Source organism: Muntiacus reevesi, chromosome 18 (genome assembly GCF_963930625.1).
Source record: "Muntiacus reevesi chromosome 18, mMunRee1.1, whole genome shotgun sequence".
Lineage (NCBI taxonomy): Eukaryota > Metazoa > Chordata > Mammalia > Artiodactyla > Cervidae > Muntiacus > Muntiacus reevesi.
Genome location: NC_089266.1, coordinates 6,524,231 through 6,633,707, shown reverse-complemented (window position 1 = coordinate 6,633,707; position 109,477 = coordinate 6,524,231). Strand labels below are relative to the sequence as shown.

Below are 109,477 nucleotides of genomic sequence, written 5' to 3'. Positions count from 1 at the left end.
TCTTTCCTTGCTGCTCCCACCTTCTGGAGGCTGCCCATATTCCACGGCCCATAGCCACCCTTTTCCATGTTGAAATCCACCAACAGAAGATGACCTTTCGATGGATCACTCTGACGTCTTTGGCCTCTTTCTTCCACTTTAAAGACCCTTGTGTGTACACTGGAACCACCTGAATAATCCAGCATAATCTGCCTCATATCAAGATCCTTGATTTAACCACATCTGCAAAATACCTTTTGCCAGGTGAAGTAAGATATTCAAAGATTCTGGTGATTAGAATGTGGGCATTTGGGGCGGGGGTGGGGGTGTGTGTGTGTGTGTTATAATTCCATTTATGTAAAGTTCAAAATTGGCAAAACAAATCTAATCAGGGTAATATTAGCATTGGGGAGACATGTGGGGGACACTGAGGGGCTGGGAGTGTTCTATTTTCTGATCTGGGTGTTGGTTACACACAGGTGTGTTCATTAGTAAAATCACTTATGATACATGCATTTCTCTGAATATGTTATATTTTAATACAATAGCTTACTCAAGAAGAAGAAAAAAAATCCTATGGCTGAGAAACAATCAGTTTCTGCCCTTGTGTAGCATGCATTCTAGCAGGGATAAATAAATGTGCTATGAAAAAAAAAATAAAATAAATGTGCTATGAAGGAAATTAACAGGGTTGTAGATTCTAAGACAGAAAAAGCTGGACATACATCACACACTGAAGGGAGCCCGGCATAACTGGAGTGGAGCAGATAGAAAAGAGAGGAACTGGAGTTAGTGCCATGGGAAAGAACTGGGGATTTTATTTTGTTCCCAAATAGACAAAGAGACCAAATAAAAGGCTTTTCATTTTCAGTTGTGAAATATCATTGGCAATTTTGGAGCATGGATTAGAGGAGAGCAAGAGTGGAAGCAACATGGGACTTCCCTGGCAGTCTGGTGGTTACGACTCCACACTTCCACTGCAGGGAGCACAGGTTCAATTTCTGGTCAGAGAATTAAGATCCCACAAGCCAAGGGGCCAAAATAAATAAGTAAATAAAAAGTATAAGCAAGAAGATCAGTTTGGAGGCTTTTGTGATCATGTAGGGCAGGTCTGATGGCAGTGGAGCGAGATGAGAAATATTTAAGCTAAAGAAGGCTGAGAACCAAAAAGTTGATGCTTTTGAATTGCGATGCTGGAGAAGACTCTTCAGAATCCCTTGTACAGTAAGGAGGTCAGATCAGTCAATTCTAGAGGAAATCAACCCTGAATATTCACTGGAAGGGCTAATGTTGAAGCTCCAATACTTTGGCCACCTGATGGCCAAAGAGTCGGACACGACTGAGCAACTGAACTGAACAGAGAAAAGCAGAGGCAAAGCGCTGGGGGCCAGGACCTGGGCAGTGAAGATGCTAGCAATGAAAAGCAAACCCATCAACCTGAAAATTCACCCCAACCCCCGCAGTTAAGAATGCTTTCAGTGAGGATTTAGAACGGGGTCCTTCACCCTCTGGGATCTAATACCTGGTGATCTTAGGTGGAGCTGATGTAAGAATAATAGAAATAAAGTGCACAATAAATGTAATGTACTTGAATCATCCAAAATCACAGCCCCCCCCCCCCCCCAATCCTGGCTGGTGGATAAATTGTCTTCTATGAAACTGGCCCCTGGTGCCTAAAAGGTTGGGGACCGCTGACTTAGCAGACCCCCGTATTTGAAAACATCCAGCTCATAGGTCATCACCCAGCTTTGGACCTTTGCCACACTGACCACATCCTCAGCATGACCCAAATACGCTCCCTTCCTGGAGCCACCCGCTCCCTGCCCCAGCCACGGAAGCAGCATCGCCTGGCAGGGATAAATAAGCCTGTCACAAAGGCTGGATTCTTGTTGCTGCCTGAGCACTGGGCATAGTGATTCAGGCTGGAGCCCCTAGATCTCAGGATGCTGGTGCAGGAGGGAGGCTAGAGCTGGGCAACCAACTATACCAGGTTGGTGGAGTCTCCTTGTCCTGCCTGCAGGGGACAGAGGGTAGAGGCTGGGGTGACTGGGGTGGAGTGCTTGCTACATGCCAGGCCTGTGCTGGGCCCTTTGCCTGGACTGGTTGGCTCCTTGGCCAGTGGGGCCACTCCCAGTGCCTTCAGGGCAGACCGTTAATACTTTCAAAAACTATTCCAGGAGGAAGAAAATCAGATCTGCCTTTGAAGAAGGAAATTTCTCAGCTTCGCTGAGCTACCAGACAAACAGCCCTGGAATGAATCCAGTTCAGGCCTTTCCTCTATGCAGGGTAGAGAGTCAAGCCCAGCGGTGGGAAGTAGCAACGACCCGACCTTGGTAACCCCCAGAGCACTCATCAGTGGGTCAGGCAGGCCTGTTCCGTGGTGTTCCCTGTCAGGAGCATCAAGACTCTGCGCTGATGGTCGGAGCCTTGGCAGCTTCGATATCCCCGCCGCCCTCCCCTCCCAGCTTTGGGTACCGTGATTCCCCGGGGGGGAATCAGTTTCCCACTGACCAGGCACGCTTACCGAGCTCGCACCCGAGCTCCTGGGGAACGCAGCCCGGATCCTGGACCTGGAACCCGAGCAAAGATACGGAACCCCTTCTTCCCCCCCGCCCCCCCCGGGTAGCTAGGATGAGGAATTGATGGAACCGCCCTCCGGACGAGTGCACCCCCCCGGCCCAGCCCACCGGAAGTGACGGCGCATGCGCAGGCCGCGCTGACCTTAGAGGGTCCCGGCGCTCCGGGTTATGAGAGTGACGCTGGGGGAGGGGCCGGGTGCCCAGCCCGCGCCTCTGGGCCCTCGGGGCATCCACCGACCCCACACGCTGCGCAGCTAGGGTAATTTCACCGCTGCAGGCCCCTCTACCCTCCCTGTCCCCAGACCCGTCATTCCAGCGCTGGGCTTAACGTTGCACTGAAAGATCTCACCCCTTCTGTCCCCTCTGGCGGGGTAAGGCGCTCAGTAATACATTGGATGAGTGGGGTCATCCGGTGTCCGCCCCCCTTCCCCCCTACACCATCTGAGTGTGTTCCAGACAACGGTCTGTTCTGAAAGAGGAGTTATGTTAGTCTCATGAGTCCTTGTGGTCAGGAAGTGCTGCCGTGTGTCTGCCTCAAATCCCTACAGCTAATCCCTGCCGTCAGCAGTGACCTTTAGGATCCTGCTGCGGGGGTGTTCTCCAGTGGCGCCATTCTTACTCCTTCAATACTTCCTCGTGGGGTTGTTGGGAGGGCCCAGGGCCAGGGGAGCACTGTTCAGTATTTGCTCTTAGGATCATTATTATTGTCACTTCGGGGAGGCAGTTGCGAGTCTTAGGTGCGGCATGCAGGATCTTTAGCTGTGGCACGTGGGATCCAGTTCCCTGACCGGGGATAGAACCCAGGACTTCTGCATTGGGAGCATAGAGTCTTAGCCATTGGACCATCAGGGAAGTCCCTACTGTAACGTTTTTACCTGGAGAATCCACTCTGCCCATCACGACCCCTCTTCTGGCAGGGCCCCTGATGGGGGCTGGGGAGACAGTCCAGGGGCCTTACCTTCCTGGTGGGGGATCAAGGGGTCAGTTCATGCCTGCAATCAAGGCCTAAGAGAACTGGCTGTCTGGGCTCCCATTGCAGCACTGGGCCCCCTGCAAGGAATCCATTTACCTCCCAGCAGACTGAGAGCTCCTTGAGGGCAGGGACTCCAGCTGGCACATAGCGGATGCCTGATGAAGGAACAAATGAATGCCCTAAAGCCAGTGGCAGGGGACTTCCCTTGTAGTCCAGTGGCTAAGACTCTGAGCTCCCAATGCAGGGGGCCTGGGTTCGAACCATGGACAGGAAACTAGAACACACAGCCATAATGAAGATTGAAGATCTAAGACCTGGTGTGGCTAAAATAAAACAAAGACAGTGGCAGAATCATATTCCTTGACTCTCCTTCTTTATCCATCTCCACTCCAGAACACTTGCACCACTTCAAAGACTTGTGTGTGCATGCTAAGTCGCTTCAGTCATGTCCAATTCTTTGAGACTCTACGGACCGTAGCCCTCGAGGTTCCTGTGTCTGTGGGATTCTCCAGGCAAGAATACTGGAGTAAGTTGCCATGTCCTCCACCAGGGGATTTTTCCCCACCCAGGAATCGAACCCCCGTCTCTTAACATCTCCTGCAATGGCAGGCAGGTTCTTTACCACTCGTGCCATCTGGCAAGCCCTGAAATCCTCTCAAAGGAACTAAAAACTGAATCTGAGAAGCAGTTGGTGAAAATGTACCTTTCCTATTGATTGAAGTGGATTACCAACGTGGCTCCATCTTCTGTGATCACCTAGGAATTCTCTTCACTCAGTTTTCTATGTGCTAGGCCTGTGCTGGGTGCTGGGAATACGAAGAACGTGATAGAGCTGGCCCCTGCCCTCATGAAGCTTGCATTTCAGTAGGAGGCATAAATCAAGCAAAAAGGCAAAAACACTAAAGATGGTGGTGAAAGTTTTAGGAAGCACACTGAGGGATGAAATAGCAACATCTGGGGATGAGACATCGCTCAGGAAGAGTTTCTTTTGGCAGCAGGGTTTGAGCTGTGCAGCCTGTGAGGATCCTGATCAGGGATCAAACCCACGCCACCTGCAGTGGAAGCACAGAGTCTTGATCACTGGACCACCAGTGAAGCCCCTGGGAAAGGAGACAGGACCCTGAAGCCTGAGAAGGGCAGCGACATGAAGAGTGGGAAGAAGGATGTCTCAGTCAAAAGGAACAACTTGTTCACAGATCTCAGAAAGAAAGAGCTTGGAGGCTTTGAGGAAATAAAGGCAGACCAGTGTGAGAGGAACCTCGGGGCTCCAGGGAGGGAGAGCAGACTTGGGATGGTGCAGGTCCTTGGAGGTCAGAGTGGGACCCAGAGAAAACTGACCCTAACCATGGGCCCCAAGGTGATTTCAGTGGGGGAGCATCTTAAGCAGTATTGTACATTTCCTTGGGCTCTTGCACAGAATAGATCAGAGGGGGCGGGAGTGGAGGCTGTGGTAGATGGGAGGTGATGGAGTTCCTGGCAAAGGTGCCACAGCAGAGGTGTTGCTGTTTAGTCGTTAAGTGGTGTCCAACTCTTTGCAACCCTAAGGACTGTAGCCCGCCAGGCTCCTCTGTCCATGGGATTCTCCAGATCATGGGAGCCCCCTGCTCCTCTTGGCCCTCTCCTATGGCTGGGCTCTCTTTCCCTATGTTCTAGCAACCATTCCACCCCTCACCACTTTAGGTTTAAGGATAGCTGAGGCTCTCTACTGCTTCTAGCCCCAGGGTGCCTCGCTGACCCTTGTTGGTTTCTCTTCTCCTTATAAATCACCACTTGATTAAACTCATTTTGGCCAACCTGTCCAAGTGTCCATGGGTGACCAGTAATATCTCAGTGCCACCTGGAGTTCCTGGTTGCAAACCACAGAAATGGCTCTGAACAACAGGCAAGACCAGAGGGCTCACAAATACTGTCTTGGGGAACTTCCCTGAGGGTCCACTGGTTAAGACTCCATGCTTCCAACACAGGGGGTGCAAGTTCAGTCCGTGGTCGGGGAACTAAGATCCCATATGGTGCATGGTCAAGAAATAAAAACAAAAAACAATTCCTCCCTTTGAATGGTCAGTTAGTACCTGATCTTGTTTTTTTTTTTTTTTTTTAAATTAAATGGAGCTATAACTTACAGTAAAATTCATCCCTTTTAGGTGCAGAGTCATGTGAATTTTGACAAACATACAATCACAGAACCACCCCCACAATCAAAACAAAAAGTGTTTTCACAGTCAATCCCCTCATCCTGCTCCCAGCCCATGGCAATCACTGGCTTGTTTTCTGTCCCTATATTTTGTGTTTGCCAGAATGTCATATAAATGATGTAACACAGTACATTGTCTTCTGTGTCTGATCCAGCGCTTTTGAGATTCATCCACACTGTTGCTGCCTGTACCAGTAATTTGTTCCTTTTTATTACTGAGTATGGGCTTCCCAGGTGTCTCAGAGGTAAGGACTCCATCTGCCAATCCAGGATTGGCAGGTTTGATCCCTGGGTCAGGAAGATCCCCAGGAGAAGGAAATGACAACCCACTCCGGTATTCTTGCCTGGGAAATCCCATGGACAGAGGAGCGTAGTAGGCTATAGTCCATGGGGTCGCAAAGAGTCAGACACGACTGAGCGACTAAACAACAATCGCTGAGTACTAGTCCATTGTATCGATGAACCACAGATGATGGACATTTGGTTTCTTTCCAGGTTTTGGTGATTATGAATGAAACTGCTATATGCATTACTCAGAATTTTGTGTGGATCTATGTCTTCATTTCTTCTGAGTAAATTCTAAAAATGGGATTATCGAGTTACACAGTAATTGTATATTTAACTTTATTTTTTAATTTTTTGGCCACACCAGGGATTGAAGCTGTGCCCCTGCATTTGAAACACGGAGTCTTAACCACTGGACCACCAGGGAGATCCCTAGAATTAACTTTATAAGAAAATACAAACGCTCCCCATCTTCACCAGTATTTGGCATCATTAGGTTTTTGTTTTTGACCCATCCTAATAGGTATGTAGTAGTAACTGTACTGTGGTTTCAGTTTGCATCTCCCTAATGAATAAGATTCAGATTTTTAAATGTCACACTGGCCTGGACTGGGACTGGGTGATTTGTAGAGTGGACTGGATTTTTTTTTTTTTAATGCCAAATAAAGGTACTATTCATTTGTTATCTTGAAGTGATTATAAAAGCATGGAGCCTGTCCAAGATTTCATCCAGGGTAGGGAAAGTCCACCTCAGGAGCAAACACAGAGCGCTCCCTCCCAGTCTGCTCATTCAGTGCCGTGGGGACACCCTCGTCCCCCTCCTCCTACCCCCACCCCTGTCCTGCCCTGCCTTTGTGCCTAGACAGTGCACCCCTCATTTTTTACCTTCGGAATTTCAATTTAAGCTAAATGTCACCTCCTTTTGAAGCAGCTAGGATTTCTAGAAGCTTCCAGACATAGCATGCAAGGCGATATTGTTGAAAAAATGTGTCCTCTTTTGGGGCCAGAGTTGGATTTGTTTTTTTGGCTTTGTTCCTTACCAGTTCTGTGACTTTGGGCAGATTAACTGCTTTGAGCCTCAGTGTTCCCTAGTGTCAAGTGGGTATAATACCTACCTCAGAGGTAGGTTTTTTGTTGTGTAAGAGGTGTTGTTGTCACTATTTATTATTATTATTAATTTGCCTCTATCGTAGCCTCACTGGGCTGAACCACGGCTAATCTGTTCCTTGTTTGTCTCTCTAGCTAACTGCTCTTAAAGGGCAGACCCTGTGCCTTAAGCCTCCTCGGCCCCCCCGGCCCTGACACCGTGTTGATAAATCCTAGTCCCTAAACATATCTGTTGAAATGGATGAACCTAACGGGGATTCTCAGGGAAGGCAAGTGGCCAGAAAGGAATTGTGGGACTCAGAAGGGACCCCTCGCTCTCACCAGGCCGCGGAGCCCGATGAGACAGGTCAGGAAAAAGGGGAACCAAGCGAGCGGATGCCCAGAATGCCGGGGGATGGACAAGAAAGATGCTGCAGAGGACCGGCTGTGAAACTGTGGGCCTAGTGATGGCGTGGGGACCGAGGGTGAGGATGGGGGCAGGGGACGGAGGCTGGGAGGGCTGCGGGCCCCGGCGGGGGTGGGGGGCGCTGGGTGTAAATGGGAGAGACCGAGGGGGGATAACGCTTGCACGCAGAAGGCACCCGGTCCAGCTGAGAAGGGGCTGGGGGTGTATCCGCGGGCCAGACCCCCCGGCCCGCGCGGGGAACGCGGCTCCGGAGCGGCAGGTGCGGGGGGCGGGGCCCGGAGGGGCGGGGCCCAGGGGGTGGGGCCGACGCCGGGCCGGCGGGCGGGGCGCGCGGCTCGGTTCCTGCGAGAGCCGCGGGGGCCGCGGGGCTGGAGCTGGAGCTGGAGATCGAGCCGGGGCCCGGGCGGGAGTCGGGGCCGGGGCCAGGCCGGAACGGGCTCCAGCGAAATGGGGTCGGCCGACTCCAAGCTGAACTTCCGAAAGGCGGTGATCCAGCTCACCACCAAGACGCAGGTGCGCTCGGGGCCCGGGCCTCCCCACCCACCTGCGGGCTGGGGGCTGGGCAGGGCTGGCGGGGGGCCGGGAGCGGCCGCAAGGACTTGGCTAGCCGGGGACTCGGGGGACCAGCTGGCCGGGAGGGTGACGCCGCGGCCGGGGCCGGAGCGAGACCCCTGGGCCTGCACGCCAGGGCTCCCTCCCCTAGTCCCCCACCCTTCTCTCCCGGGAACATCCCTGTTTCCCGCAGCTGCTGCTGCCACCTTAGGCTGACGTGTGCCTACTCCCCAGGCCGGCGTCGCCGCTGTCCGCCCCGCTGTCGGCCCCCTCATCGCCCCTCCAGCCCCGCCATCTCCAGCCTCTCCCCACCCCCACCCACCCAAACACCTCCTTTTCTCCTCCCTGCCCCTCGGTGCCGGCGATCCGGGAGCCGCAGACCCGGTTGACTCAATGCAAACAAAGCCGGCGGTTGCCCTCCCGGATCGGGCAGACAGCTGGTGCGCGGTGGCGGCCTCGCTGGGTCGGGTCGATGCCCAGGGTCAGAGAAGGCCTAGGTCTTGATGGGAACACGCAGAGTGGTGGGCAGCGCTGCAGCCTGGCAAGGGGAGCTGTTCCCAGGCCCACAGAGTCCAGATTCCCAGCTGGGGACCACTGCTCCAGGGGCTCCCCTTTCCAGGCCCTGCTGCAGAGGTGGCTGTGTTTGCCAGCACCCCCTGTTTTCTGGGGCAGGGCTAAGAACCGTCCAGGCTGCCCCTGGACTAGGTGCTGTGGGGCCTGGGGGTACCCCCCTGAGCCCACAAGTGGCACCGAGGCCAACTCCTTGCCCACAGCATGAGGGCTGGCCCCAACAAGGCTATCTCCCTGCCCACCCCTCTCTTCTCACTCCTTGAGCCAGGCCGTTCTGGCCAAAGAGATGCCCATCTCCGCCTCCCCAGGTCCCCCAATTTCGAGGGAGTCAGGACCTGCTGCCAGCGGGGAATTTCCTTCTACCTGCACCCCCCTGGGCTCTCTCATGCTCCCGGCAAGTAGAGTAGGTTCAAGGGAGCCATTTCCCCCATAGTCAGCTGGTCGCAGCTCCAGGGGCCAGACCTGTGGTCCCATACCTGGTTCCCAGACCTGGTTCCCACAGGATAAAGGTCAGGAGCCCAGCACACGCCCAGGACCTCTGTAGGGTCCAGTCCCAGCTGAGAGGCATTTGATAGAAACCAGGCCTTGCTAATCGCTCCTGTCCCCCAAGGCTCCTGGCTGTTTCTGGCGTTTGGCTTTCTTGGCGTGGGGCTTCTAGATCTGAGGGTGGCAGGTGGGACCGTGTCTCGGTGGGGGGCTGCAGGGAGAGGAGGGGAGGGAGGCCTTCGTGTTTATCTGCCGGGGGAGGGAAACACCTTGTCCTACGGGCTATAGGCTTGGCAGCTGGGATCTCTGCCCGGCCAGTAGGACCAGCTCAGCTGGGTCCCAAAGGATTCCTACAGGCGCGGGCCCCCTCCCCAAGTTACACTGGGCCTCCATCCTCCCCTGGCTGTGGCCCTATGACAGGGCAGACGGAGGAGCTTCTGTCTCATTTCCCAGATGGGGACAGTGAGCTGACTTGGGACAGGGCTGGAGCCAGAGACCAGCCTGAGTCTCTCTCAGGAGAGCCCCGGGGCCCTGCAGGTGGGAGGGGACCCGGGCTGCCTGGAGGGAGAGACCCTCAGGGCCTGAAGCCACGGACCCTGTGCAGGGACTTGGCTCAGACAGCTCGGGAGTCAGGGCCAAACCCCAGATGGTCGTTCCAGACCTTGACACTCCGTGTCCCCAAGGAGATGCAGGCCAGTTGTCCCCAGGGTGTCCTCTTGTCCCAGGGCCTCTGTGATCACAGGGTTTTGCAGACACACCAACCTAGCACCTCTTCCCCGTGGCCTGGGCCGAAGCTGGTTGGCTTTCCCAGCCTTCCTGAACTGTATCCTGTTTTCTTCCTGCCTTGGGCTAGTCCTGACCCCGGTCCTGAAACCAGCAGCTTTGGCTGTGTTTCCCAGGCCTTTCCCGGTGTGGGTGGAGCCCTCGAGGAGCATATTCCTGGATCTGGGACCCTCTCCTAGATCCTTTCCTTTTGGGGATTCTCTGTCGTAGGCCAGAGGATATCTGGTGGGTCCATGTGCACACCTATGAGTGTGCGAATGCCTTGGTGACACAGTCCTTCAGTACAGGTCACCCTTGGCAGGCTAGACCACTGCTGGTCCTTCCCTTCTCCCCCGCAGAGAGATTCAGCAGACACAGCTGGTCCTCCAGGCTGGTGGGCGTCTGGCCTGAGCGGGTCCCGGCAAAGCTATGCTAAGAATATCTGGTTTCCCTCCAGGGTAGCTCAGACCCTGTGCCCCTGGCAGCATGGACCTGCCCACCTCCACCAAAAATACTCTTTTTAAAAAAACTAGCTTGGATTTTAGAAGCTTCTTTATGTTGGGTGGGGCTGGAATAACTGAGGCAGGAGTTAAGCTATGTGTCCCCCACACTCAGAAGTTCCAGCGAACCTGGCCAGTACCTACAGCATCAAGCTAGCCTCCCCTGGTCTGGTAACGGCCACCAAACTGAAGGATCTGGTGCCACAGCTGGGACCCGGAGAAGAGGTTCAAGTTGGGGATGGGGGAGGTGAAATCCTTAGTCCTGAAGTTCAAGGCCAGCTCGCAGATCTGGGACTTCCGTCTGCTTCAGAGCTGGGCTGCCCTGGGGCCTCTCAAGTTCCTTCCTAAGACTGACTCCTCATTCTTAATTCAGTCCCCAGGTGACACTTGCCTGATGAACTAGGTCAGAGGTCAAGTGCACTTGATGAGTTTCTGCCCCTTTAAGAGGGTCGTGGCTTCATGGGAGGAGGGGAAAAATGGCTTCCCAGAGGTGCTGTCAGATGGGGGGCGGGGTTGGGGCTCTGCGTGTTTTCCAGGAGGCTCCTTCCCCACTTTCACCCGGCCACCCACACTGGGGCGGCTTCCCCTGGACCCCAGAGAGGGTTGGAGGGCCGGAGGACCAGCCCGCTGCAGCCCCAGGGCGCAGCTTTGGTCTTTGTTCCTCTCCCCCAGCTAACTTGCTCTACCAGTTCTGGGACCCAGGGTGTCCTGGTGCCAGGCCAGCCCTGAAGGCGGTGGCCACTGGCTGCCCTGTGCCTTGGGGGGCGGCCTTGTTGGGGAGTGGGCTGGGGTAGACTGAACCCTGGGGAGGCTTGTTCCCAGCCTCGTGCTCAGCTCTGCCCGGTGGAGGGGCTGAAGGGAATCTCTGGGACTGATTACAGCCTTCAGCTGGACAAATACTGCCCGAATGTCTGCCATATATGCCTCAAGTGCACGGTCCCGGGAGAAGGGCTGGTGGAGGAATAGGGCCTCCAGGCAAGTGTGGAGTCAGGCCCGTGATGAGTGACTGTGGCGGGTGGGGAGCAGGCGTCCAAGGTGGGATCGAGCCCAGTGGTAGAAACTCTGGGAGACTTCTTGGAAGAAGTGGCTTTAGAGAACAGAATTTTTATTTTAAAGTATTTTTTTATTTGGCTTCACCTCACAGCACGTGGGGTTTTAGTTCCCTGACCAGGGATCAAACCTGTACCCCCTGCATTGGAAGTGCTGAGTTTTAACCACTAGATCTCCAGGGAATCCCAACAGCATTATTTTTTTTAAGGAAGATTCACATTGTTCCTGATAATAAGAGTGATGCGTGTCACGTGCTGATCCTTGACGCGACTTAGCAGCAGCAGCAGCCCTTTATGGGCTCTTTCAGAGAAGGCAAAAGTCTAATTTGATTGGAGCAGCCTGGGAAGGTCTCTTGCAGGAAGTGCTATTCAGAAGGGTAAGAGGACCTTGGTTGATGTCAAACAGATGAACATTCAAAAGAAAAAAGTAGCTATACGTGCATGTACAGGAAAAATATAAAGAAACAAACAAAAAAGCCACCCCGCAAGATAGTTGCTATTGCCACTTTGTTATTTTCTCCTAGGCTTTTATTCCTCTATAATTTTACAAAAAATCATGATCATCCTATAGTTAGTTTTATATCTTCTCTTTTTCATATAGCATTGTACGACGAGCATTTTCCATTCATTTGTATTCTTTGAAGACATGATTCTGATGGCTGCATAACATTGCATTGTTTGACTATGTCTTAATTATTTTTTGGCTGAGTGGTATGCAGGATCTTAGTTCTCTGACCAAAGATTGACCCCATTCCCCCTGTACTGGAAGTACAGAGTCCTAACCACTAGATTGCCGGGTAGTTCCCTGAGGAGGACATGGTAACACACTCCAATATTCTTGCTTGGAGAATTCCATGGACAGAGGAGCCTGGCGGGTTACAGTCCATAGGGTGGCAAAGAGTCAGATATGACCGAAGTGACTTTGTAGCAGCAGCAGCAACTTTTTAAGCATTCCCCAATTGTTGGCTATTTAGGTTGATACCAACTTTTCACTGTTATCAACTCTTCAGTAAATATTCTCATACCTGCATATCTCAGATCATTTCCTCAGGAGGGACTTCTAGGGTTCATGATTCAAATCGGGTGTTCATATGGCTACCCATATGACTTAAAAGGCATAAGTGTCCTGAAGGCACGTTGCCTCAGTAGGTCTGGCAGGACTTTGGACGGTGTTGGGTGGGGTGGGCATGTGGGGAAGAGGGGATGGTTCTGTGCAAAGGCAACCAGAAAATACGGCAGGGCTGTGTTGCTGGGATCGTGAATACAGGTGTGCCTGTGCACGCATGCACGTGCACGCGTGTTTGTTGTGTGTCCGTGTGCGTGTCTGTGTGCCCAGGTGTGTGCTTGTAGGTGTGTTTAGGTGTGATCTTGGCTGACTGTCCGGCCAAGATCAGACAGTGGACTCGGCCGGCCGTGGGGAGCCGTAAGTGTCTCTGTTGAGGGAGCAATGCCTTCGGTGTTGTGCTTTGAATGCTGGTTGGGGGCAGTGTGGAGGCAGGATTGAGGGGGTAGATTTGGAAGGGGGGCCCTGGCAAAAGTGGCCTGAGCAGCGGCGCTGGTAGTGAGTACCGAGAAGAGCGGAAGTGGCCGGAGAGCCGTGGGGTGACTCCTTTCGATTCGGCGCTAGTTGGGTGTCCCGGGTGCGGGTGGAGGCTGGGGTTGAGGGGGCAGCCTGCGTGACTGGCAGTGGGCACGTGTCCCCTTGGCTTCTTCCCTGGGGGAGGGGCACAGCCTGGCTCTGGCCCCTGGACACTTGACTTAGGGGTGTGACCTGAGGAGGCCCCCAGGTGGGGAGGGTTTACCAAAGGGGGGTGGCGAGTTCCTGGGGGTCACAGGTCTCCGGGACTGGGTTGGGCTCTGCCTACTGAACTCAGTGCCAGCCGATCCCTGACCATCTGTGTCAAGCGTCCCCAGCCTGCCTGTGCCAAGCAGGGCTCGTGGCCACTGAAGGATGTCTCCACGGGGGAAGACTCCTGGGCACCAGCAGGAGTGGAGGAGGGGGCTTCCCTTTCCGGGGCTCCCTTGGTCACAGAATTGGGCACACTGTGGGTCTGCTGGCAAGAGATCGTGTGACTCTGGGCATTCGGTCCCCCTGCAGCCCGTGGAAGCCACCGATGACGCCTTCTGGGACCAGTTCTGGGCGGACACGGCCACCTCGGTGCAGGATGTCTTTGCGCTGGTGCCGGCAGCGGAGATCCGAGCGGTTCGAGAGGAGTCACCCTCCAACCTGGCCACTCTGTGCTACAAGGTGAGGGGGCCCGGCCCCTCACGGTCACCCCCACCCGAGCCATTCCCCACAGTCCCAGGGAGGCTGGAGCTGGCCCAGCCCTGTGGTCCAACAGGGCCGGCACCCAGGACAGCCCCGCAGTCGAGGTGGCCCCAAGGCTTCACCCCCTCTCCCCCGGGTCGGGCTCTGGGGGATGTGCCGGCGGCACTCGCCACAGGCCCCCTCGGCTAGCCCACCTTGCGTGGTTGCTGGGCTTCCCTGGGGGCTCAGTGGTAAAGAATCCGCCTGCCAATGCCGGAGACAATGCAGTTTGATCTTCTGGGTCAGGAAGATCCGCTGGAGAAGGAAATGGCAACCCACTCCAGTATTCTTGCTGGGCAGTCCCATGGACAGAGGAGCCTAGCGGGCTATAGTCCGTGGGGTGCTGTCGGTGTTGCCATTTTGCAGATGAGGAAACTGAGGCTGGTCACTTAGCAAGGTCTCAGCCGGCGAGTGGTGGGCTGGGCCCCACTCCCAGATGCTCCCGGCTGCTCCCTGGCCCATGGCCTGTCCCCCCGGGGTTGGCTGACCCTGTCTGGAGAGGGGGCCCTGCAGGTTGGCCACGCTCCCCCTGAAGCCCGGGGTGCCCAGCCTGACCCCAGGTGCCAGGGCCTCACCCCCACTGCCCCCCGCCTCTCTGCCCACCCTCGCAGGCAGTCGAGAAGCTGGTGCAGGGAGCCGAGAGCGGCTGCCACTCGGAGAAGGAGAGGCAGATTGTGCTGAACTGTAGCCGCCTGCTCACCCGCGTGCTGCCCTACATCTTCGAGGACCCTGACTGGAGGGGCTTCTTCTGGTCCACAGTGCCCGGGGCTGGGCGAGGAGGGGTCTGTGGGCCTGGCCAGGACTTCGGGGGGCGGGGCGAGGTGGGGCAGCGGGGGCAGGGGAAGAGAGCTGTAGGGCCGGCCACCTTCCTCCAGAACTCTTCTGCGGTTTGGGAAGGGCCGGGGGAGGGGGGTCAGCTCCCCCTTGAGTCCTGGGTTTCTCCCCCGTGGGGGTCCCTGCCCCTGCAGCTGGGCAGACATGGGGGCAGGGCAGCTGGGCCCTCCCACCACTCACCCCACTCCCTCACTGGGGTTCTGTCCAGGCAGCTGGGGGTGTGTGGTGTTGGGTGGGCGGGCCCAGTAATTCTCAGTAGGGCCGAGGCTCTCGAGTTTAGGGGGCTCACCCGGCCCCTCCCAGTCACTGGGGAGGCCTCCTGAATGTTCCCAGCCCTGCTCCCCACTGTCCCCCTTCTGCCTTGGGAGGTTTGGGGTGATTAGGGGTCCACTGCCTGTTCCTTCTCCCCCCGCTTCCTCCGCCGTGGGTGCCTGCCTGGGCCTACCCTGTCCTCCACCCGCTCCCCAAGTCCTGGGGCCGCCTCTCCTCGGCCAGCCACGACTGAGGGGCCTCCGGGGGCGTGTCCCAAGCAGGCAGAGGACGATGAGGAGAACGCCCGACCGCTGGCCGAGTCCCTGCTCCTGGCCATCGCGGACCTGCTCTTCTGCCCGGACTTCACCGTGCAGAGCCACCGGCGGAGCACTGTGGTGAGAAACTGCCGGCACCCCCCGCCCTGGCCCAGGAGGGCTCGGGCCCGGGCTGGGGCAGGGACCGCCCTGGGAGGGCCAGGCTGCCTGGCACGCGTGGTCCCAGGAGGGGGTGGCGGCTGGCACGGCTGGCGGGGAGCCAGCTGGTGCGGGCCCTGCCCTCTGTATCCGGGAGGCAGGACACAAACACCCATTGTCTTGGCCTGGGCCGCGGTGGGGGTGGGGCTGGCACACTGCAGGCCTGGCCCCTCACTTCCCGCGGGCGGTGGACGGACCTCGAGGGCTGTCCACCCCGCACGCCCACACACCATCAGGGGCCCCCAACTCCGCTCTGCTCACTCCCTGTCTCTCTTCCTGTCTCACACTGGACTGAGCAAACACCAGACTGAAGGAAAATGAGCTTTCCTAGAACCTGGGGTGCTTTGAGGGTCTGTCTTTAGGAGAATATGAGGGTCTTTGCCCCCTCAAGGAGAGTGGGGGGCTGATCTCTCTTTGACCCTGTCCCCAGGACTCGGCAGAGGACATTCACTCCCTGGACAGCTGTGAATACATCTGGGAGGCTGGCGTGGGCTTTGCTCACTCTCCCCAGCCCAACTACATCCACGACATGAATCGGTGAGCTTGTTCGGGCTGGACCCCAAGCCTGGCCTCTGCACCGCTCAGGGAGGGAGCCATGTGTGGGGGTCTTCCAAGGAGACCCTTGGCGTCCCTGGTGGTTCAGTGGTAAAGAATCCACCTGCCATGCAGGATACCCGGGTTTGATCCCTGAGTCTGGAAGATCCCCTGGAGAAGGGCATAGCAACCCACTGCAGTATTCTTGCCTGGAGAATCCCGTGGACACAGGAGCCTGGCTGGCTACAGTCCAGGGGATCGCAAAGAGTCAGACACGACTTAGGGACTAAACAGTAACAGAGAAGACCCTGCCCGCTCGTGACTCAGCTTCAGCCTCACAGGGATAAAATGGAGTCACTTTTCATAAACCTGAACAAGAGCTGGGGTGGGGGCGGAGGGAGGGTGGGGGGGGGGGAGGCGTGCTCTCCTTTAGAGGAACTGGGAACCTCAGGAGAGCCTCTCTCCTGTCCTCTCTGCCCAAGGATGGAGCTGCTGAAACTGCTGCTCACTTGCTTCTCCGAGGCCATGTACCTGCCCCCAGCTCCGGACAGCAGCAGCATCAATCCGTGGGTGCAGTTTTTTTGTTCCACAGAAAACAGGTGAGGGGCCCCTGGCTTGCCTTTCAGTTTCCCCACCTCCTGCTTTGCAGGCAGCGCTGCGTTGAGGCCATTTGCTGGCGAATGTGTCTTATTTGAGGAGGCACGCTGCCCCCTGCTGGTGATGACCTATAACAACAGCTGCACCTTAACACCAGCGCGGTCCCTGTTGGGGGCCCTGGGTCCTCCATCTAGAGTAGAAGGGTAATGCAAACCACATGTGCACTTTAAACATTTCTAGTATGTAAAAAGTTGAAAAGAAACAGGTGAAGTTAATTTTAATTATGTATTTCTTTTAACCCAATATGTCTGAAACATCAGTATTTGAGGTGTAATCACTAAACAAAGTTATTGAAATGTTTTACATTCACTTTTCATCTGGTGTGTAGTTTTACACTTACAGCATATCTCACTTTGGACCAGCTACGTGTTAAGCTGTTCATAGCTACATGTAGCTTGTATTGGATAGTTTATTTAATTTTGGCGGTGCTGCGTGGCCTTGCAGGAACTTAGCTCCCTGACCAGGGATTGAACCCAGGGCCGATTGAGCCAGTGGCCAAGTCCTAGCCAGGGAATTTTCTGGACGGTGCTGTTTAAATGGTGGGTGGGGGAGGGGGGTGTGAGGAATACTCCGAAGAATGGGGAAGCCTGGCCCACGTGGGGGCACTTAAGGGCTCTGGGGAGCATATGAGTTCGTGGAGTGTCACATGGCAGGACTGCATACTTCCAGCAGGTCCGGACGCTCCAGCTGGGCAGCTCCGATTGTGCCCGGGGCTGTACCGGCAACACGGGGTTAGTGCCCCTGTGTCCTGGTTCACCCTCTTCCAGACTGACTCCCACATGACACGCCCCACCTTCAGGTTTTGCAGCCCTTCCGCCCAACCTCACCCCCTGCACAACCCCCAGAAGTAGAGAGAATCCAGGTGATTCCCCCCACCAGGTACAGTTAAAAGCTGGTCAGGGTTTTCTTCCTCCCCAGCCTTATCAGGCAAACGGCCACCTTTGCCACTTGATGAACCTCCCTGGGTCTCAGCTTCCTCATCTGTAAGGTGAGGAGCTTGACCTCTGACACCTCACAAATCTCTGAATGGAGGCCTTCTGTGGCCTGGGAGCTGGGGAATGGGGCACGTGCTTTGCTTCCCACCTTCCCTGTGGGCCTCCAACGCTTCTCTGAGGCCCAGAGGGGAGGGTACCTGCCCTGCAGAAACCTCAGAGGCATGTCCTTTATACATTTATCCAAGCCTGTAGATTATACAGCATCGAGAGTGAACTCTGGAGAATTCTCCAGTGGTCCGGAGGTTAGGACTTTGCACTTCCACTGCGGGGGGCTGAAAGTTCGAGCCCTGGTGGAAGTAAGATTCCACTTACCATGGTGCAGCCAAAAAAGAAAGAAAGAAAGAAATGAACCCTGATGTAAACTGTGGACTTTGGGTGACAGTGATGTGTTGATGTCAGCTCATCAGTTGTTACAAATGTGGGGGCGATGGGGATGGTGGGGGATGTGGATGGTGGTGGAGACTGTGTATGTGTCGAGGTAGGGAATGTATGGGAAATCTCTGCCTTCCCCTCAGTTTTACTATGAACCTAAAACTGGTCTAAAAAAGTAAAGTATTTTTTAGGGACTTCCTGGGAAGTCCAGTGGTTAAGACTCTGCACTTCCAGTGCAGGGGGGTGAAGCTTCATCCCTGGTTGGGGAACTAAGATCCCAGCTGTAGCGTGTGGAGGAGTCACAAAATATATATATATTAAAAAAAAAAAATTGAACTAAACCACAATAGGCTTCAACCCCTGGGGGTGAAAATCTAAGGGGTGTGAACATGATATTCTGCAAAGAGCCCCCTCAGGACTGCCCATCCCTGTCTTGGTAATGAATTCCTTCTGGCCCCCAACCATCCCTGCTGGGGTCCCAGATACAGGCAAGGAGGGGGGAGTGGTCTCTGCCAGAAAGGAGGGGGATGAGCTCCTGGGGCTGCTCCCTGGCCCCCAGACCACAGCCTGGCACTGGGGATGAGGGGTCGTCCTGGCCGACCCGCCCACCCGCCCACGCGGCTGCGAGTGGACGGTGGGCGGAGCCCTGAAGCCCCGCCCCCCCGCGCAGACACGCCCTGCCCCTGTTCACCTCGCTCCTGAACACCGTGTGTGCCTATGACCCTGTGGGCTACGGGATCCCGTACAACCACCTGCTCTTCTCCGACTACCGGGAGCCGCTGGTGGAGGAAGCGGCCCAGGTGCTCATCGTCACCTTGGACCACGACAGCGCCACCAGCGCCAGCCCCACCGTGGACGGCACCACCACGGGCACCGCCATGGACGATGCCGACGTGAGCACGGGAGAGCGCGGGGGCCCGCCTCCAGCACCCGGGCGAGGGACACCCGGTGGACACCTCGCGGGGGTGTCTGGGCTCAGAGCGGGCCTGGGCGGCGTGGGGGCGGGGGGAGGGCACCTGCTGAGCCCCGGTCCCACCCTGCGCAGCCTCCGGGCCCCGAGAACCTGTTTGTGAACTACCTGTCCCGCATCCATCGAGAAGAGGTGAGTTGCACAATGCTCTTGCTCTGGCAGGTTTCTTTCTTTTTTTTTTTTTTAATTTTTAAGTGATCAATTTTTTGACTGCGCTGGGCCTCCGTTGCTGTGCTTTCTCTACTTATGGTAAGCAGTGGCTACTGTTTGTTGCGGTGCACGGGCTTCTCATTGCCGTGGCTTTTCTTGTTGCGGAGTAGGGGCTCTAGGCTCACTGGCTTCAATAGTTGCAGCACACGCACCCAGTGGTGGTGGGGAACCGGCCTAGTTGCTACGTGGCATTCGGCATCTGCCCAGACCAGGGGTCGAACCTGTGTTCCCTGCTTTGGCAGGTGGTTCCCATCCACCGTACCACCAGGGAAGTCCTCCGGTGGGTTCTTGATGCCCACTCCCCTCAAAGGTTGTGACCTTGCAGGGGGTGAGAGTATGCAGATAAGGTTGGGGGTAGGGAGAGTCCTGACCCCTACGTGAAGGAACCACGGTCCCGGGGGACTCAGGGTTGGACCGCAAGGGTCTTGAGCCTCAGAAAAGGGCTGATGGCCTTAACTGGGGGAGGGTAGCCGGGGAAGACTTGCGGGAGGAGGTGGCTCTGATGGGGGGTTTGGTAGGGGAATTACAGTGGACAGAAAGGCCAGTCACACCTGGGTTCGTGTGTCTTGTGATCTTGGGGGAGGTTCTTGTGCCCCCCGGACTCTCATCTCTGCAGCTGTGATGTGGGGACAGGAACTGCATCCTTGCCTCGTGGTGAGGATTGGCTGAGAGCACTGTCCCGGCAGTAGGTGCTCAGTGACGGACAGCTCTTCTAGAATAGGCTGTTCCTCACGTGTGACAGGGTGCTGGGAAGGGGCGGGAGGATTGGATGTGTCCACAAGAAGTCCAGGTGGGCAGGAGTCCAGTGTGTAGATGGGGAGCCTGTGGTCTGGTGGTGGAGTAAGCTCTCGAGACCTGCCCTGGACCCAGCTTCGAGGGGCTACCCCCAGGACAGCTGTTGATGACGCTGGAACCTGGGTCCCTCTGGCTCTGATGGTGGGAATCAGGCTCTGGGTGGGGTGGGAGTGGGAGGAGAGGAGGCATTTGTTGGGGGCCTGGTCAGGAAGCTGGGACTGCAGGGAGCCAGACTGGACAGGTCCCTGCCCTTACCCCACCCAGGACTTCCAGTTCATCCTCAAGGGCATAGCCCGGCTGCTGTCCAACCCCCTGCTCCAGACCTACCTGCCCAACTCGACCAAGAAGATCCAGTTCCATCAGGAGTTGCTGGTCCTCTTCTGGAAGCTCTGCGACTTCAACAAGGTGGGCTGGCCCACGTGGGGGTGGGGGGGCGCGGTCCGCCCCTGGGATGCAGAGGGCATCTAGGGAGGAGACTCCTGGGAGGGGCGGGGCATAGCTGCCCCTCTCCTGACCTCACCCACTCGTCTCCCCTCCACCCCCAGAAATTTCTCTTCTTTGTGCTGAAGAGCAGCGACGTCCTAGACATCCTGGTTCCCATCCTCTACTTCCTCAACGATGCTCGAGCGGATCAGTGTAAGGCTGGAGTGGGCTCGGGATCCCTGGGGGGTGCTCCTCGCCGAGGGGCAGCTGCGGCCAGTCTGTCCTGCCCCCTAGCAGCTCGGGCCCTGTGCCCTGACCTCCCGGGAAGGGCTTCTCCCCCCACCCCCACAGCAAGGTGGGCCCCTGCCCCAGGCTCCCTTCCTCCCCGCCCCACCCGGCGAGGTGACCCTCCCACGCCCCGCGCCGCAGCTCGGGTGGGCCTGATGCACATCGGCGTCTTCATCCTGCTGCTTCTGAGCGGGGAGCGGAACTTCGGGGTGCGGCTGAACAAGCCCTACTCGGTGCGCGTGCCCATGGACATCCCGGTCTTCACCGGCACCCACGCCGACCTGCTCATCGTGGTAAGTCGGGGGGGGACCTGGAAGTCTGGGGGTGACGTGCCCTCGGCCGAGACTGGAGGCGGCGGGGACCCCGGGGCTGACCCCCTGCTCCCCGCGTAGGTTTTCCACAAGATCATCACCAGCGGGCACCAGCGGCTTCAGCCCCTCTTCGACTGTCTGCTCACCATCGTGGTCAACGGTACGCGGGGACCAGGGCGCGCCTTTCCCACGATCACCACCAGGGGGCGCCCGGCCACAGGCTGACCTGCCGCGGGCTCCCTGGCAAACCTGGGGGGTCCAATAGAAATATTAACATAAGGGCCGCTAAGTGCCTACAGGGCTTCCCGGGTGGCGCAGAGGTAAAGAGCCCACCTGCCAATGCAGGAAACGCAGGAGACTCGGGTTCGATCCCAGGGTTGGGAAGATCCCCTGCAGAAGGGAATGGCAAGCCCCTCCAGTACTCTTGCCTGGAGAATCCATGGACAGAGGAGCCTGGTGGGCTACAGTCCACGGGGTCGCAAGGAGTTGGACACAACTGACCACACAATACAGCAACAACAAAGTACCTACTGGCCAATTTCCTTCCTTCCTTCCTTCTCTCTCTCTCATTTCTCCCCCTTTCTTCTTTCTTAATTGTTTGACTGCACTGCATAGCCTGTGGCATCCTATTTCCTCAACCAGGGCTCAAAACTGGGCCTTGCATCACTGGCTCCATCCCACAGATCTTAGCTGGGAATGCATTTGTGAACAAGACAGCCACCGACCCTGCCTCACCCCGGTGAGGGAGAAAGACACAAGGCAAGATCGGGCTATGACAGATCAGTCTGTGACGTCAAGCTGGGTGCAGCCTTGAGTCTCTGATTCCCCCTCCACCATCTGTGCAGAAAATCCGTATATAATTATATGTGGAATATCAGCTTGATAGTCTACTTACTTTTTTTTTTTTAATTTTTGTTTTGACTGTCCTGCATGGCTTGCAAGATCTTAGTTCTCCAACCAGGGATGGAACCCAGGCCCCCTGCAGTGGGAGCTCAGAGTCCAACGATTGGGCCACCAGGGAATTCCCAGCTTGGTATTCTAGAAACATGTAAAGATCCTGAGTTTGTATCCCTGCCCATCACTTTATAACTGGGCAGTTCTGGGCAAGTTTATGAACCTCTCTGAAGCTCAGTTTTCTCATCTGCAAAATGGGAATGGTCTCCTGTATCTACCTCTCTCTCAGGTTCAAGGAGGAGTGGGGGAGATGGAGTGTGTGAGCGGCTTTGTAAACACGGCTGTCCACGGGGGTGGGGCCCGGTGGAGCCCTGGCACTCTGCGGGAGGCATGGCCAGTGTGGCCTCGGCCTCTGGGGCTCGGTCTTCCTGACTTGGGGGGGACTTCCCAGGCAGGGGGCGGGGAGGGTGTTGGGAGCGGGAGCACTGTGTCCCTCCCAGGCCCTGGGTTTGCAGGCCTGGTTGGCGGGGCCCCGGAAGTAAGCCGACCCCTCCCCTGCAGTGTCACCCTACCTCAAGAGCCTGTCCATGGTGGCCGCCAACAAGCTGCTGCACCTGCTGGAGGCCTTCTCCACCACCTGGTTCCTCTTCTCTGCTGCCCAGAACCACCACCTGGTCTTCTTCCTCTTGGAAGTCTTCAACAACATCATCCAGTACCAGTTTGACGGTGAGGTGCCGGCCCAAGCCCCTGGCCTGGCCTGGGGGACGGGGGGAGCCGGGGTGGGCAGTGGGCGAGGACTCCTTCCCATCTGAGGCGGACACAGCCCTCCGACCCCCAGTTTGTTTGTCCTGCATGCATTTATTGAGTGCCTGTTGTATACCAAGCCCTGGGCCTGGTGAGGGGATTCGGTGGGAAACCAAGCAGAGTGCCTCTTGCCCCGTGAGGCTCACAGCTGGGGAGGGAGGCTTGGAGGGGGGACTCTAAACAGATGGTCACCCAGACAAACAGGTCATCTTAAGTCTGATGGGAGTGAAGTTCAGGGTGTCACGGGCCTGCTGGGCATCAGAGATGCTGAGGTGCCTGCTGTCAGTGAAGGCCTTGCCACTTAGCTCTCAGGGCAGGAGGAGAAGGGGGTGACAGAGGATGAGATGGTGGGATGGCATCATGACTCAATGAACATGAGTTTTAGCAAACTCCAGGAGATGACGAAGGACAGGGAAGCCTGGCGTGCTGCAGTCCATGGGGTCACAAAGAGTCGGACACAACTGAGCGACTGAACAGTAACAACAGCCATGGATATACTTTTGACGCTGTCTGGTAATCAGACATCATGTTAAGTGCTAGACTGATGGAGATCAATCGGATACATTCTCATCCTCGAAAAGCTCTGTGTTTAGAGGAGGCAGACATGTACATGTGTAACTGGAATGCAACCCTTTTTTCTATAATGTGGTGGTTTATATGCCAAGTCATATCTGACTCTTGTGACCCCATGGACTGTAGCCTGTCAGGCTTCTCTGTCCATGGGATTCACCAGGCAAGAATGCTGGAGTGGGTTGCTATTTCCTTTTCCATTTTTCTATAATAAAATTATATGAATTGGAGGTTAACATATACACACTACTAAATATAAAACAGATAAGCAGCAAGGACCTATTGTATAGCTTAGGATTGTTGTTTAGTTGCTAACTTGTGTCCCTGATGCTGGGAAAGATTGAAGGCAGGAGGAGAAGGAGGCGACAGAGAATGAGATGGTTGGATGGCATCACTGACTCAATGGACGTGAGTTTGAGCAAGCTCTTGGAGTTGGTGAAGGACAGGAAAGCCAGGCGTGCTGCAGTCCATGGGGTCACAGAGAGTCAGACACGACTGAGCGACTGAATGACAGCAGCAAACACTTAGCTGTGAGTGTGAGTGTGTGTGCACACCGGCTCCCTGAGCCTCAGTTTCTTCATCTGTAAGATGAGCATAATCGTAGTACTAAGAGTCCCTATCTCAGAGGGTGTTGGGACGATTAGGTGAAATAATCCAAGAAAGCACTTAGCACTTGCCTGTGACTTAAATACTAGCAGTTGTTATTATTTCCAGAATAAGCAATATTTGCACTAATCTATCGGGGATGAAGGGCTTCCCAGTGGCTCAGATGGTAAAGTGCAGGAGACCTGGGTTTGATCCTGGGTCAGGAAGATCCCCTGGAGAAGGGAATGGCAACCCACTCCAGTATTCTTGCCTGGAGAATCCCACGGACAGAGGAGCCTGGCGGGCTACAGTCCTTGGGGTCACACGAGAGTCGAACGTGACTGAGTGAGTAACCCTGACTCATCAGGGATGAATGGGGTGGGGACAGGAGGAAATCACGGAGGGCGCACAGTCTACAGAAAGCCGATGGGGTGAGACGCGGACGCGGACGTGGAGCAGGGTGGTGAGAGGCGGGGACCGGGGTGGGGCGGCGAGTGGGCCACGACGTGGCACTGAAGGCCCGGAAGGCGTTCCCGTCGCCCTCGGAGCCGAGGGCGTTCAGCGCGGGCACACACCGTATGGTCCTTCCTCCCGGTCACTTGGCTTGGGGGACCATCAAAATATTGAACAGCTGGCTTAGTGGGACCCTGACATGCTGGGCCCACCCGGCTTTGCCAGGTGTTGCCCCTTCGTGCTGGGTGGCGAGAGGGTCCCCCGGGTACCAGGGAGGGGCAGGAGTGAGCTCAGCCCAGAAGCTCTTTCCCCGACAGGTGGCATCCTGGAGTCGCCTCAGCCCGCCCCCCGCCCCCAGCACCAACCCTGCCCACTCTCCCTCTCGTCTGTCTATGCCCTTTGCTGTCGCCTCCCCCTGGGGTAGACGCCCCTCTTGTCCTCCAAGCTCCCCCCGGCTCCCAGGAAGCCGCTCCCGTGGAGGGGATGACAAGGGGGCCTCGCTGAGACCCCCCCTCCCTGCCCATAGGCAACTCCAACCTGGTCTATGCCATCATCCGGAAGCGCAGCGTCTTCCACCAGCTGGCCAACCTGCCCACCGACCCGCCCGCCATCCACAAGGCCCTGCAGCGGCGCCGCCGGCCGCCCGAGTCCTTGTCCCGCGCGGGCTCGCAGGAGGGCGCCTCCATGGAGGGGTCCCGCCCCGCCGCGCCCGCTGAGCCGGGCACCCTCAAGACCAGCCTGGTGGCCACCCCAGGTCCGGTGCTGACGGCTGGCAGGGGGCTGTGGAAAGTGACAGGAAGGGTCGGGGTGGAGGTCTCGGGGGGGCCCGGGAGGGCTAGCTGGGTGGGGGGGACTGGACTCCGTGCTGGACGGGGCGGGGGGGTCAGACACAGCATCTCTAAAGTGGAGGGAAGCTGGGGACTCGCGGGGCGGGGCTGTGCAGGGGCGTTCGGGGAGGGGCGCTGGGGCAGGAGTCCCCTCACTGCCCTCCACCCCGCCACAGGCATTGACAAGCTGACGGAGAAGTCCCAGGTGTCAGAGGATGGCACCCTGCGGTCCCTGGACTCTGCGCCCCAGCAGAGCTCGGTGGAGGACAGCCCAGCCGCGGAGGTGGGCCCCGGGAACTCGTGGTGGGGGGCGAGGCGGGCATCTTCCCTTCCTCCTTGGTCTCTGAAATGCGGGCCAGGCCGGGGCACCCTGGGGTCCCCTGCTGCAGAGGGCCGGGCACCTGGTGCTCAGGGCATTGGGGTTGGCACTGCTGACTCTCTGCCACGGGGGTGGGGGGTGTCTTTCACAGACCCCTCCCTCGTTTATTGGTCACGGGCTCAAGCCCTTGGCCTTCAGCCTCCTCATCCATCAGCCTTATCAAGGCTGGGCCGGCCTTTACCCCGTCTGCCCACTCAGCCCCTGGCCCTAAACCTGTCACCGGGCTGGGCTGGGTCGGGCAGGTCCTGGGGCCCAGGGCAAAGGGTGCTGGGCTGGGCCATCCCCTCCTTTGGGAGGGAGCCCTCTCCCCCCAGCATGGGCCAGGGCAGAGACCTCCTTGCCCTCCGGGTCCCAGGCTGTGGGAGGGACTGTTCAAGGGCCTGATGGCCTACCCTCCACCCCCCACCCTTACCCTTTCCCGCCACCCCTCACTCTGGTTCCTTCTCGGGGACCAGGAGCCCAGCCAGGCTTGGCGGGAGCAGCGGCGACTGTCCAGCGCATCGGCCAGTGGGCAGTGGAACCCGACGTCGGAGTGGGTGAGGGTGGGGCAGGTGGGGCAGATGGCACACGGTGTGTGTGGGGGGCGGTCGGGGGCTCCTGGCTCAGGAAAGGCTTGGATGGGAATGGGTCCAGTTCCAGGGACTGGCCTGGGGTCAGGTTTAGGGTCAGTCCTGTCTCGTGACCTTGGCCTCTCTGGCTTGGTTGCTTCCTCTTGTCTGCACTGTCCGGGGTTGGTTCCCCAGCAGGGTTAAGGTACAGCCCTTTCTCAATAAATCACCCTTTCCAGTTTCCTTCCTTGCATCACTTGCTCACTCCCTTACTTGTTTCCTGACCTCACCACTAATTGTGTTTGCGTGGGGATACTAAATGTCCCAGCCTTATCACTCTGTCGTGAGGATCAAAGGCACGGTACGGTACACGCTCCATGAGAGGCCGCAGCCCCTGCCATGAATCGCAGTCACTATTCACGGGCCCTGCCCGGTTGCCAGGCCCTTGCTGTGATGAGCCAAGATGCCTTCTGCCTTGGGGAGCCCATGGTTCCAGGTCAGGGGTCAGGTCTGTGCCAGAGCCTCTGGGGGACTGCTTTGTCAGCCAGGGAACCCCGGTCCCTCCCCCAGGTCCTCTCCTGGAAATCGAAGCTGCCGCTGCAAACCATCATGAGGCTGCTGCAGGTGCTGGTTCCCCAGGTGGAGAAGATCTGCATTGACAAGTGAGGCTGGGGGCGTGGCCGGGCGGTGGGCTCTGCGGGCGAGCCCGGGCCGGGAGCATGGGTGAGCCCTTCAGAGGGGGCACACTGGAGACCCCCGTCTCCCTGGCAGGGGCCTGACGGACGAGTCGGAGATCCTGCGGTTCCTGCAGCATGGCACCCTGGTGGGGCTCCTGCCCGTGCCCCACCCCATCCTCATCCGCAAGTACCAGGCCAACTCGGGCACAGCCATGTGGTTCCGCACGTACATGTGGGGCGTCATCTACCTGAGGTGGGCCCCTGGGGGCTGCTGGGGGCCTGCTGTCCCTCCTGAGGGTCGGCCTCAGCTAGTGGGGTTGATGTCAAGGCCGTCCACCAGGGTGGTCTTGTCTGGTGGGGGTGGGCACCCACTGCCCGGGCCGGTGGGGGACGCCAGGGCGGGAGGAGGATGGCCCAGTTCCTCCCCAGGCTTTTCCTCGAGGCCGCCCGGCCCCCGGGTGACCGTCGGCTCGCTCGGCAGGAATGTGGACCCACCTGTCTGGTACGACACGGACGTGAAGCTGTTTGAGATCCAGCGGGTGTGAAGATGGAAGCCTGCGAGGGGCAGGGGCCAGGGGAGGGCAGGGACCCGGGGTCCCCAGTGCTGACCCCCGATCCCCTGTTCTGAGCTTTAAATGACTACAATCAGGGCTGGGAGCTTAAGTGGCTGAGTCCTGGGCGGCAGGCCCCAGAGGCCCCCTGTGGCTGGGTTGGTGGGAACCCATCCTGCCCCCCGCCTGCAGGCTGGACTCTCTCCAGGGCTGCAGCCCCCCGCCCCCCACCCAGAGCTCCCACCTCTCTCTGGCTGCCCCTCAGAACCCGTTTCTAAGCCGACCCTCAGTGCCCGCCTGGCTCTCGGGCTGCTGGATCCTGGAGGGCACCAGGCCTCTGTGCCCCAGTGGGCTGCCCACAAGGAAGTCTTGGTCCGTCATTCCTGGAGGTGCCTGCAAGGTGGGGAGAGCCTTTCCAAGTCTCCCACCCGGAAACCACCTGGTCCAGCCCCTGCCTGCTGTCAGGACCCCGGGAAGAAGGGTGGCCAAGATGCTCATGGAGGAGACTGGGGGCGGACGGACGCCAAGAGCCAGACTGGAGGACTTCCCGCTTGTTAGGGTTTGGAATAGGGGGTTGAGGGTCTCCTTTGTATTTTCCGGGTCAAGGGATGTAGCCTGCTTGACTCTTACACAGAAACGGGGGTGAGGGGATGGCGAGGGGAAGCTGCTGTTCAGCCCTCCCTCCCCTTTCCCACCGCCCGGATGTTTGCGGGGGAGAGGGGGACTAGGAGGCCACCCCTCCCTCCTTCTGGTTCTGGCCTCTGGGTCTCCCTCACCCCGCCTGTGTCAGTACAATCTTTGCTCTGTACAATCGGCCTCTTTACATAATAAAACCCCCCTCTCCAGACCCTGTGTCCTTGTGCTTGGAGTGGAGGCAGGGGGTCAGTCCATGGCTCTTGTTTTCAGGGATGCTGGGGCTCCACCTGCCAAAGTCAGGCCCAGAGGGCCCTCGGCACATGACCAGCCTCCATCATTTTCTTGGGTGAGGAAGTGGAGGGTTGGGCTTCCTGGCCGTGGTGCCCCCAGAGAAAGAGCTCACACAGGAGAGGTGAAAGGTCTGCCTCCCAGCCTCTTTCATGGGGCTCTGCTGGCCACCCTGGGGGTCCCTGGAACTCTAGCCCCATGCTCACCAGCACCCAGCTTTGTGGGGTGCAAGCCTGGCCGGCAGGGGCGGAGCTGCCCTCCCCAGGCCTCACCCCAGGCCTCACCCTGGGCACAGCTCACTGTTTGCACTGGGCTCAGAGAGATGGACGGGCTGGCCTCCCCGCCCGAAGACTCAGAGGACCCGGCAGCTGGGGAAAGTCCCCCGGGGCTGTGTCCTGGGGAAAGGGAGGGCTGGTGAGGGGTGGGAGGATGCGGAAGCCCCAGCCTCTCTCTTCCCCTCTCCTGCCGTGGATCAGACAAGGGGAGGACCAGACAAAGGGTTTAGACCCCTCCTGGCCCAGAAATAGGGCTGTCCCAGCCCCACGGCCCTGCCCAGGAGGACTGTCCCTTCCCACCGTACGTGGAGCGGCAGCTCTGTCCCCGGGAACAAATGCCACGAAGCCCGAGTGGAATCGATCAAACAAACAGGGTTTATGGCAGCGGGAGAGAGAGCTGTTGAACCCTGCCTGGCAGTTAATTAAGGAGCTCATTAGGAGACAGGGCGTGCGGGGAGACCAGAGCAGGGCGGCCTGCCGAGCCGCGAGCTTCCAGATGTCCTGGGCTGGGCTTGGGCCAGGCCGGAGGCCGAGCCCCCAGGCCTGGCTGGGGAGGGGCTGCGCCTCCCCAAACTCCCAGTGCAGGGCTGTCCCCGAGGGTAGCTGGGGGGGCTTCCTCCTGGGCTGCGCTGACTGTGGTGGTGAGCAGGGGCAGGCGCGGGCTCCGTCCTGGGTGTGGGCTTTAGCAGCTCAGGGTCCAGGCCCCGCCCTCAGTCTGGGGCTGGAGACAGTGACACCGCCCCACAATGAGGTCCCGGGGCAGAGCAGGCTTTGGGAAGCCAGGCTGGTCTAGGTGCCCCTGGAATGGGGCATCTGGGTGACATTCTCCCCGGCCCTGGCACTTCGGGGGTCTGCAGGGCGTGGGTTCCTCGGGCGCCCTCAGGCCCCCAGGTAGACCTCCACCAGCCCCCCCACGGAGTGCATGCGGTAGAAGACCCCCAGAGGCAGGCCAAAGTTGACAACGGTGAACCACGTCCGGTAGCCATAGAAGTCCTTTTCCAGCCCATTCTCAAACTCAGGGTGGATGCCGAAAGCAGGCATCATCCATAGCTGGGAAGGAGAGGAGGTTGTTGAGTGAGGCAGGGGGCTCTCCCATCCCCCAAGGCCCTCGGCTCAGGGGAAGTAGGTCCCCAGAACCTGTGGCTCCTCCACGCCTCCTCCTCCTCAGGATGTCAGAGCCAGCGCCTCTGCCCTTATATCTCCCTCCCCCTCAAGGCCTTGAGCTCCCTCCTCAGCTTGCCTGGGGCCAGCCAGCCTGAGTTCCAGCTGAGACCCCTGGCTGCCACCCCCACGGGATAACCTGCTCCATCAAGCGGGGATCCCCTTGGCCTCGATCTCCATCCCCCTCTTCTGTTCATTCTTCCACTGTCACGACTCTCTGCCAGCTCCACTCCGACCCTGCCTTCTGTCCAAATTCTGCTCATTTCTCAAGGCCCAGACCAAACTTTCACGAAGACTTCCTTGGCCGCTTGAGTCCACATTTCCTTCTTTGAGCTCCTACCTCCCTTTAGGGCCAATTTATTGCTTATGCTCTGCCTGGACCAGAGGTTTCAGCATCGGAGTGTTGCCAGCACAGCCAGTACCAGCACGGGCTCCAACAACCTGGAGTTGTCCCAGGACTGGCACTTGCAGACTCTGGGAATGTGGGCAGGTCAAACGGCCTAAGCCTCAGTCTGCTCATCTGTTAAATGGGGACAGTCATAGTGCCTGCTTCATGTGTTAGTGTGACGATTCAGCGAGGTGCAGAGAAAGGTGGATTTGAGACCTAGCGGCCACCAGGCAGAGTGTCACTGTCAAGACCTTTCCCTGAGGTTCTTTAGAAAAACACACACTTTCTGATCTCTTCCTTTGACTGAATTCAGTGGACAATTAAATATTTGGTAACTCTCTAACTGGTCCCTCCGTGTCTCCCCAACTAAGCAGTAAGCTCCCCAGGGTAGAAATCCTACACGCATGTTTATAAACAGCGCTTAGCTACAGGCTTGGCACCTTCATCCATGCCAGGTACCTTGCAGGGAGCTGGGGGACACTCTCAAGCAGCATCGAGCTCGTTGGAAAGAGATCTGTGTCCTTGGCAATTGAAGGACAAGCCAGTCGCCCAGGGGGCTGTCAATGTGCAATGAATGCACCTTGATCCATTCCTTCCCGAATGAGGCTCTCTGGGGTCGTCTCACCAGCTCCAACCCGCCCCGCCCCCCCGCCACGTCTCCCGGCCCCAGAACTCACCGTGATGTTGCAGAGGATGAGGAAGAGTGAGATCTCCTTGAGCGCTCGCCGCTTCCAGTTGAGGTGGCTGTAGGAGTGGATGTAGGCCAGCGAGGCCCGCCGCAGGTCCTGGCCCAGCTCCAGCAGGGAGCCCCTGCGGGGCGGCTCGGCCTCCCACTTCCCAGCCAGGCTCTCGGGAGCCACCTCCCAGAGCGGGCGGCGGTGCAGGCCCTCGATGATGAACAGGTTCTGGGCCATATGCTGGAGGATGAGTAGCAGCGAGTAGGCCAGGATGAGGCAGTTGAGCAGCTCGTGGGGACGGGTGGCCACGATGGCCACGATGGAGAAATAGGAGATGCCCATCTGGCCCAGCGCCGCGCCCATCAGTAGCACCACGTCCAGGCTGCGGGTGGGGTTCTTGAACGTGTCCAGCTCTCGCTCCTCCAGCCCGTGGATGGCCGTGCCCGCCAGGCACGCCAGGCTCATAGCGGGCAGTGTGGCCACGTAGAAGGCGTAGTAGATGGTGAAGTACTCGCGCGCGATGGCCGGGCCGCTTGCTTGGATCTGGAAGAGCACAAAGACGCACACGCCGGCCACCAGCACCAGGAGGCCCAGCAGTGGCCCGAAGATGGCCCCGTGCAGGTGGAAGGACGGGGTGCAGGGCGGGGTGCCCGCGGCTGGCGCCAGGCGGCGGCCCACGTTCTTCCACATGACGAAGAGCACGGCGCAGCAGATGAGGCAGTACTCGGTGCTGAAGGGGTAGAGCATCAGGTAGCCCTTCCGGAAGACCTCGCACATGGTGACGTTGAGGCACAGACAGGTGTTGGTGCCGTTGCCTGGGGGGGCAGGGCGGGAAGGGACAGGGGTTCAGGTGGGCCTCGCTCGGGGGGGGAAACCAGAGGCACGAATCAACCCCGTTCACCTCCTGGAGTGTGGTCGAGGTGGAAGAGGCCCAAGCCACCCATTTTACAGATGTGGAAACGGAGGCCCAGAGAGAGAAATCGGAAATCACAGGATGGGTGGTGGCGCAGCGCCTAAGAATCTGCCTGCCAGTGCAGGGGACACAGGTTCGACCCCTGGCCTGGGATGATTCCGCCTGCCTCGGAACGACGAAGCCCATGCATCACGGCTGGGCCTGTGAGTGCCACAAGAGAAGCCACAGCAGTGAGAATCCCGCACGCCACAGTGAAGAGTAACCCCCCGCGCTCACGGCAGCTAGAGAAAGCCCTCACAAAGCAATAAAGACCCAGCGTGACAAAAATAAACACACACACAAACACACACAGACAGAGCAGAAATAACAGGGTGGTCATTTCTATTTTTTTTGTTTTTTGTGGAACCTTAGCTCCCCAACCAGGGATCAGACCCCGTGCCCCCTGCAGGGGAAGCATGGAGTCTTAACCAGTGGACCTCCAGGGGAGTCCCCAGGATGATCATTTCTTGACAAAAGGATTCTAGACCTCAGGGGCCAAGCTTAGATAAAGCATTTGACACGTGATGTCTTTGGTGCCAAAGCTCTACGGGTGACTTGCTGAGCATGAGGGGAAACCTGTAACTTTACACCGAGGAGGCTCTGGCTGCTACACCTGGTCAGGCAACAGCATCCATCGTGGGGTGATCAGGCATCTTTCCTGTGGGGGGGTGCCCTGCAAAGACACAGCATCCCCGGTGGAATGCTGGCTCCAGAATGCTCCTCCTGAGTCTCACTAACACTTCAGTCCACACTTCCCATTTCTAGGAAAAGCCGGGAAGAGGGACAAATGCCACCACGAGGAAGCAACCTGACCAATCTCAATGTCATTAGGGAAAAAGAGATTTAACTGAGCCACCAACTGTACTGCATGTTTGGACAAACCATCTGTAAATGACATTTCATAGGCTGATTGGACAAAGTCAAATATAGATTTATCCATATAAATGGGGATGGGGATGATGTGAAGGAAGTTAGCAATTATAATAGCATTTTGCTAATGCAGGGAAATATATTATTTTAAAGGCTTGCATACTGAAATGTTTTGAGAAGAAATGACAGGATTTCTATAAGATAAGTAATTCACCAAAAGTATTGGAATAAATATGGCAAAGTGTTACTAACAATTACATCTAGGTTATAGATATGTCCAGTTCTACTCATCTAGATGTCTGGATTGTTTAATAATGAAAAATCTATGATGTCACTTGCCAAAAATTCTCTTTGCATAGCTCTTCTGAAAAATGGATCTGGAGCATAAAAAATGCCACAGTATCCAGGTGTGCCAAGATTTATGCAGTGGGTGTGTGAGTGCATGAGTGTGCGAGAAGGCGTGGTGTACACAAGTCAAGAGGGTGATGACACCTGGGAGGGGGGGTTGTATACATACAGGTGTGGCTGAATCCCACAGACAGCAATGTTCCTTCCCATGTCGGTTTATGGGACGTGGCCTCTAAGCGCACCCCGTACAGGTAGGGTACTGCGTACATGGGAGAATCCAGGGCGTTCTTTCTGCCCAGAAATATTCTGTTCCTCCTGAAATGTCCAGGTGCCTACAAGTGTGTTAGGAAGACATTCCTTTCAATCTTACAGGCTTCTCAGTCTCTTGCAAGTAAAATGAAGATACCAGGGGTGGAGGGCATACCTGGACTTATGGGTGGATCAGGGGGCCAGCTCACTGATAGCTAGATGCGCCCGGGCAGGGCTTGCGGAGCGCCAGCACGTGTGGGGCAGGCCCAGAATGCAGGCAAAAGTCAGTACCCCTGGCAAAAGTCAGTTTCTGTTGAGTCTTGATCTGGCCTCTAGAGTTTGCTCCCAGCTGTAGAGAGTCACTGAGCCTCACCCGTTTGAGGACGTGTGATGTATGCATGTGTGTGTGTGTACATTCAGGGATGGAGGGTGGTCGCGATCTCCTCTGTACCTGAGAGCTTTTTCATGAGGGCGCTGAGCTCAGCCTCGATCTCATGGTGCATGGAGTCGTTGGAGACGGCCAGAAGCCACAGCAGCAGATTCGTGGCCAGCGTCAGCATCAGGCCACACCTGGAGGAGGGGCTACACTCTGCCCACACAGCCTGGCCGGCACCCTGGGTACCGCGCGCTCACCATCACTGCCTTTGGGGGGACCGCTCTCTCCCAAAGCCAGATCCCACCTGCCGTTAGAACTTCAGGAGGGGCGGCCCTAGGGGCTCCCCAGGACCCAACCCCAGACCAATCCATAGTCCCAGGGCCACCCTGCCCAGGGAAGCTGTGGGGGACTGGCGGGAGTGGGGGATGGGGTGTCCCAGGAGTTGTTGCAAGGAGAGAAGGGGCCCGCAGCTCACCTAGTGAAGTTGGTCTGGATCTGAACGCAGTCCTTACAGTGTTTCCAGAGCACCCAGGTCTGAAAGAGAAGAGGCCTTGAGCCCGGAGGGCTGCGCTGGGGTGGAGGTGGGTGGTGGGTTCATGGTGTCTGTGCGTCAGTGGCTCGTGTGTATTTACAACAGAAGAGACAGTGAGGGCGCCTGGCTTGGATTCCTGGCTCCACTGTTTCCTTGCTGTGTGGCCTTGGACTAGTGGCAAAACATCTCTGAGCCTCAGTCTCCTCGTCTCTAAAATGGGACTAAAACGGGAACGCCTGGGCCTCACTGGTGGTTCAGTGGTAAAGAATCTGCCTGCCAGTGCAGGAGACTCGGGTTTTAATCCCTGATCAGGGCAGATCCCTCATGCCTTGGAGCAGCTAAGCCCGTGCACCCCAGCTGCTGAAGCCCGTGCGCCCCAGCTGCTGAAGCCCGTGTGCCCTAGAGTCTGTGCCCCACAAGAGAAGCCCACCCACCATAGCTGGAGAGCAGCCCCTGCTCCCTGTAACTAGAGAAAAGTCCATGCAGTAACGAAGACCCTGCACAGCCAAAAATAAATAAAATTATTTAAAAAAAAAAAGGCAGAGTGGCTCTGGGGACTTCCCTTGCGGTCCGGTGGTTAAGACTCTGTACTTTCACTGCAGGGGGCACCGGTTCTCTCTGTGGTCAGGGAACTAAGATCCCACATGCCACATGACCAAATAAAAAGATAAACTGTATTTAAAATAAAAAAGCTCTGTATATCCAGGTGGGGTGTAGATTTAGGTACACACAGGTATGTACTGGCAGATGTATCTATAGGTGCCTGCGTTTCACTGACTGATGCCGACTCACGTGGGTGGCGTGGGAGTGGGTGCTGGGGGCATGTCGGGCTCAGGGTGGGGGGTGGTGTGTGTGCATCTCCTCCGGGCCGTGTTTGCTGATGTGGCTGTTTCTAGGCATAGGGTGGGGAGCGGGGGTGGGCGAGGCCAGTCACCTGGACGCTGATGAAGATGACCTCGATGGCGGGGAAGACCAGCTCCAGCTGCGACTTGCAGCGGATGTGGCTCACGTCGTAGCCCACGCGGAAGACGTTGAGGCAGATGGTGCAGCTGCCGAAGAGCACCAGGGAGCCTGGCCGGGCCGGGGGCGGGGCCGTTGGCACCTCCCGGAGCGGGGACCCGCCCTCCCCCGCCCTCTGCACCCCGCGCCCCCGCCCCGGGCGCCGGACACTCACCCCGCACCCACACGGGCCCCGCGTGCGGGTCCTGGTGGAGCACCGCCTGCGGCCGCCGGGTGGTCCCCGCGGTGTAGTAGAGGAGCCAGAGGGCCGACAGGACCTTCAGCGCGGCCAGCAGGATCCACACGTCCCCCAGCGTGACGGCCACGTTGTTGAAGACCATGCTGCAGATGAAGGCTCCGCCCAGGAGCACCACGTTGAGCGCCAGGAGCCCCGAGAAGAGCTGCCCGGCCTTCTGGGCCTGCCGGTCCCGCCGCAGCAGCAGCGAGAAATGCCGCGCCAGCCAGGACCTCTCGGCCGGCGAGGCGGGGGCCCTGGTCTGCTCGGACCCCAAGGCCACCTGGTTCTCCTTGGCCGGAGCCTCTCCAGCCGCCCGAGCCTCTGGAGTGGCCATGGGTGGAGCCTCAGCAGGGGCTGGGGAGGGAGACAGGGTTCTGGTTGGCTGCCAAGCTGTGCTGGGCTCCGTTCCACTCTTGCCTCTCACTGCTGTGTGACCTCGGGTAAGACAAGCAACCTCTCTGATCTGGAGATTGGAAATCAATCATAGCAGCCACCCCATCTACCTTACAGGAGCAGAGAAGGTTCGAAGAGACCAGTCCTCTGTGTTCCACATAAACACAGGGATTATTTAAACGGGTTTGAGGACCACCTCTCCCCCACCGCCACCCCGTCTTCCTGCCTCAACAGTGTTTGATCTTAAGGTGGAATAGTGACGTCCAGCAAGGGAGCCAGGGGTATCTGCACAGTGCCTGGCCACCAGGCCGTTTGCAGGGCTGTGACTTTTCACCCCTGAAAGGCTGTTTATGCCGTCTTCTGGAAGGAGTTTCACTCCTGAAGTCAGGGAGAGCAAAGTCGGTGTCCTCTTATTCTGACTCTGATCAGTTGGGGCGTGGTTGCCTAGACTGTTGTGTTGAGAAGGATCCCGAGGCTGAGTGTGGCCTTGGGCTTTCCCATCCTTGGGAAAGAATGCTGTGATCTGAAATAATGCTCTATTATGGGTACATATAGGTGTATATAAAATTACTTTGAAAAGATCTAGAAGACACGCATTGAGTTCATGATAGGAGTTGCTTCTGGGGAAAGGAGGGGAACACTGGTGCTGGGAGGAGTGGTTAACGTTCTAGTTTTTTTGCTTTTTTTTAAAAACATTACTTTTGTAAAGTTTATTTATTTATTTTTGACTGTACTGTGCTGCATATGGGATCCTAGTTGCCTAACCAGGGATCAAACCTGTGCCCCCTGCAGTGGAAGCGCAGAGTCCTAACCACTGGATCGCCAGGGAAGTCCTAAAGTTAATTTTATTTTATTTCCTAAAATTAATTTTAAAGCACATTAAAGGCTTAAGGGAAAAGTTCTGAGACTGATTTGCAGTGTCTACCATGAGCACGGGACATCCTAGGATCAGCACAGATGCCATGCCCTTGACTTTTTTTTTTTGGCCTTGCTGTGAGGCTTGTGGGGTTTTAGTTCCCTGATCAGGGATTGAACCTGTGCTCTCAGCAGTGAAAGCACAGAGTCCTCACCACTGGATGACCAGGGAATTCTCGTGCCCTTGACTTTGACAGAAGTGAATTCTATCTGCACCCTCCCTGGACGCCTCGATGTCTCAGGAGTGCACAGCTCAACATGGGGAATTCCACCCCTGACTCCTCTTTCCCTGAATGTCCTGCTACTTCCTCACCTTCCCCAAGCTTTCACTCAGGCCTCCTTCCTTTGTGGGGCTTCCCAGGTAGCTCAGTGGTGAAGAATCCGCCTGCCAATGTAGGAGATACGAGTTCAATGCCTGGGTCGGGAAGATCCCCAGAGAAGGAAATGGCGATCCACTCCTGTATTCTTGCCTGGGAAACCCCATGGACAGAGGAGCCTGGCGGGCTACAGTCCATCGGGCTGTGAAAGAGTGTGACATGACTGAGGGACTAAACAGCAACAACAAACCCCTTTGTTCCCCCTTGCTTGGACCCAGATCTTGGGTCACCCCCATACCTGCATCTCAGGGTCCCTTCCTGAAGTCTAGCACCTTCCCCCATGGACCCTTTGGGTTCATATAGAGCTGCACTGGAGAGCAGGGATACCCCACTGGTCCCAGCTGCTGTTGTGGTGAGAAGGTTCCTTCCCCACCCCTCCCATGCCGGGGCTCTACCTACTGCTACCCTTCGTCCTTGGTGCTCTGGGCTCAGGGTCCTAAGCACACACTGTCCCTATTCTCCAGGCTGCCAGAGGCCTGATTTCTAATTCACCGTCTCAGAGCAGCATCGCCATCCCTGCATCTCCCAGAAGGAACCACGTGTCCACCTCGCCTGTCCCCTCATCCCTGTGTATTCCAGCTCACAGACAGCTCTGAGATTTTCTTGACCTCAACCACTACCCTGGTTCATGGCTCCCTCCTAAACTAGTCTTCCTACCCACTGTGTCGCTCCCTTACTGTGATCCCTGCAAAGGCAACCAACTGCCCTCAGTGTAAAGGCCATACTACCTAGCATGGCCTGCATGGCCTTTCAAAATGAAACCAGGGGGATGTCTCTGGCAGACCCATAGCTAAGATTCTGTGTTTGCCATGCAGGGAGCTCAGGTTCGATCCCTGGTGAAGGAATTATTAATAGATCTCACATGCTGCAACTAAGAATCTCAGTGCAGCCAAATAAACTAATATTTGAAATAATAATGATAAAAAAAAACGAGGCAGTGTTTAGCATGGGCTTGGACTGTGCAATGTGGTCAAGGCGGGGTAGCTGCTGTTCCTTCCTGGTCTGGCCGTGACCGCCCTCTCCAGCACTGTTTTCAGGCCCTCCCCCTTGCCCACGGGCCGTGCCATCCTGCTGCCTAATTCCTAGAATCTTCTGCTTTTGTTCACCTCCCTGTCCTTCCCACACCCCACCCTTTAATCACACCCACGCCCTCACCCTTTGGCTAAACTGCAGGGTGTCCTTCAGGACTCAGTGGAGTCCCACCACCTCAAGGAACCCTCCCCTGAACCCCCTCACCTAAGGCTAGACTAACTGTCCCTCTGGATACCTGCCCTGCACCCACGATTGAGGCTGGAGCATCTTCGGTCAAACTCTGTTTTAATTAGCTGTGCTCTGCTCTTTCTCTCTCTTTGGACTCTGAACTTTAGACTCTCCCTCCATGGAACCAACAGAAGACCCTCAGCACATGTGGCTTTCATATGCAGCCTCAGTATTTCTCTGGTGGTCCAGTGGTTAGGACCCTGCCTTCTCATGCAGGGGATACAAGATTGGTTTGTGGTTGGGGAGCTAAGACCCCACAGTGCTAGTAGCTCAGTTGTGTCTGACTCTTCGTGACCCCTGAACTATAGGCTGCTAGGCTCCGCTGTCCATGGAATTCTCCAGGCAAGAACAGTGGAGTGGGTCAATTCAGTTCAGTTGCTCAGTTTTATCCGACTCTTTGCAACCTCGTGGACTGCAGCACACCAGGGTTCCTTGTCCATCAACAACTGGAGTGGGTAGCCATTCCCTTCTCCAGGGGATCTTCCCAACCCAGGGATTGGACTCAGGTCTCCTGCATTGCAGGCAGATTCTTTACCATAGGAGCCACGAGGGAAGCTCAAGATTCTACAGGCTGAGCTGAGCGGCAAATAAACCCACGAGCTACAAGTAGAGAAGCCCCCCCCCACACCACAATGAGGAGCCCGCACAGTCAAAATAAAAATAAAATAAAATAAAATGAAATGCAGCCACTTCAGGCCCCCATTCTTCCATGTGCAACCTGCCCAATATTTACACCTTCTAAGGTCCTCTTCTGGGGCAAATAGAATAATAAAACTTGGTACTCTTTTAAAGATTCCACCAATGATGTCCTATCCTTTACCCAGTCCTTCTTGCTCCAGTTCACCCTCCTTCTTGTCCAGCCGCCTTCTCACACTCCAGGCCCAGCCAGAGGACTCCCCATTTCTCCTGCCGTCTCCCCCACCATCACTCCTCCAGCCTGCTGTTCCTTCCATCTCATGTACTGTCCTTCCCCCAGTGGCTCTTGCCCAGTCACCATCCAGCTTGAGCACCTCTCCTGGGAAGACTTCTCCCTTTGCCCAAGCGTCTATCGAGAGTGGGTGTGTCCTGCTCTGGGTGTGCCTGGTGGGCAGAGACCGGGTCATGCTCACCTCAGACCCCTCCCTACCCCTGAATTTGTCACAGGCAGGACACTGGACCAATGTTTGCTGACTGCCTCTGGCATTTTCTGGGGGAACTTTCAGCACCAGAGCCGTGGACAGAGACCCTTCGGCACCAAACCCTTGACTTTCCAGAAGATCTTGATCTTTTTCCCCCAGACACCCCCGCCCAGGTTGAGCAAGCCTGAAGCTCACAGGGGCACCTTCCTGCTCCTTTCCTCCCAAACCTGACTGCCCCATCTCGCCTTCCCAGAATCTGCACCGAGGCTGGAGGACAGCCTAGTGCCACAATCCGGCACTTACTACCAGGGTGATCTTGGACAAGCTGCCTAGACTCTCTGTGCTTCTGTTTCCTCATCTGCACACACACACACAACTATGGAATAGTACCTGCTACATAGTATATGTTTAATAAAGATTTCTTGAAGGAGTAAAGGAAGGAATTAATGCACGATACCTACCTGATGGAGTTCTCTCAAAAGTAAATGATTTAACACGTGCAAATACCTATGGAGCCATGCCTCGCACACAGAATGATCTGAGTGTTAAGCTATTTATGCACTTCCTCCCTGCTCTGTCCGGTCCCAGAGGAGCCCCAAGGGTCAGGGTTATTGAATTTGGGGGGCAGTTTTGATTGGACTAGACAGGACGCTGGAGGCCGAAGTCCTATCCTCCAGGGTCCTCGCCTTGACTATCTTCCCCGCCCCTATCCCCAGGGGCCAACCCTCCGTCGGCAGCTAGAGGGAGCCCTCAAAGGGGCGGAGTGGGTCCCTCCCCGGGGGAGGGTGCCGGGGTGGGCAAGCTGGGGTCGCGGGAAGCGGGTGAGGGCGCCCAGACTGACAAGGAGAAATCCACCACCCTCTGGAACGCCCTCCGACGCGACGCCAGTCTGGGAGGGCCCAGACACCAAACTGGTTTGTGGGTCTTGATTAGAAGCAGTGATGAAAGCTGCGGAGCCGTCGGGGCGCGGCGCCCGGCCGGTTCCGAAGGAGGCTGCTGAGCGCCGGCCCGGCCGGGGGAGCTTCGGCATTTCTTTCCGAGCCACTCGAGGGACTGCGAGGCCTAGGACAGCCACCACACGTCGGCCTCGAACTGGGCGTTCGGGCAATCTCAGCCGTCCGGGTGTTTCTCTTCCTCCGGGCTTCGGCTGCCCGCTTCGGCTGTTCGCGCTCGGCAAGGCGAGCTCTATGCGCCCCCAGCCCGCGAAAAGGAGATGGGGCGCGGAGCCGAGGTTGGGGTGGCGATCAGACAGGGGCTGGAGTTCGGGTCCCCAGGGGTTGGCTTCCCCCCCGCCCCAGTCCTTGAAGCCCCCGGTCTCTGAACCTCACTTTGGGAGTGCCGTAGGTGTGTGTCAAGGGGGGGCTCGCCTGGAATGCTCCTCCAGGGGCCCAAGGGCGCTCCGGGCCCTAACGGCGCCTCGGGGGGAGCCTTACCTGAGGTCTGGGCAGGCGTCGCCGCCGGCTGGCTCCCGTCTGTCCAGATGAGGCCCCCGCGCGGGACCGAGGCCCCCGACGCCCTGCCCCCGCGGGACTGCGCAGCTGCGGCCTCTGGGCTCCGTGGCCCATTGATTTTTTTGTTGACTCTGGGGCTCTCATTAATCCTTCATTAATTACCCCGCCGGGGGCTCCCCGGACGGCTCAGCCAATAGCGAGGCGGCTGGACCAGCGGGCGGGGCCGGAGGCGGTGCAGACGCGCGGCGCAGGGTGGCGTGGGGTGCAATGTCCTTAGGCCAAAGTAGAGGCCTTGCGGGGTTCAGGCCACACTTTTCTCTGGAGAGAAAGCCGTCCTCCATAGATCTGGGGTCTCTCCCCGCCCCCTCCCCGTACCCCACCTAGCACCAGCCTTGCCACCCTCTCTCTCCCTAAGGCAAACGTGAACTTGGGGCGGAAGAGACCTGGTTCCCACAGGGCATGGGGTGCCCCTCTGGCCCTCCTCAGCTCTCCCTGCAGCCTGGAGTCCTGCCCACCTCTTTCTGCTGGCGGATCCTGGCAGGCTTTTCCCTAAAGTCCCCTGTGCCCCGGGCCCTGTTGCCCCCACTCTCCCCTCTAAATGCCCTCTCCTCCCACCCCAGGCCCCATCCCAGCCTGACCCCTTCTCCTGACTCCGCTAGCTGCTGGCGCCTCTTTTGCCATCTCTCTTTGCACCATCTGACTTTCTCGGTCTCTCCTTCTCTATCTCCCCCTCCTTCCTTTTTGGGATCATATCATTTTATTGGGGGGCTTCCAGAGAAGGTCGACGGGCTGGGAGAACAATGAGATCGCATGTCCTCTGCCCCACCTGAGTGTCCTGACTTCACAGTCACCCCATCTCTGTATCTTTTGTAGAGTGGAAGCCAGAGGGCTTTGGAGAGGTGCCTCGAGGACCACAGAGAGGGCAGGTGGTGGGTGAGAGGAGGCCCCGAGGGGGTGGGGATGAGAAGCTGTGCCACCCAACCCCTGCTAAGCTAGAATAGCCAGGTTATAAACTAGGTTATACCAGCCTATGTTATAAACGTGGGTCCCTGAAATGTTTTATTTAAGGGGGGTAAAATGCTCCAATGCTTGAAAGAAAAGTTTGAAAATTATTATTCTTAGTAGAAAAGTGCTGGCTTCCTTTTGCTGTGGAACTGTGGGCAAGTCACTCTACCTCTGGACCTCAGGTTTCTTCTTTGTAAAATGGTAGTTGGCTTAGTCATTCCTTCCCAACCTTTCACGTGTCACGGAACACAAAAAAATGGCTATGTCACTTGAGGATAAAGTGAAGAGGGAGGTGGAAGCCTGGAGACTCCACCCAGCTGCTCCCAGCCACCCAGGTACTAGTCTGTAACTCGGACTTGGCTTGCCCACAGAGACGCCTCAGACCTCAACATCTCCAAGGGTCCTTGCAGCTTTGACCCCAAGACCCCCCCTCCTGCGATCATCTTAGAGGTGAGTGCTGAGACAAGAAGTGGGGACCCAGGTGGCGTAGGGCAGCGTCAGGTTTATTGGTTTCCAGCTCCAGGCGGCAGCAATGGCCAGGATACCGGGCTGGGGTAGGGGTGGAACCAGAGCCGAGGACGCTTCCGGACCTTGTCTGGTCCTAGAAAGGGGCGCAGCAAGGGGTCCTCCTCCCCCAGCGGCCCCACCCCCCAGGTTCATGCTGGGGTGAATGTGCATGTCCTGATGGTGATCTAAAAACTCATCTTGGAAAAATAACTCTTGTGAAAATGCCACTCTGGGGCCAGTGCAGGGGCCAGAATGGAGAGTATGTGGCACAGTGACTGCCAGCCTGGGGTTCATTCCCGGGGGCCTCTGGGTGAGTGCATGAGCTGAGCCCCTCCTCCCGAGGTCCCGAGCGGGGCTTCAGGACATCACGTAGACCTCCAGCAGGCTGGAGACAGCGTGCATGCGGTAGAAGATGCCGAAAGGCAGGCAGATGTTGACGATGGCTGCCCAGAGGGAGTAGCCGTAGAAGTCCACCTCCACCGTATTGCTGAAATGAGGGCGGGCCCCGAAGGCGGGCATGATCCACAGCTGCGGGGAGAGAGGAGGGTCAGGACCTGGCCCGGACGGGGGGCTGCAGGTCATTCTGTGGGCGGGGGACAGGATGGGGGTCCCAGTCCTCTGGTTTTGCGGCTATCAAAGGCTGGGTGTTGCCGAGCGGGAGCTACAGCCCCTTAGGCAGAGCCTGGCACTCACAAGGAAACTCAGTAAACGTGCCCAACTGAGCTTGCCCACCCCCAGGCTGAGGCTCCACCCTCAGGATGGCCCACTTGTGGGATGGGGAGAGAGGAGAAGAGGTTTCAGTAGGTGACGTGAGCATTTGGAATAAATGGTTAAACCAGCAGCTCTCCCCTGGAGAGATGCCTGCGGGCGAGGATGGTAGAAGCAGACAGGCCCAGGGCAGGGGGGCCAGGATCCTGCCAGAAGGCTCCCCCACCCCAGCTCTCTGTGAGCTCCACTCTCCGGTTCCACCCTCCACTCCCCACCCCCTTCCCAGGTGTGGGAGGAGGTTGAAGCTGGAATCCTGCTTCATCTCTGGCTATGAACCCAGATGGTTCAGGCGTGGGGCATGGGCAAAGGAAAAAGTCTTCTGGCTACGCTGGACCCTCCCCCAACGCCAAATCGATCACATTCTTAGGCACATCACAGCCCAAATCGGAGCCTGCTTCTGTCCTATAAAATGAAGGAGTTGGAGATGACACTGTAAGAGCTGATCCAGACTCAGATACCTGGAGCAAAAATGTCCTCCCAAGTGACACTTTTTTTTTTCCCCCTCCCAAGTGACTCTTAACCTGTAGGCTTGGCCTCCCTCGGGAGAAAGTGAGGGAGTGGCCAGGGCTGGAGGAGGTTTCGATCCTTATTGTTCTACTGTTACGTCAGAGATTGGTGACTACTCTTTTTCTTTTTTCTTTTTTTAATAGGTTATCTGTGCTTAAGTGACTCTTTGCGACCCCCATGGGCTGTAGCCTGCCAGGCTCCTCTGTCCTTGGGATATCCAGGCAACATACTGGAGTGGGTTGCCATTTCCTGCTCCAGGGGATCTTCCCAATCCAGGGATCGAACCTCCTACATCTGCATTGGTAGGCAGATTCCTCACCACTGCACCCCTGGAAAGCCCAAGGTTACCAGTAGGAGGGGCAATATTCAAACTGGGGACTTTGCCAAGAATGCACCTCAGTTTTTCATGTTGACCCCTTTGGAATGCAACCCTCTGGAGATGTGTTCTATATTGGGGGTATACCCATATTCCCATCTATTTCAGGCTGTTTTCCATAATAGAGGTATTTTTCTAGGTTACAGCTAGAAGGACTATCTTTATATTGAGCAACACTTCATTGAGGTGTGTGCTCTGTGTGGGATGTATTCACAGGGGAACATGTTTCTCTGTTAGAGATTTCCCTCCCAGGGGTTCTTTCTGCACTGGGGCCTTTCTCTATTGGGTTGGAGTTACAGACTAGGAGCATGTTTCCATGAGGATGCACCTTCAGGAGGAGTGTCATACAGGGTGCATATTTGTACTGGGTGAAGCCAGCCGACGTACAGAGGAGCTTTCTTTTGGCTCAGATCGTAAAGAATCTGCCTGCAGTGCAGGAGACCAGCGTTTGATCCCTGGGTTGGGAAGATCCCCTAGAGGAAGGCATGGCAACCCACTCCAGTCTTCCTTTGCTTTCCTGGTGGCTCAGGCGGTAAAGAATCCGCTTGCAGTGTGGGAGACCTGGGTTCGATCTCTGGGTTAAAAAGCCTCCCTGGAGGAAGGGATGGCAACCGACTCTAGTATTCTTTCCTGGAGAATCCCATAGACAGCCTGTCGGATCCCAGGAGTTGGACAGGCTAACTGACTAACACTTTCTCTTTCTCTTAGAAAGGGGCTTTGTTGGCACCTCCCTGAAGGTCCAGTGGTTAAGACTCTGCCCTCCAAGGAAGGGGGTGTGGATTCGATCCCTGGCTGGGGAATGAAGATCCCACATGGTGAACCAGTGCAGCACCCACCCACCCCAAAATTAAATAAATAAAATAAAAAAATAAGAACAGGGCTCTGTGGACTCGCTGGGAAGGGGGTGGGTGGCTGCTGCGGGTGCTCCTCTCCCGGCCAGCCCGCCTCTGCACTCTGCTGACAGACCACTCACACGTACACTGGTCCCTGGCACTTCCTGTCACTGCTCTGATTATTCTAAGAAGCAGGCCGGTCACAGGTTCCCAGGAGCAGTCACACCTCCCATCTGGGAGTGAGGCCCCCACCCCCCGTCCCAGCTCCCTCTCCTCCTCCCAGCTCCAATGTCAGCATTCCCTGGGACCCCTCCAGCTGGCTCCGTCCGTAGCCTTGAGGCCAGGATGCTGGCATCTCATTCTCCCTGTTTGCCCTGAGATGCTGTCTGCCCTGGAGCTGCTCCCGACCCTCCCTGAACCTGCTCCTTTTCTCAAGAGGCATAGGATGCTTCCAAGGGGGATGGGGGCAAGACAGAGAAGGCCAGGTGAAGAAACCATAAAAAGAGCATCTTTCCTTGGCTTTCTCCTCCCCGGAGCCCACCCCCGTCCCTGCCCGGCTACTCACGATGATGTTGCAGAGTAGGAGAAACAGGGAAATGTCCTTCAAGCACCGGCGTCTCCAGTGGCTCCTGGGGGCCACGATGACACCCGCAGCCTCCTGAGATCCTGCTGGGGTGGGGCCAACCAGCCTGGGGGTGGGCGGGCAGGCGGGCAAGGTGTGGAGGGCATCCAGGTTGGCAAAGGTCAGGCCATGGCAGGGCTCCTTGGGGGGTGTGTCATGAGGCTCAGCCCCGGGGGGGCCCCGGTGGAGGCTCTCGATGATGAAGACGTTCTGGAAGGTGTGCTGGGCGATCATGAGCAGGGCGTGGGCTAGGTTGAGCGCCGCCAGCAGGTCCCTGGGGGTGCCCGCCACCACAGCCACGATGGAGTAGTAGGAGATGGCGTACTGGCCCAGGGCGGCGCCCATCAGCAGGGCCACGTCCAGGGTGCGCGTGGGGTTCTTGTGCTGGTCCATGGCCCGGCGGTCGAAGCGGTAGATGACCGAGCCACTCAGGCTGACCAAGGTCATGAGCCCCAGGCAGACGATGTTGAAGCTATAGTAGATGACCAGGGCCTGCTGGGTACGGCCCCGGTCCCCGCTCACTTGCACCTCGTAGATGATGAACACGGCCAGCCCCACCACGAAGAGCATCAGGCCCAGGACCGGGCCGGCAAAGAAGGTCTCCCGGAAGAGGCTGAGGGGGGACGGGGCGTGGCTGTGGCCGTGCGTGGAGGAGGCGAGCATCCTGCCCACGTTCTTCCACATGACGTACAGCATGGTGGAGGCGAAGAGGCTGTACTCGATGTTGAAGGGGTACAGGTAGAAGTAGCCCTGCTGGAAGATCTGGCAGACCGCCGTGTCGCAGGAACACTCTCCCCCGACCGCGCTGCTCGCACGCTCCACTGTGGAGAGATGGATGGCATGGAGCGACACTGCCCTCCCGCCTTCCCGGAGGCACCCCATCTGAAGGGCTTCACCCCTGGACCATGACCTTTGGAAAGGCAGGCTTGTTAGCTGCCACCACCGTACCCCAAATGCCTACGCAGGGCCTGGCACATTCATTCAAGCCACAAGTATTTACTGAGCACCTACTATGTGCCAGAGACCATGGGGGCACGTCCCTGAACAATATTCAGGGTTCAATTAAGAAAAAAAAATCTGGGGGACTTCCCTGATGTTCTAGCAGTGAAGAAGCTGCCTTCCAATGCAGGTCCTATCCCTGGTCGCAGAGCTAAGCTCTCACATGCCTCGAGGGAACTAAGCCCAAAGGCCACAGCTAGAGAACCCATGTGCTCTAGAGCCTCTGCGCTGCCATATGAGAGGCCCTGGTGAGCTGCAACTAGCAAAAGTCTGTGTGCCAGAACAGACTCAGTGCAGGCAAAATAAAAGTAAACAAATATATAAGTAAATAAAGTAAAAAAAATCTGAACTGCAGAACTGCCTGCTTCATCCCATCCCATTCTTGCAGAAACGCACTCCCAAACCTTCCCCACCAGTCATGACCCGCTCAAGACAGGCACGGCTCCGGTCCTAATAGAAGGTGGCCCCCTTGGCAACCCCTAAAATCCAAGCTTCCTCGCCTCTCTCTCCAGCATCTGGCTCAGCCAGAAAGCACCTGCTGGGCCCAGGTCTTGACCGGGACCTTCCGTCACTTCAGTTTGTACCGTACCTATAGAAATCTCGTCTTACATCCAGAGTGTGCTCTGCTGTGTAGGGTACCTCGGGCCTTGGCAGACATCTCTTTTGATCCCCAGAACTATCTCAGCTGGTTTTGTAGAAAAAGGATCCGAGGTTCACTGAGGGCAAGTGGCTTGTGATGGCAGAGTTGATACAAATGCTTTGACTCTCACCCCTGAGTCAGGTACCTCGCCGGGTGCCTCTCTGTACCCCCGCAGTCCCAGCATTTTAGGTCATTTGCCTGCCTGGGCTGGTTTTAACCATCCTCAGGAGCCCTCTGTATGTGGAGGGCGGCCCTTTCTCAGTCCTGCTGGCCTGGGATCTCCTGGATCCACGCTTTCCATTCCTGGACCCTGACAGGTTGGATGTGTGTGTGTCTTCAGGTGAGGTCCAAGTAGATTTGGTCATCTAGTCTGATCCCGGCGGTGGGGAGCCCTAAAGAAGTCCAGAAAACCAGGCCCGGGGTACTGTGGGCCTGTTCTTCACCACGCATACTGTGTGTTCAGTCGCATCCGACTCTTTGCAACCCCATTAACTGTAGCCCCTCAACCTCCTCTGTCCAGGGGATTCTCCAGGCAAGAATACTGGAGTGGGTGGCCATTTCTGTCTCCAGGGGGTCTTTCTGATGATTCAAAGCAAAGATGGGTCTTAATGCTAGTTCTCCATTGTCCAGCTCTGTGACCTTGGTCAAGCTACTTAACATCTCTGTGCCTTAGTTTCTGCATCTGTAAAACGGGAATACTGACAGTACCCATCTCATAGGGAGGTTGCAAGGGTTAAGTAAGATGGTGTTAAAGACTCTAAGCACAGCGCCTGACGTATAGCGCTCCGTGACTTGTCACCATCATTATCATGGTTATTATTTCTACCTTCTCCTCCTTGCCAGACACTCATTCTGATCCTACACTGCCACCATTGAGCCACCCTGCTTCCGTTCTACTCCATCCAGTTTGCTCAACCTCGCCCCTTGTTTCTGGAGCCTGAATCCCTTCTCTGGTGGAATGGAGACCCGGACAGTGGGACCAAGGCTGTACTATCCAGGATGAAAAGATGTCCCCTTTAGCCTGGATGGGAGGGGTGGGAGAGGAGTCTGGAGGAGAATGGACACGTGTGCATGCATGGCTGAGTCCCTCTGCTGTCCACCTGAAACTCACAGCATAGTCTGTGAATTGGCTACGTGCGTGCGTGCTCCATTGCCTCACTCATGTCAGACTCTTATCGACCCCATGGACTGTAGCCCACCAGGCTCCTCTGTCCATGGGACTTCCCTGGCAAGAGCACTGGAGTGGGTTGCCATGCCCTCCTCTAGGGGATCTTCCCAACCTGGGGCTCGAACTCAAGTCTCCTGCATCTTCTGCATTGGCAGATTCTTTACCCACTGGGCCCCCATGGGAAGCCCCGATTGGTTATAGCCCAATACAAAGTAAAAGGTTTTTAAAAGAAGGAAAAAAGATCCCCCGTTAGCCTTCCTCCTGGGTCACCCACATCTAAACTTCTTCAGAGGCATAGCCTGGAGCCGGAGGGGGCCTCTGGCCTCCCCCTGTGCCTCCATACCCTCTACAGGTCCACAGAGCACCAAGCCCAAGACCTGGCCACCATGGGGCCAGGGTTACTCTGGAGTGGGCACTCACGGTCCAGAGCGAGGCGGGTGTGGCTGGTGTTGTTGTGAGAACTGCTGTGGGCGTGAGCCTGGTGCAAGGATTCATCCACCACGGCCGCCATCCAGATGGCCAGGTTGGTGGTGAGTGTGAACATGAGACCACACCTGTTCGGGGAGGGAGAGCAGAGGTCAGTGAGAGCCTGTGGCTTGTGCTGGGTCCCCAGCAAGGTGGAGAGCTGGGGGGCTATACTGGGAAATGGTGCTGAGAAGCAAGAAAGCGGGCAAGCCCCCGTGTGAGCAGAGAAGATGAGTTTGGAAGGAACACAGCCTGGCTGAGATGCCTTCCAAGAGAGAACTGGGGGTGTCCAGGGGCCACTCTGCTCCCTCCTCTAAGGGAGAGGACATTTGTACATGACACACACCATTCTACCAAGTGCCCCCCGCCCCACAGCACAGGGTGGTGGAAGCCGGGCTTACAAAGTGCGGAGGCCTCGACTGAAGCCCCATCTGGGGGCAGAAAGAGGACCCACGCCCCAGGTTGGGAAGCGCCCATCTCATGCCAGGTGAGCTGAGCACCTGGGCACAGGCATCGGGCCACGGGCGTGGGGCAGGCACTCACCGAGTCAGGTCCAGGTGGGTGTGAACACAGTCTTTAGCGGAGACCCAGAGAAAGTAAGTCTGTGTTGAGAGAGAGTGGTGGTGTCATCTACTCTGCAGATGGGCTCACCCTGGGAGCCCCGGACCCACGCCGGGCCCTATGTTAGCTCTCCCTCAGGAACTCTCTGACTACGCGATCGTGTTTATTTCAGCTTGACAATGTGAGATGCAGGTTTTCTCTCTTTCTATTCTGTGCAGCAATTAGTACCAAATGCTTCTCTGATTTTTAAAAATTTGCAAAATGTCACCAGTAAATTCTCTGTGTTTGTTTTCTGTTCCTTCGCAGGTGAAGGGAGTGGAGTTTTGAGCCCAGTTATTTATTTCTGGGTGCAGGGTCAGCCTCAGGTTAGGTCTTGTCCAAGGTAAAAAGAATCTTGGGGGCTTCTCCACTCTCGTAGGCAGCATCCCCCCCTCACCCTCATCCTTTGTTGCCCTGCAGGTCCTCCCCCTCACCTGGATGCCCACAAATCCTTGCTCTGGTGTTTATCAATGTTGTTTAGTCGCCAAGTCATATCCAACTGTGACCCCACAGACTGTAGCCTGGCAGGCTCCTCTGTCCATGGGATTTCCCAAGCAAGAAATACTGGAGTGAGTTGCCATTTCCTTCTCCAGGGTTATTGATGTTGGGGTAACTTTATTTCCCATTTTGCCTGAGTACTCTTTAAAGTCATAAAATGTAAAATTAAAACTGTATAAATGCCAAGGTCATAAGTGAGTTAAATTGTGGAAACCTGGGCAGCATGGATGATGTTTCAAGAGAGGGAACCATACATGTGGTCATTCTGGGCTGAGGTCTGTTCTCAAACGAGTCCTGCCTCAGCTCAGGCAGATCTTTCCAGGGCTTATTTATGCAACAAATAAAAACTTGAACTTGTTTGAAAAATCCCATGTACAACGATACCATATTTTCTGAACAAATTCAGAATATATGGGACATGGCTGAGGCCAAACTGGCCATGCCCACGGCAGGGCCTTGAGCTGAGACTGATGCCCTCTATGGGCCCCCAAGGAGGGCACGGCAGGTTCTAGGAGACAGAGCAGCTGCCACAAGTGACACCTCCTAGGTGTTAACTACTGGCACCGCTTAAGTTGAAATGAAATCGCAGGGCGCCAAAGCAGGCACTCGCATTTGGATATTACTTCATTACCAGGTGCTTCCAGATTTATGGACTCGTGATCTTCACTACAATCCCATCCCCGCCTTAATTAATTGCTCAGCGTAGAAGAGGAGTGGGGCTCAGACCTCCGGGACCCAGGCGTTGGCTCTTGCCACCACACTCAGGGACACTCCTCCCACCCACCTGGACAATGACGAACACAGCCTGGGTGAGAGGGTACAGGATCTTGATGGCTGACTGGCACTCAAAGAAACTAGAGTAGTAGCCGGTCTTGAAGACATCCATGACGAGAGTGCAGATCCCAAACAGCACCAGCCCACCTGGGAATGAGCGGTAGGGGTGGATCAGAGGGGCAGGAGAGAGGGGTTATAGATCTGAGGACCGATGGCTAAGTAATGGGATGACAGGGTGGATCCATGAGTGAATGGGGTAGGTGAGAGGATGGATGGATGGATGGATAGCTAGGTGGACAGGTGGATGTTGGAAGGACGAGTATACGATTGAGTGAGTGGATGGATGGATGTCCCATTGAGCCCTCATCTCTGTGGTTGCACAGATAGATAAGGGAAAGGGCCCTAGATAGACTCCTTCAACCGCAACAATCATCTGTTCTGGGCTCTCCATCAAAGTCTCTCCCATGATCACCCTCTTTCAGTCTTTAGACATGGCAAGGAAGCTCCTTTCCAGCCCTCTCCGCATCCCTTTTCCAGGACTGTTTCCCTCTTCTCCCCCAATCGCAGCTCACCTCACTCTCAGCACTCTCAGGCACATCTAGACCTGGGCAGTGCTGGGGGGGGTGGGGCGGTGCGGGGAGGCACACTTCTCCACAGTCTACCTCCAAGTGCCCCCAGCGCTTCCTGCGAGAGCTCCCCAGCCTCCCGCTCCCAGCCTGGCCTCCCCCACCTCCGCCCCCGCCTCCCCCCCCCCCCCCCCCCCCCCCCCCCCCCCCCCCCGGCACCTCGGAGCCAGATGGGGCCTGCGTGCGCGTCCCGGTAGGGGACGCCGTCGGGGCAGCGCGCCGTGCCCAGGAGGTAGAAGAGGATCCAGAGCATGGCCAGCAGCAGCATGGTGGTGAGGAGCGCGAACACGTCCGTGTCGTACACCGCCACCTTGTTGAAGGCGCCGCCGCTGATGAGCGTGCAGGCGAGCAGCAGCACGTTCACCGCCAGCAGCACCGACAGCAGGCGGCCGCCCTTCTTCCAGACCTCGCGGGGCGCCGGCCGCGGGGCCGGCGGGCTCTCCTTGGGGTCCGAGGGCAGCTCGGTGGACATGGCAGGGGCGACTGGAGGAGGTTGGAGGGGTCACTGTGGTGGGGAGCAGACAGGACCCAGCTCAGCCTGGAGGGCCCTCCCTGCTGCATCTTATCTCTATAGTTGGGGACCGGGGTGGCGGGGGGAGTTCTTGGCCCGCGCAGAGGGTGGGGGCTGCGGGTGGTGAGGGATGCGCGCGCGCGGAAGCGGAAGAGAGAAGCCGAACGTGCGGGTCTCGCGCTCGACGGGGAGGGAAGGAGAGGCGGCTGCGGCCCCGTCGGACCCCGTCTAAGGTCCCCCACTCCCGAGATCCGTCGGCCGGCTGGCCCCCAGGGGCACCCACCTGACTGGGCCGGGAGCCCGCGCTGAGCTGGGGGTCAGGGGGCGGCGAGCGCGTCCTGTCTCTGATGCCGGACTGGACAGGCGCTTTATACCGGGGAGGGCAGAGTGATTTACAGCCGCGGGAGCTCAGCTCCATAAACCTCTCAGTCTCACTCACATGATCCATCTTTTTTCCGGGCTGAATTTAGGGAAGAGCGTGCGGGAGCCAGATAAGGTGAGATTTATATTTACCCGTTAAGAGGCGCCCCCTCCCCCGCCGCCCTGTCACCTCGGCGCAGCCCGGCTCGGGCGCGGCCCCGCAGTGCGGCACCCAGAGGACACCCCGCCCCGGGCGCCCACCGCGCCCTGGCGCCCCGCGATCCCGACCCCCAGAGCCCAGAGAGCCGACGCTCAACAGACGCCCTAAGGGCCCGCAGGCGCCCCGACGCGCCCCCAGCCCCGGCGGCCCTTACCTTTGTGCTCCTCTGTTGCCGCCCCAAGATCGGGACCCTAACGCCCCTTTCCCGGCACCCTCACCAGGACTCCAAGTAGGGTCTTCCTCTAGCCCTTCCCGCATCCCTGCTCCAGGGGGTGTTGCGAGGGCGCACTTGGGTATCAAGTCCCTGGCTGGTCTTCCAGCGCCCTCTACTGGACAGCGCGGGCAGGGGGCGGCTTGGACAGCTGAGTGCGGATCGCTGACCGTCTGGGAGTCGGTCCTCATAACTTCTTGGACCCTCTGTCCAGGGCGAGGCGGTGGGGGGCGCAGGACAGCCCTCAGACATCCCTCCCCAGTCCTTGGCCCGTTCCCTCGACGGGTAGCGACATCGGGAGCCGCGCGCCTGGGCTCTAGTGCGGACAGACCTCGAGCTGCCCCCAGACTGGCCCTCCTGGGGCGGGACGCTGGGGTGGACCCTCCGGCAGAGGGGCCGGCCCCGGGGGCTCAGGGGCAGGGGCGCCGCCGTGCGCTCGGCAGCCGGGAGTTTAGGACCCAGGGGCAGCGCGGGGCGGCCCTCCGGGCGGCGGGCGGTGCTCCCCGCACCCTCCCCGCCGAGTGCGCGGCTCGAATGTCGGAGTAGCAGAGCAGCGGCGGCTCGGCGCTCCCCGTCCTCGGTCTGCGGCGGCGCGGGCTGGCGGCCCCGGCCCCTGCCCGGCCCGCTCCCCCAGCCCCATGCCGCAGCTCTAACCCCGCCGCCCTGCCCCGCGGGGGGCACGTCCCCGTGTCCGCGGCCCGCCCCGTCCAAGTCAGGCGCCATGAACGACCAGTACCACCGGGCGGCCCGGGACGGCTACCTGGAACTCCTCAAGGAGGCCTCCAGGAAGGAGCTGAACGCCCCCGACGAGGACGGCATGACCCCCACCCTCTGGGCCGCCTACCACGGCAACCTGGAGTCGCTGCGCCTCATTGTGAGCCGGGGGTGAGTGCCGGCCGGCCCCGTGGGGGAGGGCAAGAGCCTCGGGGCCCAGCGGGAGCCGCTGAGACCACCGCCGCCCAGCCCTGTGGCATCTTCCCCCCACCTCCTCTGAGCCACCTCCTCCCCTAGGACAGGGCCCGAAGGTGGGCCCTGGGGAGGTGGAGACAAGCTGAGGCCCGTGACATTTGTGGCCTGGATGTGGGACTTGGCGGGGGTGGGGGTGGGGTCCACGACTGTGGTCGGGGCTTCAGAGTAAGGAGAAAGCGGGAGGGGCCGCCTGGGTGGGTGGCACCAGGAAGCCAGAGCAAGGGCAGGAGAAGCCTGGGGAGAAGGGGCAGAAACCTCAGAAGTGGGGCTGCCGAAGGAGCTGCTCCTCACTGCCCACCCCACCCCCCCCCAGCGGGGGCCCAAGGGGTCCTTCCCAGCAGCGCCCACAGCCCCCACACACTGGTTCTCACATAGCGTGCTCCCTGCTCACTCCCGGGATTTATGGGCACTGCCTGCAGGACCAAATGTCACTCGGTTCAGCCACCCCATTAACCAGCTCCCGCTGTCCGCCTCCCCCACACGGGCTCCCTCACCCTCCCTTTGGAGTTGTCTGGGGGGACGATTGGGTATTGCATCCAAGTATCCAAGTGTCAGGGCCAGGGAAGGGGTTTGGAAGTAGCAGTTGAGGAATGCGGTGCCCAGGGCCACTGACGTGGGCTCCCTGGGGCTGCCTGACCCTGTGAACCACTTGCCAGCCCCAGCGGTTTAATAAAGAGAAGCCAGGTTGACCCGGACACCAGGGCGGCCTGGATGGGGCAAAGGGAGGCCAGAGATGCCCCCGGAGGGTTAACATGAGAACATCTCAGGGCCTGGGAAATCATGGTGCAGGCAAAGGGGCCCAGCTGATGCCAGGCCCTGGCCTGCGGTTGGAGCATGGGGTGAGTGGGGAGCCCCCGTTTGCCCTCCCTCCATGGCTGCTCCCTGAGCCCAGCAGCAGGTGACAGCAGCCCCCAAGACTAGGAGCTGAGCCACGTTCCAAGAGGCCAAGACTGGCCCCTGTCCACGCCAAGAGGGTACACAGTGATCCTGCTTGCCCCTCGGAGAAGTTCATGGGAAGAGGGGACAAGGGGGCCCCTGAGTGCACCAACCCCCCAGCTCCTTCAGAGGGCAAGGGCTGGTGCTTGATAGGGTTCAGGCCTGTTGCCCAGCAACTCATTCCCACATGCAGGACTTGAAGACCAGCAGTGGAAATGAGGAGGGGGGTGCAGGGTGGGAGGAAGTGGTCACACAATGAAGCGATTCTTCCTGCAGCTCTGCTGGGTGGCCTCCTCATTAACTTGGGGCAGAGGGCCTGAGCTAGGCCCTTGAGGGAGGAGGGAGCTTGGAGGAGCCAGTGGACATGTCCCCGGAGGGAAAACAGCCTGGCGTGGAGGGGCTGCGTGGGTCCCCAGGACAGGCCCAAGCCAGCCTGCCTCCCGGGGCTCGTGAAGATGCAGCGGTCCCAGGACTGGACGGCAGCTGGGCCCAGGAGGCAGGCTGCCCGCCCCCTCCCCTCCCGTCCTGGCTGCCCCCACGCTCCCCTCCTGGCCCAGGCCAAGACCCAACACCTGCTCTCACACGCGGGCTTGCCAGGCCTGGCCCTGCTCCCTGCAGATGTGGCGGTCCCGGGGACGCGCAGGCACGTGCTCACACACTCCGGGGGGCTCAGGCCCAGCGCACGCCACTAGTACACCACCCTTGCACTGGCAGCCGCATTCACCACGCCTGCCGAGAGACCCGGACTCGGCCCTGGCCCACCACCTCTCTGGGCCAGCTCCCCGCCGGGCACCATGAATAATTCACTCCTTTCTCTCTGGGCATCAAATATTTATCCCCTGAGATTCCCAGCCCGCGGTTCTCTTGGGGGAAGGCCCGGCCCTGGCCCCGCCTTCTCTGTCGCCCCCCCTCTGCGAGCCTGGGCTCACTCTGGGTGGCTCCAGGCTGCGGGTCCGGGTATCCTGGAGTCGGAGAAGGGATTTCAGGCCGTCGAGTCCCCTCTGGGGTGCCTCTGGGGGGAGCGCAACCAGGCCGGCCGCCTCCCCCGCCTGCAGCCGCTGCCTGCCGACTGTCGGCCTGAGCTTGCGACGGCTGCTCACTCCTCCCCGCGTGTCGTCCCGCAGGGGTGACCCGGACAAGTGCGACATCTGGGGCAACACGCCCCTGCACTTGGCGGCCGCCAATGGCCACCTGCACTGCCTCTCCTTCCTGGTGTCCTTCGGGGCCAACATCTGGTGCCTGGACAACGACTACCACACGCCGCTGGACATGGCCGCCATGAAGGGCCACATGGAGTGCGTGCGCTACCTGGACTCCATCGCGGCCAAGCAGAGCGGCATCAGCCCCAAGCTGGTGGGCAAGCTGAAGGACAAGGCCTTCCGCGAGGCGGAGCGGCGCATCCGCGAGTGCGCCAAGCTGCAGCGCAAGCACCACGAGCGCATGGAGCGGCGCTACCGGCGCGAGCTGGCCGAGCGCGCCGACTCGCTCAGCTTCTCCAGCCTCACGTCCAGCACCCTGAGCGGCCGGCTGCAGCATCTGGCGCTCGCCAGCCACCTGCCCTACTCGCAGGCCACGCTGCACGGCACCGCCAAGGCGGGCAAGACCAAGATCCAGCGGAAGCTGGAGCGCCGCAAGCAGGGCGGCGAGGGCACCTTCAAGATCTCCGAGGACGGCCGCAAGAGCGTGCGCTCGCTCTCGGGCCTGCAGCTGGGCAGCGACGTGATGTTCGTGCGCCAGGGCACCTACGCCAACCCCAAGGAGTGGGGCCGCGCCCCGCTCCGGGACATGTTCCTCTCCGACGAGGACAGCGTCTCCCGTGCCACGCTGGCGGCCGAGCCTGCGCACTCGGAGGTCAGCACCGACTCCGGCCACGACTCCCTGTTTACCCGCCCTGGCCTGGGCACCATGGTGTTCCGCAGAAACTACCTGAGCAGCGGGCTGCACGGCCTGGGCCGCGAGGACCCGGCGCTGGATGGCGAGGGCCCGCCGCGGGGGCGGCTGCAGAGCTCCCCCAGCCTCGACGACGACAGCCTGGGCAGTGCCAACAGCCTGCAGGACCGCAGCTGTGGGGAGGAGCTGCCCTGGGACGAGCTGGACTTGGGCCTGGATGAGGACCTGGAGCCCGAGACCAGCCCGCTGGAGACGTTCCTGGCCTCCCTGCACATGGAGGACTTCACCTCCCTCCTGCGGCAGGAGAAGATAGACCTGGAGGCGCTCATGCTCTGCTCGGACCTCGACCTCCGCAGCATCAGCGTGCCCCTGGGGCCCCGCAAGAAGATTCTGGGCGCTGTGCGGAGGCGGAGGCAGGCGCTGGAGCGCCCGCCGGCCCTGGAGGACACCGAGCTGTGAGTGCAGCTGCGCCTCCGAAGGGATGGGAAGATAGGGCTTGTGTGTAACGCCCTGGGGTGGGCGTGTATCTGCCTTTTGGGAGGGAGTGGGGGTGATAATAACTAGGTCGTCATCAACTGCAAGAGGCCCCACTTACTTACCAGAGCTTCCTGGTGTTTCAGCTGGTAAAGGATCTGCCTGCAATGCAGGAGACCTGGGTTCAATCCCTGGGTGGGGAGGTTGCCCTGGAGAAGGGCATGGCTACCCACTCCAGTATTCTTGCCTGGAGAATTCCATGGACAGAGGAACCTGGCAGACTATAGTCCCTGGGGTCGCAAAGAGTCCCACGCGACTGAGCAACTAACACTTCCACTTGAAGAAGTTGAGTCGCTGAGTCGTGTCCAGCTCTTGCGACCCCATGCACTGCAGCCCATCAGGCTCCTCTGTCCTTGGGATTTCCCAGGCATGAATACTGAAATGGGTTGCTATTTCCTTCTCCAGAGGATCTTCCCGACCTAAGGATCAAATCCTGCTCTCCTGCATTGCAGGCAGATTCTTTATCAACTGAGCCATCAGGGAAACCACTTATTTACCCCCGATTCTGACAAAGAAGCTGCCAATTTACATTGCTAATGTCAAATGCACCTCAATTTTGAAGATGTCAAGATGCAGGAAAATGGGTGTCTTCCTATGGATGCCACACAGTGGTAATCACAGCCAGGCTGTTTTGAGCCCTGCCGTCTCCTGGGTACTGGAGATGCCCTTGTGCAGGTTCTCTCAGTGAATCCTCCCCAGCTCTCATGTGAAGGGGCTATATCACCCCCATTTGACAGGTGAGCAAGTGGAGGTTCAGAGGGTTAGAGTAGCCCGCCTGAGGTCCTGTTGCTGCTGAGTGCAGAGCTAGGCTTGATCCCTGTGGCTCTATAGGCTAGGAACAGGGTGATTCCCGTGGGATAGAGGGTGTGGCAGTCAGTCATCTCTCCAGATGCCCAAACCTTCAAGGCAGATATTTTACCTGCGGGTCCCTGAACCCTGGAACCAGGAACATGGGCAAATGCTCCCAGCAGGGCCAACAGCAGCCTTGAGGGTGGAGTTGTCACCTTCAAAAAGCCCCCATGGGAGCCAAGGGCCGCTGTCTCACTGGCAGTGTCGTTGTCCCGTCCCTGGGCTGACTCGCCATCGTGACATCCCACAAGCCCAGCAAACACTGACGCCCCCTTTCGGTCTCTCTGACTTTACACTGCACAGCTGGGCAGGGGTGGGTGGGGAAAGGCCTCTGGTTTAGAGTTTGGAGGATGGGAGGGCACCCTGCGGCCACTCTGCATCCCTGATCATCAGCCTGCCCAGGAAAGGCAAGTTGTCAGAATAGTTGGTCTTGGCTTAAAATAGTCTCCAAAGATTCTTAGCTCAAGTTTGCTTCTGTCTCTTTCTCCACAGGTAACAGGGGGCTCCTCTCCCCAGACCAAAATGAGTTGCAAGTTGCCACAGCCCACAGTGGGACCACGAGGTCCTCACCATTGCCAGCCCTGCAGCTCCCCGGCCCCTTCCCTGGAGCAAGGACCATGCGGGTCATCTCTCTTGAACGCCTGTCCACATTCTGCAGCGGAGGGTATGGCCTGGAGGCAACTGGAAGGCCAAGAGAGTGACCCAGAATGTCAATTCTGAGGGGTCTCAGGGCCCCAAAGTCATGTCTATTTGAGTGTCTTTAAAGGACATGTGCATTCGTGGAAGGCCAGCCCCAGTGCCAGGGCGGGGTGGGGGGGGAGCTAAATGATGCGCCCGTTAGATGGAAGTGTGGGTAGGGGGATGGGGGCACCTGTCTCGGGGGCCAGGGTCTGTCCTCACCCCTCCTCCGAGGCTGCTGTTGTCCTGCTCAGTCTGGGAACTCACCTCCTACATTTTTGTGAAGGAAGGGTTTGGGCTGCCTCCCCTCCCCACATATACCCCAGGGAGGAGGTCCCAGCTAGACTCTTCAGCCAAATGCCTGAGCTCAGTCCCCTGCCTGTCACTGAGCGTGGCTAGCCCCCCTCCTTCTACTGGCTATGCTGGGGGTGGGTGGCTGGAGTGCCAGGCTGGGCTGGGCTGGGGTGACTGGTGCCCTTCCGGCATACCCCGGGGCGGGGTCCAGCCTGACTTGGCCCTCCCCTCCCTGACCTCCTCCACTCCCTCTCTCCTCGGATGTGCAGCCTGGTTACCCAACCTGTCACCCCCTGCCTAAGGCCCCAGAAGGTCAGGGCCGTAGATCCAAGGTGCTAGAGCAACTGGCTGCAGTATTATGGCCCAGTGGGCATGCTCTGGGCTGGGGAAAGGCATCTGCCAACTGGTTCAGAGCCCCCCAGGCCCAGGAGGGCAGAGACTGGTTGTAGCCAGGTGTCCAGCCGAGTGTGGGCAAGGCCTGTGAGGTGGACCCTGGGAGCCTGAGGATGTGGACAGTCTGAACTCTGATTGTCCGCAGACCCCCAGGGCTCTGTCAGGAGGTTGGTTGGTGGATGTCCCTCAAGCTCTGGAAGCTGCTGGGTGCCTCTCTGGTTCTGCATGGGTAGCAGGTGAGGGAGAGCTTAGCTAGAGTCCCTGCCCCGTCATGCTGGTGAGGTCAGCGGAACGGCCAGCCTCAGAGGGTCCTCAGACCAAGGTTCTGAGTGTGGGAGAGTCACTAAAGCCCACACATGGGGGGCACATATACCCCCATGTGGATGCGTCCTTGCTCCTCTGTCGACAATGGTCCCCCCCATCTCTGATCTTCAGCTTGGGAAGCGGCTCCTACGGGGTGGGGTGGAGCATTGCCACAGCCCCCAGCTGCTCCTTCCTGGGGCCCCTGGGCTGGGGCAGGGGAGAGAGAATCCCCACAGAATGCCACAGGCCTCCCTGCGGTGTGTCTGTGTTTGAGGATGGCCTCCAGGCACACACGTGCTCCAAGGTGGGGGCGTGATGGAGGTGGCCCCTGTTCCCACTCTGAAGGCTTGGCTTCCCTGAGCCCGCCTCAGTCTTTCTGCCTGTTCTCTGGGCCTGGGGCCGTCCCCACGTGCCGATGCAACTTTCCCGGAGCCCTGGGAGCTGCCCTTCCTCTCGGGTTCCCTGTCCATGGATGGCTTCGGCCCCCTCCCGGTCCTCCCAGTGCTGGGATGGGGCAGGCTCCCCGATTCCCACCACTGTACGAAGCGCCCCTCCGGCAGGCTCATTATAATTTTTGTAGAAAACATTCTGCATCCTTGTCATGTCTGTGTTTTGGTTTACTCATATGGGGGGTGGGAGACGGGGGGTGAAGAGAGCAAGAGGGTGGAGGCGGGAGAGGGTCCTTTTGTGTCTTAGAGGACTTGGTCCTCTTCCTTGGGGGGGGAGGGGATCCTGGGATAGATGGTAGGGCAGCCCCGATGCATCTTTGCAGAGCCTCCCTCATCCCCAAGTCTTCACCTTGCTCTCTCTGGACCTAGGATTTAGAGTTGATGGAGAGAGGGGGGTCAGAAGAGCCCCCAGCAGCTGAGTGAGGAGGATCTCAGGACCCAGCCCCAGTGGGGCCTCCATTTCCTTCATCACCCCCAGGAAGCTCGTGGGGCAGTCCTGTTTAGCGATGTCCTTTCTCCCAGGGGAAGGCTTGCCCTGAAGCTGCCGGACAGTGGGTTCTGTTTTCTCAGCCAAGTCTGGGAAAGGGCCCTGGAGTCATTTTGTTTCTTTCCCTAAGGTTGCTGAGCCCAGTGCTGCTGTCAAGGGCAGTTCAAGACAGCCTCGTCCCTCCAGGATCATCAGAAAGGTTTACAGGAGGACATCAGACCCACAAGATTGCCCGGCGAGGATCTAGAGGTTCTAGGCCACCTCCTTCCACTTTACAGATGGGAAACCTGAGGCCTACCGAGGAGACCCAGGCCTCCTGATTGCTGCCAGGCGTTCCTCACCCCCATCACCCCCATCACCCCTATCACGCCCATCCCCACCCCCACCTCGGTTGCCAGGGGGACCAATAAAGATGCGAGATGCCGCCCTCGGGTGCTCCTCGGCGTTCCGCCACCTCGCGACCCCCTACTGGCGGTCCTGGTCACTGCACCTACCTCACCAAAGACCGGCCTCCTGGCGCCGCCGGTCCAGGGACGGACATGGGGGTGAGGAAGCCAGAAGACAGAACAGACCCGAGCTTCGGCGTGGAGGCGGGACTAACGGGAAGCAGTGGGGGCTGGGGTCCCACGGGTGGAAGCCTGGGGTGCAGCAGCTGGTGTGGCTCCAGGAGGCCTAAGGGGACTTTAAACAGTGAAGGGGGCAGATTTATACAGTAGGGATTCACCTTTCTCTGCTCATTCCCCGTAAAATTTAGATCGAGGTTAGGGAATTCTGAAATACCAGACTAACCAATGATTCTTAGCTTTCGGGGATTAGAATCTGGTGCCAGTATGGACACTTGCCCTGGAAAAATGCACACTGAACACGTTTACACTCACATACAACTTTCCTCCTGACTCCAGGCAGCTCCTGCAGCCGGGAGAGGTTCAGGGACCCCCGCTTACGAAGCCTTAGGGTTTCCGTGGTGGCTCAGTGGGGAAGAAGCCACTGCCAGTGCAGGAGACATGGGTTCCATCCCTGGGTCAGGAAGATCCCACATGCCGCAGAGCAACTAAGCCCATGGGCAACAACTACTGAGCCTGTGCTCTGAAGCCTGGGAACCACAGCTCTTGAACCCACACACACTAACCCTCGTGCTCAGCAACTAGAGAAGCCACCGCAATGAGAAGCCCGCAACGAAGCCTGGCCCCCGCTCACCACAACTAGAGAAAAGCCCTTGCAGCGACCAAGACCTGGTGCAGCCAAAAATAAATACATAAATGAAATTAATTTTTAAATAAGAAGGCTTAGTGAGACTGCTGTGACATTACGTCATAAACGAGATTGCGAAGTTGCTGGAGGTGGGGGTGGTGGGATGAATCAGGCAGCAAGGGCCTCAGGGAATGTGGCACATTTTTTTTCTGTTTTGTCTGCTCTTTGTAGCATGCAGGATCTTAGTTCCCTGACCAGGGATCAACCCTGGGCCCCCTGCGTTGGAAGCGCGGAGTCTTTACCCCTGGACTACCAGGGAAGACCCCACAAACTTCTCTTTTTACAGGTGAAGTAACTGAGGCCATAGGGCAAGGGGGCTAGCCAGAGATCACGGAGCAGCCAGTTGGGTTAAGTAACACTAGGTTGCCTGATGCTTCTTGCAGTGCCAGCTGCCTCCTGTTCCCAGGTTAGACAGTCCCGGGAGGCACCATACTCCATCCTCCCAGCGTGTAGCCTGTGTAACCTCCTCTGAGACCAGCATGGGTTGTTCGGGAGGTGGTTGTACTCTAGAAGGCGGCCGGATCTGGGCAGCAACAGTGGCTTTTTCCCTCTCCAGATGTTGCCCTAGGGAAGCTACCCAGCCTCTCTGAGTGTTCCCTCATTTGTAAAACAGATCTTATAATATATTATGAAAGTCGTACCCGCATGGGTCACTGGGAGGGGGTAACGACAATGCGCAGAAAGCACTTAACGTGCTGCCCCAGGAGTGCACGTGGGTGAGTAATGATCACGGCTATCGGTGGGGTCTGAAACGGGCCCACGGGGCACTCCTTGCGTCTGTGGTCCCGGCGGCCCAGTAGGTGAGGCCAAGGCAGTTCCAGTGAGCAGTCCTGCTTTTCTGACCCTTATGTGGCAAACAAACAGAGCCCATCCTCATCAAACCAGCAGGGGGTGTTGACAATCCAGCCAGCGTCCCCTAGCCAAGGGTGGGGAAAGACCCCTGGAAAAGTCCGAGCTGTGGAGGTGCCCAAGGAGCTGAGTATCTTTCATGGAGGGGGAGTCGCAGACCCACCAGCCTGCCCCCATTTTGCCATTGTCGGAACTTTAACAAAAGCTTTCCCCACTCCTGCGATGTAGGCAGGTGAGGGGTTTTATCCTTCACAGGTGAAGATAATGAGTATCAGAAAGGTTTTCTGATATTCCCAAGGTCTCAGAAAGTTAAGGAAAGTTCAGGATCCCTCCCCCATGCCCCTTCTGCCACTCCTGCAAGGGCAGGAGGACATTACATACAAGCCCCATTTTACAGGTGTGGCAACCGAGGTTCAGAGGGGCAATGACCTGCTGGGAACTGCGTAAGCCAGGATGCTTAGTCTGGACCATTCACACAGCTGCACTTGGTCAGCTGCCGTCTCAGGGCATGTATCTAGCACTTTCTACATACCGGGCCCAGCAAACCCAGGAAAATGGTGTGTCACGGCTCTGTCTCACAGGTAAGGAGACCGGGGCTCGGACAGGTTTAAGTCATTTCTCCAAGCTTTGGGACGCCCCTGGTGGCTTACACCGTAAAGAAACTGTGTGCGATGCAGGAGACCCGGGTTCAATCCCTGGATTGGGAAGATTCCCCTGGAGGAGGAAATGGCTACCCACTCCAGTATTCTTGCCTGGAGAATCCCAGGGACAGAGGGGCCTGATGGACTACAGTCCATAGGGTCACAAAGAGTCGGACATGACTGAAATTTGCACAGCACCAAGTTTCTGAGCAGAAATGTCAGGGCTGTGGGATTCAAACCCCAAACTCTGGCTCTTTCCATGGCCATTCCAGACCCATTCACTGAGCTGGATGCTTACTCAGCCTGATTCAGGGGCTCCCTGGGTCAGAACAGGGGCTCTGCTGGCAGGACTTGGGGAGGTGGGATGGGGGACAGACGGGCCTCTCTGCCCCCTCCTGCTCAGCCTTTAACTATACCACTCATGGCTCTCTGCCTGTGTGTACATGTGTGCCCGTGTGCGCCCACGTGTGGCTGGGTGTATGTGATGTAGCTGAGGACCCGCATGTGGATCCACGCAAGGACAGGGTGTGATGGACCCAGCGCGTCCTGGGAAGCTTGTATTTACTTGTGAACTTCAGTGTGCTTCTGTGTCTCTGTCGTTTTCCCCATTTGTCTTTGCCTCGGGGTTTCCAGGTTTTCCAGAGGAGGGATGTGTGCACATGAGTGTGTGTGTGTGTGTGTGTGTGTGTGTGTGTGTGTGTGTGCGTGCGTGTTTGCGCACAGTCACAGAGGGCTTCATGGCTTGGTCTAGAGTCTACTTTAGTTTTTAAATATTTACTTATTTGGCTGCATAGAGTCTCAGTTGTGGCACACAGGCTTAGTTGCCCCAAGGCATGTGGGACCTTAGTTCTCTGACTAGGAATTGAACCCACGTCCCCTGCCTCGCAAGGCAGAGTCTCAGCCGCTGACCCACCAGGGACGTCCCTAGAGTCTATTTTAGGCTCCTCCTCCCCTCTGTTGTCTGTTGTCGGGGCCCCAGCTCCTTTAGACGGAAAGGTTGACGCTCTGGCCCCATCCCTCGCCCTGAGCAGAGGGTTCCCACGAAGCTTCCTCCAGCCCTCACTCAGTGACTGGCTTGTTGGGGAGTCAGAGCCCCGGGGTGGGGGTGGGCAGTAGGGGGAGAAGGGCCGGTGGTCCAGAAGGCAGGGAATGGGGTAGAGGAATCAACCTTTCGGGGCGGTCCGGGTACCGAGGGGCCTGGTGGGCCCTTCTAGGGACTGCAGTGCCCAGATTGGCCTCCCAGCCCTGATATTTGCTGGGAGGGCTGACTTGCTGTTTCAAGTCTTGGCATTTTCGTCTGTAAATGGGGATAATTATACCCCACATCACAGACCAGTTGTGAGGATAAACTACCTAAAAGCACTTAGCTCAGTCTTGACATCCAGTAGGTAGAGAACCAGCCCGGGGACCGGGGGGGCAGGGAATCTGGGGACGGGGGAGGGCTCAGTGGGCATCAGCCAGGCCTGGGCATCCCTGAGCTGTTGGCAGAGAGCAGTGACACGCTGGGCTGAACCCCATGTTAACACACCTTCCGCACAGCCATGCAGAAGGGAAGTGGGGGGATTATCACACTCCTGAACCCTGGTGCTTCACACACACACACACACACACACACACACACACACACACACACACAGACACACACAGACACACACATACACACACACACACACACACACATGCAAAATGTGGGCAAGGACAAGAGCAACATAGAGGAAGTGAGCTTGTTCAGGCCTTTTCCTCACTGGAAACGGAAACCATTTATGAATATCATTACTAACACCAATATATATTAGATTTAAGTCATATCAATAGCCAAAATAACATTGCTATCATTGCTGTGGCCCAAGGAATGGCATTTGTGATAGTGTATCTACTTCAAACCTTTGCCCTTTTATTACCTTCCTGGTAAAGTACATATTAATAGTATCACCTTCATCCACTCCAAATCACCCTCTCAGAAAACTGAGGCCCAGAGAAGCCAAGTGACTTACCTAAGGTCACACAGCAAGGACCGGAATCTGTGTACAAGACTCACAGCCCTTACTCCCCGCTCCAGCCCTGGCACTGGTCCCCCAGGCCCCCCACACACCCGTCAGGCTACTCCATACCCCAGAGTCACTCACTCACGCTGGCTATGGTGTTGCCCTGGTCCAGCGGGGAGGGACCAGATGAGCCTTAGAAAGCGTCACAAGGCAGGAGGCTGGGCTGCTAAGAGCCCCAGCCTTGGGTTTTCAAGGACCTAAGATGCTGAGGAAGCCTCAGTGCCTGTAAGGTGAGGACAGACGATGGCCCCAGAGCCTCAGCAGCATCCCCACCAGATCCAGGTCGGGCCCCTTTCCTTCACTGCTCTTTCTTCCTTGACCTGTCTCTGGTCCATAACCAACCTGGCTTTGTCCCTGCAGAAGGGCGGGATGGAGGCTGCAGGTAACTCTGGCACCCCGCGGAGGGTCCCCGGAGGCGAGGTTGATGCCGAGACACCCCGTCCCTGTGGTCCTGCCCTGCTGGATCCAGAAGCTTCGGGTGCTGCTCCCACTCTCAGCTGACCAAGGTCTGAGCCAGCGGCCCGGCCACTTCTCCCGGGCGCACTCAGCCCCACCCCTGTGAATAATGCCACTTGCCTCATGGAGCTGGGCCTTTGATGATTTGGGGGGTGGCAGGAATGGGTGGAAGACAAGAAAGGGTTAAAGACCCATTCACCTAGATTTAGAGCAAGAAAGTTTGCCCTGGAGGGAGGAGGTGTCTTTCTAGTCCACCCCGTGCCCCCCCGACTCCCGGTTCCAACCCTCCAGGTCTCCAAACCCACTCCTGACTCTCAGGGTTCCCCCTCCAGGCCCTGGGTCCCGGGCAACGCTCTCTGCCACCCTACCCCAACCACAACAGTAATTAACCCCAATGAACCCCAGCAAGTAAAGATCTGGATGGCAGAAGGGAGGAATCATCGCTGCCCCAGGGTGGGGAACTCCAGAGTCTCCCAGGAAGACCCAACCCAGCATCAACTAACACCACACCCCCCCATGCCATTACTGATGCCTAGGTAGGTCCATGAGCACCCAGCCCCTTGGGGTCTGGAGTCTTCTCTAGCATCTTTTAACTTCTTTAAAAAAGCACAAAGTCAAAAAAAAAAAAAAAAAAAAAAAAGGACAAAGTCTGCCTTTAAAAAAACATATATATATTTATTTATTTGGGGCTTCCCAGGTGGTGCTAAAGAAACTGCCTGCCAATACAGGAGATGTAAGAGACCCGGGTTCGATCCCTGGGTGGGGAAGATCCCCTGGAGGAGGGCATGGCAACCCACTCCAGTGTTCTTGCCTGGAGAATCCCATGGACAGGGGAGCCTGCCAGGCTACAGTCCATGGGGTCACAAAGATTTGGACACTAGAGTTGGAGCTAGAACTTGGCCGCCCTCAAAGACCCAGCTGAGTAATTCAGACTTTAGGTTGTGGTCTAGTCATCTCTACAGTGGGAGTGTGCACACAGTCTACTGGGATACAGGAAGAAAATATTAAAACTCCTATTGATATTTATCTCCCTCCTTTTTAGTGTATGTGAAGCTACTAAGGCTCAGAGAGGTTGAGTAACTTACCCAAGGTCACACAGCTAGTAAGCATGCCAGACTGCAAAGCTGTGCTCGTCACATGCACCGAGTCTTGTGCAGACAGGTGAGAGGTTGAGTGGGAGCAGAGGCTGGTGCGGAGCAGAGCAGCCGGGAGGCATAGACGGCCCCCAGCCCTGGCTGTCTCTGCCTAGCATCCCACTGTGGGCAGAGGGCCAGGAGCCTGCCCAGGCCTGCCCCCCCAGGACCTGTTGTGAGAATCCAAGCAGAGAGTCTTGATGGCAGCAGGCCTGCCTGGCCAACCACCCAGAGCCTTTCACCCCAAGCTTTGTTCTCAGATCTTTCTCATCTTTGCTGGGAGCTAGAAGGCAGTGGATCAGGGCTGAGAACCCAGAAGGAGCTCGCAGAGAGGACTGAAGAATTTGGTAGATCGGCCTCTCAGCCACTCCACACACTCGGTCGTCAACCCCATGGCCAAGGGACCTCAGATGCCAGAATCACCCTGCTTTCCCACACTTCAGCGTGCTACATTTATGGGTGACATTTACCATCTGAATTATACCTCTTAAAAAAACCATTACCGATTTTGAAAATAAAAAATGGAAGTATAGTTGATTTACAATACTGTGTTAGTGTCAGGTGCGTAGCAAAGTGATTCAGGCATATATATATATATTTTTTTCTTTTTTTCCAGTTATTTTCCACTGTAGGTTATTCCAAGATATTAACCATAGTTCCCTATTCTATACAGTAAATCCCTTTTGGCTGATCTATTTTATGTATAGTATTTTGTGTCTGGAAATGATTACTTTTATTCATGTATCTGGCTGCATTGGGTCTCAATGGCTGCATACAGAGTCTGTAGTTGCACCATGTGGAATCCTAGTTTTCCGATTAGTTCCCTGACCAGGGATTGAACCTGGGCCCCCTGCATGGGGAGCACAGAGTCTTAGCCACTGAGCCACCAGGGAAGCCCCAAGCTCTTTCCATTTTGAAGCAAAATCTGCTTTGCTGCTTTGTTTTTGCCCTGGTCGACTTTACTGAGGTCTGATTAACTATAATAAAACACACGCCTGTTGAGTGTGCAGGTTAGTGACTTTTGACAGATGTATACACACCCATGTAAACACCACCACAATCACCATCTGGATCGTTTCCACCCTCCCAGAAAGGTTCCTCATGTCCCTTTGCAATAAACGTCCCCCACCCACCCCTCCCCAGGGAAGGCTGGATGTGATTTCGATCGCTATACATTAGCTCCCCCGTTCTTGAACTTCACATAAATGGGATCACGCAGTGATTGCATCTTCTTACCCTCCACCTAACGTCTGTGAGATTACATCAGTTCATCTACCCTCTTGCCTCTGCCAACGCCTTTTTATTGCATAGGTTGTGTGAAGGTATCATATTTAGCGTGTCCATTCTCCTGGTGGCAGACATTTAGGCTGTTTCCAACTTGGCTCTAACGAACAATGCTGCGATGATTGTTCAGGTTCAGGTCTGTATATGGATACGTTTTCATTCCTATTGGGTGAATCTGGGAGCTGAATTACTGGGTCATAGGTTAAGCATACAGAACTTCCCAGGTGGCGCTAGTGGTAAAGAATCCAATGGTTTTAAGCTGAGGCTCCAATGGGCTTCCCGGATCGCTCAGTTTCAGTGGTAAAGAAGTGCTAGGCAGGATACACAGGAGACGAGGGTTCCATCCCTGGGCTGGGATGATCCCCTGGTGGAGGGCACGGCAACCCACTCCAGTATTCTTTCCTGGAGAACCCCATGGACAGAGGAGCCTGGCGGACAACAACCATGGGATCGCACAGAGTCGGACACGGCTGAAGCAACTCAGCACACACTGCGGGTAAGTGTATGCTTACCTGTCAAAGTGTTTCCCAAGGGGTTTGCACCACTTTGCACTCTCCTCAACAACAAATGAGAGGTCCGTGACTTCACATCCCCTTGCCAAGGATTAGCACTGCCCGGCTATTTAATTTTAGCTATGCTCTGGATCTGAAGGGCCCTGTCTTCCTGGGATTTTAACGTGCGTTTCCCTCGAGACTAATGACGTAGAGCATCTTTTCCTGTGTTTATTGGCCATTTGTACTTTTTCTCTGGTGAGCTGTCTATTCAATAAAGTCTTTCGGATTTTGTTATTCCCCCATCTCCCAACCCACAGCCCCTCCCCCGGCCGTCTCCACCTGCAGTATACCTTCTTGTTTTAAGTGGGTTCTAAATTAAGGCTGCCTCGCTCCAGGGAGACTCCAGTCAGCCCCACCCCACGGGGATTCTTCGCTCCTCTGAACTCCTTCAATACACATCTGCCTCTGCTCCTGTTTAACACAGCGTCTGCCTCCACATAGTACCGCTTAGATGTCCAAAGGGTGGAGGAGGCTGGAGAGGGGCTTCTTGGTAACAGGAAGTTCACAAGCAGTGGGATTCTGCCCTGATAGAATTATGATGTTGCACAGTAATGGCAACTATGCTTTTTAAAATTATAGGTATCCCCCTCCCTGAAAATGCCAGACTATCTGAGAAAGAGGAGCATGAAGGTGGAATGGGGAGGGGGAAAGGCACCCCACCCCCCCACTCCATGCCTCTGTCTTAAGAATCTCTGATAAAAACAAAAGATGATTGGGCTTGGAGGAGATGTCCTGGATTTGAGTTCTAGTTCTGCTATTTAGTAACTGCGGGGCGCTGTGTGCAGATCTGGGCCTCCATCAATTAAATGGGGATGACGTCATCCTCTGGGAGTTGTGGGGGTTACACAAAACCTGTTAAGTACGAAGCCTTGGTAAACTGTAAGGAATCAGGTGTGTTTGCTTGGGTGTGTATGTGTTGGCCTGTTAAATTACAAACTCTTTAGAATATCGATCTGGTAAAGAAACTCTTGCCTTTATATGTATTAAAAAAAAAAAAGTTGGAGGGATAAACGCACAAGAAATCAGGAAGGAAAACGCGAAGGAAGATCAAGGAATCCAAGTCCTAAGCGTTGCGGACTCTTTTCCGGTTTCTCTTCCGTTTCCTCCCCGCCTGCTCCTCGCCTTCCCGTCTCCCTTCTCCCTCCTCCAGAGGGCTCCTGCCCCCAGAGCTGCCGCCCCCACCACTCCAGGCCTCATTTTAGAGGGACCTCCATATGAAGCCAGGACTTCCGAATGAAAAAAGAGAAAGGACAATCAGAAGTGGCGGAGGATGTTTGCACAACACAGCGGCTTGGCTCCCAGGGCCAAGGCCAGCCTCCCACAGCGCGGGCTAGGGCCCGGGCCGATGCAAGGGCCAGGACGGGTGCTGCTGCCGTCTCCAGGGCCCCGGGCACCCCTGAGTGAGCGGTACCGCAGAGCGACCCACCTGGATGGTCAGCTCTGAATGCGTATTTTCTCTACAGCAATCCCTTCTCAATCCCAAACTCTCTGGGGTAGAGACAGCTTTCCACGTGCCGCTGCTAAAGCCGGATTCAGAGGGGAGCGGCCCCACCCCCCCCATCACCATCACTCGGAGGCTTGAGCGAGGCCTTGAACTTTCTGTCCCCTGAATTCACACATCTTTCCCGGCACTGTTTTAGGTCCTGAAGATAAGACTGGAGAAAAAGCGGCCAAGTGAGGCCTGCCGGTACCAGCGTCCCGTCTGTGGGTGGAGAGAGGGGACGAATGTCCGTGTCGGGTGTGGAGCGGCTGCTAAGTGCTACTGGGGAAATACTTTTCAGGGATAAAAAAGTCCCACAAACCCGAGCAGGGTGCGGCGCCGGAATTACATAAGGGAGCTATTTGAGGTCAGGCGGTCGGGAAAGTCCTGGGGGATGAGGGCCTCTACGGGGGTCCTCGCGCCCCCATCCCGCCGGCGCCCGCGTCCCCTCCGCGGCGATTTGCTTCTGGCTGCAGGTGGCCTCCCCACCCCCGCGCATCCGTGCGCTCCTCCTGCGCCCGTTCTGGTTCCGCCCGCCAGGAGGGTGGCCCCGGGCCGGCCGGGTCTCTGGGCGCGCACCGTGACACCGTGACACCGGGGGCGGGTGTCCCCAGCCGCGCGCGTGACTCCGCCCCGCCCGTCCGCCCCCGCTCGCGCTCGGCGCTTCTGCCGCCCGGCGCCGCAGACGCTCCGGATCCTCCGAGTCCTCGGCGGGTGCCAAGTCCGAGCGTGGAGCCCATGGAGCCGGCGGGGGGCGCGCCCCAGGAGAGCGCCGGGGCCGAGGCGCTGCTGGGCGAGCTGGAGGCGCGGGTGCAGGAGGTGGTGAGGGCCAGCTCGTGGTGGGAGCGCCACGGCGTGGACTGCGCCATCCTCGCGCTCAGCCTCCTCGCCTTGCCACCCGGTGAGGGACATGGGGGACTGGGGGCTGCGGGGCCCGCTGGGCGGCGGGGGAGAGTGGCGGGGTGGGGTAGATGGCACGTGCCCGGGACCCTAGGACAGAGGGTCAGCCCGGAAAGTCCGGTTGGAGTGTCCTGACTTGTGTACCCGGAGGTGCCCTGATGGATGAAGGGCAGTGGAGGAGAAAGTTGAGCCGAGTCAGGGAGAGGCGGGGGGATGGGGGTGGGGGGATGAGATGGCCTGGGGAGGGGGAGGGTGCTGCCTGGGGGAGGGGGCGAGGGGCGTGTCCCCTGGTCTGCCTGGCCTGGACCCCCCACCGTGCCCTCTTCCCACCGCTCCTCTGGCAGGGGCGCAGAATGAAGGTTCCCGGCCTCTCCTTGGTGTCAGTGGGTTCTGTCTTGTCTCAGAGCCTTTAGAGGGAGCCGAGCCATCCCACTCGGGCCTTCGTGGAACCTGCCACACCGCTGTCCGTGGCAGTCCCCAGGGCTGGGCCCGCTTTGACCCGGGCTTCCAGGGGTGCAGGCTGGGGCGTTTGGGCCCAGATCTCCAAGAACCAGAGAGAGATCCGCCGCCCTTACCGCTCTTCTGCTTGCAGCCAACCCTCTCTTCCCTGCGCAGGGTTCCTGTGCCTCCGCTCTGACAGCCCCCTGGTCTTTGCCCTGGGCATCACCATCCTCGGGGTGTGCCACTACACGCTGACTGTCAAGGGCAGCCACCTGGCCACTCACGGCGCCCTCACCGAGTCCAGAGGCTGGAGCAAGGTCTGGACACTTTTCTTTGTGGAGGTGAGCCTGGGCCTGGGTGGGAGCTGCTGCAGGGCTTTGGTGTGAGAATCCAGGCGTGCACAGCCCTGTGAGCCCTCGAGGGTCAGCAGCTGCAGCGGTTGGCACATGGGCCCAAGCGTGTTTCCTGCCTGTGCTACGGTCTGTGTGTGTCCGCGTGTGTGCGCAACCCCAAGCCCTTGAGAGGGTAGAGGGCTGCATGAGGAATGACCAGTGCTCAACTGAGGCCGTGGACGCGGCCCGAGCACCGGTTTCTCCTGGGGGTGGCTCTCTTCCCTGCAGCACTGGTTCGGGAGGGCGGACCTTCTTCCTCCCCCCAGGACTCCTGCGGCTGGCAGGGCCTGGCTGCAACCCTCGGGCGTCCTGGTTTTTCAGTTCGGGTTTGGGATGTGAGCCACAGACAGAGGGCAGGGGAGCAGGGGCCTGGTGTCTGTCCCAGCACCCCAGTTCCACAGCAGCCCCCACCTCCTGACACCTGGCGATGGTGGAGCTTCCTCAAAGCCCTCTGCTTCCCCCGGTCTGTACCGGGAGGGCCCCTCCTCTCTCCTGACTCTTGCCCCGCTTCTTCCACCATCTCCCCAGCCTGCCTCAGCCTGTGGGCACGGTCAGGAAGGCAAAGGTGTCTGGCCTGGTTCCCCTTCTCTCTGGACCAGTCTCATGTCTCTGATGCTCTGAGCGCCCCCTCTTCCCTCCCTTCCAGGTGACCCCCCACCATGGGCCCTGGGTCCCTTATGAACAAATGTGAAAGCTGGTACCAGACACTGTCCTTTTCTACCAGGAACTGGTTACTGTGACCAATTAACTCAATTATTAACTTTTTTTAAAGACCTTTTATTTGTTTATTGGCTGCACCACGAAGCAGGTGGGATCTTAGTTTTCCAAGCAGGGATGCAGCCCTCACCCCCTGCTTGGAAGCTCAAAGTCTTGACCCCTGGACCACTAGGGAAGTCCCTCAATTACTAACTTTTAATAAAGTTATATAACTTTACATAACTGTACATGCATGCACACAGGACATTTTATAAAATTATAGTGCATGAGTTAGATGAGAGGAAGCATTGTCTGTCTAGCACCCTCCATTGCCTTCATCCTCCCCAAACCCACCTCTCCCACCTGCACACATTTCTGTTTTTTTTTCCTTAAAGGGAAGGAGATTCCTTAATTTTTTATTTTTTAAAATATTTATTTATTTGGCTCCAGGTCTTAGTCGCGGCACTCGAGATCTTTGATCTTCGTTGTAGCATGTGGGATCTAGTTCCCCAACTAGGGATTGAACCTGGGCCCCCTGCACTTGGAGTGCCAAGTCCTATCCACTGGGCCACCAGGGAAATCCCTGCACACATTTCTAAAATGCAAAGGACAAGGGGGGGACTTCTGGTCCAGTGGGTAACACGCCAGTGCAGGTTTCCCAATGCATGTTCCTGGGTTTGGTCCCTGGTCAGCGATCTAGGTCCCGCATGCTGCACCGAAGACCCAGCATAGCCAAATAAATAAAAATAAAGAAATATACTTTTTAAAAAGGACAAGGGGAACCAATGGGTCCTCAGGGTCCATTTCAAGACACTCTTCTTCCCAGAGACCCCTGAGCGTTGGTCTCAGCCAGACTCTAAGGTGCAGACCCAACCCTCGAGCCAGGGTCAGACGCCCCTCTCCTCCAAGTTTGTAATCACAAGCAGGGGAGGAACCAGGCATGTTGTGCTATCACGTCGGCTCTGTCAAAGCTGTACTGAGCCCCAGGGGTCTGGGGGCAGCTGAGAAGGTGGAGTCTTCCTAGGCTCCCCAGATGGAGGGCTCCAGCTGAACCACAGCGCGGGAACCTCCCGGAAGGACGCCAGCAGCCTGGTGGCTGCACCTCCTCTCGTCCCCTGGGACCCAGGGCAGTGGCCTCATCTTTGCCTCTTTAGTCCCTGGCACAGGGCTGAGCTCAATGTTTGTTGACAATGACCCTGCAGGGGACCCGGGGACAAAGTCCTGGGAAGAGCGAGCTGCCGGAAGGTCACAGCCTGGAGGCGGGTGAGCCCCACGTAGTGGGGGAGGCTTGACTTCCACCCCCGAGCTGTGACGGCTGGTATGCCGCAGGCAGATCACAGATTTCTCGAGGGCAACCTGAGTGGGAGGCCTCTGCTTTTCCACCCCCCATGCCTCAAGGCATGGCCCTGACTCTGGCCAACCTCAGGGAAGATCCAGCTCCCAGTGGGAAGGAGGGGACGGCTCCACCTCCTCGGCCACTGGCATGGGTGGGGCGTGGATTCTTTCCTTTTGTCAACCAGGCAGCCGACAGTGTCGGGGCCACCTTGGACACACTGACTCTGTGACCTTGGACAAGTTACTTAATTTAGCATCTAAGTGTTGGTTTCTCCATGTAATAAATGAGAATAATAATGTTACCTCCCTTGTGAAACCAGTGTGAATATTAAACGAGACAGCCTAGATCGTCATTAGGGCCTGGGCCTGACTCTTCAATGCCTGCTTCCAAGTAACAAGTTCCCCCACTGCCCCCATCACCTTTTTTTTCCTCTTGAGGGAACACACAGTCAGTTGCAAGGAAAAGGTTAGTGGTTTTTGTTACTTGTTTTGTTCTGTTTGTTAGCATTTATTTTTTTAAAGAAATTGCTTTAATCAAATGCTTTAGTTTTCTGTTTTTTCTTTTCTTTAACACTTTTGTCTGTGCTGGATCTTTGTTGCTGCACAGGCTTCTCTCTAGTAGTGGCGAGCTGGGGTTACTCTCCAGTTGAGGTGCGCTGGCTTCTCATTGTGGTGGCTTCTCTTGTTGCAGAGCAACAGAGCTCTCGTGCGTGAGGGCTTCAGAAATTGCGGCTCCCGGACTCTAGAGCACGTGCTCATTAGTTGTGGTGTTGTCACCACGCGTTCCGGGAAACAAACTCACTCAGAAGGACAATGCAGATAGTGGAGTGCAGTTTATTACACTGGCGGGCCCAAGGCAGAGTCTCCTTTTAGCCAAGGACCCCGACCAGTTTTTGGGAAAATCTTATATACCCTAAGTGTACTTGCTCAAACCCACCTCCCCAAATTCCTTGAAACTAGTCTGGACAAGGTAAAAGAGAGATTCGATCAAAGTTAACCCATGATTCATGTGTCACAAGACTAGATAAACAGTGGATACTTATCAACAGGCCTGTGGTCATGTCCTGAAAAACATAATGGAATCTACCACTTCGTTCTGTTACAGAGATAATTAGCATATTCTTTTAGGCGACGGAGAGTCCAAGTACAAGTCCTGAGGCTCTTTTATCGGGGGGTCTGGTTTTCCATTGGTATGCCATTTGTATAGATACGGGCCCAAAGCTCAGAGTCCACTGGGAGGGTGACCATGCATGTAGCCTGATGTTCGCAGCCTGGCCTAAGATGGAGTCCGGCTCTGTCTGTTTCCTCCTTCATTCCCCACTCTTGATGTTCTTAACTCATATTATGAGCATCATTCACAGGGATGTATTGCACCCTGGCTCTCCGACCTCCAATTTGGGAGAATGACATCAACCTTCGGGTTACAAAGTTCATAATACATTGTAAAATTCAGGGTCCACAAAGCAGAACTATCAAGGCAACTATAGCAATGGTAAATATAGTCTTCCACCAATCACCCTTCACCCAAGATAGGACCGAAGTTCAGAAAGGAATGTTTTCATTTGACATTGCTTTTACCTGTTTTTTCATGTCATCTAAAGCAGTTGATACATTGCCAGGTAAGTCAGGAATGCATACACAACATTCAACCTTAATTATAGCACAGGTCCCTCCTTGAGCCGCTGTGAATATGTCCAAAGCCATTCTATTTTGAATTACTGCTTTTCTCATTTGGATTTGCTCTTCATTTAAGGCTTGGAAGGCTTTTGTTCTATCTAGGAGGGCCTGTTTTGTGAAATTAGTCAAGACCTCTACTTTAATCATGATATCTGTTGTCCCTATAGAGGGTACGAATAAGGCAGCAATATACTCACACCATTGAAACACAGATCTTGTCCACCTAGCATGTAAATAAGGTAGATTTACTGGGGCTTGTTGTAGGTTAGGCTTTTGTTACACTGGCATTTATATCAAATGCAACCCTATGACCCGAGTCTATTGACTGTAGGTCTGGCTTATACCCAGGGAGCAGGGAGAGATTATGATTGTTTCCCAGAAAAGAGCAGAGTGGTTTAAAATCTCCTTGGTGGAGCAGTGACAGCCCCCAGGAAAGTCCATCCATCACAGACAGAGGCATAGCCCCACATACCCAACAGTTGGAGGTATTGTGGAAGTTGGCGTAGGAATGTGCACGTTGATGAGACCAAAGCAGTAGGAGTTGATTATGCGGCTTCATCCTCAAGGGGCTGGTCCAGGATCTTCTTTTCCTTCTTCTTAAGGGTGGTCTTAGTCTCTTGAGGGTCACTGGGTTCCCTCTGTGCAGTCCACTCAGCGTTTCCTGGGTCTGCGTGGTATGCTCTCTTCACCCTCGTATGATGGATCCAAGGGGCAATACCTGCAACTTTAACTGCAGTAGGGGTAGTTAGAATAACATAAGGGCCCTTTCACCAAGGGGCTAGTAAATCAAGTTTCCAGTCTTTGACCCATACTTGGTCACCAAGCGTAAACTCATGAATCTGTCCCCCAAAGGGGAACGGTACCCTTTCTTGTACAAACTTAGTTACCTGATTTATTACCTTACCCAGTCCCATCTGCTGTGAAATCCTATAACCCCTTACTGGAGGCAAATTTGTTGACACCTGTTTTATTATGGGAGGAGGCCTCCCATACACAATTTCGTGTGGAGAATAGCCTTGGGACTGTGGGGTCATCCTGAGTCTGAGCAGAGCCATCGGAAGCAGGTCCACCCAGGAGCAGTCAGTCTCTATGATCCACTTGGAGAGTCTCTTTAAGTGTCCGGTTGGTTCATTCCACCATCTCAGAACTCTGGGTCTATATGCAGTGTGCAGTTTCCATTTGATGTTTAAAGTTTTGCTTACTTCTTGTACTAAATCAGCTACAAAAGCCGGGCCATTGTCTGATTCAATGCTGGGAGGAAATCCAAATCTGGAAACTATTTCCCTAAGCAGGCACCAGGCTACTTCTGATGTTCTTTCAGTCCAGGTAGGTCAGAAAAGATGACTGGAATGATTTCAATTTTTTGAATTTACCAAGGCTAGATTTATGGCCCAGGATGTGATCTATTCTGGAGAAGGTTCTGTGTGCACTTGAGAAAAAGGTGAAATTGATTGTTTTGGGATGAAATGTCCTATAGATATCAATTAGGTCTAGCTGGTCCATTGTGTCATTTAAAGGTTGTGTTTCCTTGTTAATTTTCTGTTTAGTTGATCTATCCATAGGTGTGAGTGGGGTATTAAAGTCTCCCACTATTACTGTGTTACTGTTAATTTTCCCTTTCATACTCGTTAGCGTTTGCCTTACATATTGCGGTGCTCCTATGTTGGGTGCATATATATTTATAATTGTCATATCTTCTTCTTGGATTGATCCTTTGATCATTATGTAATGTCCTTCTTTATCTCTTTTCACAGCCTTTATTTTAAAGTCTTATTTTATCTGATATGAGTATTGCGACTCCTGCTTTCTTTTGGTCTCATTTGCGTGAAATATTTTTTTTTCCAGCCCTTCACTTTCAGTCTGTATGTGTCCCTTGTTTTGAGGTGGGTCTCTTGTAGACAGCATATATAGGGGTCTTGTCTTTGTATCCATTCAGCCAGTCTTTGTCTTTTGGTTGGGGCATTCAGCCCATTTACATTTAAGGTAATTATTGATAGGTGTGGTCCCATGCCATTTACTTTGTTGTTTTGGGTTCACGTTTATACAACCTTTCTGCATTTCCTGTCTAGAGAAGATCCTTTAGCATTTGTTGAAGAGCTGGTTTGGTGGTGCTGAATTCTCTCAGCTTTTGCTTGTCTGTAAAGCTTTTGAATACTCCTTCATATCTGAATGAGATCCTTGCTGGGTACAGTAATCTGGGTTGTAGGTTATTCTCTTTCATTACTTTAAGTATGTCCTGCCATTCCCTTCTGGCCTGAAGAGTTTCTATTGATAGATCAGCTGTTATCCTTATGGGAATCCCTTTGTGTGTTATTTGTTGTTTCTCCCTTGCTGCTTTTAATATTTGTTCTTTGTGTTTGGTCTTTGTTAATTTGATTAATATGTGTCTTGGGGTGTTTCGCCTTGGGTTTATCCTGTTTGGGACTCTCTGGGTTTCTTGGACCTGTGTAACTATTTCCTTACCCATTTTAGGGAAGTTTTCAGCTATTATCTCCTCGAGTATTTTCTCATGGCCTTTCTTTTTGTCTTCTTCCAGTCCAGGTAGGAAAAGCTTTTACCCACCTCGTGAACGTACACACCATGACCAGCAGGTAACGGTAGTGTCGGTGAGGTTTCATTTCAGCGAAGTCCACTCCCAGGTGTTCAAGGGGCAGCATGCCTTTCAGCTGAATACCCGAAGGTTTTTGTCTGAATACCCGAGAGGCAGCATTAACCTGTGAGCAGGCAGCATGGCCTAGGTGGGTCGCTTGGTGTGTTTGGCTTACCAGAGTGTGTGCCAGCCCCTCTGGTACAAATAATTTGTCACTTGGCAATTCCCACCATCCGTTTTCAGTCTTGATGGCCCCTTCCACTTTGGCTAACCTGACAGCCGTTGTCCTTGTTTTATCAGGTTAGTGCCATCAGTATATAGGACCCAATTGGGGTCTGGAACCTTGAGCCCTTCTTTAAAACAAACCCCAGATACCTTACCTCCTGTTTGTAGATCTGTGCCTTCTTCTTCGACACCCAGTAACCTGCTTCCATCAGCAGCTGGAGCAGTGCTTTTATCCCTTCCCAGCATTTTTCTCGGCAGCCAGCAGCAGGTCATCCCCGTATTGTAGGAGCCAGCATCCATACTCTTCCGGATGGAATGAGTCCAGGTCAGAAGCCAAGGCTTCCCCAAAGATGGCTGGGGCGTTCTTACACCCTCGTGGGGGAGTCCAGATGAGCTGTTGTTAGGTGTCCCCGACTGGATCTTCCCATTCAAAGGCAAAGATGGGCTGTGACGCTGGGGCGAGGCGTATGCAGAAGAAGGCATCCCTGAGATCTAGGCAAGTGTAAACTTTAGTCCTCGGCGGGAGGAGGCTAAGCAAGGTGTAGGGGTTTGGAACAGTGGGGTGTAAGGTCACAGTTGCCTGGTTGAATAGCCTGAGAGCTGGTACAGGCCTATAGTCCTGTCCTCTTCCTTTTTGACTGGCAGGATTGGTGTATTCCAAGTCAACTGGCACTCTCCTAGAATGCCCGCTTGTTTCAATCTATTGATGTGGGGCAGTATGCCGGCCTGGGCCTCTATCGGTAGCGGGTACTGGCGCTTTCTAACCAGGATGGTGCCTGGTTTGAGTTCTATTATCACTGGGGCGTGATATTTAGCCAGCCTGGGGGGAGGGGGGGTTGTCTTCCCCCCAGACCTCAGGGAATAATTGCGTTAGCTCTCTCATGCTCTTTCAGCCCACCCGGTTCTTCCTTCGGAGGCTCACGCAACCTCCACTCATCTTGTGGGGGGGGGGGGGTATTGAGAGAGAAAGCAAATAAGTCATAGCGCCCATCTGGAAGGTGGGCCTCTCCTCAGGGGAGAAAGTCACTTGTGCTCCTAGCTTGGAGAGCAGGTCTCTTCCCAACAGGGGTACTGGGCACTCAGGAATGTAGAGGAATCCATGAATCACTTGGTGCCCCCCATCTGACATTTTCTGGGCTGGCAAAACTGTTTAATCATCTCTTCTCCCGATACCCCAGTTACAGCGGTAGTCTTTTTGGACAGTGGTGCCACAGGTTTTGTTACTACCGACAGTTCTGCTCCTGTATCCACCATGAAGGCAATGTTTTGGTCCCTCACTTTTAAGGTTACCATGGGCTCTCCGGGACCTGATATCTCTGAGCCCCGGCAGCCCTAGTTAATTTCCAAGTAATTTTAATTTCCAGCAAGCCCCAGAAGTGCAGGAGCTTCCTCTTCCTTCCTTGCCTTAGGGCATTCATTCTTCCAGTGGCCAAAACCTCGGCACCCGGCACCCGGCACACTGGTTTGGCTGTAACAGGGCCCGGGGCCCTGGGCCTCCGTTGGGACTGGTTGAAGGACTGTCCTGTTCTGGGGGGCAGAGGAGGTTTCCGCAGAGATAGACTTTCCCAGAGCAGGAGCTAGCACTGCAAATCTCTTATCTGTTCTCTTTCGTTCCCTCCTGCTCTCTGACAGAGCGCAGTCTCTGCTTAATTCCAACGTCTCCCTTCCCTTCCTGTCAGTACGCGCCGGGAGAGGTGGGTATTGCTTGGGCGGTTCCGCTGGAGCCGGATCCTGGAAGTGTTGGCCAGAGGCTTTTGCCACCAGGATCGGAGCCCGCCGAGGTGGCGGCGCTACGACCTCCTCCGGGAGAGCTGGCGGAGGAGCAGCGGCTGCTGCAGGAGCTTCCTGGCCCTGGATTGGGCATTAAGGCGGCCTCTGGTCCTGGTGGAGCACTGGGCCGGCAGGCGCGTCATCATCCAGTGCGGGGTAGGGGTCAGGTCAACCCCATCCAAATCCTGCCAGATCCCAGCGGGAGAAGGGGGATCGGCGTGTCTTCACCTGCCTGTCAGCACTACCGAACCAGAACACCACGTGGTCTAAGACTGTTTCCCTTAAAGTCTGTTCTGCCTTGGTGGGCTTGATCAGGTGCGGATGAAAACATAGATGGGTTAAATATCCCATGTCCCAGGCCGTCTCTCCGGAAAAGCCAATTCATACTCACTTATGTATCCCCCTCCTTCTAGCCTGACAATTCCAAGGGGGTCAAGAATTTCACAGCAGACAGGACACCTCCTGGGGGAGGGTAGAATATGAGCATACAAGGACCAGTTTCCAATCCTAAAAATCCCCTGGTGATCGCTGGTAATAATTTTCCCTGAGACAGCGTGGACACACCTCCTAAATGACCTTCACAAATTCCCTTCCTAAGCCCTAGCACGCTCCTGTGTACCAAGCAATCACCGCCTGCCTATTCCAGGCTCCTGTGGGTCTGTGCCCCTTCTAGTCCCTCCAGGGGGGTGATCAGGCCCCCTCTTCCACCCTGGTGGGTGGCTTCCTCCTCCTGAGCGCTCAGTTCCCCTGCTACCGTCCACCACCTGCTAACATGAAAGGTCGGGGCATTGGGAAGCAGAATCCTTCCAGAAGGGCGAGGCGCCTTCCCTCCTCTAGAAGATTCAAGTCACAAGGCCTCAGAGTAGTCCCAAATGGGACTTGTCTCCTTAAAGTGAGGAGTTTCCCGGCCCATGCACCAAATGTTGTAGCCACGCGTTCCGGGGAACAAACTCACTCAGAAGGACAATGCAGATTGTGGAGTGCAGTTTATTACGCTGGCGGGCCCAAGGCAGAGTCTCCTCTTAGCCAAGGACCCTGACCAGTTTTTGGGAAAACCTTATATACCCTAAGTGTACTTGCTCAAACCCACCTCCCCAAATTCCTTGAAACTAGTCTGGACAAGGCAAAAGAGAGATTCGATCAAAGTTAACCCATGATTCATGTGTCACAAGACTAGATAAACAGTGGATACTTATCAACAGGCCTGTGGTCATGTCGTGATAAACATAGTGGAATCTACCACTTTGTTCTGTTACAGAGATAATTAGCATATTCTTTCAGGCAACGGATGGTCCAAGTACAAGTCCTGAGGCTCTTTTATCCGGGGGTCTGGTTTCTCATTGGTATGCCCTTTCTGTAGACACCGGGCCCAAAGCTCAGAGTCCACTGGGAGGGTGACCATGCGTGCAGCCTGATGTTCGCAGCCTGGCCTACGTCGGAGCCCAGCTCTGTCTGCTTCCCCCTTCAGTGGCACACGGGCTGAGTAGCGCCATGGCACGTGGGATCTTCTCGGGCCAGGGATCGAACCTGTGTCTCCTGTGTTGGCAGGCGGATTCTCTACCGTTGAGCCCAGTGTTGTTGATTTTTAACTGAAGTTTGACCAACTTGAACAAAGCTCAGTGGAGGGGTGTGTGTGTGTGTGTGTGTGTGTGTGTATTGAGGGGCTGTTTGCTGAGGCCCTGAACCATACCTGTCCTTTGCATCACGCAGAGGACCAGCTCTTGCCACGCAGAATCTCAATGGACTACCTGGGACCCTCCTGGATCCCCAGCTCCCCCATCTTTCACGTCTCGTTGTCTCTCTTTCATCCTCCGCTTGTCGACTGCTTGCGCTCTTTCCAAACTGACCTTCAGGAGCCAGCATCACTATAGAAGAATCTGGTCCCCTAGTCACAGCCTCAGGTGTTGACTGAGTGTCACTGCACCCAGCTTTTGCCAGGCTTCTTTCACGATCTGCTGGCAAGAGCTGGGGGTAGGAGAGGTCACCCTCTCTGACCCGTGGGGTCTGAGGGGAGGGCAGGCAGGATGGCGGGGGCAGCTGAAATCCAGGTTGCTATTGCTTCTCTGCTAAAGTACCCAAAATCATATACCACACTCACGCCAGGATTGACTTCCCTCCAAACACTCACTTCCCGTCTACCCCCTAATGTTCCATTCCATTCCATGCACCTCTGATCCTGTCCTTTCCCACGAATTACCCTCGTCTGCCTGCCCCTTGTCCTGGGCTATGTCATGACGACTTCTGCTTATCTTCTTGGGTACTGCCTGTCAAGGGCCACAAGAATGTAGGGGGCAGGCTGGAGTGGGCAGGCCCCCATGGTTCAGGTCCTGAAGCTTGGAAAAGTTTAGTTTTTAATTTATAGTTGATTTACAATGTTGTGTTAATTTCTACTATACAGCAAGGTGATTCAGTCACACACACACATATGCACACATTCTTTTTCATATTCTTTTCCATTAGGGCTTATCATAGGGTATTGAATATAGTTCCCTGAGCTATAGAGTGGGACCTTGTTTTTCACCCGTTCTCTATGGAATAGTTTGCAACTGCTGACCCCAAATTCCCTGTCCCTCCCCCATCCATCTGCCCCTTGGCAACCCCAAGGGTGTTCTCTATGTCTCTGAGCCTGTTCCCTGTGTCTGTGAGCCTGTTTCTGTTTGTAGATAAATTTATCACATATAAGTGACATCTATCACATGGTGTTTGTTTCTCTCGTCCTAACTTATTAATATGACAATCTCTACATCCATCCACGTTGCTGCAAGTGGTATTATTTCATTATTTTTATGATTAATATTCCATATATATTATCAAATCTTATAATATAACCACATGTTATGTTCCATATAGTATATACTATCATATAATATATTTATGTATGTATACACCACATCTTCTTTATTCGTTCATGTGTCGATGGGCATTTAGTCTGTTTCCATGTCTTGGCTGTTGTAAATAGTGTTGTAGTGAACACAGGGATGCATGTATCTTTTCAAATTATAGTCTTCTCCAGACCCACACCCAGGAGTGGGTCTCAGGATCATATGGCAACTCTATTTTTAGCTGGAGAAGATTAACTCCTGTAATCAGGAGGGCTTTAGGGAGTCCCTTGCAAGTCACTCATAGTCAAGATGTTCCCCTAAGTGGGAGGGAACAGGCCGTGCCAGTTACTGAGCTCCATTGTGTCTCAACTTCCAACTCTCCTTTTAAAGTCGGCTTTGTGCTTCGGGGGTGGCGTCACAGCTGGTCCACAGAGAGCCTGGTTGGCTCTGCCCTGGGGGAGGGGTGTCACCCGGGGGGATACTGTCACCTTCACTCCAGTCCCCTGTGGTGGTCGTGGAAGCCCAGAACCCCCAGCCTGATTACGATGCTGGAACAACTCCGATTCTCTTCCCACCAGTTCACTGTGGCCTTTATCTTCTGGGCCGTCTCTGACCTTCTTTCTGTTTGGCCCCACCTGAACCCTGAGGGGTGGTCCTCTGAGTATGCTCCACTGTGATTTTTAAATTTTTTAATTAAAAAAAAATATTTAGCAGGCAAACTCAGAGATCTGTAGTACAAAATATACTTCTTTAAAAAAAAACTTTTGTACTTTTGAAATAATTAGAGATTCACAAGACCCTGCAAAAACGGATCAGAGGGGAGAGAGCAGTCCAGTGGACACTTTACCTAGTCTCCCTGAGTAGTTACATATATTTAAATGTCATTCAACATTTGACCTTCAGGACTTCCCTGGTGGCTCAGTGGTAAAGAATTGACCTGCCAGTGCAGGAGACATGGGTTCAATCCCTGGGTGAGGAAGGTCCCCTGGAGAAGGCAATGGCAACCCACACCAGTATTCTTGCCTGGGAAAGCCCGTGGACAGAGGAGCCTGGCGGGCTAGGAGTCTGTGGGGCCGCAGAGTCAGACACGACTGAGTGGCTAAACGACAGCAATTCAGCACGCCAGGACGTTGACTTTGGTGTGTGTGTCTGTGCGATTTTATCATGTGTGCACACTTGTAAATGTACTTGCAAGGGGTCGTGTGGCAGTTCCCACACCTGTGGGTCTCCAAAAGCCTGGCCCCCGTGGGCTTGCACATGGGCCCCCAGAGGCCGAGGATGCTGGAGCAGGATCAGGTGGTCCTCTGTGGGTGGTAGCACTGAGCCTGGTGAATGTCCTGGGGTGGGTATGGTGGTGGGGGGTGGCTCGGAGAAAAGGATGGGGCTGCTCCCGGGGGGCCGTGGCTGCCCAGTGGGGAGGGGAGACTTGGAGGGAGGCTGGGTTTGCTGGGGAGATGTAGGAACTGAAACAGTGTCAGTAGTTGAGGCTCCATGTGGTTCAAAATCATCGGGTTTTCGCTCCCGGCCCAGCCCTCTGCTGGGTGCTGGGGACACAGTGGTGAGCAGAACCCTCGTGCGGTTCCCCAAGGGCTCAGAGTCCAGTGGGTAAACAGGCACACATGAATGACATCAAAATAATAGAAGTCTTAATTATACCAACTGACCCTTCCTGGGCGCTTAGTGTGTAGCTGATGTCAATTATCTTATAGTCACGCCTCCCTGTGAGGTCAAACCTATTATCGCCCTTACTTTGTGGATGAGGAAACACTGGTCTGGCAGGTTAGGTCACTTGCCCCCGGCTGCTCAGCTGTTACGCGGTGGAGCCCAGGGCCAGGGCAGGCAGATTGTGAAGGCGGCTGTGTGAAGGCCGTGGGAACAGAGAGGAGAGCGCGTGGCAGGGATATGGGCAGTGTCTGCAGGTGTTTGGGGCTGTGATGACTAGGGTGTGTCTGTGTGTATGTGCTTGTGTGCAGGTGTGTGTGTATGTGTGTGCTGCTGGCATCTAGCAGGTAGGGGCCAAGGTTGCTGGTAGTCTGTTATACACAGGATATGGAACGAAAAAGTGTGATGTCTGAGGCTTTGCAACCCCATGGACTGTAGCCTGACAGGCTTCCATCCAGACAGGAATACTGGAGTGGGCTGCCATGCCGTCCTCCAGGGGAATCTTCCCTTCCCAGGGATCGAACCCAGGTCTCCTGTACTGCAGGCAGATTCCTTACCGTCTGAGCCACCAGGGAAGCCCCCGGTCCCCAGAGGCAATAGTGGTGAGGCTGAGAACCCCTGGCGAGAGCGTCTGGAGGAGATGCTGTCAGGACAGGCTGGCTGGGCTCAGGAGTGGGAAGGTGGCTGCTGGTTCGACTTTTTGTGACCCCATGGACTAGAAGACACCAGGCTCCATAGAGTTCTCCAGGCAAGAATACTGGAGTGGGTTGCCATTTCCGTTTCCACATCCTATACTTAAAAAAAAAAAAAAAAAAAAAAAATTTGGCTGTGCCAGGTCTTAGTTGCAGCATGTGAGATCTTTAGTTGCGACATGTGGGATCGAGTTCCCTAACCAGGGATGAACCTAGGCCCCCTGCACTGGGACCAGCAAGTACGTCCCCAGGTGTCCTATACTTTACTTGACAAGCCTAAAGCGGGGAGGACCCCAGCCCACAGCCCCTCCTGCCTGACGGATGCTGCCTCTGGGACAACCCCCAGCCCCTCCTTCTCACCCTGTCCACCCTGTGGCCTTCTTCTCCTGTCCCCACCTCCGGAGTGACCCTCGCCCCCCAGGCCTTGAGCTGGAGACTTGGCTCCTGCCTTGATTGCCTCCTCCTCCTCCCCGCCCCAGATCCCTCCTTCTGCCCTGCCCTCTGGCCCTCACCTCTCTCAGTGACCACACCTACAGCCTCCAGCCTGGCACCTGCCTCATCCTGCCCCTTCCCTTCTGATCCAGTAAGTGATCTATTTGAAACCCAACTCTGTGTCCTAATCTCATAATGACGGTTTTCAATCCTGCAAAGTATTGTTTGCTTAAAAATTAAAAGAGGAAAATATTAGAGCACACGTAAAGAGATAGAGGACCTCCCTCACCTCCCAGGAGGAAAATGGGGCAACTGGCGGGTGGGGTAGGAAGAAGACCCCCCCCCACCCCGAGTACTTTTTGAATTATGCAAACATATTACCTGTTCAAAAAATAAAATATTTTTAAAAGTACCAAGTTAAAAAACTACTTTTGGCTGCTGGTGGAGGTCTGAGGATGCTTAATGAATAAACAACTAAATGAACGAATGAGAGATCTGGGGAGGGACTGCGATTTATTTTCATTTTTATTTGTTTGTTTTTGGCTGCCCTGGGCCTTCGCTGTTGCTCATGGGCTTTCTCTAGTTGTGGTGAGCCGGGGCCACTCTTCGTTACGGTGCTCGGGCTTCTTGCTGCGGGGGCTCCTCCCGCTGTGGAGCACCGGCTTTAGGCGAGCGGGCTCCAGTAGTTGCCACTCAAGGGCTCCAGGGTGTGGTGGGTCCCCCAGCTGTCGCTGAGAGGAGATGTCGAGAGGAATTATACTGACGTCTACCCCACACTCACTTTGGCCACTTGAGGAGCCTGAGTGCGGCTGAGAGATCTAGGTTCTTAAGTCTGCCTGAGGGTCGTAGAGGGTAGTGATATCAAGAAGTTTCTGGAACCTTCTCTGGGTCTGGATGGGAGATCATCTTGGGCGAGGCCTGTAAATAATCTTTTGTAGCAGGACCGTCTGTAACGCATGGCCCTGTCCCCCGGCCCTTTGCCATCAAAGGGCATGTGATACACGCCGAGCCCGGTGTCCAGTCTCTCTCCTCCTCCCAAGCCCACCGTGTTCCCTCTCGTTCTGGAAAGAACATCTAGATGGGAGGGAGAATTCCAGTGTATAGAAATAGCCTCAGATCTGGGTTTCTTTTCCTTTCTTTTTTAACGTGGACCATTTTTAAAGTCCTTATTGAATTTGTTACAATTCTGCCTCTGCTGGGAAGCAGTGGGGTCTTAGCTCCCCAACCAGGGATGGAACCCAAACCCAAACCCCCTCGTTAGGAGGTGAAGTCTCAGCCCTGGACCACCAAGGAAGTTCCCCCAGATCTGTTCTTATTCTTGCAAAAAGGCAGGTCACACAGATTCCGGAAGCCTGTGCTGAGTCACGAACCACATGTTACACACATGCTGGCCGCCCCCAATTCTCTGGTCTGGGTATGTGGCTGAGAACCTGGCGCTGCAGGCCTCTGTGGTCAAGTTCCTACCACGCTCAGTAGGGTTCAGGCCCCAGGCTGTTTCTGGCTCAAAGCATGATCAGCTGCTAGTCTGAGCAGAGATGTAGAGCTCGGCCAAAAGGAAGGGCAAGAAGGAAGAGCAGATTGCTGAGTGCAGCTAACATTTCTTGAAGCAAAAAGCAATGCAGATAAGCTCGGCCTCACACAGAAGTGTGAGGAAGGAAAGCAGTTAAAAACAGTCACAGACTTCCCTTGTGGTGCCAATGCAGGGGACGCAGGTTCGATCCCTGGTCCGGGAAGATCTCATATACCCAGGGTCAACTAAGCCCATGTGTCACGCATACCCTAGAGCCTGTGCTCGGGAACACGAGAAGCCACCCTCGAGAAAGTCCGTGAGCTGCCAAAAAGTAATTAATAAATAAAAACAAAACAACAACAACAACAAAAGCCCAGTTGCTTTTTTCCAGTTACAGAACCGTGAGGCTCAAAATACACTTGCAAGCCTTGGGCAGAGGCGGGCTGGCCTCTGAGGAGGCCCTGGCAGATCCTGGCAACTGCTCCTTTGTGAACCAACTGGTCCTTTTTTTTTTTTTTTTTTAATAATGGATGATATTTTACTTTTTAAAAAATTATTTTTTATTTATTTGACTGTGCCGTGCGGCATCTAGGGATCCGTGACTGAGGACTGCACCATGGCTCCTGCCCTGGGCGCCTGCGGCCTTAACCCCTGGACCACCAGGGAGGTTCCCTGCTCTGCTGTTTATGGTGCTCACAGGGACTGGCATCGGGACGCCCTTCACATCCTCAAGGAAATAGGCAGGCAGCATCTTCAATAAAATTAGCAAAGTCTTCTGGCTTTTGGATAAAATATTGGAAGAGGCTGAGGTTGGGTGTGTTAATCTGCATACATCTGCATGAGGAACACTTTGGCGCCTCTTTTATATTCAGAATGACTGCTCTTCTTGGCATCATGGAGCTGCTGCAGCTGCTGGCTACCAGCTTCAGACACTCCAACGTAGGGTCATGCCAAAGAGTCACCCCTAGGAAGAAGTTAACTCTACCCTGGGTGCCACCTTCAGGGACGGTTCAGAAGATGGCCTTTCTTCCTCCCTAGACTCCCCTCTCTGCGGGGGGCTCAGGATGCAAAGCAGTGTCACGAAGGTGCAGATGTTTCCTCGATGAACACTCACGAAATAATTGCCATCAGATGCCTGGAGCTTTGCCTTCTGTGCGTCCAGTCCTCCAACGGCCCTCTCAGACTTGCTGGCCTCCCACCCCCAAATGCTTTGCAGCATCATGCTGAGTGGATGCAGTTGCTTTTTTTTAAAAAAAAAGATTATTTGGTTGCACCGGGTCTTAGGGGCTTCCCAGGTGGCGCTAGTGGTAAAGAACCTGCCTGCCATTGCAGGAGACAAGAGATGAGGGTTCCATTGCTGAGTCGGGAAGATCCCCTGGAGGAGGGCATGGCGACCCACCCCAGTATTCTCGCCACGGACAGAGGAGCCTGGTGGGCTACAGTCCATGGGGTCGCAAAGAGTCGGTATGGACCAACGAATCAACGTAGCACGCTCACGCATGCATGCACGCGTGCGCCAGGTCTTAGCTGCGGCACCCAGCCGCAGGATCTTTCTCTGTGGCTCACTGGCTCCTCACTGCAGCGCATGGGCTTCTCTGGTTGTGCTGCGGACCCTTGAGTGTGCAGACTCAGTAGTTGTGGGATTAACTGCCTCCAGGCATGTGGGATCTTAGTTCCCCAACCAGAGATCGAACCCACGTCCCCGGCATTGGCAGGCAGATTCTTAACCACCGGACCTCCAGGGAAGTCCCAGGATGGGGTTGCTGTCCTAGATCCCCGAGAGCTGATGGTCAAGGCCGATGAGCTGGGGGTGGAAGGCAGGAAGGCCCTGGAAAGGCAGGGTCTGGGGAAGGAGGGTCTTTTCGAGGCTCTAAAGGTCCAGCTTTGCTCGCCTGTGATGTGGACCCCGCCCCGCTTCTGGCTCCCTCCTCCAGGTATGCACGTCCTTCACTGCGGAGTACGCCAAGTATGGACACGTGAAGATGCACCACGGCTACACCAACGTGCTGGGCCTGGGGGACTCAAGCACGTGGAGGCTGCCTTGCCTCAACCGCTACGTCTACATGTTCCTCGCTCCTTTCTTGATCCCCATCATAACCCCGCTGGTGGCTGTGGGTGAGTAAGCCGGGGCATGCCCTGCGAAGACTTGGCCCCCCCCCACGCCCCTTCCCTTGCCCCCCTCTCCTGGCTTCCTGGAGGCTTCATGAAGGAAGTGAGGAGCCCCGAGTTGAGACCAGACAGAAACGTTCTGAGACACCCAAGCAGGGTGGACAGAACTTTGGAGCTGGGGCCAAGTCTGCGTCTACCGGTTACTGGGGGGTGATGGCCACAGGCAGGTACCTTAACGTCTCTGAACTTCAGGTTCTTACCTGCTCCTCAAGGATGGTGCGAAAGCATAACGAGGTCGTAGATGATGTAATAGTGTTTTGTAAAGGCCTCACTCTGTTGTAGGTTATAATTGTTAGTCTCATAGGGGCAATATTGTTAGGTGGAAGGAGCAGGGCCCTAAGGGGCTAAGGGTTCAAGCCCCATGCCATCACTTACTATTAGTATCAGACTGACCTCGTTCAGGTTGCTTAATGCTCTGTTTTCTATTCTAAAAATGGGTTAAAGAAAAAAAAAAGGGGAATTCCTTGATGGTCCAGTGGTTAGGACTTGGCACTTTCACTACTGGGGCCCGGGTTTGATCCCTGGTCGGGGAACTAAGATCCTGCAAGCCACACAGTGCAGCCAAAGGGGGAAAGAAAAGAGAATGAACCTACTTTTCAGGGCTGTCACTACCTCCGTCACCCGAGTTTGCACCACTCAGCCACCAGGGAGCCTGCATATGTTGGATCGGAACCTTGCCAACCCCCTCTCCCCCAATCTCTCTCGCCTGTTCTGGCAGAGCGGCTGAGAGAGGTGGAGCTCAGGACGGCCCTGCGGACTCTGGGCCTGATCTCCCTGGGCCTTTATTCTCAATACTGGCTGCTCCTGAACGTGTCTGGCTTCCGGAGCCCCGGCTCGGCCCTGGCCTGCATGCTCATCACCAGGTCCCTGCTGGCCCACCCTTATCTCCACGTCAACATCTTCCAGGTGAGGCCCACTGGTGAGGGGGCGTGGGGACCAGCCTCCGGGGTGCGTGGCTGCAGCTGGACTCTAGATTCTAGGGAGAGAGAGGCCACCAGGTGAAGTGCCTCCCTACCCTTAGCCTCTGCCCTTCTCCCTGAGGGTTATCACAGAGGGTTTTGGTCTCAGGTAAGGAGTTTACTTCCCTTCAACACTGGCTGCCGTTTGAGCATGAATGGGAGATTTATTAAGCAGCTTCTGTGCAAAGGTGGCACCAGTGGGAAAGAACCCACCTGCCAATGCAGGCGACGTAAGAGACCCGGGTTCGGCCCCTGCGTTGGGAAGGTCCCCTGGAGGAGAGAATGGCAATCTGTCCCAGTATCTTGCCTGGAGAATCCCATAGACAGAGGTGCCTGGTGGGCCACCAGCCCATGGGGGTGCGAAGAGTCGGACACGACTGAAGTGACCTTGCACGCACATGTGCAAAGTTTACTTGACTAAGCTCCTTAGGGACACAAGTGAATAGGACCCCAGCTCCTAGCCTCAGGGCTCTTACTGTGATGAGCCCGAGGGAAGTGAAACAAGGGCCATCACAGAGATCCCAGCGGGCATGTGTCTAGGGAAGATGCTGGGGGAGCTGGAGATGGGAGGTTCTTTGTGGGAGGCCGGCAGCTCAGCGCTCAGTTCTGGGGCTACTTCCGTGGGGACGGTCCCCTCTCTGCTCCCTGGACCAGTGAGGATCCCAACCTAGCACTTACCACAGAGCCACTAATGACTTAATCCCAGGATGCAGTCCCATGGTTGTGTTCCCTCCGCTTGTCCTGTGAGACCGGAAGTTCCCATTCACGTCCACATCCTCTAGACTGAGGACAACGCCTCGCAGTGGAGGCGTTTCTTGAACCATGAGCAGGATTTTGATTGTTGGAAAGAGAGCAGAGAAGGGTCTGTTCGGGATGCAGCAAAGGCACAGGGATGTGAGGGACAGTGGGGGGCAGCCGTGGACTCAGAGGACCACGGGGTCAGAGGGGCACCCAGACTCCCATTCACTGCGCTGATGGGGGGAGTGGTCCAGGGATGGGCGAGGCTCAGCACAGGGTACAGACAGGGTCCTACTGGAGCAGGAGGTGAGACGGACACAAGGACCCACGGGGCCCCCCGGGTGCCGGCGGAGGGTGCCGGGGCGGGGTGGGGACGCACGGGTCTGCCCGGCCTGGCCCCAGGGCCTGACCCTCCTGTCTGTCTCAGCACATCGGGCTGCCCATGTTCTCCCCCGACAAGAAGCCCCGACGGATCCACATGATGAGCCTGGGGGTGCTTAACCTGCCCCGGCTGCCCGTGCTGGACTGGGCGTTCGGCCACTCTCTCATCAGCTGCCACGTGGAACACCACCTCTTTCCCAGGCTCTCCGACAACATGTGCCTGAAGGTAGATGAGGGTGGAGCTGGAGGGGCTTGGATGAGGGAGCTGCCTGAGGGTGGAGGGGGAGTCCCCTTCAGGGCCCGATGATCAACTGACCTGGCCAGAATTTTCCAGGAAGGGGCCACTCAGGGAACAAGCAGCAGTGTGACTTTTGATCAGAAACACTTGGGTTTCTGACCTGGCAGTGTGACTCTGGACAACTTAACTGAATACCTCTGAGCCTCAGCTTCCGCATCTGTAAAATGGGACTAAGCCGTGCCTGGGCTTCCCTGGTGCCTCAGACAGTAAAGAATCTGCCTGCAATGCAGGAAACCTGGGTTCAATCCCAGGGTTGGGAAGATCCCCTGGAGAAGGGAATGGCTACTCACTCCAGTATTCTTGTCTGGAGAATCCCATGGACAGAGGAGCCTGGCGGGCTGCAGTCCATGGAGTTGCAAGAGTCAGAAACGACTGAGCGACTAACACTTTCAAGCAGTGCTTACGTTGACACGTTTTGAAGATAATGGAGAAATGGACCTGAAATGTCAGGCTTGACAGTATGCTTGGTCAAAGGGAAAGATGGCGCTTATCACCCTATGCTAAGGAGGACTGTCAGATAGTCAGGATCCCCGGAGAAGAATGCTGGGGATGAAAACTCCCCTTCCCCTTGCCTGCTGGAAGCGTGGGAGCTCTCCCAGCCCCTCAGCTCCTCCCCAGCATCATGGGACCAAGCAGACGGGGGCTGGGGGCTGGGGGCTGGGAGGGGAAAGTCCCCATGAGGATGCGCCTATCTGCAGTGTCTCCTCCCACCCACCTTCTGGCAGGTGAAGCCTGTGGTGTCCCGGTTCCTCCACGAGAAGCAGCTGCCATACAACGAGGACTCCTACCTGGCTCGCTTCCGGCTGTTTCTCCAACGCTATGAGGAGTTCATGGTGCAGACCCCTCCCATCACAGAGCTGGTGGGGCTGCAGTGAGGGGTGGGCCAGCCTGGCCACCCTGCTGTCCTTCCCGGGGGCCCAGCCCTGGCGCTCCTGCCTCTGCTGGCCACCCCTGGGGCGGGGAGGGCGCCGGCCCCCACTCAGGGGCTGTGCTTCGCTCCATTGGAGTGTGGAGTTGCGGGTGGATCGTGAGGCTGGGAGCTCACGCCGGGGGTTCCGGGGGTCACCTGCTCTGCTTGCTTTTCTGGGTTTCGAGGAATAAAGGCGGCTGGGCATTCTGCTCAGTCTGGACCTGAGCCAGCTTCATCTCAGGACTAAACAGCTGGATTCCTTCCTGCTTTCGCTCTGAGCCTTGGGAGGGCTGGGACAGGGGTACAGAGAGGCTCTAGGTTGGGGGCAGGCTGGGAGGGGCACCAAGAGAGAAGGGTCCACCTGCCCCCTGGCGAGGGCCTCCCTGGTGCCAGGGAGCTCTGGACTTGGCCACTCCTCCTTCCTGTGCCATTTGAGGTTCCGGCCCCAAAGGAGCCCTCTCCCCAGGGACCACAGGGAGAGGTTACCTCCGGCAGACTTTCCTAGTATCTCAGCCAGGAAACCTGTGCAAGAGCCTGGGCTCAGCAGCTCCCGAGACCCACAGCATCTGTGAGATCAAAGTGTGTGTTTTGTGGGGAAGGCTCCAGGGCAGATGAGGATAGCAAGGGGGTAAGTAGCTTTGAGTGGGACCTTGGCTAGCTCTCCAAGTCAGCTTTGCTTGTGATGTTTGCAAGGGGTGGAGGAATTCTCAACTGGGGGAGAGAGAAAATGACTGGGAGGGTAGCTGAGGCTGAAGAGGGGTTATGGGAACAGGCACTGGAGGTCAGATGGCCTTGGAGAGGAGAGGAAGGAGGGGGAGAGGGATGGGGGTTCAGACACAAGAGCTGGGAGTCAAGGGCTATGCTTAGCTGTGAAAGGAATGTCTGCAGCCTGGGAGTGAGGCGGAGATATAAGGGAGTGACTGATGCCAGCCAGAACAAGAGCCTAGGTAGTGGGGATGCCACTGAGATCCAGCCCAAAGCGGACGGCCTGGAGAGAGAGAGCTGGGAGCAGCGCTGCCTGGAGGCTGGATGAGAAAGTGGGAGGCAGGGCCCAGCTGGAGGCTGAGGGAGAGTCAGAGAAGGAGGCTGGGCCTCTGACAGGAGGCCAGAGCAGTTAAGTTTAAAACAGGTTTCTCACTTTGGCACTGTGATGCTTTGGCCAGCTAATTCTTTGTCGCTGGGGACTGTCCTGTGCATTGTAGGATGTTTAGTCGCATCTGTAGCTTCCATCCACTAGGATGCCAAGTTGTGACAATCAAAAATGTCTCCAGACATTGCCAATGTCTCCTGGTTGGGGGGCCGGCGGCAAAAACCCTCTCTGGTTGAGGACACACAAGTCTATCCTAAGTGTATGATCACCTTGTTTTTCAGTGAAGTCCTTGGACGAGGTGAAGGACATGCTGATCCTGATAAAGGGAAGGCTGAATGCCAGCACGTGGGGTGGGTGGAGGGGAGAGGGGCAGGCGAAGGCGTTCTCTGAGCCTGGTCCCGTGAGAGCACCGGTCTCTGGTGTGGCCTTCGGCGGCTCTGCTGAGTAGCTCCCAGTTGCCTGGCCAGGTCCATGCCCCTCTCCTCCACCCTGCCCTTCTCTCTGGAAGCCCACAGCTCCTGGCCAGTGCCCTCTCCTCCCGCTGCAGCTCTTGCTACTTCCGGAACAGCTCCTTCTTTTTGCTCCTTCAGGGCCTAGGGTGAAAGTGGCTTCCAGCTGTTGATTGTCCCCCCGTGGTGGTGGGGGGCTTTACCACATCCTTCATCCTGCCACACCTCTGCACAAAGTTCCTTCATTAAACTCTCTTCAACCAGTCCCTCTGAGCATGCCATCTGGTTCCTGCTGGGAGGCTGACTGATAGAGCAGTTTTGGATCCAAGCAGCCCTCTTGGAAGGAGGCAGGCTTGGCAGCCTCCCCCGCCTACTGCTCTGCTATATGTTATTAATGCTCTTTTGAAATGCATTAGCAACTCAGAAATGGCCTTAAGGTCTGGGAATGTGATTAATCAAACTGCTAATTCTCCACATGAAAAATGCAACATCAGAAAAGGCCCCTTGCACCTCCAGGCCTCCTGGCTAATGATTAAAACCATCCTAATACAACCAGTGACTCAGTATTATTGATCTGGGCCTGAGTGGGGAACAGGCTGAAGTTGGAGGCCCTGGTACCAGACCTGGCTACACAGCAGGCCCCCAAGAACGCTCTGTCACTTTGAGGCTTGACTGTCTGTTACTCTGGGACTGTGACTGGGATTGACTGGGCCTTGAGAAATGAGGGGAGATGACAAGAGTGAAGGAAGCCCTTTGAGGGCTCTGCAGAGACCTGAGGTCTAATTTACAGAGACACACTGGAGGGGATAATACTTATGATGATGTTAGCTATCATCAGTTCAGAACTTATGGCACATTTTTAACCTGTGCTATCTAACTTAAAAATTATTTATTAGGCTTTGCTGGGTCTTAGTTGCAGCATGTGAGATCTAGTTTCCTGACCAGGGATCAAACCCTGGCCCCTGCATTGGGAGCTCAGAGTCTTAGCCACTGGACCACCAGGGAAGTTCCTATGCTATCTAACTTTAATCTTTACAAGAAATTGTTACTATTTCCCCCTCATATTGTGGAGATAAGCCTTAGAGAGATTAAATTTATCAATGTCATATAGCTTGTACGTGGAGGAAGAAAGATTCAAACCTGGTGTGTGCAACTCCAGAATTCCTGCTCTTAACCAGCAGAGATACCACCTCTGGGTAGGGAGCAGTCTAGGGCTTTCTAGGGTGTCTATCCGCAATCTCCATCTCTTCCTCCCATGTGAGAGGATAATAAATGGAATGTTAAGAGAAACTCTTCATGTACATACATTATGTGCCTGGCAGTGTGCAAACTCTGGGGATACGAAAGTGTGATTGGGCCCAGTCTGCTGGAGCTTATTGTCTAGTGCAGGAATTGAGAAACCTTTTCAGTAAAATGTTAGATGGTAAATATTTGGGGCTTCGTGGATGATATGGTTTCTGTCACAACTACTCAACTGTGCCATCAAAATACAAAAACAGCCAGAGACAATATGTAAAGAAATGAACATCACTGTGTTCTGTTTTTTGCCATGCTGTGAGACTTGTGGGATCTTAGTTCCCCAACCAGGTATTAAACATGGGTCCTGGCAGTCTTAGCACTGAGTCCTAATCACTGGACTGCCAGGGAAGTCCCTAAATTAAAAAAAAAAAAAATTTATGTAATTTCACATGTCACAGAATATTATTCTCTCGTTTTAGAAAAACCATTTAAGAATGTAAGTCATGAACTTGTGGGTTATACAATACAAAGACAGGTGGTGAGAGGAATTTGTGCTACAAACTGTAGCTTGCCTACTCCTGGTCTGATGGGAGGAGTACAAAACACAGTGACTTACTAGAAATCAGAGCAGTGTTTACTTCTCAGTAAAGGGAAGTAAGTGGAAGGGAAGGGAAGTAAGTAAAGGGAAGGGAAGTGTCTAGAAGGGGCAAAAGGAGCCCCTGTGAGTGCTGGCAAAGTTCTACTTCTTGATCTAAGTCATGGTTACATGGTTACATCTTGTGATGACTCATCAACTTATGGTTTGTGCAGTTTTCTGTTCATCATACTTTGTAAAGAAAAAAAAAAGTCTGCCATTCCAGTTCTACAAGGCTCAAGCTATTAGCTACTGCAGTCACTCACCAACAATGTTCCCTGAGGGGAATTAACGATGGGGAAAAACAGGAAGTGTTCCGTGCTTTGTATGTTGTTTTAGTCCCTAAATCGTGTCTGACTCTTTTGGGACCCCATGGACTGTAGCCCTCCAGGCTCCTCTGTCCATGGGATCTCCCAGTCAAGAATACTGTAATGGGTTGCCTTTTCCTGCTCCAGGGGATTTTCCTGACCCAAGGATCGAACCCATGTCTCCTGCACTGGCAGGTGGATTCTGTACCACTGATCCACCTGGGAAGCCCTGTGCTTTGGATATACTGGCCCCCAGATAATTAAGTTATATAACTAAGGAAAAATTCCAGTGACCCCAGATTCTTGCGTCTTCCCATACATGGAAAAGCACTAAAATCATTAACTCAAGATGTCTGTTCTTTGTGGTTAACAGTAATCTTTTTATGCTTGATTACATGTTATTTCCAGCCAAAAAAAAAAAAACCCCCCCAAAACAAAAACAAGTTTATAAATATCCTGGCTCCTCCCTCACCTCTTTGAAGCAGTGTCTCAGAGTAATCTGAGAGGCTGTCTTCCTGGGCCACAGTCCTCAGTAAGGTCCCGGAATAAAACTGAACTCACAACGTGTACATTGTGCATTATTCTTTCAGCTGACAATGTCAAATAAAAAGATAACTTAGGAATGATAAAGCAGTTTAATAAGTAATGAGGAGCTGGAGTGTTGAGGGGACAAAAACGGGCGCTAACCCTGCTTGGGAGACGACGGGTCAGGGAAGGCTTCTTCAAGGATGTGCGTGACAGGAGGGCACTTGGGGCGGGGGGTTGGGGGAGGCGGCATCACGAGTATTGGGTCAGAGGTCACTAGGGCTGTCATTTAAAATACATTTTATTCATGATGAATTTTTGGCCTTATTTTCATCTTCTAAAACATTGCATTACAATATTATTACCTCGATTTCTGAGGGTTTGGCGCCCTCTTACATTTTGCACTCGGGGCCAGTGGAAAATTCGCCTCCGTCTATTCCAGCTTGTTGGATGAGGGTGGGAGACCTGGCTCTCTGTCCTTGGTACGGAGGGCAAGACCTTCCTGCTGGTCCCTCATCTTTGTAAAGGGAAGGACGGTTACGCAACAAGATCACCGAGGTTAAATTCTTCCTGGCCCGACCAGGACTCACCTCGTCGGGGTCAGACCAAGTACAAAGCGCCGTAAAAAGCACGGTAGCCAACGTGCCTCGGGAAGACCCTTTTCCCAGACTTCCGAACTTCGACTTTATGACCCAATGGGCGGGGAGGCGCGCTTGAACCCGGCTTGTGATTGGCTGGGACCGAAGCGAGCCGGGATAGGCTCTCAAAGGGGAACGGCGCCTTGCGTCATCAGCGAGCGACGAGTGCCTCTAGAGAGGTAAGTAAACTAAGCTCCTTTCTAATTGGCTCGCTCTTTCAGGAGGGTTGAAACAGCAATGGGGATTTGCTCTCCTCCAAGTCTAGGCTCCAGATAATTGGAGAAAGGGTGACGAGGGAGAAGTTTAATGCGTCACTTACCACCCGGAAGCCCTGGGGGGGGCGGGCCTTCAGAGAAAGAGGGTGGGCCGGGGGGCGGGCCTTTCCCTGTGGGGCGGTGGGGATAGAGCCGCCACGCCGTGGGGTCCTGGAGCGTAGGAGGCGGGCTTGGGGGCGGGGCCTAACCTGTGGGCGGGGCAAGAGGAAGGGACTGGGGCGGGCCCGCGCCCGTGGGCGGGGCCAGGGAAGGTGGGGGCGGGGGCGGGCCAGGCGCGGGAGTGCGGGGCAGCCGGCAGAGTCTGGTCCCCTGGTTGGTTCCTCTTCCCAGGCATGGCTCCGCGCTGTTGGCGCTGGTGGCCCTGGTCGTCTTGGACTCGGACTTGGCTGCCTTCTTCCAGGAGCACCCAGAGTAGGAGCAGGGCGCCTCTAGGGCTGGGTGGGAGTTCGGGGAGGCCTGCGAGCGATCCCGTGAGAAGTAGGAGTCGAGCTGGGGCAGGGCTGGAGAGGCGAAAGGGAGGAGACCACGGCCGAGACTGGAGGGGTGCACCCATGTAGACGGGGTGGGGGCGGTGTCCAGGGGCAGATGACGGTCTGTGCGGCAAGGTGTGAGGCTGCTGGGGTGAGACAGGGGTCAACAAAGGTTCGAAGGGGAGACCATGATGTCCAAAGGTGTGAGAAGGAGTGAATGAGGGGAATAAGGAGGTCTGTGGGGCAGGAGGGAAGTCTGAGACGAAACAGGCGTCTGTATCGGTGATAGAGGGCTCTGTGGAAGGAGAGGAGTTAGAAGAAGTAAAACGGGGCATTGTGGGGAGATCCACAGGGGTGAGATTGGGTGATACTGGGTCTGTTGGAAGATGTGGTATTCTAGCTGAGTGGGTCGTGAAAACCCAGTAAGAAAATTTAAGTACGGCAGCTTCAGGGTTGAGTAGGCCCTCTAAAGCGGGCTCTGGATGTGAGTGAGCTGGGGGCTCTGGATGGACACACAACCTTTGGGGATTCAGATGGAATAAGGGACCCTGGCAAATGTCGAAGCTTCGAGGAAAAAGAGAAGGAGGATGCATATGAGGGTGAAGGCTGGGAAATTCCATCTTCTTTTCGATACTTAAGTTGGGATTTGGCATGGGCGAGGGAGTCTTGATCTGACCTTCCGCCCCCATCCTCCCACCCTAGACTTCGGCCAGCACTTCTCCACACAGGAGCAGACCCCCCAGATCTGTGTGGTGGGCAGTGGCCCAGCTGGCTTTTACACAGCCCAGCACCTGCTAAAGGTAAGCCACTTCCCCCGGTACCTTTTCTCCAAGATTCACCTGCTGCTCCAGTCTTCAGTGTAAGCCCCACTCCTTTGGGTTTTAAAAGCACTCCTGGATTCCTGATGGGGAAGAGGCTTCCAGCCCATCTGGACAGGACACTTTGTACATGCTTTGTCACCTGGGGCTCCCCACTGTAGGTCCTCAGCTCGGAGAGAAGTGTGTTTGCCTCCTGGGTGGTGGTTCGTGGCAGACAGTTGGCTATGCTTTCCTGGCCAAGTACTCCAGGGAGCTTACTCCAGACCTGCAGGATAACTTTATTCTGCCCCTCATCTTCCCTTCTTTTTCCTCTCTCTTCTCTCTGTTCCAATATCCTGCATCTTGAGGCCACCCACTCTTCTCAAGGCCCTTTGTAACTTTAGGTGCCTCATTGCACTCTCCTTGCCAATAGTTCAAGCCCTATGCCATGCTGTTTTTTCAGCCTGCTCTCCACTCCCCATCCTACCCCTTCCCCCCACCCCATGGCCAGAGTCTCAAGGTTTATAGTACTAGCCTTGGCGGGCAGGGCCCCAAGGTTGCTGGTTACCCTTGAAACATCGGCAGGCCTTGGTGGGGCAGGAGTCGGGGATGGGAGAGGGATGTGGGAGAGTTCAGCTGACTAAGACATAGGACATTGACCTTGCTGTGGAGAGAGAGACAAGAGAACGGATGAATATATTAATTATACACTCTACTTAAAAAGTAGGGTGATCGACCTTCCCAGTTTGTCGGGGATGTGAGGCTTTCAGCCTTAACGCTGGGAGGGTCTTGGGGAGGCCAGGATGAGTTGGTCCCCCTGCCAGAAAGTGACCTAAGCTCACCTTCCAAGCAGCACAGGTAAAAGAGCTAATTACAGTGAAGTGACCAGTAAGAGCCTGGTTAGGTGGGGTCGGTAAGAAAGTGCTTCCTGGAGAAGGTGTGTTTGCATTGCACTGAGGGAGACTCCCAGGCTCTGGAGAGGGTCTCCCACGTGTGGGGCTTCATTACAGGCCAGTTGCCTTGCGTTACAACAGACCTGGGCACTGGGAGGGAGACCAGGGATCTTCCAGGGCTTGTGTGAGGGTCGCTGTGTGAGCAGAGCCTGAAATTTGGGCAGAGGGAGCCTTCCCGGCAGGATTCTCAGTGCCCCTAGTGTGAACAAAGGCTCTGCCCTGTGCGTTCTTTCCCTGTGGGAGGTACTGGGGGTGGGCACCGGGGCCAATTACAAGCTGGTCCTTGCCCACTGGGAGCTTCAAGCTACAAGCTGTGCTCTCGGGACAGGAACACAAGGCACGTTTGGGACAGTGGCACTTAGCTGAGTCAGGCACTGTCTGCACAGCATCTCCTCGCAGCCTCAAGACAACTTGAGAAGCAGGTGGCATGACTCTTGCTTCAGAGGTGAGAATGCTGAGGCTAAGGGAGGCTGTCCAAGGCCCCACCGCTGAGCAGGGAAGGCCTGGGTTCTGAGCGTGGACTGTCCGATGGCAGAGTCTGCCCTCAAGGTCCACGCTGGGCCGTTCAGTTATCAACCACTGGACGCTGACATGATCCAGGCACGGCTTGGCACGGGGAACATGAGCAGGACAGACATGGTCCCCACGCTCAAGGACCTGAGAGTACCTGGGGGGTTGTGGAGTAGAGGAGAAGAGGGTGTACGTGATATTCTAGGATCCTGATGGGTGAGGGGACACTGCGTACATGGGGGACGCCTTACCCAGCCAGAGAGGGTGGTGTCCTTGATCGATGTTTAAAGGACAGAGGAGGGGTGGGGCGGGAGGCCAGAGAGCCCCGGGCGCAGGGAACGGGCGCAAGGAACGGCGTGATAATCACCCGAGGAGAGAGGATGCGGGTTCGGGGATGGGCGAGTTCAGCAGCTGGAAGGGTGAGAGCAAAGGCTGGCGGAGGTGCGTGGGCCCAGGTGCTGGAGACCTGGAAGCCCTGAGCAGGCTGGACGCCGGCGGTTTCTCTTGGTGCTGTCCACCCCTCTCCCTCCATCAGAGTCCCCTGGGGGACTGGGGAAACGCACATTTCTGGGCCTAGTTTCCACCTAATTGAGCTGTGACTGGGGCCCAGGATTCAGCATTTGAAAACAACACGCTTCTTTTTTCCCAGGTGCCCAGTTGCCACAGGTGGTTGACTTTGCCAGAGGGTTTTAAGCGGGGGGTTGAAAGCGCCCTGATTTTGATCTGGAGCTCTCTCTGCCCGCAGGGAGGGCAGGGCTGGTGGCCAGGAGAGCAGTGGGAGCCGCTGGGGTGGCAGTGGGGAGGACGGGGGTCTGATTGGACACGGTTGAGGGGAGTCAGAGAGGAACCCCAGCTTCTGGCTCGGGGTGGAAGGAAGCCCGGGAGCAGAGTGGGGAGAGGTTTGGGGGAAGGGGGACTGGCTTCCATCCGGATTGGTGTGAGGTGTCTCGGGTGAGCTGTCCAGGCTTGGTAGGAGGGCTGAGAAGAGGAGAGTAGAACATCATCAGTAAGTCCACAGGAATTTGAGGTCATAGGAGGGAGTGATGACACCTCCCCAGGGAATGTCCTAGGCAAGGGGAGGGGACCTCAGATTGGAAGAACCTCCGAGAATTTTCTTGTTAGAGAAGGAATAGAGCAAAGAGGACCTGGGAAAAAACAGCTAGAGGGATTGGAGGGACGGGGGAGAGCTAGGAGGCACCAGTGGTAAAGAATCCGCCTGCCAATGCCGGAGACACAAGAGATGAGGGTTCAATCCCTGGGTCGGGAAGATCCCCTGGAGGGGGAAATGGCAACCCACTTCAGTATTCTTGCCTGGAGAATCCCATGGACAAAGGAGCCTGGTGGGCTACAGGTGGGGTCCCAAAGAGTCCGACACGACTGAAGCGACTTAGCACTCGTGTGAGAGCTAGGAAGGAGGGGCTTCCTGGAAGAGGAGTCCGGTCCTGTGAGAGAACCAGTGAACAGGTCCAGCAGGTTTAGTCTTATGGAGGTGGCCTTGGAGAGGGCCCTGCGACCTGGAGGGAAGGCTCCAAGCTGGAAAGAAGGAAAGATAAGATGGGAAGGCAGATAGTGTATGATATTAACCTCCAGGCTAAGCAGTTTGAACCTTGTCCCCTGGCCGGGCAGCCAGGGAAGGTTCGTGAGCCAGGCGGTGAGACAGAGCCACCACAGCAACTGCAGTGGCGGTAATGACAGCTTTTGATTGAACACTCGTAGCGGGTCTTGCCCGGGGCTGAGGGTGCAGGCCTTGCTCATTGCATCTGGAGCATCACACCAGGAGGAATGTTCTGTGGCCCAGAGAAGTTAAGAATCATTCCAGCAGCACAGAGTCAGATAGTGGTGGTGCTGGGTCAGCTCCCGTGGCTGTTGACTCCAAAACTTCAGCTCTTCAAGGGCACAGGGAGGTCAGTGGGGTGGAGGGAGGTGGTTCTGGCGCTGCCTGTGGATGGCACGGATGGGAAGAGTCAGGAGGCACAGTGGGCAGTGTTGGGGGGTGGGGTCCCTGGACTTGGACACAGGCAGTGGGCTTCCCAGGTGGTGCTAGCGTCTCCGCCTGCCACAGGAGACATAAGAGACATGGGTTCGATCCCTGGGTCGGGAAGATCCCCTGGAGGAGGAAATGGCAACCCATCCCAGTATTCTTGCCTGGAGAATCCTTCATGGACAGAGGAGCCTGGTGGGCTCCAGTCCATGGGGTCACAAAGAGTCGGACACGACTGAGCGACTGAGCACACGCACAGCTGTAAGTTTCCAAGGGTGGTTCTCAGGCCATCCACAGGCTGGGCGTTGCTAGAAGCGTCAGAGGGTTCTGGGACAGGGCTGTGTGTCACGCCTGAGCCAAGTAGATGAAGAAGCTCTCCTGATGCAGCTCCGGTGGAGGGAAAGCTGCCGCCTTCCTCGGCTGGCCAGCGGTCTCGCCTTCTCAGTGGGCTGGTGGCCCTTGAAGTTGGGCCTTGGCTGCCCTGGCTCTGGACTGCCCATCCCTTTAGTCTGGCTCTCTGGGCAGGTGAGGACAGATGGGCCTTCCTCTCTCCTGGGTCCTCAGCCCGCTGAGCGGGGCTGTCCTGCTCTGCCTTGGGAAGGGCAGACTTAGCCTCTGCTTCAACCCCACCAGGGATTCCCAGGAGGCCTGCCCATGTAGGAAATGCAGGCGATGTGGGTTCCATCCCTGGGTCGGGAAGATCCCCTGGAGGAGGAAACGGCAACCCACTCCAGTATCTTTGCCTGGAGAATCCCATGGACAGAGGAGCCTGGCGGGCTACGGTCCAGGGGGTTGCAAAGAGTCGGACATGACTGAAACGACTCAGCTCGCAAGACGCTTGGCCCCACTAGCCGCTGCCCTCTCCCCCAGCATCACTCCCGGGCCCACGTGGACATCTACGAGAAACAGCTGGTGCCCTTCGGCCTGGTGCGCTTTGGCGTGGCGCCCGACCACCCTGAGGTCAAGGTGGGTGTCTCTGGGCTCAGAGCGGGGGTTAAGAGACTTTGGTCAAGACGGGGGGCGCAGAGGGAGGCTCCTGGACCTCATGGGATGACCTTTGGCTCTCTGGAGGGGGCGATACCCCAGACACTATGGGGTGAGCTTGGCACTGCCGTGGGCCCTGGTGGTGCCCAACCCTCTAACCCCTCCCCCACACCCCCGGGCCTGGCAGAATGTCATCAACACCTTTACCCAGACGGCCCACTCTGACCGCTGTGCCTTCCATGGCAACGTGGAGGTGGGCAGGGATGTGACCGTGCAGGAGCTGCGGGACGCGTACCACGCCGTGGTGCTGGTGAGTGCAGGCGGGCGGGGGTGGTGGCTGGGGGGACGCTATGGGGAAGAAGCTGGAAGGAGGCCAGTGGGAGCCTGGGGGGTGGGCTGCCCGGCCCCTTAACTGCTGCTGAGGCCTCTGGGTCTGTCCTCAGAGCTATGGGGCAGAGGACCATCAGGCCCTGAATATCCCCGGTGAGGAGCTTCCCGGCGTGTTCTCGGCTCGGGCCTTCGTGGGCTGGTACAATGGGCTTCCTGAGAATCGGGAGGTGAGTTTGGGGAGTACTCCCTCGGCCTCTTCCTCCCCACTTCTCAGCCAGCTCTTGGCTCCCACAGCTGGGGGAAGGGGCAGCCGCAGGCCTGGGTGGTGGCCGGCGACATGAGATGTGAAGTGTCAGGCTGACTGGGGTGGGGGGCCTCTGGGAAGGTGGGGTGAGGGGTGCTGGGGGCGGGACCAGGTTGAGGCTTGGGGTGGGGGGTGAACGTTCTGAGCATGGAGGAGCTTGAGGCTATGGCTGGGGATGGGGTGTGAGGCTGAGATCAGCCTGACTGAGGCCCAGGCTGGTGAGCCTCATCCCGACCTCTGCCCTCCAGCTGGCCCCGGACCTGAGCTGTGACACAGCCGTGATTCTGGGGCAGGGGAACGTGGCTCTAGATGTGGCCCGGATCCTGCTGACCCCACCCGAGCACCTGGAGGTGAGTGGGTAGGTCGGGCTGGAGGGGTGGGAGTGGGGGGTTACACCAAGGAGAGGAGGCCCCTGCCTGCAGGGTTTGGGCCTCGTCCCTCCAGGCTGAACTCAGCGCCTGCTTCCCCACAGTGCCTGGCAGAGCCCTTCTAAAAGGCGGCTTTATCTCATGTCATTTCCTCATCACTTTCTGCAGCTACATAGGGTTTTTAAAAGGAAAAGTTTTCAGTGTACACACACCACTCCCCCTGCTCAGAACCCTCTCAACACACCTCCTATGTGTGTGCGTGCGTGCTAAATTACTAAATTATGCCCGACTCTTTGTGACCCAAAGGCTGTAGCCCGCTAGGCAGCTCTGTCCATGGGATTCTCCAGGCAAGAATAACGAGTGGGTTGCCGTGCCCTCCTCCAGGGGAAGTGAAAGTCGCTCAGTCATGTCTGACTCATTGCGGCTGTATAGTCCATGGAATTCTCCAGTCCAGAACCCTGGAGTGGGTTGCCTTTCCCTTCTCCAGGGGATCTTCCAGACCCAGGGATCAAACCTAGGTCTCACACATTGCAGGTGGATTCATCTTTAATTAATTTTTAAAAATAATTTCATTTATTTTATTTTTGGCTATGTTGGATTTTCGTTGCTGTGCAGACTTTCCTCCAGTTGCATTGAGCAGGGGCCGCTGTCTAGTTGTGGTGTGAGGGTCTCTCATCGCGGTGGTTTCTCTTGTCTCCGAGCACAGGCTGTAGGGTGAGTGGGCTTCAGTAGTCGCAGCTCCCGGGCTCTCGAGCGCAGGCTCAGTAGTTGGGGCGCATGCGCTTAGTTGCTCCAGAGCACGTGGGATCTTCCCGGATCAGGAATTGAACCCATGTCTCCTGCATCAGCAGGCGGATTCTTTATTACTGAACCACCAGGGAAACTCACCTGTGTTCATCTTTTAGTTCCTGACTCAGTTGTTCCTCCAGGAAACATCCCAGGACCACCCTGAATAGGTCTACCTCCCCTCCTTCCGTAGACTTGGCTACTTTTGTTTCGAAGTATTTTGTCACCACTGCAATGTTACACCTATTAATGAGTATTTGATAAGCCTCTCTCCCAGATCAGAAGCTCTGTGAGGGCCCGCACCATGTCTGTTTTGTTCACCATTGACCCTGCCCCCTATGCCCCTTGCACACTTGGTAAACACTTGTTGAATGAAGATGATTGGCCTGATTTGCTACTCAGTTCAGTTCAGTTGCTCAGTCATGTCCGACTCTTTGTGACCTTGTGGACTGCAGCACGCCAGGCTTCTCTGTCCATCACCAACTCCCAGAGTTTGCTCAAACTCATGCCCATCTGGTTGATGATTCCATCCAACAATCTCATCCTCTGTCGTCCCCTTTTCCTCCTGCCTTCAGTCTTACTCAGCATCAAGGTCTTTTCCAATGAGTCAGTTCTTTGCATCAGGTGGCCAAAGTATTGGGGTTTCAGCTTCAGCATCAGTCCTTCCAGTGAATATTCAGGACTGATTTCCTTTAGGATTGACTGGTTTGATCTCCTTGTAGTCCAAGGGACTCTCAAGAGTCTTCTCCTAAACCACAGTTTAAAAGCATCAATTCTTCTGCGCTCAGCTTTCTTTATGGTCCAACTCTCACATCCATATTTGACTCCTGGAAAAACCATTGCTCTGACTATACACTGACCTTTGTCGGCAAAGTAATGTCTCTGCTTTTTAATATGCTGCCTAGGTTTATCATAGCTTTTCTTCCAAAGAGTAAGCATCTTTTAATTTCATGCCTGTGGTCACCATCTGCACTGATTTTTTGGAGCCCAAGAAAATAAAGTCTGTCGCTGTTTCCCTTGTTTCCCCATCTGTTTGCCATGAAGGGATGGGACCGGTTTGCTGCTAGCTGGAGCATTTGCAGAGTTGGCCGCAGTGCTCCGTGTGGCCACCAGAGGGGACAGTGCCGCCGTTTCAGGCTGCCAGCCTTCTCGCCGCCCAGGGTCTGGACACCAGCAGATGGAGAGTCCCCTTCCGCTGTCATTTTCCAGTGACTTTAAGGTCCTCCTTTTGTGCCAGAAAACGGACATCACTGAGGCTGCCCTGGGAGCCCTGAGACAGAGTCGGGTGAAGACAGTGTGGATTGTGGGCCGACGTGGACCTCTACAAGTGGCCTTCACCATAAAGGTACTGGGGTCTGAGGGAGATCCACCAGGGTCCCTCGGGAGGCGTGGCAGGGCAGAGCCGCCCCTGGTGGATGAAGGGGAGCCAGGCAGGGCCCCCTGGGGCCCAGTGCCTTCCCTGGTGGTGGGTGGCGGTGATGTCTCCCCTGGGCTGGGTTCTGGGGTGGGCTCGGGAGTGGACAGTGCTCTGGACCTGACCCTCTCCTCCACTCCCCACCCCCACCCCCAAGGAGCTTCGGGAGATGATTCAGTTACCAGGAACTCGGCCCATGTTGGATCCTGTGGATTTCGTGGGTCTTCAGGACAGAATCAAGGGTGAGGGGCCCTGGTCTGGCCCCCCGGCTCACTAGGAGGGGATGGTCTAGGTCAGGGAGGGCTGGGGGGAGGGCACGTGGGGAGAGGACTGGGACCTGGACACCGCCCTGAGATGTCCTGCGTGGCTAACAGAGGCCGCTCGCCCGAGGAAGCGGCTGATGGAACTGCTGCTTCGAACAGCCACGGAGAAGCCGGGGGTGGAGGAAGCTGCCCGCCGGGCATCAGCCTCCCGCGCCTGGGGCCTCCGCTTCTTCCGAAGCCCGCAGCAAGTGCTGCCCTCGCCAGATGGGCGGCGGGCGGCAGGCATCCGCCTGGCAGTCACTAGGCTGGAGGTGAGTCTCCTGTTAACCAAAGACACCCCGTTCTCAAGTCTGCCTTCCCCCAGCCTGGTGTTCCCACACTCTCCCCGCAGGGCGCCGGTGAGGCCACCCGCGCGGCGCCCACGGGCGACACGGAGGACCTCCCTTGCGGGCTGCTGCTCAGCAGCATTGGCTACAAGAGCCGCCCCATCGACCCCAGTGTGCCCTTTGACCCCAAGCTTGGGGTCGTCCCCAATATGGAGGGCCGGGTTGTGGATGTGCCAGGTGAGAGGGGGTGGGGAGGGGGTGGGCCGGGGAGGCTGGTGTCTCTCAGGGCTGTTTCACATTCATTCCTTCACCCAGTGACATGCATTGAGAAACTGTTCTGAGTCAGGCTGGTGACTCAGCCCCACCCGCCTCCTGGCCCTACGAGAAGTCCCCAGTGTAGCTGAGATGCCCGCTCGTGTGTCTGGTTACTAAGTCGGTCAGGGTACTGAGGCCTGCTCTGGGCTAGGCCAGGGCTGAGACTGGGGATTAAGCAGCAGCTTAATCCTTGTCCTCTGTGAGTTTCCAACCTGGTTAAGTGTCCACATGTGTGCTGTGCCCAGTCGCTGAGTCCTGTCCCACCCTGTGTGACCCCATGGATTGTAGCTGCCAGGCTCCTCTGTCCATGTGGATTCTCTGGGCAAGAATGCTGGGTTACCATGCCCTCCTCCAGGGGATTGTCTCAACCCAGGGATCAAACCCAGGTCTCCTGCATTGCAGGCGGATTCTTTAATGTCTGAGCCACCAGGGAAGCCCAAATAACCACATACTCATCTAGTTATTAATTCATTCAGTCAATGTTTATTGAGAGCCTGCTGAAGCAAAGTGACAGGACCCAGCTCCTACAGGGAGCTCCAAGATGCAGGGACGCTAAGGTGTAAGGTGGGGGGCGGTGCATGGTAAGAACACCTGGGTGTGTTTGGGGAAGAACTGAAGGCAGTGGGCAGCAGACAGTGGGCCCAGCTGATGGATGCTGGGGGGCCATCCTCCCAGCATGTGTATCCTGGGGCTCAGGCTTGCCAGGGTACCCAGCCCAACTCCCCATTCCTTTACCCTCTCTCACCCCCAGGGCTCTACTGCAGCGGCTGGGTGAAGCGGGGACCCATGGGTGTCATCACCACCACCATGACCGACAGCTTCCTCACCAGCCAGATTCTGCTGCAGGACCTGAAGGCCGGGCACCTGCCGTCTGGCCCCAGGCCAGGCTCTGCGGCCATCAAGCGCCTGCTGGGCAGCCGAGGTCTGGGCCTCGTGTGGGCTCCCGGGAGGTGGGAGGTGGGGGGTGGGAGTGGGGGGAGGTCCCTGGGCCAGAAAGGGGCTGCTCCCTGCTGTGGCAGGGAAGCAGGTGGAGGCCCTGAGCCATCTTCCCTCTGCCGCAGGGGTCTGGCCCGTGTCTTTCTCAGACTGGGAGAAACTGGATGCTGAGGAGGTGTCCCGGGGCCAGGCCTTGGGGAAGCCCAGAGAGAAGCTGCTGGATCCTCAGGAGATGCTGCAGCTGCTGGGGCGCTGAGCCCAAATCCCAGTCCGGCAGTGCAGAGAAGAGGAGGGTGAGCCCAGATCCCAGCCCGGCTCAGAGAAGAAAGGAGGCACGCTGGGCAGCCGAGAGGCGTCGGGGTCAGCCTGAGCGGGACTCTGCATCCCAGCCGGGTCGTCTGCCCGTCCTGGCATACGGCCCTGGCTGCCTCTTCTCCAGGGGCGTGGGAGCGCTTTCTCCAGCCAGAAGGTCGCTCCTGCCAGTGTGGGTACCTTTCAGCAAGGAGATAACCTTAGTTAGGGATGGTGGCAGGTACAGGCTGGCCTCCCTCCCTCCTGCTCTCTCCTGCTGGACTGTGGAGGGCCCCCAGGTCAGAAACATGCTGGAAATAAAGCGTCTGCCACCGAGGGTCACTGGTCCGTGTGCGCACCTTCTCTCGAGGCTCAGGGTCACCTTCCGCCCGCAGCTCCCCTCCAGTCGCCAGGTGGCGCTGCAGAGCCAGCTCCCTGCCCCCGGGGGGCCGGTGGGGGCTTTTGGCAGCCCCGCCTGGCGCCCACCCGTCTTCCCAGCTTGGCCCTGCTGCCGCGGCCGGCTTGCCTTCTGCCCGCCCTGCAGGCACCCTGTGACCCCAGCCTGCCCGCTCCGCTCGCCCTCCTGTCGGGTCCCGGTCCCTGGTTTGTCTCCAGCACAACCAAGTGCAAGACAAAAAGTGGGAGCCAGGGCGCCGGGCGGCCGCTTGCCCGGCGCGTCCCTGTGGCCCCTCGGACTGGCCCGGGTCCCCCGCGCTCTCAATCCCAACGCCTTTCCGCCTTGTTGCTTTCCAGTCAGATAGACAGATCTTTGAAAAATAGCACCCCGGTGTCCCTAGCGCGTTCATCATCTTTCTACCAGCCCTCCAAGCTGCCGGCCTCACTTTACAGACTGGGGGTGGGGTGAGGGGGGAAAT

At 56.2% G+C, this 109,477-nt stretch overlaps 6 protein-coding genes across 8 annotated transcripts; 4 read left to right on the top strand and 2 right to left on the bottom strand.

Annotated features, from left to right (window-relative positions):
* The first annotated feature begins 7,855 nt into the window (after window positions 1-7,855).
* Window positions 7,856-27,989, top strand: HID1 (HID1 domain containing). 2 transcript variants are annotated; one of them, XM_065910181.1, is made up of 19 exons: window positions 7,856-8,033; window positions 13,538-13,687; window positions 14,359-14,529; window positions 15,115-15,228; window positions 15,737-15,843; window positions 16,323-16,439; window positions 18,535-18,757; window positions 18,910-18,966; window positions 20,104-20,244; window positions 20,385-20,475; window positions 20,692-20,843; window positions 20,943-21,021; window positions 22,317-22,481; window positions 24,694-24,921; window positions 25,171-25,277; window positions 25,829-25,909; window positions 26,492-26,583; window positions 26,693-26,851; window positions 27,080-27,989. In XM_065910181.1, exons 1-19 carry the CDS (start codon window positions 7,968-7,970, stop codon window positions 27,141-27,143), a joined length of 2,364 nt encoding a protein of 787 aa, XP_065766253.1. In that variant the 5' UTR covers window positions 7,856-7,967; the 3' UTR covers window positions 27,144-27,989. The 2 variants fall into 2 exon arrangements, with proteins under 2 accessions (XP_065766253.1, XP_065766252.1); XM_065910180.1 differs by having other exon boundaries at window positions 15,112-15,228.
* A 1,238-nt stretch (window positions 27,990-29,227) lies between these two features.
* OTOP3 (otopetrin 3) lies at window positions 29,228-42,317 on the bottom strand. The gene is made up of 11 exons (XM_065909881.1): window positions 42,305-42,317; window positions 42,203-42,258; window positions 40,815-40,924; window positions 40,635-40,717; window positions 40,060-40,524; window positions 35,076-35,573; window positions 34,836-34,972; window positions 33,845-33,903; window positions 33,445-33,563; window positions 30,575-31,389; window positions 29,228-29,398 (listed from the first exon to the last, which is right to left on the bottom strand). The coding sequence occupies exons 1-11, from the start codon at window positions 42,315-42,317 to the stop codon at window positions 29,228-29,230; spliced, it is 2,526 nt and encodes an 841-aa protein (XP_065765953.1).
* Window positions 42,318-42,521: 204 nt separating this feature from the next.
* On the bottom strand, window positions 42,522-51,512 carry OTOP2 (otopetrin 2). The gene is made up of 6 exons (XM_065911029.1): window positions 51,200-51,512; window positions 50,425-50,561; window positions 49,086-49,144; window positions 48,498-48,631; window positions 45,214-46,091; window positions 42,522-42,692 (listed from the first exon to the last, which is right to left on the bottom strand). Exons 1-6 carry the CDS (start codon window positions 51,510-51,512, stop codon window positions 42,522-42,524), a joined length of 1,692 nt encoding a protein of 563 aa, XP_065767101.1.
* A 1,367-nt stretch (window positions 51,513-52,879) lies between these two features.
* On the top strand, window positions 52,880-58,309 carry USH1G (USH1 protein network component sans). 2 transcript variants are annotated; one of them, XM_065910594.1, is made up of 3 exons: window positions 52,880-53,227; window positions 55,372-56,592; window positions 58,013-58,309. In XM_065910594.1, exons 1-3 carry the CDS (start codon window positions 53,064-53,066, stop codon window positions 58,014-58,016), a joined length of 1,389 nt encoding a protein of 462 aa, XP_065766666.1. In that variant the 5' UTR covers window positions 52,880-53,063; the 3' UTR covers window positions 58,017-58,309. The 2 variants fall into 2 exon arrangements, with proteins under 2 accessions (XP_065766666.1, XP_065766667.1); XM_065910595.1 differs by lacking the exon at window positions 58,013-58,309 and having other exon boundaries at window positions 55,372-56,596.
* Window positions 58,310-70,500: 12,191 nt separating this feature from the next.
* Window positions 70,501-94,137, top strand: FADS6 (fatty acid desaturase 6). The gene is made up of 6 exons (XM_065910064.1): window positions 70,501-70,718; window positions 71,333-71,499; window positions 88,896-89,076; window positions 89,849-90,036; window positions 91,255-91,434; window positions 92,232-94,137. The coding sequence occupies exons 1-6, from the start codon at window positions 70,556-70,558 to the stop codon at window positions 92,379-92,381; spliced, it is 1,029 nt and encodes a 342-aa protein (XP_065766136.1). The 5' UTR covers window positions 70,501-70,555; the 3' UTR covers window positions 92,382-94,137.
* Window positions 94,138-97,621: 3,484 nt separating this feature from the next.
* On the top strand, window positions 97,622-108,934 carry FDXR (ferredoxin reductase). Its single transcript, XM_065909018.1, has 13 exons — window positions 97,622-97,660; window positions 97,905-97,985; window positions 98,747-98,844; window positions 103,156-103,251; window positions 103,457-103,579; window positions 103,713-103,826; window positions 104,152-104,253; window positions 106,295-106,402; window positions 106,629-106,713; window positions 106,846-107,045; window positions 107,126-107,297; window positions 108,127-108,297; window positions 108,437-108,934. The coding sequence occupies exons 2-13, from the start codon at window positions 97,907-97,909 to the stop codon at window positions 108,565-108,567; spliced, it is 1,479 nt and encodes a 492-aa protein (XP_065765090.1). The 5' UTR covers window positions 97,622-97,660; window positions 97,905-97,906; the 3' UTR covers window positions 108,568-108,934.
* Window positions 108,935-109,477: the final 543 nt, after the last annotated feature.

What these genes read in the sequence shown, in the direction of transcription:
- HID1 (XM_065910180.1), top strand. Translation starts at nt 7,968, where the DNA reads ATGGGGTCGGCCGACTCCAAGCTGAACTTCCGAAAGGCGGTGATCCAG. An exon ending in TTTTGTTCCACAGAAAACAG is followed by an intron (nt 16,440 to 18,534) that starts GTGAGGGGCCCC and finishes CCCCCCGCGCAG; the next exon opens with ACACGCCCTGCCCCTGTTCA. An exon ending in ACGCCGACCTGCTCATCGTG is followed by an intron (nt 20,844 to 20,942) that starts GTAAGTCGGGGG and finishes CTCCCCGCGTAG; the next exon opens with GTTTTCCACAAGATCATCAC.
- OTOP3 (XM_065909881.1), bottom strand. An exon ending in TCCGGGGAGCCCCCGGCGGG is followed by an intron (nt 40,718 to 40,814) that starts GTAATTAATGAA and finishes CCGCGGGGGCAG; the next exon opens with GGCGTCGGGGGCCTCGGTCC. An exon ending in ATCCAGACCAACTTCACTAG is followed by an intron (nt 33,564 to 33,844) that starts GTGAGCTGCGGG and finishes CCCCTCCTCCAG; the next exon opens with GTGTGGCCTGATGCTGACGC.
- OTOP2 (XM_065911029.1), bottom strand. Translation starts at nt 51,512, where the DNA reads ATGTCCACCGAGCTGCCCTCGGACCCCAAGGAGAGCCCGCCGGCCCCG. An exon ending in ACCCACCTGGACCTGACTCG is followed by an intron (nt 48,632 to 49,085) that starts GTGAGTGCCTGC and finishes CTCCCCGAACAG; the next exon opens with GTGTGGTCTCATGTTCACAC. An exon ending in TCCTACTCTGCAACATCATC is followed by an intron (nt 42,693 to 45,213) that starts GTGAGTAGCCGG and finishes CTCTCCCCGCAG; the next exon opens with CTGTGGATCATGCCCGCCTT.
- USH1G (XM_065910594.1), top strand. Translation starts at nt 53,064, where the DNA reads ATGAACGACCAGTACCACCGGGCGGCCCGGGACGGCTACCTGGAACTC. An exon ending in CGCCTCATTGTGAGCCGGGG is followed by an intron (nt 53,228 to 55,371) that starts GTGAGTGCCGGC and finishes GTCGTCCCGCAG; the next exon opens with GGGTGACCCGGACAAGTGCG.
- FADS6 (XM_065910064.1), top strand. Translation starts at nt 70,556, where the DNA reads ATGGAGCCGGCGGGGGGCGCGCCCCAGGAGAGCGCCGGGGCCGAGGCG. An exon ending in CCTCCTCGCCTTGCCACCCG is followed by an intron (nt 70,719 to 71,332) that starts GTGAGGGACATG and finishes TTCCCTGCGCAG; the next exon opens with GGTTCCTGTGCCTCCGCTCT. An exon ending in GGACACTTTTCTTTGTGGAG is followed by an intron (nt 71,500 to 88,895) that starts GTGAGCCTGGGC and finishes TCCCTCCTCCAG; the next exon opens with GTATGCACGTCCTTCACTGC.
- FDXR (XM_065909018.1), top strand. Translation starts at nt 97,907, where the DNA reads ATGGCTCCGCGCTGTTGGCGCTGGTGGCCCTGGTCGTCTTGGACTCGG. An exon ending in CCCCACCCGAGCACCTGGAG is followed by an intron (nt 104,254 to 106,294) that starts GTGAGTGGGTAG and finishes CTTTTGTGCCAG; the next exon opens with AAAACGGACATCACTGAGGC. An exon ending in TCTTCAGGACAGAATCAAGG is followed by an intron (nt 106,714 to 106,845) that starts GTGAGGGGCCCT and finishes CGTGGCTAACAG; the next exon opens with AGGCCGCTCGCCCGAGGAAG.